Raw genomic sequence first — 144,179 nt, 5'->3', positions numbered from 1 at the left:
TTCACTTCAGGAAACAGTTGCATACCTCTTTGTCTTCTAATGAAATGAAATGAAGTGGCATGTGGCCTCCGGAGAGGCCGGTGCACGTCTTCTGTTTTGACGCCCGCAGGCGACCTGCGCGACGTGAAGATGACATGATAAAGACGACACATACACCCAGTCCTCGTGCCAGGGGAATTAAACAATTATGGTTAACATTTCCGACCCCGACGGTAATCGAACCCGGGACCCTATCACCACAGGCCAGCTCGCTAACCATTTAGCAATGGAGCCGGACTGTTTTCTAATGAGAAATACTTGTAAAATGGTATCAATATTACGGCTTCCAGCGCTAATTACTTCTGGTTGTGGTAAACTTACAGTACAATTAGATCTCGACTTAGTGTGAACTAGCATTTTAACTTCCTTAAAATCAATATCTGAAAATAAGCGTTTGTATTTCACTTATCTACTACCTTTTTAATTTTAATTTTTAGTATGGCAGTTGGTTTAGATTTGATTTAAGATAAACTGATTTAAAATTAAAATCAAAAGCATCTTTTGGCACTATTTCGCTAACTTTGAATTTCTTATTTGACCTACAGTTCAGAATAACCCTGGACCATAGCAATGGACCATTGTTCCATATTTCTAACGTGTCATTCTTGTCGTTCTGTAACTGCCTGCACTGAATCGACCTCTTGAAAAGCACTTTGACCAGGTTTTTGGTATTTATGTTCTTTAATGTTTATATTATGGTTGTCGCTTTCCAAAAAAAATTAAGGCAATGGATATGTTGTGTCTGGTGTTATGTTGGTACTGTAATAATAATAATAATAATAATAATAATAATAATAATAATAATAATAATAATAATAATAATCATCATAATAATAATAATCATAATAATAATAATAATAATAATAATAATAATAATAATAATAATAATAATAATAATAATAATAATCCTATGGTCTCAGCTACAGTGTGCAGACATTTCAATTTGACACCATTTGGCTGTCTGCTCGTCAAGTTCGACGTTTCCTTTTACGCTAAGCCAACTAGATGGCAGACCGAGTAAACCGAAACTCTCTTGGGCGTCCATGGTTGATATTTAATGAATTTTGTCGGGTAAACACCAAATGTGTCACCAGAGATCTTTTAGATGCCGACATCGTACGACATGGAGTGTCGAATGGACTTTTTTACGCCCTTCAAAAAACCGACTACCTCCGCCGGGTTTGAACCCGAATGCTGTGATTTTCGGACATAAAAATGAAAATCCACAGCCTGTTTCCAGTCATTCGAGCATACCACAGCTGTGTGTTTTAATATTTCTAACCTTCCGTTACCCTTTTTGGCTGGATTTTATTCTACGGACTTAGTTTTAGAGATTGTTGGCGTATTTTATATTGATATGTTTAGTTTTAAAAATATTTTTTCTCACAGGTTTAACAGTATGTTATTCATTGCTATTGGTTTACTATTCAATAATGGTTGGATTTAATTCTACATTATTTCATCCTTATGATGAAGAATGGATCAAGCGGCGGGGATGGGAACTGTGCCGAAGCTTGTCGCACTCCTCTGGGGCAATGATTAATGACTGACAGGTGAAACCAAATGATAGTGGAGAGTGTTGCTGGAAGGAAAGATGACAGGGAAAAGCGGAGTACCCGCGGAAAAAACTGTCCCGCCTCCGCTTTTTTTTTCAGCACAAATCTCACATTGAGTGACCGCGATTTGAACAATGGAATCCAACGGTGAGAGGTCGGCGCGCTGCCGCCTGAGCCACGGAGGCTCTTTCTTGGAACAGTGTTTTAAACGGATCTCATCCCTCCCTGCCATTTACAGCATAGTTCTGGACATGGAACATTCGCTGAGCTTCATAACTAATATTCTAATAAAAATGGACCCAGTAATCGGGACATAGTGGGTTCGAGCCCCACTGTCGGCAGCCCTGAAGATGGTTTTCCGTGATTTCCCGTTTTCACACCAGGCAAATGCCGGGGATGTACCTTAATTAAGGCCGTGACCGCTTCCTTCCACTTCCCAGGCCTTTCCTATCCCATCGTCGCCATAAGACATATCTGTGTCGATGCGAAGTAAAGCAAAAATTGTGGAAGCAACTTCGTACTCTTACATTTTTTCCACTACATCGACAAACAGAATCGTGGATATGTTTTGGTCTTAGGAGACGAGAGACCGAGTTCGTATCCACAGCTGAAAGTTGAGAATACAGTGGGTTTATGCACCTGACCGTTCATCGCAAACACGTCCTTCTTCCTCTGCATCGAGTATTATATCGAGTTGGGAATCGATTTGAGGAACGAGAAATTCTACTCCATAAAGCCCTCCGTAAACTCCTTTTCTTATACGTCGACGTAAGTAAGTTTTGCAGTATCATCGGTGGTGTTGAAGGTGCGTACAAAAACCTTCGCTCAAACGGATACGCATAATCTTCATCGCCATGTAGAGAACATGCTCGGTGTTGTATACAAGGAACTTGGTATACAGAGACACAACATACAGTTTATTGTTTCAATGATTTGATACAATATATATAAGAAATAAAACTGCTAGAAACTTCGGCGCTGCGACGGGTTGTGGAGGTTGTAGGCGCAGAGCTTGCGATGCGGAGGACACACACAACACTCGGGCTACGAGCCTTATGAGAGAGTGATTAGCTCGATGATTAATACATGCGCTTCACTGAGGTAGATACTTGCGAACGGAATCTCTTCGGCGTATTTATCGTAAAATCACCGGATAAAAAGTTAGTCACCCCTGGAGAAATCATTACAAGCATCATTTAATACCACGAAACTCCGCCTCTGGACTTCATAACTGCCTGGATTCTGTTAGGAAGTGAGTCCACAAGGTTGTGCAGGTACGTCTCATCCTGGTTAATAAGACACTCGCTGAGGATTTGATAGCGCGATTCCACGAAATAGCGGGGTGTTCATGTCGGAGTTGTACGCGCTGTTCCAACATGGCCCACAGATTTTCAATAGGGTTCAAGTCAGGTGATTCTGAAGGCCAATGGAGATGTAATAGTGTGGGGGAGAGTTCATAAAACCAGTCACACATACGTCCAGCCCCGTGTACTTTGCTGATGTCTAAAAAATTCGGAGCATCAAGAGCATTCTCATCATGCAGATGTTGACAGAAAGGCAACACCTCATCATCCAGAATGTGTAATAAACATGCTGGTTGATATTAGTGGTCACCTCAATGGGCGGGCCAGATCCATGATTCGAGAAACACCCCAAAACATCACAGACCCACCTCCAGCTTGACCCTGACATTGCACACATCCAGGATGAAATGCTTCGTTTGCCCTTCGGTGCACACGACGACGTGCGTCATTGGAATATAGGCAGAAACGTGATTCGTCAGACCACATTGCGCTTCGCCAGTCAGCTACTGTCCAGGATCGATTATTTTCTAGCCCATTGAAGACACACAACTTTATGCGCCTCTGTGAGTAATGGCCTCTTGCGAGGTGACAGACTCCGAACGTTCATTTGATGCAGTTCCCGTCGCAATGTTCTCTCGCTGCAGCAATTCCTGTCGGGTACGGAAGCGATTTTGATTCATAAAGCCGTGAAACGCGTCTCCGGTCCCTCTCAATCACGATCTCTTACTAACCACAATTCTCACGTCGTGTTTTGTGGGCATGGCTTATGTGAACACGAATGTGATCCACGAAATGTCACTGTAATATTTGTCACAAATGGAAGATAATAATTGCTTTTACTCAATTAAAGTCTCAAATCGGAGGTAAATTAACAAATACCGTCGTTTTTAGAGAAATCTCTATACATACTTACGGGCTGTAAACAGGACTCCATTACGTTGCATTCCGCTGCTCGGGCCATCTTTTGTTTCTTGCTTGAGGTCCAGGGCTGGCACCGATGAACGGGAGTGCTATGTCTGTGAATTCTCATTATCTTTGCCCATATGTCTAGCGCGGAAAGTTCAAACAGCAAAATGGAGTTCAGCACCATTCAGGAAGTTATCGCGTTCCTTAAAGAGGCAATGACCGTGTTATAAGGAAGCTACAAGACCTAAATCTATTACCGAAAGAAAAATAGCTTGATTCCTAGACCATTAGATATATTACTTTTTTAAAGGAAAATAGCATGATCCCTGGACCAATAAATCATTTAATGAATCAGTTAGGGCGCAAGTCCACAACTCACCCTAACGAGATGTCGTAATATGTTCGTTTTTTCAAAATATCCATCCTTTTTTCTTCCACACATTTCTTCAACCATTTCCATATTCCTATGAATTTTGCTATTTACTTTTTTGGAGTTATCACGTTAGACTTTCGTCTGCAACCTTTCAAAAATTAAATGAAAAAGTCCATAGGACAACCATTTCAAAAATAACCACTATAAGCGGTAATCTATCTCTGTATTTCAGTTCGGTAGTCCTCAGAATTCTTCTAATGTACATAGGTCATAACTTTTTATCGCCAATTAATTCCTGCATATAGCAATATATCACTGCCGTGAAGTGACAAATGAAGTGACAGCCCTTCAAGATCAATAAAACGACACCAAAGAACTTCAGTAAGCAAAGACATGGCACACGACAGTGTCAGACAAACAAAACACTTACGGAAGCGCTACGACGTAGAAGAAATAGTAGCTGTAAGGCAGTAGAGTATGTATTCTCTACAAATAAATAATTTCGTATAATTTCTTAATTTACCTCCGATTTGAGACTTTACTTGAGTAAAAGCAATTATTATCTTCCATTTGTGACAAATATTACAGTGACATTTCCTGGATCACATTCGTTCACATAACCGTGGGCATGTGTAGTACACCACTGCTTGTAGACATGTTGAACAGTCCGCTGCGAAACAACGTCAAATCCAGCAACTTCACGCACCATATGGCCATGAGCACGGCTGCCCTTTTATGCCACTCTGTCACATCCTTACATGTATCTGCCCATGTTGACGTAAACTGTCCGCTTGAAACATCAATGCCTCCCTGATCGCTACTGCCTTGTGTTGTGCGCGTGCGGTTGAGCACGGGACTTCAGGTTTAACGATCCATATGTGTGTGCCAGCGCACTAAGGTGACTTATTTTCTTGTCCGGTGAGCTTACAACAAGCTGGTCGGTTTTTGTGCCAGGCTTAACGAGAATTAACTGGTGCAGAATCAAACTAAGAGCGCCCGTTCTGATTATCAACGCACGGAGGACGCTACTGACCTAGTATACGAAGACGAACACTGCTTGTCATGGTTACAAAGGTGTCAGGAACCTGGTGATGCTAATTCCAGATAGACCAAAAACATATCCATATCCCTACTGAGTTTTGTAAGTCTTCAAAATTTCATCCGACATTCACAATATATTGCGACTTCTTTTAAGTTCCAGAATTAAGATTGTTATAAAATTTGGAACTTTGTTAAAAAGTATGTTTTCTTTCACTCTTTAGCATTCTACTTAGAAATTGTCAATTTCTTTATATTTCACTCAGCGACTCTATCAGAAATCGTTATTTTTCAAAATTTTTACCCACTTGTATGCATCTTACATGGCACTACAGCGATACGAGGTTTGAAAATAATCAGGCAAACACTGTTGCTCGTACAACATATTTAATACAAAAAAATAAAAATTGAGAAAAAGCTAATTGTGTATAAAATTACAGTAGCTGCATTAGAACTTCCGAACACCATATTTTATTCTTTCCTCAGCCATTTTCTTCTCCTCAGCAACAGGTTTTAATATTCTACTCTACTTACTAAGCCCTCATAAACACAAATACGTACACCTAGCAGTAACTGTAGATCTTTCAATGTTGAAAAATTAGAATAGATTTCACTAAAATTTGTTTGTTTCTATATCACATGATGGTTAGCCACATCATATAAGAGTGAATTCTAGTTAATAATTATGGGTAAATCTAACACACTAAACTCAAGCTGAACTTTGAAGATTGAAATATTCCTCAGTAAACTTTTTTCTTTTTCTTTTTTTTTTTCTAGTTGCTTCACGTCGCACCGACACAGATAGGTCTTATGGCGACGATGGGACAGGAAAGGGCTAGGAGTGGGAAGGAAGCGGCCGTGGTTTTAATTAAGGTAAAGCCCCAGCATTCGGCTGGTGCGAAAATGGGAAACCACGGAAAAGCATCTTCAGGGCTGCCGATAGTGGGGTTCGAACCTACTATCTCCCGAATACTGGATATTGGCCGCAATTAAGCGACTGCAGCTATCAAGCTCGGTCTCAGCAAAGGTGAACAAAAATATAAGGTACGAGGTGGTGGGATTTTCTGCTCGAAATGATTTGTCATTCATAACGGAGAACGGGTTAATTTGAGCGTTACTAATGTTCGTCTGTGTACATACCTACGGAAACTGTCCACACATACGAGTGCGCCACAAAATGACGGAAAATCAAAAGCGGAAAAATTAAATACAGTGAAATTTCCAAGGTATTCATTGAGAAAGTGGGCATGGCTTTTCGAACAGATTCAAAAGCGGAAAAATTAAATACAGTGATATTTTCCAAGGTATTCATTGAGAAAGTGGGCATGGCTTTTCGAACGGATTACTAAATACACTACTCAGCAGAACACTGAAAAATGGCCGTACACAAAGAACATGTATATCAGCACGTGCCCCGTCCGATTCGTTGGCTGAATGGTCAGCTTACTGACCTTCGATTCACAGGGTCCCGTGTTCCATTCCCAGCCGGGGTGGGGATTTTTACCTTACAGTAATTGGTTAATTCCAATGGCCCGGAGGTTGGGTGTTTGTGCTGTCCCCAAAATCCCTGCAACTCACACACCACACATAACACTATCCTACATCACAATAACACGCAGTTACCTACACATGGCAGATGCCGCCCACCCTCATCGGAGGGTCTGCCTTACAAGAGCTGCACTCGGCTAGAAACAGCCACACGAAATCATTTATAGCACGTGTCCCAAAGAATGGGGTAAGTGTTTGTACCATTTTGGTTTGAAGACTCAGTAGTGTTCTCCCTTAAATTGTCTTAACTTGGTTTTGTCGATTACCAGATTCATATTTCGATTAAAAAGAGCTGCCATTAAAATTCGCTTTGTTTCGGTGCTACGTTGCGAGGTACCCACGTTTATGAATTTAAGATCAACGTGCCTTGGCGTATCTTACGTCGACAGTCACAAAATTTCTGACCAACGCACTGTTGATAATGTTTATGTTTGCGTCCAAACGAAATGTGACAGGGTTTCATGATTCTCTTGCCGCCGGGGGCGCAAGAAGTTGTTGAACATGGACCGCTCACCGTGCCTCCTTGCGGGCACATTATTGAACCACTAGCTCACGTGATGAATTTACGAGAGGGTGATGTAAGTAACTTATATAAATATTACTGCATACGTTACTGAGAAGTGGCAACGTATACCAGGCCCAGCGGCAGGTTCTTTCCTGACAGACAAACGTGACAGCACACCCTCAGGTAGTTAGCACAGTATAATCTCAGTTGTCCATCTTTTATCACTATGTAAATGAGTTATTCTTACTATATTATAAACAACATGTTCAGAGGTTACGACCGCACACAAATAATAGCAGTCAAGGGGAAAACGATGTTGCAATGTCCTTTTTTCGCACGTGTGATCAACATAGTCACAGCCGAAACCTTGATATTTTCTTTCTCTTTGTTTCATATCGCACAGTCATGGATAGGTCGTACGCTGACGAGACAAGAAAGGGTCAGAACTGGGAAATCACTGACCGTGACCCCCATTAAGGTACACCTGCGTGGTGTGAAAATGGCAAAGCACGGAAAACAAACTTCAAGGCTGACAGTGAACTTCGAACCCACTACCTGCTGAATACAAGCCGACAGCTACGTCATTCAAATCGCTGAACCCTTAAGAAACATCTCCGTTCGGCATCCAATCATCATTAAGGAGAAATTAATTCCTCTTTTCCTAATATCCTTTAGCGTTTATCCCAGCAGATTGTGGGACCCCTTCATGGATGGATCTTCTGTCTCTTTTTTTTTTTTTTGCCATTTCGGGCAGCGTCTGGATGGATACTCACTCTCCGTAGGTTATTATGCATAGGTCGTGCCTATGGTCTTCTGGCGATGTTGTAATCTGCTAACAATCGCAGCCACAGAGTGCGACAGGACTATATAGTAATTTCTAAATTTTAGTAGATTTTTAGTCCATAAGACTCCGGTTCTTGCTCACCACTTCATCCAGGCTGCATTAATTTTCGTCTTGATGGTCTTCGACGAGGCAAGAAATGTACATGTTGACATTAGATCTTAGAGCTGGGGTTCATCCGAAAATTTGTCTAACGAAATAATGTCATGCAACAAAATGTGTGACGGAAGTGTTACCTAGCAACCGTGCAGGCTGTGATGTAAAGTATGGATGGATGGAAAGATAAGGTTACCTAGCAACCGTGCAGGATGTGATGTAAAGTATGGATGGATGGAAAGATAAGGTTACCTAGCAATACAAGGTATGGATGGATGGCCACACAATATTACCTAGCAACCGTGCAGGCTGTGATGTAAAGTATGGATGGATGGAAAGATAAGGTTACCTAGCAACCGTACAGGATGTGATGTAAAGTATGGATGGATGGAAAGATAAGGTTACCTAGCAATACAAGGTATGGATGGATGGCCACACAATATTACCTAGCAACCGTGCAGGCTATGTCTTATGGCTTGCAGTCATCTGAAATTAGCAGTCGTTGATTGATGGCCATGATTCAGAGACATATTTATGATCATTTGATTTTTCCATACGAAATTTGACACTTTTTTTCCATTCGCAGCAGATCGTTGCCGTCTACTGTGATTAAATTTCTTGTGGGTCTGACTTCATGTATTCTGTTTTCATGGCAGAACACTGGCAAAAATGAGTACAATTGGTCTAGACAAAAGTGTGATTGAAAGGGTGGCTATATTTATATACAACAGAACGCAGAGAATTAGAGTAGGTGAAGCTTTATCTTATCTTGTAATCATTAAGAGGGTAATTCCTAAAGTCAATATGATTGTACTTTTATGTTTTCTTATAAATATAAGTGATATGAGTAAAGACCTAGAATTATGGATAAGGCAATTCGCGGATGATATTTATTGCTGTATACAGTATAAAAGATACAAGATTGTAGAGGTCTTTTTGCAGTTGCTCACAATATTATGAGAGGGATAGCAGGGAATGGTATGATAATATACGGGGATAAAAGTCAGGACGTGAGTTCCGCTAATACGAAAAATCCTCTGTTTTAATTACTGCGTTGATGGGGTGAAAGTCTCTTTTGGGAATCACTGCAAGTACGTAGGTGTTGACATAAGGTAAATCTTCATTGGGATAATCACATATATGGTATTGTAAATTTGGTGTACATGGAAATGAGGGTTTTTAGGGGCTGTAGTAAGGATGTAAAGGAGAGGGATATAAGTCTCTGGTAAGACCCCAAGTAGAGTATGGTTCCACTGTATTGGGCTTACACCAGGCTTACTTGATTCGAGAACTGGAAAAAATCCAAAGAAAAGCAGCCCAATTTGTTCTCGGTGATTTCTGTGTCGGTGCGACGTAAAGCAACTAGCAAAAAATGTATATATATACAAAAGACCAACCTGAATGAAAATCTACGAACCTTCTATTTCTAAAATGTTTTTGTTTTGTGCACTTCTTCGATAGGAGCACTAATCAGAGAGATATCATACAGGAATATACACTGAGTGGAGAAAAGTCACGGGAAAGGGTGTCCCGTTAGAGAATGTGCCGTGTATGACCCCTGAGCGTTGCGGCTAGCTGCATCCTAGCTGAGCAGTCTATCAAAGACACTAGTGTCCTGAAGATGGCAGCACGTCGCGAGCTAATCGACTTTCAACGTGGAATGATCATCGGTGCACTGCGCATGGGTCATAGCATTGCGGAAATTACACGCGAATTCGGGTGTCCGAGGTCAACAGTGTCGAGGGTGGATCTTCAATATAGCAGAGAGAATGTTACCACCTGCGTAAAGCGCTGCACGGGAAGACCACACGTGTTTAACGAATGGACATCACGTCACCTCCGCAGAACCATACTGGGCGCTCGACGGGATACTCTGAGTCAGATCACCGCCCAGTTGAATGTTGGAGCCCATTTCTACCAGGACTGTAAGGAGACAACAGCACCGCAGAGGCTTCAGCAGCTGACGACCAACTCGTGTCCCTTTGCTGACACCTCGACACAGAGCTCAACGACGTGCATGGGCCCGCGAACAGCGGTAATGGACTATGGAGCAGTGGCAGCGTGTGGTGTAGTCCAATGAATCCCGGTTCCAGTTGTAACTTATCGAGCTGATGGGCGCGTGAGAGTATGGCGTATGCCACATGAAGCTATGGATCAAGGTTGTGTCTAGACGGGAGGTGGCTCAGTTCTGGTCTGCGCGGCATTGTCATAGTCGCAATTAGGCCCTATTGTCAGACTGCAAGGAGCGCTGAAAGGTTTGATTTATGTGGACATTCTTTCACACCATCTCGATCCCTTTCTGGCCCGAGATTACCCTGATGGAGATCCCATGCTTCAACAACACAATGAGCCATATCACTGCTTTGTGGTGGCATGCAGGTGGTTGCCCCTCCAGATCCCCCGATCTTCATCCAATTGAGCATTTATGGGACGCTGTCGATGCTATTGTACGCTCCATGAACCCCGCACCGACTATTATCGGCACACTTTATCTTGGTGCATTTATACCCTAGTACTGAATCGGTCGACCTCGGCAATATTCGAGATACGTACTGGCAACCTTTGAAACACAAACTATAAATCGCTTAAGCATCGTTGTGTGACATCTGGCGTACACTTTTACGTACTAGTACTGTTGTTGTTTACACAGCAAAGCCAAACTATACAATTCATGCTGGGAACAGGATTCGCATCGAGAAATGTTATAAAATGTTATATAATTTTATATAATGTGTATGTGACACAGTTGATGGCTTAAGATAATAAAGGTTTAGAAACTTCATATCGATCGATCATATTCTCGATTCAATTCAGATTTCATTTTCATTCAGTTGGCAGCACTACCGGAACCCTCCTTACTCCTCAACCCCGTACACAAATGCACCAAGATAAAGTGTGCCGATAATACACAAGACGAACTGAGGGTTGCATTGCAAGATGCGTGGGTCCAGATCCCTCCAGAACGATCTCAACTCCTTGTAGAGTCGATGCTTCGCCGTATTGTTGCCGTTTTGAGGCCTTGCCGAGGAGCAACTCGTTATTAATTTCACATTCAGCGCCTTCCCATGATGTTTGGCCACGCACCTGGTAACAACTTCTCCGTACTCGATAGGCTGTATAGGATGTTACGTCTACAGGCAACAACATGCAGAAACTGGTCTGGCGGGGCTACGCATAAACAAGCTTATTAGAGATTGTGGATTTAAAGTAGTAGACTTTCCTACTAGAGGATAAAACACAGTACGTGTTTATTTTGTAATACATAATTATGAAGCATCGGCACATAAATCATCCATGTCTGACTCATGCAGAGATGTTTTCTTCTTGCTTTGTTTTATGTGTTTCTATGAAAGATATGAGACACGTTCACGGAGCTATGTAGTTATTTTAAGCACCTGACAGTCCACTTACCTACCATAGTCATAAACATGGTCCTCAGATCCTGGATTAATGAAAGTGGTATTTATCTGTTGGAAAAGGATTACTCTAAGACAATAGCTGGTAATACAGAGTTCACACTTTTAGTGTAGATGGGTAGGGAAGCAATTCAACAAATTTAAATTTAGTGTACCCTAATCCATAATCATTCTGACTATCTGTGTTGACATTACTGTGAAGCGCGGAGAACAGCCAATTAATATACGATTTCTAATAAAGCAAGTAGTACGGTAAAGTGACATTTTCCGTACTCTTCAGTAGCGCATGGTAAGAAGGCAATTACATCACAGTATGAAATCAAAATTATTTCATTTCTTTAATTAGATAAGTTTGTACGTAAATTATGAAAAAATATAATTTAAATTAACATATACATGTTTTATAATTCAAGTCTAACAGTTATCTTAAGTTGATATTATAATTTACAACTGAGATGTTTACGGAATATCGAAACGGGTTACGAAAACTTACCATTCTAGTGGCTGTTGCATACAATATTTTATTTCATCCTACAGTGAACTTACTGAAATTAACTATTTAATTATAAATATTTTTGACATGTCGCGACGCAAATCATCCATGTTTGACTCATGCAGTGATTTTTTATGTATTGTTCTGAGTATGTTGCTAAGAAAGATATAGGAGGTGTGTATATGGAGTTCTGTGCTAATAGAACAGCAGCATTTATTGTTATTTGAAGGACTTAACAGTCCGCTAAGCTACCAGACCGTATTTACGCGAATAATCCCCGCACCCTAAATTTAGGAAGGCTCATTTTGAAAAATAAATTAAATGCCAACATTGACGCAAATAAAACCCGCACCCCAATTTCGTGCCTCATTTTTAACATGCGGGAATTATTCGCGTAAATACAGTACTGCACTGCATGCGATTAACTTATGCATAGTCAACAGGGTCATGGTGGCAGATTATTTGAGCTGGGAATGCAGAGACGCCATTTCTGCTGTGGATGGATAGGGGAGCCATAGTACTTCAATCAGGCGGAGAAACATATCAACAAGGCTAATTTAGGTGTTCTGTGATTCATGATCTCTCTGACTATCCGAGCTTAAATTATTGTGAAGCGGAGGTCAACCAATCGGAGACGATTTCTACTAAAAACAGTGCGGAATGTAATTCCGGTACGGTAACGTGCCATTTTCCATACTGTTTTGAGTACGAAACGAAGGGAATTAAGTCATAGTATGAAATAAAAATAATTACTTTATTTTGGTTTCATCATGCATAAACACTTTTCCAAATCCTATATCAACATTTCATGCACTTGCATTTGCTTCCGTTGAAGTGGATGCCATAAATGTTAAAAAATCAAAGATTACTGTCTAGTATTGTACTGATATCTGGCTCTCACTAAATGTCTCTTTAGAATTTTCATATCCTCACGCCCTTCTCTTCCCCTGTCTCTTTTCAACCAAATTTATCGCCTTGTAAATTATCCGATTATTTTAGCACTATGTCCGCTATCAAGGTACAGAACAATTTCACTTTAATTCGCCTGTGTCCTCTCACTTTTCCTACCCTTTCCGCGTCATCTATGTCAACTTCACTGAAATTAATTTTCATTTTATTCTGGATAACGTCCACTACTTTGCATACTATATCCACTTTGTTTTCGCTCCCTTCTTCTTGCACACATTCTTCATACGTTCCTGGTTGCTTGTTTTTTCTTCTTCCTTCAGTTTCAACACCTCCTCTTTCAGATTTTAAATTTTCTCTCTTTGCATCACAGTTTCTTTCTCATTATTTCCTATCTTGTTCATTGCTTATTCGGTTTTTCCTTTTACAATCCACTGGTGGTCAACAGTTAGAGGAGAGAAATTCTCACTGGGACTACAGTATGTGTAAATAGTTGTAGCGTGTTTCTTCAAAGAAATTAACTATGGTACACAATTTTGGATTGCCTGAATCTGTCTGAATAACTCAATGTCTACGTATTTACATTTTCTTTATACCTGCCTCTACAGATAGCTTCATTTCGACTTCCATCCATGGATTCGAGCCCGGAATTTCCCCCGTTAGAGAACGAGAAAATACGGAAAAGAATCCTGGAACCAGCCTAAGATATGGCTCGAACCATACAGCCTTGCTAACTCGCCCATTCTGAAGGATATCCTTCACAAGATTGCCATGAAGAAAGGGACTGCGTCATCGCGGCAAAAACTCAGTCATCTTAAACACCTGTCACATTGTTCGCAACTTTTTACAGTTATTGCACCTGTGAATTCAAATGCTCATAATTATGTAATCAGACAGGATGCACTTGCACAGAAGTGAGAATGACTAGCATATCTTGCGCACGCTAAATTCTGAAAACCCATTTGGTTTAGCAATTTGAAATGTTTAAGTCTTAGTATTTACACATTTAACTATAAAAATAAGATGGATTATTTGACAAAACCAAATATCCCTTTTTAGTATGCCTCTTTTAGGGGGCGCAATTTTTTACCTGAAAATTTACCAACAATATTTCGAATTTCTTTTAGGTATTACTTACTAAAAAATCTCATAAATCCCATCTTCTCCTTCTTCCTCCTCTTCTTGTTACGATGATGACGATTATTATTATTATTATTATTATTATTATTATTATTATTATTTTGCGAATAAGCCCAGTAGGACGACGCAAAGTAATTAAGAGGCCTTCCTTTACGTCCATGTGTCTTTCTTTCTTTGTTTCTTTTTCTTTCTTTCTTTCTTTCTTTCTTTCTTTCTTTCTTTCTTTCTTTCTTTCCTTTACTGTGGGCTTCCTTTATTCAAATCTGGTTGTTCTAATCTTGTTCTTCGGCCTTTCCTCTTGGTCAACTTGTCACTTGTGAATTTTGGATCTGAAGATCAACCGGTTGTGGAAATCTCCTAGTTTTCGCGTAATTCCTGCCTGTTTCAGATCTGTTTTGATTTCGCCAATTAATTTCAATGTGTCTGTTTTGGCTTTATCCTGCTTTTATAGAATTCGACTATTTGTTTAAGCGTGTCTGGCGACACTCCTTTAATGTATCCATATAATCGTAATATGCGTCTACAGAGTGTCCCCAAAAGGGCTTAGTATGTTGTGCGGGATGGCGGACTGATCGGTTTTCGAGGAGCCCCTGCACGGTTTGGGTGCTGAAGAGCGTCGAAGTCTGAGAACAGTTGTGACAATTTGTTCCGATTTGGTGTCTTAATACGGAAGGTATGCAACCATTTAGCCATCTGTGTACTGCGGAAGGACGACTTCAGCCTTTAACATTCCTACGCATGCGCTACATTCGTCCACACAGTCCTTCACGCTCGTCCTACTGCATTGCTTGTGTACTGTAGTCTGCCAGTGCAGTAACGTTGTTAACAGCAGTGCGATATGTACCAGTTCACAGCTGTGGAAATGACCGACAAGGTACCTGCATACGGCACAGCGGATTGCAATGGTAGAGCTGCTGCAAGATTGTATGCGGACTGTTTTCCAAACAGACGTACCCCACATCATTCCACGTTCGCGGCCATCGAGAGACGACTAAGAGAAGCCGGACAATTCCACGGAGGCAGTATGAAGAGTATGGTCTATGAAACTCCTGTAACGTCAGCGGAGGACCTTATTGCTCGAGTCCACGGAGCTATTGAAATTCATCAAAGACAACCGCACGTATTGGGTCATGTGCATAAGGCTGAGCACCGCCGATGTGGGTACACAGTTCGAACCCCATTTGTAATGAGCCCGATGTACTAATGTTGGGTTTATTGACGACATGCGGAACGCACACCCATCTCACACTTCAATGCGCTACACCGTCCAAGACGTGCGCTTCTGGCTATGGGTTCTTTCTTGAAAACGGATGTGTTTGCCTTCCCGCACAACATACTAAGCGTTGTCGGTGTTTTTTGGGACACCCTGTATACTGACCGTTGGCAAGTTTTGGGCCTAGAATTTTTCTCATGATTTTGCGTTCTTGTTCTCAGTGTTTTCAATGTCTTTCCTGCTCTAATTTGCATTTTCGAGAGAGAATATCCACTAGATAGCCATCCCTACTAGGGGTTTAATCCGCTCGGACTCCTGATCAGTTCGCGAAGAACAATTATTATGATAATGAGCTTCAGAGTTTTCCATTTTTTTCTTCAAGCAAGCAGGTTCATATCTTGTATCGAGCGTAAGAGTTTTTTATAGCATTTCCTGTCCCCTATTGCAATTTTAAGCACTTTGCAGTAAGAGTCATGTCATGGAATGCAGGTGATACTAAGTTTTAAAACTTAGTAACATTCATAGTAGATCGTACATTTTGGGGGATATTTTTGAATTCTCTCGCCCACGTTACTGGAATCTTACAGGTCAGTGAAAATAATTCAGATGCCCGAGACATGTGGGTGATCTATTTCTTTGAACTCCCCCCCCCACTCCAGAGTATTAAAACTAAGGTTTGGATCGTAAGTAAGTCATATTTCTTTCCTGAGGTCATTCTAGTCGAAAAAAGAAAAATAAATAAGGGTCCCTGACCCAATTTAAAGCAATTTTATATTAAACTAGGAGACCCGTGAGAGAAATCTCGCATGTTCGTAAAGTATGTGGTGGAGTAGCCCCCTGGTGAACTAAGGAAAACACAAATCAGTACAATATTAGATAGTCTTACATACCATTTAATGTTGTCTTTGATTTTTTTAAATTTATGGTATCCACTTGAACGGAACCCCGTGGTATAGGGGTAGCGTGCCTGCCTCTTACCCGAAGGCCCCGGGTTCGATTCCCGGCCAGATCAGGGACTTTTACCCGGACCTGAGGGCTGGTTCGAGGTCCACTCAGCCTACGTGATTAGAATTGAGGAGCTATCTGACGGTGAGATAGCGGCCCCGGTCTCGAAAGCCAAGAATAACGGCCGAGAGGATTCGTCGTGCTGACCACATGACACCTCGTAATCTGCAGGCCTTCGGGTTGAGCAGCGGTCGCTTGGTAGACCAAGGCCCTTCATGGGTTGTAGTGCCATGGGGTTTGGTTTTTTTTACTTGAACGGAAGCAAATGCAAGTGCATTATTATACTGACGAATGTTTCGGAAGTAATTTTTGATTTTACTATCATTCTTTTCCTAACTGATAATTACAGCATATTATAATGACATAAAACAGGCGTCCCAGCGGCCAAAATGTCACGTGGACAGCAATGATGCGGCGTATTTTCCTACAACAACAGTATTTGCAAATCGCACACTTCGTACAATTTTTTAAACTAAATTTTTAAAGAAATTATCTATATTTATTTAATGAGATTGCAATTCGTCACTGCTAATGTCTATTCTCTCTCTTTTGAATGCTCATTTATTACGATCGGTTCCTTGTGAGGGCCGCAAAAGGGATTTAGACTGCTGAAATAATATATATGATGTTTTTGAATTCTCTATATAATAAATAAATAAATAAATAAATAAATAAATAAAAATAAAAAATTAAATAAATATAAATATATATATATATTTCGGCCATTTTTATTGGTTTGGTCATATTTTGCTCATTGTAGTGATATGAAGTCATATTTGGTTATATTTTGAGCACTTTTGTTTAAATGGATTCATCGGGGTTTTTTCACAAAGAGCATGTTATCTGCGTCAAGTTTCAAACACAGGATTTCAAAATACTGTAGTACTTGTATTCTTTTTCCCGAAACAGATAAGTGGCAGGTTTAGAAGACGTGGCTCCCTACCCCTAATGTTTATGTAAACCCCATAGCATAATCATTGCGAAGGTAGACTATATTTGCTACTCGCTTCAGTATTTTAGACGCTGTATGAATGTACGCCGATAGTTACCAAAAAGCATACTAATATTTCGCTTTTATTGTTTATTTTTAAGAACAGTGTGAGAACTGCGCCTCAGATAATGAATGAATGAATGAATGAATGAATGAATGAATGAATGAATGAATGAATGAAGTTCTAACGTACCTGCTGTTGCTCTGTCTGTTGCATATGCTGCATTATCGCTAATCAGTTTTTGGTACGTTTAATCAGTGTTGCCAGGTCTACAAATAAAAAATCGGTAGACTGTACGTAAACATTTCGGGAGTTTTAATGAAAATTCCGGTAGTTTCTCGAGCACTGAAATGTTATAACTAAATTAAAGAATGCAATAGCCATCTGAAGTTATGAGAAAATATACAGTCTCACTGACGCGTGCTCTCTGCGCTCTCTATGATTTTCTTCTGCTTCTTCTTCTACTACTACTTCTTCTCTCTTTGCCTGGAGATGTAGTTATTTATCAGGCGTAGGAATTGTGTACCAATTCTGAAGTTGCAGCAGGATGCAGATTTTGATAATGATGATGATGATGCTTGTTGTTCAAAGGGGGTTAACATCTAGGTCACCGGCCCCTAATGGTACGAAACGAGTTGAAATGCAATGACAATTTCAAAGTAAAAAATTCATCCACTAACCAGAATTCAAAGCGTGATGATGAAGCATTCACGGATGAATATGAATTTAAAACAATAAGTGGATCGACCCGCAATGCTTCACCTTCCCAGAAACAATAATACTAACCACGCTCTGCTTCCAAAGCACAATCCTGAATCGATGATGCTTGTTGTCTGCAGGGGTTCAATATCCAGGTCAACGTTCCCTCATAATGGTTAATGAAGTAGAACCATGGTATTTCTCAAGTTGCGATGCTAATCAAAGGTAGCGTAAACTGACGGTGTTCCAAACAGTATGGTACAAGTCACAAGGATTGTACAGGTAACGCAGACGTATGGTGTTTCTCACATAATGGCGCCACTCGTAGACAACGCAAACCCATAGTGCACATCTTATAGATGTACTAATCACAGGGACTCGTTCTATCACGCTGGGTTCCTCACACAGTGGGTACAAATTACAGGCAACACAGATCAACAGTGTCGCTCATATCGTAATACTAATCACAGGTACTGGAAACCCACAGTGAACCACTCTCTGCTGCTACTAATCACAAACCTATTGTGTACCTAACATAGTGGTGCTACTCGCAAGTAAAGGCGACCCATGGCTTTCACCGCGTGGTGGTACTAATCACAAGTAGTTTCATGGTTCTAATTCAATCATCCCTTCGTCGCCCCTTTTAGTCGTCTCTTACGACAGGCAGGAGATACTGTGGGTGGAGAGAGAAAAAGAAGGAAAAGAAAGGATCCGTTACTTCGAAAAAATAAGTAACGGTTGAAGAAAGACCAGGGCCACGAAGAGAGTGAAAATGAAATACTCCCTAGGCTTTGAATGCTCTAATACCGTCGGGGTCGGAAAACAACAAGAGTTGACCAAGGGAGGTCCGACAGGACAGATGAAAGTGAGGAGCCTGGCACAAGTGGAAGCAATGCCAGGACTCAGCTAAGTGCCCCGTGGTCGCCAACCCATGCTCCCAAGTTGAGATCCCCTGGGGCCCCTTTTAGTCGCCTCTTACGACAGGCAGGGGATACCGTGGGTGTGATACAGATTTCGTATTTTATAAGCAGATCGGGGATTTCCCTTCGAGTGATACAGTCAAGTCTGAGTTTTTCGGAATAAATATATTATGTACCATTAATCATTATTAATCATTTTGCTTAACTTTGGATTAAAAGAAATTTCGGGAGATCTGCCAACACTGCTTCTAATACTTGCTACTTGTCGCTAAAATGCTTAACTCACATTTTACCTTTTTCGGGTCATATTTGCTTGCTTATTTTGTACTTCTTTTGCCATGAACTTCCGAATACTAATTAGTTATAGCTAACGATGGCCTCGAGTATGGGCATTTCGATGAGAGATGGAGATAGGCGCTCGAGCAACACAGGTTTTACAGTCCTGTAACCTTGTCTTCTCTGGACGACAGTAGGAAGTTCTCAATTCCAACTGAATTAATGAAAGTAAACGAGAGCGAAATTCTTAACCAAGGACGTCCACATAAGGCAGCAACATCTAAACTGGTCAGGTTCTTCAGTACCATTCACAACAATTCTGTTTGAGCAGGCAAAAGTAGTACCCAGTGCCACGGTAAGAGAAGGAAGACCGCTGACCATCTGAGCTCCACTTGGCAGCTTCGGTCACGTCTCAGTCCACTGCTATATGAAGGTGCTCAAATACGCCAGCTCCGTGTAGATAGATTTACTGGTCCGTAAAAGAACACCTACCGGACAAAATTTTGGCACCTCCTCGTCTCTCCGAAAACCGTAGAATTACTTAGTGGGACATAAAACCTTTAAGCAAAAATGGTGTCAAGTTTCCCCTTGGGGAAAAAAAGTGATCAGCAATATACCATTCCATAAACGAAACTCAAATTGATAACGATAAATTTGCTTGCATCTAACAAATCGTTTTCGAGACACATCTGTATGGAATTTGGAGTGAGCACGTCTAGGAATCAGTGCATAGAGAGAGGAAACTGACTCAGGGCCTATGAAGCTACCACGAATGAAATCATTTCTCTGGAGTATGACAAGATGAGGTCTCTTTGAAAAAAGAGCCTTCTATGTGTGACTCAGTCACGACCACCCATGAATATCATAGCCTGCAAGATCACATCGACCATTTGTACTCTAACGCTCCTTTTGATAGCATGTCTCTCAGTCATGGCCACCCATGAATATCACAGCCTCCTAGATCACATCGACCATCTGTACTCTAACGCTCCCTTTGATAGCATGTCCCTCAGTCATGGCCACCCATGAATATCACAGCCTGCAAGATCACATCGACCATCTGTACTCTAACGCTCCTTTTGATAGCATGTCTCTCAGGCATGGCCACCCATGAATATCACAGCCTGCAAGATCACATCGACCATCTGTACTCTAACGCTCCTTTTGAAAGCATGTCTCTCAGTCATGGCCACCCATGAATACTTCATATCACAGCCTGCAAGATCACATCGACCATCTGTACTCTAACGCTCCTTTTGATAGCATGTCTCTCAGTCATGGCCACCCATGAATATCACAGCCTGCAAGATCACATCGACCATCTGTACTCTAACGCCCCTCTTTGATAATATGTCTCTGTCATGGCCATCCATCAATACTTCACATCACAGCCTGCAAGATCACATCCACCATCTGTACTCTAACGCTCCTCTTTGATAATGTCTCATTCACGGTCATCCGTCAGTATTTCACACCACATCCCACGTGGGTGCTAGGCAACATCGCATCACACACTTGTCATCGCTAATTTCGTTACCCATGATCGCCAGCCATAAGATATATTTATATCAAAAGAGTAGGAAGCTGTACAGTAGATGAGTATGATAATGATGGTTGTTATTTAAAGGGGCGTAACATCTAGGCCACCGGCCCCTAATGCTACGAAATGAGATGAAATGTAATGACAACTTAAAAGTTCAAAATCCTGACCAGAATTCAAAACGTGAGGACGAAAAATGAATGGATGGATACGAATTTAAAACAATCAGTGGATCCAGCCCGCAATGCCATACATTCCCAGAAACAATAGTATATACTAACCAAGCTCTGCTTCCAAAGCACAATTCTGAATCGATGATGCTTGTTGTCTAAAGGGATCCAAAATCCAAGTCATCGGCCCCTCAAAATGGCACTTACCGCTAGGAAAGTAGAACCATGGTATTTATCATGTTGCGGTACTAATCAAACGTAGCGGTATTCCACACATTATGGTGCTACTCACAGGAAATGAAATTCGCATATGTAACACAGACCTATGGTGTTTCGCACATTGCGGCGCCATTTACAGGTAACGCCAATCTATGGTGTTCCTCAAATGTGTGTACTAACCACAGGGACTCGCACTATTCCGTAGTGTTCTTCATATACTGGATACTAATCATAGGCAAGGCAGAACCATGATGTTGCTCATATAGTGGTACTAATCACAGGTACTGTAAAGCCGACAGCGCACTCTGTTGCTACTAGTAACAAACCTATTTTGTACCTAACATAGTGGTACTACGCGAAAAGTGACCCTTGGTGTTCTCCGCGTGGTGGTACTAATTACAAGTAGTCTCGTGGTTCTAATTCGATCACCCCTTGGTTGCCCCTTTTAGTCGCCTCTCCCGACAGGCAGGGGATACCGTGGGTGTACTCTTCGTCTGCGTCCCCACCCACAGGGGGTAGATGATGATTATGATGATGATGATGATCAAAACGATCACGATGTTATTTTTAACATTCCACTAATAATTACATCTACGGTTTTCGGAAACGCCGAGTTGCCGAAAATTTCTCCCAAGGGAGTTTCTTTACGTGCCAGTACATCTATCGACACGAGACTGGCGTATTTGAAAAGCTTGAAATGCCACCGGACTAAACCGGTATCAAACCCGTCAACCTGAGATCAAAAGGCCAGTGTTCTACTGTCTGGGCTAACCAGCGCAGCATACGTGCAGAAGAAGCCGCTAGTCCAAACTCCGCAAATACGAAATGTCCCATAATTCGAACCGAATTCACAATAGAGGAAAAATAATAAAATCCCATGTGGAATAAAAAGAAAAAAAATCGCACATTACTTGTGTAAGTGTTAGCGCCAATAACTTACATCTTCGGAAGTCCCGGTTCGATTCACAGTACTGCCAGAAATTTCAGATTGACAGGACGGTTGGTATGTGGTTGAAAGGATACATGCAGCTCGCCTACATTCGGGGTGTGCCTATAAAGGCTGCACCATTATTATTATTATTATTATTATTATTATTATTATTATTATTATTATTAATTAATAATGAACCCTTTTTTACAAAGTATTTTAGGGTTATAGTTAAAGCCCGGATTTTTATGCAGTAACAGGTTAGACTGCAAACTAATTTGGTTACTAGGAACTGTCTGCCATCCGCTCTTCAGTAATGTAGCAGAAGTAACATAAATTACAGGGGTTCTGATGGGCCCTACCCCTAATGTTTATGCAAACCCCATAGCATAATCATTGCGAAGGTAGACTATATTTGCTACTCGCTTCAGTAAGTTTGCATTCTAAGCTATTAATGCAAAAAAATCCGGGCTCTAGTTATAGTAGAAACATACAATTATAAATTAAACATAATGATGGTGATTTACAGGACTCATTTTACGAAAGATGCGATGAATGAAAATCGGGAAATGTTTGTAACAGCATTTTTGTTTGAAAATATGGTATAGTGGTTGTGAAAGCTGAATATTACACCAGTTCAAATGAGAGTCCAAATCAAATCTTGCTCTTGTAAACACGGGACAATCGAATATTAAATGATCAACTGTTTGAGTAGACCCACAAAAGCAAGACTAGTCGCCCGGCAAAATAATTTTAAAACGTTCAAAATATGATTTGAAATTTCCATGGCCTGACATAAATTGTGTTAACTCAAAATTTGGCACCAAACGTTTGCTCTGTTGTGAACCGTGGGAAAATGTATTCTTTTATTAACAGATTGATTTGAAGCAGCAGTTCAAAGGAGGTTCCATTGATTCAAGATACGTTGTTTGATTTGTCCTCTTGAAATAAACTTAAGAGAGGTCTGTACGTTAACGTGTTTGTTTCCATTTGCTACCTCAACAGAGTGTTACATTGCCGAAGGAAGACAACTGTGTAGGAACAAACAGGATTTAAGAGCCACATTTTCAGCAATAAACGTTCGCCAAAACGGAACACCATAAAGAGTAGATTTATGTAATGACGGTGGTTTATTTCAGCATAGCACACTACGTGCTGTGTGTGACTTCCTCGTTTTATAGCTCCAATGATGGACGTAGGACCTCTTCATATCTCACTGTTCACCATTACGATTTTTAAGTGCGAAGTTAAGTACATACAAATCCCTGCAGGCAAGCAACTCAATGTTGAAAATATTCTAGGTTAATAAAATACAGTATAATGGAGTATGTGAATATATTCTTTATTTATTCCTAAAAATTACAACCATTTTCTTAATCATCGTTATCCGGTCGATTAGATTAGTAGTTTGCCTATTTTTTTACCACTAATATGAGTCGATGCACTGTTTCATTTAAGCCTCTGTGGCTCAGCCGGCAGCGCGCCGGCCTCTCACCGCTGGGTTCCGTGGTTCAAATCCCGGTCACTCCATGTGAGATTTGTGCTAGACAAAGCGGAGGAGGGAGAGGTTTTTCTCCGGGTACTCCGGTTTTCCCTGTCATCTTTCATTCCAGCAACACTCTCCAATATCATTTAATTTCATCTGTCATTCACTGCCAGAGGAGTGCGACAGACTTCGGCATCTGGCACAATTCCCATCCTCGCCGCTAGATGTTCATTCCATTCCTGACCCGGTCAAATGACTGGAAACAGGCTCTAGATTTTCATATCCGAAGTGATTATTTAAATACCAGGAATGAATTATGGTGTCTTCAATAATATTCGGCAGCACTTACTTGACAGAGCCGTGTTTCGTTGCAAAGAGGAGGAGGATTCACACTGCTGGAGAGGGCAATCGGTGGCACAATCTTTAGCTCCAAGATGTTCGAGGGTACTCCAGATGATTCCAAGTTGTTCAAAAGCTCTGTCGTGTAGCTGACAGCCTGATCTGTATTACATGTCGTGTCGACAGACTTGTACATTTGCAGAACGCCAAGTAATTCTTGTAACATTTGCTTGTTGACGTTCACAGCTTCAGTTTTCTGAGCTTTTTGACACAGCAATGCGTGAACATTTTAAGTGAAAGAAATGAATATTGGATAAAGTAATAAACATAATCATGAAAGTATATCTTGACCTGTAAAAAAAAGATTAATCTAAGAATACGCCTCTGTTAAGAATTTCAAATCTCTGCTTGCCATAGATTTGACTGCGCATCGCACACGTACACACAAACGGTTCTGGATATTACGTACAGAACATTGCTCCTCCTGTCGGGAACCGAAACTGGCTTCCTACGCCATTACATTCATCCTACACTTCAGTTGTACTATTTTTTAAACCAGCAAATTGGAATATGTATCATTAGACACTATATATATATCAAAGAACTTGTACTGACTGACTGACTGACTGACTGACTGACTGACTGACTGACTGACTGACTGACTGACTGACTGACTGACTGACTGACTGACTGACTGACTGACTGACTGACTGACTGACTGACTGACTGACTGACTGACTGACTGACTGACTGACTGACTGACTGACTGACTGACTGACTGACTGACTGACTGACTGACTGACTGACTGACTGACTGACTGACTGACTGACTGACTGACTGACTGACTGACTGACTGACTGACTGACTGACTGACTGACTGACTGACTGACTGACTGACTGACTGACTGACTGACTGACTGACTGACTGACTGACTGACTGACTGACTGACTGACTGACTGACTGACTGACTGACTGACTGACTGACTGACTGACTGACTGACTGACTGACTGACTGACTGACTGACTGACTGACTGACTGACTGACTGACTGACTGACTGACTGACTGACTGACTGACTGACTGACTGACTGACTGACTGACTGACTGACTGACTGACTGACTGACTGACTGACTGACTGACTGACTGACTGACTGACTGACTGACTGACTGACTGACTGACTGACTGACTGACTGACTGACTGACTGACTGACTGACTGACTGACTGACTGACTGACTGACTGACTGACTGACTGACTGACTGACTGACTGACTGACTGACTGACTGACTGACTGACTGACTGACTGACTGACTGACTGACTGACTGACTGACTGACTGACTGACTGACTGACTGACTGACTGACTGACTGACTGACTGACTGACTGACTGACTGACTGACTGACTGACTGACTGACTGACTGACTGACTGACTGACTGACTGACTGACTGACTGACTGACTGACTGACTGACTGACTGACTGACTGACTGACTGACTGACTGACTGACTGACTGACTGACTGACTGACTGACTGACTGACTGACTGACTGACTGACTGACTGACTGACTGACTGACTGACTGACTGACTGACTGACTGACTGACTGACTGACTGACTGACTGACTGACTGACCGATATCTAATATTTAATTCTGCAGTCGAGTGGCCGCTAATTCCTGGTACTACCATACAGCTAATATGTAAGTCAATCGGGTCTTACAAGATGAACATTTAAGTGTTGTTTCCTCTAGCAGCAACGTCTACAACTCGGGTAAATCCACCGTCCCTAATTCGCTTTTTTTTTTACCGCGTCCTGACTGTAGCCCCCTTCCCGTAGCCTCGCCAGACCAGTTTATGTCCGGAAAATTTAGCTCACCTGCAATTATAAAGCTTTTCTGAATATTGTTGCCTGTGCACGTAACATCATACAGCCTATCGAGCACCGAGAATTTGTTACCAGGATTACGTTAGAAAGTTATTTTGATATCCTCTGCACGTACTCCCGAAGTCTTCTACGAGCTAGCATACTTGAATTTCAAATCACTGGCGAGGTTCGCTTTATCGCACTTTGATACGCAATTAAACAACACTTAAAACAACGTACATAAATCCACTTTGAATACGTACGAAAAAGCTAAATGCACAATACCGCACAATGTACATACCTATACGAGCCATTAAAAAAATAATATCATAACTTGAATTGACAGTAATGTACAGTGATCATACGCACGTGGTAATCGCGACCTGTCAAATTGCACCCTCCTACTCCTCCCTCGACCTTTCATTATAAGTACCAACCTAAAAAGTGATACCATTTAGGATAGAGCACATGGCTGTGAAATACCGGTCTCCTTCAATAGCAATGATCAGAGTACAAGAAAATCGTTCAATGCAATGAGCAGCTTAGTCACATTGAGGGTACCACTCAGCTATGTGGCGCAGTACCTTTCGCGCTTCATATTATTCATCTATGGATAGGGAAGGAGGGTACTGTCCATAACCTAAAAAACAAACCAATTTTTCCTTTGTGAAAATCAGAATGAACATAAATATTTCTCCAGGACATGGCCGTCCATCAACGGTTGCCAATTTCAAATGGCAACCAGCCATAGCCTGTACGGTTGCTAGGTAACATTGTCTGGCCCACAGAGCGATAATACACAGAGTGCGCATATCGCCACGTCATCCATGTTGCAGCGTGAAGCCAACATCACGATCAGCTGATCGGGGGTTAGTCTGAAGTAGGTTCTGAGAGGATATAAAGAGAATTCTCGAACAGTGACATTCGAAAAGGCCAAGAAATCGGAACATGAGAGATACCCTGCTTGGCTGTTGCGGTTAAGCGTAAATTACAATAAAAACCGTGGACATAAATGAGTATCTATGGTGTAAATCCTTAAAACCGAAAGGGACCTATGATAGGTTACCACCTCATTATGATCGTATTTTTGTAAGTATTATATCCCCGCGAGTAACACTATAATTGTTTAATGTTAATTATTTATTATAATGTAAAGTACATATCATTTTTCCAGTTACAGCAATATATTCGGATTAATAGCTGAATGTAACCTTCGAAAGTTGTCCACAAGGAAGTGTATTCTATTTTTACATATTATGCGACTGGCATCTACAATAAACACTTAAGTTTCACGAATAGCTGTAAAATATTGTATTTACCGTGCTTGGTGTACTTTTGACTGAAATAGGCCTACATCAAAGCAATACCCAAGCACAAGACACAATAAGTGCCGCACAGCCTACAGGACAATTATAGAAAGGAAAGGACACAAGTATCGTACTTCAGTGAACCACACACCACCAACAGATGGCAAAAAATGAACTCTCAAGGGCAAAAGATAAACAGGTGATAAGAAATTTTCACCTAACATAAGTCGGAAAAATTCACAATACAGTACGGTCAACTGCAGATCAATTGGCACTGGTTGTAGTACCTCTATTTGTACATTAAGCAGGGGTCTTATATAATATGCTGCTTCAACAACAAACAATAATAAAGGGATGCATAAAAAGCAACATAGCTAAAATTTCACCCCACTGCTATCTACTACATTCGGTATAGTTTAAAGCCCATTACAAACTAATACACAAGCCACATTTTAAGTAGCCTACAAATAGGAAGTAACATCTGAAGAAAAGAAAACATCCTGCTGGTAAAAGGTGGGATGGAAAGGTACTTAATTTGGCTTCAGTTTAAATCCCCCAACAAATGGTTCATTATCAAAATATTCCGGTGAAAAATTCTTAGAGCATAATATTGAGTGTTTTCCAGGCGAGAAATTGTCCCTTATTAATGCGACTACCCATAGCTTGTCTCATCAGCAGGAAAACTAAAATCAATTAAAGTACAATATTCTAAATTGTAGTATCCGAAAACCTGGAACTGTAACCAATACATAAATTACACGTTCTACAGACTCCTAACAACGACTTAATAAAACATATAAACCCCTTACATCATCACAGTTTGTGATTGTCCAAGAAAACCCAGATTAATTTAGGTAAATATTAACTTACCCGTGAAAAGAAATGGCAGATCCTTATTTGAAAGTCTCCTTACCCCGATAGGTTACGCAATAATTCACAATGACTTCATTAACAGGAGCTGAAAACACAATGTTCAAAACTCTCGCGCAACCCCCCCCCCCCCAGCAAACGGATTGAGATCTTTGCTTCAAGAATGTGACGTCATCAGCCATCTATTGCATACATGATCGAAGGTCTGGGCATCCATACCTTACATCACTGCCTGTACGGTTGTACAAATTTTGCCGTGTCACGTTACCTACACTCATGTTCATAAAAACAGAACACCTTGAAATACTAAGAGATAAAAAGTTCATATTCACAGGACGTGTTCATTAGTATATTCTGCAGAAACTATTAGCATTTCAGTCACCTAAGTTCAGCATGTGTCCTGTTGCCTAGTAGGCACTGGGTCCCTCCAAGCGCACTGATAATTTGTTCCATGCGTGATGGTATCGACGAGTATAAGGCGCAGGTGGCGTCCTAGGGTATAATCATTCATGATGAATTCACCTCGTTCCACAGTTCATCTTTGCTGGTTAGCAATGGGTAACAGCGCCGCACCCGTCGTTCCACCATATCCCACACATTTTCTATTGACGACAAGTTTGGTGATCGGGCGGGCCAGGACAACAGTCTGACATCCTGTGACAACAAGAAGGCGCGTGTTTGTGCAGCAACATGTGGTCGCGCATTGTCGTGCAGAAAGGGTATGGCTATGGTTCCCAGTATGTCATTCACGAAGGTCAAACTGGTCACAGTGTTCTGGACACGCACTAACTGTGATTTGTGATTGTACCCAATTAGCATCCCACACCATTAGGCCTTGAGTTGGCGCTGTATGTCTCGTGCGAATTCAGTCAATGTGATGTATCTCACCCTGTCTGCAGCGAACCAAAAGGCGGCCGTCATTTTGAAACAAACAGAACCTGGATTCGTCCAAAAACACTACCTGCTGCCATTCCTCTCCCTAGTGACGTCGTTCCATACACCATTGCAGTCTAGCATGTTTATGCACATCATTCAAAGATAGGCGGAGAAGTGGGCGACGCGCCGGTAACCCAGACCATAATAAACGGGGACGGACTGTCATTCCTGATAGTGTACGATGTGTTGCACTCTTCCACTGTTGCGGTAGACCCGAGGAGGACGCAGATCAGTCCTGCAATGCCATTCGGATGAGGTGTCCACCTTCTCGGTGGGTGGTCTGGGTGATGCGACCAGACCTATCTCGTCGTGTTCTACGGCCTTATGTGAACCATTCTGTACACACCCGTTGCGCTGCCGACACACAATGTCTGACACAAGCAGCAGTTTCCCGGATGGATGCATCACGTTCTCTCATGCCCTCTTTCAAAGTCATTCATTTGACGGTACGGTTCTCGAATACTTCTGCGAGGCATCCTGCACGTCTACTCAAGTCACACTGATCCATTACCTTCGGTTTATAGCCGACAATGAGAGCCGCAGGCATATTTTAACAGTCGGTGGTGGTGCGTTGAGACATCAATGTGGACCATGAGTCTGAGGGCCGACATGGTTCAAACACTAATCATTTCTGCAGAACATACTGTGCATATGAATTTCCTATCTCTAGCCTTTCAGATGTGTTCTGTTTTTTATCAACATGGGTGTACACTTTCTGATGATCCCAAGTCATAAGACAAAGTTCTGTCAAAATGCACCATGATCAGTTAATGTCCACACACTGTTAAATGAAATGGTTGCGAGTATTATTGCACAATATTGTTACTTACACTTCGTCGTAGGCTGAACCTCTTAAATCGGCTCCAATACCCTTCGTGCATGTCCTATCTTCGTGATTACAGAGTCCATCCTTCTGTGGTAGTATCTCATAGAACCTAGAAACGAAAAACTGGCCACTCGTCGGTGAAAATTGTTGAGCCAGGAAGTGCGTTCTGCCGTATTAACAGAATCACGGTACTTCGGATCCTAACAGCAACTTAGAGAATTGTACCTTGCTTCAATACGGTGTCATAGATGCTGAGTACCCATTTCGCAGGACGATGCACGCTTCAATCTATATCAAATCAATCAACACTGATCTGCATTTAGGGCAGCTGCCTAGGTGGCTGATACCCTATCTGTTGCTTTCCTATTAAAGAAATTGGATATTTATTGAACATCTCCCTTGGTAAGTTATTCCAATCCCTAACTTCACTTCATATAAACTAATATTTGCCCCAATGTGTCCTCTTCAATTCCAACTTTATCTTTACATTGTGACCTTTCCTTCTTTTAAAGACACCACTCAAACTTTTTGGTCTATAAATGTCAGTGATGGTGATTATTATTTTAAGAGGAAGTACGACTAGGCAATCATCCTCTATATAACACTAATCAGAGAGAAAAAACGGAAGGGATCCGACACTTCGAAAAATGAAGGTACCGGCCAAAGGAAGACAAGGGCCACGAAGGCATGAAAATGAAAGACTCCCCAGTCCTCCATATGTAATACCGTCGGGGTCTTAAAAGAACAAGAGTTGACCAAGGGAGGTCGGATAGGATAGATGAAAGTGAGGAGCCTGGCACAAGTAAGTGGAAGCAATACCAGGTCGCCAAACCACGCTCCAAAGTTCAGAGCCCATGAGGCCCCATTTAGTCGTCTCTTACGACAGGCAGGAGACATCGTGGGTGTTATTCTGCCGCCCCACCCACAGGGGGATCTATTCATGTCATTCCACGCCATGTATCCACTGACAGTTCGGAACATACCACTTAAACGAGCAGCTCGTCTCCTTTCTACCAAATCTTCCCAGCCCAAACTTTGCAACATTTTTGTAACGCTACTCTTTTGTCGGAAATCACCCCGAAAAAACCGAGCTGCTTTTCTTTGGATTTTTTTCCAGTTCTTGAATGAAGTAATCCTGGTGAGGGTACCATACACTGGAACAATACTCTAGTTGGGGGTCTTACCAGAGACATACGCCCTCTCCTTTACATCCTTACTACAACACCAAAACACCCTCATAACCATGTGCAGAGATCTCTTCCCTTTATTTACAATCACATTTATGTCATTATCACAATGAAGATCTTTCTTTATATTAACACCTAGATACTTACAATGGTCGCCATAAGTAATTAAAACTGTGAGGACTTTTCCTATTTGTGTAACTCACAACCTGACTTTTAACCCCGTTTATCATTATACCATTGGCTTCTGTCCATCTCACAACATTATCGAAGCCATTTTGCAGTTGCTTCTTGCCACAGACGAGAAGAAAAACGCTTTTGAAATGTGGTGCTGGCGAACAATGTTACGCATACCTTGGACAGCATTTCGCACCAATGATTCCATTATAAACCAGCTCAACCCCACAATCAGATTATCAGCACTTTGTAGACAAATATTTTTTCAATTTTTTGGACATCCTATGCGACGTGGGAATGACAGCACAGAAAATCTAACCATTCTCGGAAATGTTTCCGGCAAGGAAGATCGTGGACGAGTTCTCACTCGACAGTTGAACATAATCATCAGTATAGCTGGTCTGAAAAAATTGTGGTGCGGCATGTTTGGTCAAGCACCGCAAGAGATGGAGGCAACTAACGAATATCACGATCCTCAGAATTAAGGGAACGATAAGGGAGTGAGAGAGAGGTATATACCCCTATCTGAGTTTCATTTCCATTCTTCTTCTTCTTCTTCCTTGGTTATGCCCATTCAACGAACGCGTTTGCACTTATTCGTTGGCCTGATGGTTTTCCCCTTCTTCTCCTCCCACAATCTCTTATTGAATGCACTGTGTTGCACCTTGCGTTCAGTGGACCACTTCCTACCAGTTTTCCTTTTAGGTTCCTCCACGATTTTTGCTTGGCTATTGTACTAAAGGCTCTACGATCTTCTATGATGTCGCCCGTGATATTAATTTCTTGAAGAACCGCCTTAGTTTCTTCAAGCCACTTTATTTTCACCTTCCTTGAGTTGATTACTTTAAATAATCCTTTGATGAATCTGTCGATGTCCTTTCTATAAATATCGCGTGTCTTGCGTACGACATCAGTGAACCTGTCAGTTAATGAGTAGGCCTAGAGGTTAGCTGCTTTCCTCTTAATCTACATAACATTTTCTCTCGTGGGACCATACTTTTTTCGAAAACTTTTCTTTTCTTGCTTTTCAATTTCTATAATTTTTGGAATGACCTGCAAGGGATTTTTCTGAGGCGTATGAAGCTTCCAGCAAAACAACTGTCTTGTAATGCCGTAATTTTGCATTACGCGATATGACTCTCTTTTTTTGTAATTCCACGTTAGTCTGTATGCCTTGTGGAGTTTAGTGACTCTTTCAATGTTGTTATTATTATTGCAATTATTTTCCTCACATATTCTGAAGATTAGTGTAGAGCAAGGTGGTAGGGGAACCGGCGGTATATTCCAATCATAGATGTTAGGGAGCACAAATGCAATCTCACGTTAACCTCGCCCTTATATCATTCAGCATCCTCTCACACATACAGGCCGAGGAATTACCCACAAAAATGAGACGTAGATAAAGGAAAATAACCACTGACAAGGAAAATTTCTTGCAACTGTGACGTCAACAAAATAAAACATACTTTTAAGAGCTGTATTACTGGTGATATCACGAACGAAGCAAGAAGAACCTCAAGCGTTTAAGTAACTTCTTACATAACAGGGATGTACTAAATACTGTAATTTAACGGAAGTGAACTTCTACGTGGCGGACTGGAAAGGAAACAACCGGGGATATCACGGAACAAATCTGCGGTAAAACCAAGTTTAATTACTAAGCAACAAAAAAGGGTACTGTTAACACACAGAGCAATTAATTATGTAATTGGTGAGAATGAAGTAACATCGTACGACGTAAGTTTAATTATACTAATAATAATACGTCATGCCGGCCCCGTGGTGTAGGGGTAGCGTGTCTGTCTCCTATCCGGAGGCCCCGGGTTCGATTCCCGGCCAGGTCAGGGATTTTACCTTACCTGAGGGCTGGTTCGAGGTCCACTCAGCCTACGTGATTAGAATTGAGGAGCTATCTGACGGTGAGATGGCGGCCCCGGTCTAGAAAGCCAAGAATAACGGCCGAGAGGATTCGTCGTGCTGACCACACGACCCCTCGTAATCTGCAGGCCTTCGGAGTGAGCAGCGGTCGCTTGGTAGGCCAAGGCCCTTCAACGGCTGTAGTGCCATGGGGTTTGGTTTGGTTTTAATAATAATATGTCAATACAATCAGAGATGTTCTCACGGACACAAAGTCTAAAGTGAAAATCATGGAAAAGATCTAAGCGGAATTTCAAATTAAAACTGGTGTCAGATGGGGGGAGGTGGATTTTACCCGATTTTAATGTTGAAAACATTTCTTACCAGACAAAGTATAGGTCCCCATACTTCGAAAAACGTAAAATCAAACAGTGTCCTCATTTGGGGCGCACGTTGAAGGGCTAAAGGACCCGGAAAGATGTCAAATTGTGAGTCTTGGATAGCTCGTTCAAACTAAAAAAAAATTGAAAATCACTTCCAACCTAAATGCAATCCAGGAAAAAGAGCATAAAATCGCTTGTTTCTTTACTCGTTTTCCTTTTTATTCAAATTCTATCCAAATTAACTTCAATGTGTTCCTCGATTCAATACCCTCAGGTCTTTATCTTATTTTCTTTATAATGTCCTCACCGAATGTTGCTATAACGGCTTGAGTGAAACTCTGCATTGTCTCGCACTGGCGCTCATAATGGTAGAAAGATGCAAACTGCTAATCTAATCGGCCGGATAGCAATGATTAAGAAAATAATTGTAATTTTTAGAAATAAATAAAGAATATATTCTCATACTTCATTATATTTTATTTACCTAAAATTCGTAGTTCATATCTCCACGATACTTTCAACATTGAGTTGTTTGGCTGCAGGACTACAACTGTAAAATTTTAACTGTGTCTTGGAAAATGTAATGAGAGTACAGGAAGAAAAGCTGAAAGAAAGACCATTCCACCATGATATGGCTAGGGTCGGCATTTAAAGTGGAGGTATAAATTGTTTAGCCTTCGCTGACGATATTGCAATGTTGTTTTTTTTAATGTGCAAACAGCACTTATCCAGGTAAACCTTTTAAAAGACTGAGCAAATGTCATGGGATAGCGGAGCACTGATGCGCAGGTGTGTTGTCTGCGCACCACACGCCCCCTGTGCCATCGGCAGTTCTATAGGAGACCTTGTGAGCAGTGGCTGTGCATGTGACAGGTGTAACATGGAGCGTCGTCGTGAGCTGACACCGTTCGAACGGGGTATGGTGGTCGGTGCCCGACGGATGGGAAGTGGTCAGGGAATTCGGCTTCACACGATCAACCGTGTCCAGGTTGTATCGTGAATGGTTGAATGCGAGTGTCACCATCCACAACAGACGAACGACCGGCCGTCCCGCCACCCTCGATGACAGTGATCGGCGACATCTGAGAAGGATTGTCAATAGTGACAGACGGGCAACCGTGCAACAAATCACGGCTTAATTCAACACAGGCCGTGCTAGACACGTCTCCCAGTGGACAATCCGTACGAACATGGGTTCTATGGGGTATGGGAGCCGGCGCGGCACACGGGTGCCACTGTTAACCCAACGTCATCGGGCACAACGACGCGCATTTGTCGCCAGTCACAAGGGATGGACACTGGAACAATGGCGTAACGTGATATGGTCGGATGAATCACGATTTCAACTCCACTATGCCGATGGGAGACACCGTGTATGGCGCAGACCACACGAAGCGATGGATCCCGCCTGCCTCGAAGGTGTGGTCCATGGCGCTGGTGTCTCTGTTATGGTCTGGGGTGCATTTTCCTGGTATGGAATGGGCCTCCTAGTTGTTCTGGAAGAGACTTTGGATGGTACGCGGTATGATGAGCTGCTCGGATTCCATCTCCACCAATTTTTGGCCTTCCAGCGCCCAGACGGTTCTGCGGTGTTTCAAGATGATAACGCGCCGCCTCATCGCACCCACGCCGCCCGGGAATGGTTCCAGGAACATGCAGCGGAGTTCCAACGACTGCCATGGCCACCCAGGAGCCCCGATATGAACCCTATCGAGCATAACTGGAATGTCCTGAAACGCAGGCTCCGTGCCATGGATCCTGCTCCCACGAACAGACCAGCATTGGCGGCTGCTCTGCAAACGATTTGGTGCCTGCTGCGTCCAGAGGACGACCAGAGACTTGTGGACTCACTTCCACGGCGTCTCACTGCAGTTCGCAGGGCCAGAGGAGGCCCCACACGCTATTAGGTGACTATCCCATGACATTTGCTAACTCGGTGTATTTTGAGAAGATTCATTGGAAATTCATTCAGCTACAGTGTTATTATTATTATTATTACAACTTCCCCCATGCGGAGGCAACATGGCAAAATCGACAGGATAGGGAAGTTTAAGTACTTGGGGAGTAAATTTTTAGAATGATCGCCAACCATTGTAATCTAATTTTGTTGTTTTTCGCCACACAAAAAACACAGGGGAAATAAAAATAAAGAAACGGTAAATATGGTGGAGTTTTTCTTGTTCGAGGTCATTTTATTCGCCCAGTCCTACAACCCGGCTGCCATTTTCCCCCACCAAACGTGGACCACCATAACAACTACTCCCATAATAATAATAATAATAATAATAATAATGATAATAATAATAATAATAATTTCGCGGGTAATCCGAGTCCTAACACTGTAATTACTGCAGAGGGAGCTACGGTGTTCCACCACAGACTAAATTATCGAACGACTATTTCCAGTTAGTCGTAGGAAGAGAACGGTATTTTTAGGCAGTAATAAGTTAGAACGCAAACGTACTGAAACGAGTAACAAACAAGTTTGCTTGTGCAACGATTATGCTATGAGTTTGGCATAAATATTAGGGGTACGGCCCTTCAGAATCCCTAGAATTTATGTTACTCTCGCTACACCAAGGAAGAGTCGGCTATACGACACGGCCTAATACGAGTAAGCAGTGGGTGACGACACCGTACAGCAACACTGCACTGCATGCCAAGGTTGTTCGAATCAGAGGTCACGCTTGCAATGAGATCGCAGATTTCCGTTGAAAAGTGAAAAATGTCTAGCAATTTCACAACCTTAATAGTGTATAGTTTTTCCATTGGAGCTTGTTATTATAACAGTTCAGTCTTGCTTTTGTGTAACAACTAGATATGGGTGTGTCAAGGAACTATTTACTGAAGTCGATATTCGTATGGATTGGATTGGATTGGATTGGATTAGATTAGATTAGATGGATTGTATGGATGGAGGGACGGATGGATGGATGGATGGATGCAGTTCGAGAAAAATGGCCTAAAATCGCTCATTTCCTTTTTAATTCAGATCATAACCAAATAAACATATTACATAAACCTTTCTGTAATATGCTCCTTGGTTCAATATCCTCAGGCGATTTTTGATTTTTTGAAAAATGTCAAGGGCTTAAGTGAAACACTGCATTGAGTCACATTAGGGCTCGTAGTGGAAGAGAAAAGGGCGAACTGCAAATCTAATCGACCGGATAACTTTGATTAAGAAAAGTATTGCAATATTTAGGAATAAATAAGGACTGTATCCTCATACTTTATTATATTTTGTTTACCTAAAATTCGCAGCTCATATACTAGGATGTTTTCAACATTGAGTTGCTTGGCTCAAGGCTAAGACTGTGGATTTTTAAATACTTGAAGTATTTTGATTATCCCTTTAATTTCATTATTTAATACTGTTAAATTAGGAAAAATACAATATAAATTATTTAAAGCCACAAGGCAGCGCGACAAGGGAAGCTGCATTGTGGCTGGCAATAAATATTTCTGAACGGAATATCATACTATACTAACTTGAGGGTGCACAGTCGATTGGGCACATAGAACAATTACACCTTACACAACATTTAGTTTGTAGTCACAATCTGAACCAAGCTTTCCGTTGACACTTCACTTCGCATGACGTACATGATGAGCAGTTTTGCCACAAATATGGGCCATCCGAAAATTTGTGTAACGTAATACGACAAAGTGTAACCATAGCAACCGTACAAGCCGTGATGTAAGGTATGAATGGATGGTCAGACAATGTTACCTAGCAACCGTGCAAGCTGTGATGTAAGGTATGAATGGATGGTCAGACAATGTTACTTAGCAACCCGGCAGGCTGTGATGTAAGGAGTGGATGGATGGCCAGACAACGTTACCTAGCAACCGTGCAGGTTGTGATGTAAGGTGTGGATGGATGGCCAGACAAGGTTACCTAGCAACCGTGCAGGTTGTGATGTAAGGTATGGAAGGATGGTCAGACAATGTTACCTAGCAACCGTGCAGGTTGTGATGTAAGGTGTGGATGGATGGCCAGACAACGTTACCTAGCAACCGTGCAGGTTGTGATGTAAGGTGTAGATGGATGGTCAGACAATGTTACCTAGCAACCGTACAAGCTGTGATGTAAGGTATGGAAGGATGGTCAGAAAGTGTTGCCTAGCAACCGTACAGGCTGTGATGTAAGTTATGGAAGGATGGTCAGCAACAGTACAGGCTGTGATGTAAGGTATAGATGGACGGCCAGACAGTATTACCTAGCAACCGTGCAGGCTGTGATGTAAGGTGTGGATGGATGACCAGACAACGTTACCTAGCAAGTGTACAGATTATGACTTATGGCTCGTTGCCATCTAAAACTAGCAGCCGTTGATGGATGGCCATGACTGGGAGACACATTTATGATCATTTGTTTTTCGCAGAGGGGAAAAAATGACTTTGATTTGGATTTGGGCTGTCTCTACCTACACATCACAAAAACGAAATTGAAAATTTCCAAAGAAAAGATACCTGACTACTTAGATAAGACACCCGATAATAAATTCCTTACCGGGTAAAGTTCAACGTTTCACATTTAAATTAAATATCCAAATATATCTAATTCCGTTGAGATACAGCTGTGCAAATACAAGGATAAAATAGTAGTAGGCCTAACAATTCTTCTCTTCGACATGACAAAGAGCCGTTTGTACAAGACGGAACAAAACATCTAGAGGAAAGGTTGCCCAAGAGTGAACTTCAATCTAGCCAGAAAGGGAATGAAGCAGAGAATTTTGGAGAAAAGCAGATCGAAACACTGGCCACCTTGACGGCTTTTCCTCCTACTATTTGTTTTACGTCGCACTGATTATAGATAGGACATTCGGCGCCGATGGGACAGGAACGTACTAGGAGTGGGAAGGGAGCGACCGTGACATTAGTTAATGTACAACCTGGTGTGAAAATGGGAAACCACGGAAATCCATATTTATTTAATTGCTTGATTACAAGTGGGTAGTAATCCCCAATTACAGCAAACCTAAAAATATTTTAAGTACTTATAAAGTGACATTGACTGAAGTCTTAGATCTTAATAACTAAAAATAGATTTTTTTAAAAAAATAACTAACTTATTCCCTACCTACAGTAACTTATGACAGCTTCCAGTGTCTTGCTACTTCTTAGTGTTGTGGCAGTGTAGTTGCAAGACGTTCTATGAATTTGGATATTGACATGTCGAGGTCCAAGTTATTATTATTATTATTATTATTATTATTATTATTATTATTATTATTATTATTATGCCCGGCTCCATGGCTAAATGGTTAGCGTGCTGGCCCTAGGTCACTGGGGTCCCGAGTTCGATTCCCGGTAGGGTCGGGAATTTTAACTATCATTGATTAATTTCCCTGGCACGGGGTTGGGTGTATGTTTTGTCTTCATCATCATTTCATCCTCATAACGACACGCAGGTCGTCTACGGGTGTCAAATGAAAAGACCTGCACCTGGCGAGCTGACACCGTCCTGGGATATCCCGGCACTAAAAGCCATACGTTTCATTTTCCATTATTATTATTATTTATTATTATTATTATTAATAATAATAATAATAATAATAATAATAATGTTATTTGCTTTACGTCCCACTAACTACTCTTACGGTCTTCGGAGACGCCGAGGTGCTGGAATTTTGTCCCTCAGGAGTTCTTTTATTTAAATCCAAATTAACCGACACGAGGCTGACGTATTTGAGCACCTTCAAATACCACCGGACTGAAGCAGGATCGAACCTGCCAAGTTGGGGTCAGAAGGCCAGCGCCTCAACCGTTTGAGTCATTCAGCCCGGCCGTCCAAGTTATTGTGTATGCTAATAGCTTCGTTATAGTTGTTAGATTATTGGTGCATATTTGTCGGCGGTGTCAGAGGTTTCTCAGTCCGAAACGTGGGGCCGGAACCCACTATCTGCCGGATGCAAGCTGACAGCAACGTGACCCAAACCATGCAGCCAGTCGCTGTGGGTTCAACCATGGACTTTGGAAGAATAAGGCAAAACATTCTACGCAAATGATATGAATTCAAAGTGCTTAGGAAGGGAAAGAAGCGAGCTTTGAGCGAAGTTTTGTGAAAAAAGAAGAAGATAGAACTGCGATTTTAGCCAAGTTGCTTCGTAGTGTGTTACCTGCGTTTAGTGTTTCCTGTAAGAGGGTGTTTGGTTCAAATAACAATTGGAGGTCATCAATGGGATTGGAGAGCCTTAATTAAAGTCTATTACCATGTTGACCTATCATTATCGAATTGCGCTTGCTTGTTGTTTTAAGGGGCCTAACATTGAAGGTCATCGGCCCTATCGAATTTCGATCCATCCAGAAAAGTGAAACATTGGTATTATGTCCTCAAACTACGAGACAGGTGCATGGGCATAAATCACACAAAACACACACTGCTTCTTTGTATAAAACTTATATTGCCTTCATTTGCCTGAGCACGAAGTCAACTCCCTATCTGGTGTAGAGAAGAGGCCGATCGTATAGTCATTTAGAACGCCTGGAAGGTATGCACAGCCCCGGCGCGGTCGGACAAATTGCCGGCGTAACTCCTGCAAGGTCTCCTGTGTTATCGCTGCTGTAGCGCGGGTTGTGGCCTTACCAGGCTGAATATTCATGCTGTACAAGACGACCCGAAAGTTTGTTAACACTTGACGAGGCAATACTTCATGGAATATTGGAGGTAGAGACGTAACAATTGACACACATGATTCCGACCTCTCTTGGTCAACTCCTGTTCTTTTACGAACCCGACGGTGTTAAGTTCCAAGGTCTAGGCAAGTTTTCATTTTCACCAATTTGATTTTCTTTGATACCATTTTTTTAAATGTTATCTATTACTATATTAAGTTATACTCATTATAGTGCTTATTGCCGCTAATAGGCTATTCTTTTTTTTCCTTTTGTCCTCCATGTTAAGTAATGTTACATATTCTAATGGACAACTGTCTGGTGGGGACGTACAGGGTGATCCAAAAGTTCATTAACATTTAATGAGGCAATACGTCACGGAATATTGGAGAGAGAGAGGTAATAATTAACACACATGACTGGCATGAAATAGGGTTTTATTGACACCAAAATAAAGTACTCAAGCTGAGCAATCGATGGCGCTGGACAGCAACACGTCAGGTATAAATGGGCACACATGCTTGACATGACATGGAGTATTTTGACAGCAACAGGCCAACAGATGGCGCTGGACAGCAACACGTCAGGTACAAATGGGCACACATGCTTGACATGACATGGGGTTTTCTTGACACCAACAGGTTAACAGATGGTGCTGGACTGCCACACTTAAGGGATACCGCATGAGACCCGTGTGCGGTACCAAAGGTGCTTTCGTGAGAGAGGGCGTCAGATGCGCCTGCAATGGCGGAATGTCAATCCGTGTGATTATTGGTTGTGGGGTTACCTTAAGTTGCAAGTGTACCGCGATCGTCCTACCTGATTAGGGATGCTAAAAGACAACGTCCGACGGCAATTTCTCGCCATACCTACCAACATGCTGTACAATGGTGTTCACAACATTGTCCCCTGACTAACGGTATCGTTGATGAATGACGGCCGACATGGTGAGCATGTATTATAAAGAACATCGTCTTTGCTAAATCTCAATTGTTATGTTAATTATTACTTGTGAATCTTACGAAGCGCCATCTGTTAGTCATTTTATGAACTTTATTTTGGTGCCAATAAAACCCGGTTCGCGTTGTTTGCGACCACCTAGTATGTCTCTCAGTTTTCGTCATCCATCAATATATCACAGCGCAGGCTATACGATTGCTAGATTCTTGATGAGACAACAGGCTTATATTTTAAACATTCTGCACTCACACATAATAACGGTTTGCGGTAACTACGACCACGACAGAATACACACATGCGATACAGGCCTGTTGAGAACACAGTGTATCGCTTTTGGTCAAGTAAGTAAATACTGCAAAATAGCATATAAAATGAACTATTTAATATTAAACGCTATGCTTGTAAACAAGTACTGAGGATTTTTAATCGCTACATGGAAAGCTTTGTTGCGAGACACCAGGAGAATAAAAGTACAAACAGAAGGGGAAGAATGAACGTCATTCGAACACAATTGACGCAAATCAGTTAACCGCTGGCCCTCAGTATCCTGCAGAGCGAGTTTGATCGCGCCTAAGGTCAACAGCACGCGGCAATTCCTCGCCCATGACCTTTTCTGCACGTTCAAGAACTCCTGCGGGGCAAAATTTATTAATCTAGAGTTAATTCCTTTAGTTAGTTGAGTAGAAGACACCGGATGTTTAGGCAGTAATAGGTGGTTAGTGTGATTAGCTGCCATCCCCGGAGGACCGGGATTGATTCCCGGCTCTGCCACGAAATTTGAAATGTGGTCCGAGGACTGGAATTGGGACCACTTAGCCACCCTCGAAGTGGTTTTACACTTCTCCAAGCAAATACCGGGATGAGGATGGTGCCTAACTTAAGGCCACGTCGCTTCCTTCCCTCTTCCTTGCCTATCCCGTCCTATCTCCCCATTCCACCCGCCAAACCCCTGCACAAGTTCCCTGTTCAGCATAACACGTGAGAACACCTTGGCGAGGTACTCGTCCTCTTTCCCAGTTGTATCCCCCGATCCAAAGTCTCACACTCCAGGACACTGCCCTTGAGGGAGTAGAGGTGTGATCCCTCGCTGAGTCTGAGGGAAAACTGATTAAGAAAGAAAGAAAGAAAGAACGAAAGAGGTTAAAATGCAAACTAATTTGGTTATTACAAATTGTCGTCTAGATCATTGTAACGTAATGTAGCAAAAGTAACACATTCTTGGGATTCTGATGTGCCGTACCTCTAATATTTATGCCAAACTCACAGCATGACCATTGTGTACAACGTGCGCAAAACGCCTGCGTTCGCTATACAGAGTGAAGCGAAATTCGCGCACTCGGACGTCGCAGCGCGACTCCTCACATGCCAGCAATAAAAAAATGTCTCTCACAAAAGTTGGTCCCGCGAGTATATCAGGCAGAAAAAGGACATTGAAGTGTGGCAATTTGGCAACACTGTAACCACATGTAGGGTAAGTACCTCTGTCAGCAAATAATTATCCGTGCTGTACAGTTGGTGCAGTGGATAGAGTTTTGGGTTCGCATGCAGGAGGTCGAGGATTCGATCCTGGGTTGAGGCGCATTTTTTTATTTGCTAATTTCCATAGGACATTACATACTGTAATACAGCAAGACACCCGTACCTTACGTCACATGTATCCTACATTCACAACATTTTGTAACGCTGAACACAACAAATACTTTGCTAGGCCTACTGGTAACGTAAGGCCCTAACAAAATGTAATGGACCTGAACGAGGCAAGAACAATAGTTGGTACTAATCCATGAGACCACTGGAGGAGGGCACAATGAAAACAGGTTTCGCATCTAGTATATGAAGTGGTGCGAATGAATTCACGCCCACGACGTGGAAAGGGCGTCTTTCAAAGCTGACCAATGAAAACGATTGTTCGTCCATTTCTAGGATGGTAGTATGTAAGTTCAAATGGTGTCTATACGACCCGCTGCAATCACTGTTGACGATTAAGATGCCAGATACCATACCACCTGGACCATATTTACGAAATAAAAAAATACACGCTTCATCCCAGGATCGACCCCTCGACCTCCTGCATGTTAACCCAAAACTCTATCCACTGCACCAACTGTACAGCACGAATAATATGTGCTGACAGAGGTAAGTTACCCTACATGTGGTTACAGTGTTGCCAAATTGCCACTCTTCAACGTCCTTTTTCTGCCTGATATACTCGCAGGACCAACTTTTGTGAGATACATTTTGTTATTGCTGGCATGTGAGGAGTCGCACTGCGACGCCCGAGTGCGCGAATTTCGCTTCACCCTGTATATCCGATCTGCGTTACAATGACCATGTTACACCTGCCCACGATCAACTCGGTTGACAAACTCAAACAGCGCTGTAATCTTCTTGCTTTATGCCTTCATAGAACACTCTCCACATGCTCACTTCTCTGCTTGTAGAGCCTTTCATCCAATCACAGTTTCGGAACACGGTCAAAATCTAATACACTCTTATCTACTCCACCTTACCACTCCACACGATGCACAAACTCATTTGTTATTTCTTCGGCACGACAATGGAATACACTACCCGTCTATCTGTCAGAGGAGCCTCACCTGCTAGTTTTAGGCAACTTTGTCACCCATACCTACTAAGTAATACATGAAGTGTTATGGGAATATTGTAGATTTAGCCTTCCTCAAACTATAGACTTAAAAGTAAATCGTGTCCTCATCCCAAGGTGGTGCAGCTCTTTTTAGGCATACCCCCATTGGAGTGAGCTGCATGTACCATTTCGAGCACATACCAGCCCGTCTGACATTCTTAAATTTCTGACAGTACCGGGTATCGAACCCGGGCCTCCGAGGATGGCAGCTAATAACACTAACCGTTACGCTACAGAGGCGGGCACTGTAGACTGTATATAATCACACTGTTAATATTAAGGATAATAGAAATTAGTTGATCATGGCATAATTGTGTAAATATTATTATTATTATTATTATTATTATTATTATTATTATTATTATTATTATTATTATTATTATTATTATTATTATTATTATTATTATTATTATTATATTGCGCCAATTTAAACTCCTCTACAGGAGAAGTTTGAAACCTTGAAAACTGAACTAATTCTACTATTTCTTAACAGATATCACTACGGTAAATGGTGTAATTTTGAAATTTTCTGAACTGTGTCTATTCCGACGTGTTTTTGTTTACTATCTAGCAAGAAGTGTGGACGTCCTCTTCTAGATGTCACTGCCTAAGAACTATAATTATGCTCCCTAGTGCGAAGTGAAGGAACTCTTTTTTGAAGAAATTTGGTATTCATAAGTTTGTTCTTTGTTAAATTTCTTTCATTCATTTTTTGGATTCGCAGTATAACCCTTCTCTTTCCGCCAGTTTTGAATTTAACCAATCAGTAATATCTGTAATTAATTTTCCTCCAATCATAGCTTTCTTCCTCAAGTTTCCATGTGTAATTCCTAGTCTACCAATAAAGTTGAAGGGGTGTGTCTATTCATCCTTGAAAGGTCTCGAATTTTCCACGAGGGTATAAAAACTGCTGATTTTCTTGTCTCCGGACCACTTCATCGACAACTTGCTTAGTGTGTGATTATGTAGCAGGGGGCGGGAAGCGCCTCTTTCTTCGGGCAGCAGTTCATCAACTAGGTAATGGCCTGTTAACATCTTTATTTCTTGCTAGCTCAGCAGTTTTAACCCGCGGGGGAAGGTTCGAATCCTTTTCAATGTAACCCTTACTATATTCATGTAAATTAACCGCATTTTGGGATAGAGAGTGCTTAACCCTCTCGAGCTCCCACTCATGTTGTTTTGAAGTGACTACGTTTTCATGCCCGATTTTCTTCTCTTCTTAGTGTAAAAAATTATTCTTATACGAGTCACCTCCCTAGTATGGGATTAGCCCCTGTATAACTGGCCGAGTGCCACCTAGGTTTTAAGAAGTTTCATGTAGGAGTGCAAGCTACGCCTCCAGTCAATTTGGTTTTTTGGGCCATTTAATTAACCCAAAGTTTGTTTTCTTCATGTGAAGGCCCTGTAGGTTGGGCACAAGATACCCCTGTTTCACTGTATGTGTGCCTTAAGGGCAGTTAGGAATGAAGTTTGTTGTAGCCTTTGATAGGCTTGTAAAATTGAGAGCGGGTCTGCTCTTTTTCTCTTAACATTGTAATTAGGAGCAAGTGCTCCTCGCACTTAGGGGTTTTCTGCCCTTCAGCTATGGTGGTTGTGAGCTGAGAACTCAGGAATTAAACTTGGGGCTCGAAGCCCAAATCTTGTAACGACTGTAATCTGTAAATTGTTTATCTGCTACTTGGTACCTGTTACACCTTTGTTATTTGTTGTCATTTGTTGATTTTGGAAAAGAAAATATAACCTTTGTTAAAGTTTTAAATTAACTTTAATTCTGTAGTTGAGACCTATTCCCGCCCGCACCTTCTTTCACCTCTAACTACCACGGATAACTCCGTAATAATAATAATAATAATAATAATAATAATAATAATAATAATAATAATAATAATAATACTCATCATCATCATCATCATCAATTTTCAATCTTTTATTACTGCTCTTTATCATAATATTGTATTGTTTAGTAGTTACAAGATGTTTCAATTGTAAGTCTATTTATTTTAATTTTGGACATGTAAATTTGTATTTTCTGTATAGATGGAAGAGAGGCCTTAATCTTGCCAGACAAAATAAATCAACTCTATTTTATACCTGTTACTCCCTTGAGTAAGTTTGCATTTTATCCCGCGTGCGGTACCTGCCTATATTTCGATGAAAGTTCTAACGTCAACAATACACACACTTCGGTAAACATCACCCGGATTTTTCTCATGTTGTTACCAGAACCCGACTGTTCAGGCATTTGTAAGCTAGAATACTAACTTACTGAAACGGACAACAAGTATATTCTAGCCCGGACAACAGTTTTACTACGAGAATGTATAAGCATTTGGGATCCGAGCTACTAGAACACCTAGAAGTTACGTTGTCATATTGTACAGGGAACCACTGACACCACTGTTTCCAAAGTGGTTAGCCATGTGGATGACAATGCCCCTCCTTATAAAATAACAGTTGTGAAAACTAAATTCCAAACATTTCAGAGCATTGTCAATCAATCAATACTGATCTGCATTTAGGGCAGTCGCCCAGGTGGCAGATTCCCTATCTGTTGCTTTCCTAGCCTTTTCCGAAATGATTTCAAAGAAATTGGAAATTTATTGAACATCTCCCTTGGTAAGTTATTCCAATCCCTAACTCCCCTTCCTATAAATGAATATTTGCCCCAGTTTGTCCTCTTGAATTCCAACTTTATCTTCATATTGTGATCTTTCCTACTCTTATAAACGCCATTCAAACTTATTCGTCTACTAATGTCATTCCACGCCATCTCTCCGCTGACAGCTCGGAACATACCACTTAGTCGAGCAGCTCTCCTTCTTTCTCCCAATTCTTCCCAACCCAAACATTGCAACATTTTTGTAACGCTACTCTTTTGTCGGAAATCACTCAGAACAAATCGAGCTGCTTTTCTTTGGATTTTTTCCAGTTCTTGAATCAGGTAATCCTGGTGAGGGTCCCATACACTGGAACCATACTCTAGTTGGGGTCTTACCAGAGACTTATATGCCCTCTCCTTTACATCCTTACTACAACCCCTAAACACCCTCATAACCATGTGCAGAGATCGGTACCCTTTATTTACAATCCCATTTATGTGATTACCCCAATGAAGATCTTTCCTTATATTAACACCTAGATACTTACAATGATCCCCAAAAGGAACTTTCACCCCATCAACGCAGTAACTAAAACTGAGAGGACTTTTCCTAGTTATGAAACTCACAACCTGACTTTTAACCCCGTTTCTCAACATACCATTGCCTGCTGTCCATCTCACAACATTTTCGAGGTCACGTTGCAGTTGCTCACAATCTTGTAACTTATTTATCACTCTATAGAGAATAACATCATTCGCAAAAAGCCTTACCTCCGATTCCACTCCTTTACTCATATCATTTATATACATAAGAAAACATAAAGGTCCGATGACACTGCTCTGAGGAACTCCCCTCTCAACTATTACAGGGTCAGACAAAACTTCACCTACTCTAACTCTCTGAGATCTATTTTCTAGAAATATAGCAACCCAATCAGTCACTCTTTTGTCTAGTCCAATTGCACTCATTTTTGCCAGTAGTCTCCCATGATCCACCCTATCAAATGCTTTAGACAGGTCAATCGCGATACAGTCCATTTGACCTCCAGAATCCAAGATATCTGCTATATCTTGCTGGAATCCTACAAATTGAGCTTCAGTGGAATAATCTTTCCTAAAACCGAATTGCCTTCTATCGAACCAGTTATTAATTTCATAAACATGTCTAATATAATCAGAAAGAATGCCTTTCCAAAGCTTACATACAATGCATGTCAAACTTACTGGCCTGTAATTTTCAGCTTTATGTCTATCACCCTTTCCTTTATACATAGGGGCTACTATAGCAACTCTCCATTCATCTGGTATAGCTCCTCCGACCAAACAATAATCAAATAAGTACTTCAGATATGGTACTATATCCCAACCCATTGTCTTTAGTATATCCCCAGAAATCTGGTCAATTCCAGCCGCTTTTCTAGTTTTCAACTTTTGTATCTTATTGTAAATGTCATTGTTATCATATGTAAACTTTATTACTTCTTTGGCCTTAGTCTCCTCCTCTATCTCGACATTATCTTTGAAACCAACAATCTCTACATACTGCTGACTGAATACTTCTGCCTTTTGAAGATCTTCACATACACACTCCCCTTGTTCATTAATTATTCCTGGAATGTCCTTCTTGGAACCTGTTTCTGCCTTAAAATACCTATACATACCCTTCCATTTTTCACTAAAATTTGTATGACTGCCAATTATGCTTGCCATCATGTTATCCTTAGCTGCCTTCTTTGCTAGATTCAATTTTCTAGTAAGTTCCTTCAATTTCTCCTTACTTCCACAGCCATTTCTAACTCTATTTCTTTCCAGTCTGCACCTCCTTCTTAGTCTCTTTATTTCTCTATTATAATAAGGTGGGTCTTTATCATTCCTTACCACCCTTAAAGGTACAAACTTGTTTTCGCATTCCTCAACAATTTCTTTAAACCCATCCCAGAGTCTGTTTACATTTTTATTTACCGTTTTCCACCGATCATAGTTACTTTTTAGAAACTGCCTCATGCCTGCTTTATCAGCCATATGGTACTGCCTAACAGTCCTACTTTTAAGACCTTCCTTTCTATCAGATTTATTTTTAACTACCACAAAAACAGCTTCACGATCACTAATACCATCTATTACTTCAGTTTCCCTATAGAGCTCATCTGGTTTTATCAGCACCACATCCAGGATATTTTTCCCTCTGGTTGGTTCCATCACTTTCTGAATCAGCTGTCCTTCCCATATTAACTTATTTGCCATTTGTTGGTCATGCTTCCTGTCGTTCGCATTTCCTTCCCAATTTACATCTGGCAAATTCAGATCTCCCGCTACAATCGCATTTCTTTCCATGTCGTTTCCCACATAGCTGACCATCCTATCAAATAATTCCGAATCCGCGTCAGTGCTACCCTTTCCCGATCTGTATACTCCAAATATATCGAGTTGCCTATTATCTTTAGAAATGAGCCTTACACCTAGAATTGCATGTGTCTCATCTTTAACTTTTTCGTAGCTTACACATTCTTCTTTCACCAGAATGAACACTCCCCCTCCCACCATTCCTATCCTATCTCTACGATACACACTCCAGTGCCGTGAGAAAATTTCTGCATCCATTATATCATTTCTCAGCCATGATTCAACTCCTATTACAATATCTGGTAAATATATATCTATTAAATTACTTAATTCTATTCCTTTCTTTACAATACTTCTACAGTTCAACACTAACAATTTTATGTCATCCCTACTTGATTTCCAGTTCCCTGTTCCCTTATCACCGCTCCCTAGGCCATCCCGTTTCCCTGAATGTACCTCCCTATTACCCTTCCAAACAAATTTCCTAACTTATATGTACCACTGCGGTTTAAATGAAGGCCATCTGAGCGCAGGTCCCTATCTCCTACCCACCCATTGGGATCTAGAAATTTCACTCCCAGTTTCCCACATACCCACTCCATAGTCTCATTTAAATCCCCAATCACCCTCCAGTCAGTATCCCTCCTACACAGTATTCCACTAATAACAATCTCCGCTTTCTTAAACTTCACCCGTGCTGCATTTACCAGATCCCACACATCTCCAACTATGTTGGTACTTATATCAGCTTGCCTTACGTTGTTGGTACCAACGTGAAACACTACCACCTTCTCCTTCCCCTCCTCCCTCTCTTCTACTTTCCTCAACATCTGCCTCACCCTAATTCCTGGATAACATTCTACCCTGGTTCCTTTTCCTCCACACACTTTCCCCACGTGTCTAACGATGGAATCCCCCATGACCAGAGCCTCAACCCTCCCCACCTCATCTGATCCCCTCCCCTCCTGGTCAGCCCTATCTTCTCTCACTGCTGCAGAAGCTACTTCCTCCTCCCTTTTCTCCTTCCCATGACCCTGTTCCACCTGTCTTTTCCTATCCTCTACTCTACATTTCCCTTTCCTACCTTTTCCCTTCCTCCTACTTCCACGCATCTCAGCAACAGTTCCCTGTCCCTCATCTTCCCTCTGTTGTTCTACCTGGAGTGACTCGTACCGATTTCGCACAGACACCTGTCCTGAATTCTGATCCTGAATAGAGCCCTTAGCCTGCAATCTCCTTCCCCTTAGAACATTAGACCACCTGTCTTCTACAACTCCTCCCTTTCCTTCCCCTCCCTCTTGTACACCTACTGTAACCTGCACATTGTTTGAGGGAGTCCTATCTTCCTTCCTGTCTTCTGTGAGAATCCTAATTATCTCCCTCAAACTTTCCAACTCCTCCCTCATACCCCTCAATACCCCTCTACCCCGGACAACAGTTTTGCTATGAGATTTGCATAAACAATAGGGGCCCGGCTTACTACAGCATACTGTACGTGGGTACTGTAAACACATAGTGATCCACCCACAGACCCATGGTATTATATAAAGGTACTAATCGCAAGAAAAGTCGACGCATAGTGTTCCTCGCGGGATGGTACTTATCACAGCTAAGGTCATGATCACGAATTCAGCATCCCTACGTCACCCCTTTTAGTCACCTCTTACGACAGCCAGCGTCCCCCACTCACAGGGTGGAGAGAGAGAGAGAGAGAGAGAGAGAGAGAAAAGAAGGGACCCGACACTGCTGAAAATGAAGCACAGAACAAGGAAAGACAAGGGCCACGAAGGGCGTGAAAATAAAAGACTCCCTAATACCATCAGACCGTCAGGGTCCGAAAAGAAGAAGAGTTGATCAAGGGTGGTCGGACAGGATAGATGAAAGTAAGGAGCCTGGGACAAGTGGAAGCATTGCCAGGACGCAGCTAAGGGCCCCGTGGTCGCCAACACAGTATCCCAAGTGGAGAGTCGCTGGGGCCCCTTTTGGTCGGCTCTTGCGACAGGCGGGGGAAACCGTGGGTGCATTCTTCATCTGCGTTCCTAAACCACAGGGGGTGTGTGAAAATGGAAAACCACGGAAAACCATCTTCAGGGCTGCGACAGTGGAGTTCGAACCCACTATCTCCCGACCCTAACCGCACGGCCACTTGCTCGGTACAGGAAACTAACGCCAACGGTATCTCATCGCTCCAAAATGAGTTACGTAAAAAAAAAGTCCTTCAGGCAAGCAACACAATGTCGAAAACCTCCTAGGAATAGCATCAATGTATTCTTTTTTTTTTTTTTTTTTTTTGCTAGTTGCTTTACGCCGCACCGACACAGATAGGTCTTATGGCGACGATGCGATAGGAAAGGGATGCCAGTGGGAAGGAAACGGACGTGGCCTTAATAAAGGTACAGCCCCAGCATTTGCCTGGTGTGTAAATGGGAAACCACGGAAAACCATCTTCAGGGCTGCCGATAGTGGGGTTCGAACCTACTAACTCCCGAATACTGGATACTGGTCGCACTTAAGCGACTGCAGCTATCGAGCTCGGTCAATGTAATCTTGATTTATTCCTAAAAATTACAATCCTTTTCTTAATCATCGTTATTAGATTAGCAGTTTGCCTTTTTCTACCACTACGAGCGCTAATGTGAGTCAATGCAGAGTTTCATTAAGCCCTTATAACTATATTTGGTGTGGATATTTCTTTTTTTAACCAAAAAATACCTGAGGGTATTGGACCAAGGAACACATTAGAGATTTGGTTTAGATTTTAATCAAAAAGAGAACGAGTAAAGAAACAAACGCTTTTAGGCTGTTGTTCCGGTACTGCATTTAGGGTGGAAATTATTTTCGACATTTTTTTGTTTAGTTCGATAGCGATATCCAATACTCACAATTTGAAACCTTCCAGGGCCCTTTAGCCCTTCAGCTTTCGGCACAATGGAGGAAATGCTAAATTTTACATTTCTTCGTAGTATGGAGCCCTCTACTTTGTCTACTTTCAACATTAAAATTCAACACCAGACAACTATTCTTAGAAACATTATACGTTAATCAGGTATTAAACCTCTTCAGTCCGAGGAGAGCCTACTGATTACATGATGACAACACCAAGAAGTGGAACGGCCACTAACTATCTAGTCTCCGCCAATGAAAGCAGGCGCGAGGTGGGAGATTGGGCTAAGTCCGCTTGAAGCTATAAGAGTAGCGCGAGCAAAGCCTGCTGTACAGTCTCAATACACGTGTGTGTGTGTGACATACCGTGTTCCACTACAGGATTAGGAACGCACGTACACAGGACAGCAGTAAGTACAATGGCATTCCTCACACATTAACTCGCGTTAAAAATAAACAATCGACGTGCTGAGATTAAAAAAAGGGACATATCGCTGAAGAGTACTTTAGAGATATATCAATTTTTGCATATAATTCTGTATAATAATATTCCAACACATGCTCATTAGGAAGATTAAAGTCGTGTTTCAAAATATGTATTCGTGTAATAAACACTAATTTTACAAACAACAAAGTTTAACTCAAAAATGCCAACAATTTTATAGCAAAATGTGTTTTTAGTCATTCAAGCACATTAATGCGAATTCCAAATAAGTGTATAAACATGCGTCATGTAGCAAAACATAATATAAAAATAGAGGCTGTCATGGAAAGACAAGTCATTATGTTGGCTTGTAACATGGAATTGAAAATACAAAAGTATTTTCTTACTAAACAACCCAAATTTCTTTGTCAAACAACTATGTTCATATCTGACCTGGACGCCAGATTTCACTCTTCATCACTCTTCCAAACTTCACTTTCAAACGACACAAAATTTCAACACTGGTTTAGACAGGGAAAGAGTTAACGAACAAGTCGCATTATAACATTAACAGAAACGGAATCATATAAAGAACTAGAGTAATAACTCATATACCACCAAAATGATGACTAGTCCCGTTTTCTTTATCTCAGCAACAGAATTATTCAAAACAATTTCGCTTTGTCTTAGATATTTAATACAAACTGGGGCAAATATTAATTTATAGGAAGGGGAGTTAGGGATTGGAATAACTTACCAAGGGAGATGTTCAATAAATTTCCAATTTCTTTGAAATCATTTCGGAAAAGGCTAGGAAAGCAACAGATAGGGAATCTGCCACCTGGGCGACTGCCCTAAATGCAGATCAGTATTGATTGAATTTAATTTCGTCAAAAATTACATAGGCAGCGCACTCGCCAAGTTTAAGTGCAGATGTCTGTGAAGACCTCAGTGAAGCAGTGAAAAAACACTGTATTTGCAATCACGATTTGGACAAATTGCACTCCGCATCACACCCAAGATCGCCTTCAAGAAGGCATGTGCTATGTTCATCTTGTTTCAAATTATGCCTTTAATAGAACCAGGTAGAGAACTCGTTTGCAAAACAGCGGACCCTGCTCTATTGCGGAACAAACGCTAAGATGATGATGAATTTTGGATAGAAATGTTCTAGCTGGACAGAAATTATCAGTGCAAAGAGTGAACATTGTAGATCGTTATTAGATTATTAGAAGGGACAGGATTTTGTTGACAAGTCATATTTTAATTTGTTCACAACAGACATTGTTAACTTTTACAGGATAGCTGCAGTCGCTTAAGTGCGGGAAGGGCTGGGAGTGGGAAGGAAGCGGCCGTGGCCTTAATTAAGGTACAGCCCCAGCATTTGCCTGGTGTGAAAATGGGAAACCACGGAAAACCATCTTCAGGGCTGCCGACAGTGGGGTTCGAACCTACTATCTCCCGAATGCTGGATACTGGCCGCACTTAAACGACTGCAGCTATCGAGCTCGGTCGAAATAATTGAAGCTGTGTTGAATGAACTTAAGGAACTGTTTGTAGCAGCAGGATTGTTTAAGTGACACTGACGATCGAATCTCGTCCTTTCAAACATGGCGCAGTCGAACAGTAAATGGTCCTCCGTTTGTGAAGATCCAAAAAAGCACAAGTAATCGCCTGTAATGTTAATTTTGAAGCGTTCAAATAAGCACTTAAACTTCCCATGGCGGGAGAGAAGCTGAGTGGGAATGAATTTGGGCACTAACATTTTGCACTGCAGTCGGCTATATATGTCGGGGGAAAAAAAAATTTCTTGTGAAACACCCTTTTGTACTTGATGTCCAGAGGTTGTTCTACTGTCTTATTACATGTGTTTTGATTTGGGCTTTTGCATAGCAAAAGAGTGATTTCTATATTGGATGAGGAGGCTGCTTTTGCGAAGATGTCTGTCTTTTCATTTCCAGCAGAACCCCTTTGTTCTCGAATCCAGGAAAGACAAATGTGGGGGCACTGCGCTCGCCGTTGATTGTGTTCAACACAACTTGCGAGTCACTTAGTATCCGAGCGCTGCTGCAGAGCTACATTCATGATTATACTGCACACAAAAACAGTGTGTCAAATTACATAGGTCTATCATTAATAGTTACTGAGATAATGGACTTTTATTTTTTACCTTGTACCGCTCTCCCGTTAAAGTGTATTTTTTAGAATATTAATTTTACAATCTCTTTAACCATGGTTCACAGACAAATGAAATTCGGTACACTGTTTTAGTATGCAATTTTCTTAAAAACAGACTACAATCATCAATGTAGCTCTTTATTTAGGAAAATCAGGGCAATACAAATTTGGACAAAAATTATGAAAATTTGAATAACACTATTTGAACTTTTCTGACAAAAAAAATATTTTTACCAAATATAATGATTGCCGTATACTTTGTACATACAGGCTGAGGGTAGTAGCTGTAAAAATATCATTCATTTCACATGATTAGTTTCCGAGTTTACCCTCTCGACACCTTGGAGTGAATCTGCAGCCTGGGATACCCAGCTTAACAAAGAAAAAAAATGGTTAATATTCATTCGATTGTTAAATATGCTACAATTATTGTTGACAATTGCTGCACATATTCCGGTATTGGCATGCTTCCTGGCAACAGGAAACAACTTCAATAATATCAGAATTTTAATAATTTTAATATTTTAAAATAAAATGTTCAAAATTTCCCTCCTTTTTAACAATATGTCACTGTTTCCCTTATAAATTCCAAGTTTACAAGAATTTTCGTACTTTTCCTTTTTTAAAGGGTGTATCAAAACTCCAGCTACAAAATGAAACTCAATCATTAACATAGACTGTGTTTTGGATTTTTTGTCGCGTTTTTATTCCGAGCACCAGAAAATATTTATAGTTTTTTAAATAAAAATGGTATATAAAATCTAATTTAAATCGTATTGATATGAACGAGGTATAGATTGTAGTACAACACTATGGGAGGAAACTCTGAAAAATTCATAATTATCCGTGAATCAGTAAGAGGGTTATGAAGGACACCGTGATATATTGTTAAAAAGGCGGGAAATTTTTGAACATTTTGTTTCAAAATGTTATAATTAGAATTTTTACATTATTGAAGTTGCTTCTGATTGCTCTCAAACATGCCAATACTGGGATATCTGCAGCATTTGTCAACAACGTTTGTAGCAATCGAATGAATATTGGCCTATTTTCCCCGGGTTAAGCTAGGTCTCCCCCCCTTAAAGAACAGGAAGTAACAACCTAATAACTATCTACTTTACATGACAGCCTGCATGGTTGCTAGGTAATACTCTGAGCATCCATCCAGCCATCCATACCTTTCATCACTGCCTGTGCGGTCGCTATGGTTACACTTTCATCACATATTCTGTCACGTGATATTACACAAATTTTGGGACGATCCCCAGTCGTAAGACATATTTATACGAAAAAAAAATTTATAATTCCTACAACAATGTTAGAAGAGTGCAAATTGAAATATACAAACCTTTAAAAAATATTTTGTAGTCTCTCTCTAATTTATTGATGTAAGATTTATATAATGACATCCAGACTACAGAAACATATTTAAAACCTACTTCATATTAAGCAATTAAATAGTGCTGATATGGAGTAAACATAATTCGTATCTTTCTTATTTCTTACAATAAATCACAGTAGTTTACAGTATGTGTCTCATTACAAATGTTCTCAATATGCAAATCACTTCCGTAACTTAACAGAATTACACAAAGTGTGCGCCTGACAAATGTGTATTGAAGAGTAAGACAAGAAATTTCTTGGGATTTTGCCATGTCAAATAAATAAATTGTAGAAATTCTTTATGTTTCCTTAAATGTCAACCATTTGAATTCTTTCCTTGACACGGCAAAATTTCTAAAAATGATCATTTCTATGAATATGAGCCGAGAAAGCAATAATCTAAATATAAAAAATATTTAATACCACAGATCATAGCATGGGGCAAGGTACACAAAGTTTGACGGTGATTCCTCTGTAAGGGACTCCACCTAGTCAGCGGCAGAGTATGCATATATTCGGCCTTGTTCTTGGCGGGCAGCGAGACGCCCTCAAGAAGTATCTGAATGACCAGCTCGCCTTCATAATAGGACAGTATTCTACGCGACCGGAATCTTAACAGTTCCGAAGCATACAGACTAAGATCAAGAGAACTACGTTAAGCAGGGTCGGCTCATTTTGTAGTTGAACAAACCATTACTCTTATATAGGTTGTCATAATTAATAGCGCAAATTGAAGCAAGTAGTATGTTACAATGGTCGTAAAGTGTACTTGTAGTTAAAGGAAATGTTCAAAAGTGTCTCCTTGTACCCGGATGTATACCAGTACTCAGCGCCGAATTGAGTTTCGAATCCTTTCAAACACGCCGGGATCTTTTAGAAATTCTTGACAAGAATTTGTAAGTCTCTGCTCGAAATCTTCAACAGTGTTAACCGTAGTGTCTAACACTACACACTAAGTACGACTGCTTTCATGTCCATCAAACAGAACTGCACTTCTACCAAAGTATACAATAACTTTTCTTAATGTTGTATTAGTATCTTTTCCTAACTAGGAGGACATTTACACACAAAGACAGTGGTGGCTGGTAAACACAAATTCTAAATTATCTCGCAAACGGCTCGTTTGCTGACCCATGTTTACTAAAACATTTTTGCTTCTAGTATCATGTCTTCTTCTTATTCTTCTTATTCTTCTGTGAATCTGTCTTGAGACAGGTATAAATTGAACAGCCTCCATGATTCTCCGTCTTACTTCAGTTGTTCATAGCTTCTCCCTTGTTTGAAACCTGTCAACATTAAGCATTCTTGTGTAACGCCACATTTCAAAAGCTTCTATGCTCTTGCTTTCTAAGCTAGTTACCGTCCATGTTTCATATCCGTACAATGCCACACTCTAGACGAAAATATGCAAAACATCTTTCTAATTCCTTTATCAATGTTCGAAGTGACAAATTTATTTTCTTAATAAAGGCCTTCCTTGCTTGTGGTAGTCTCATTAGTTATCCTACTACCCAAGTAATAATATTCACCTACTTCCTTTAAGACGCCATTTTCCTAATCTAATATTCTCTGCATCATCTGACATCATTCGACTGCAGTCCATTACTTTCGTTTCCGATTTATTTATTTCCATCTTGTACCACCCCTCAAAGACCGTGCTCATACCATTCAGCCATTTCTCCACATCTTTCTGGAGACTCAGACACACTAATAATATCATCGTCAAATCTCAGAGTTTTGATTTCCTCTCCTTGGATTTTTTCACATTCCTCTTTGATTTCCTTTATCGCCTGTTCTATGTAAATACTGAAAAGGAGAGTGGACAAATCGCGTACTTGCCTCACACCTTTCCGGATTGCTGTTCTTTTCATTAGCCTTCGATTCTTATCACTATAGAATGATTTTTGTACTGATAAATAAGTATTCTTTCTCTGTATTTGATCCCGAACACCAATTATTATTATTATTATTATTATTATTATTATTATTATTATTATTATTATTATTATTATTATTGCTAGTTGCTTTACGTCGCACCGACACGGATAGGTCTTATGCCGACGATGGGACAGAAAAGGGCTAGGAATGGGAAGGAAGCGACCGTGGCCTTAATTAAGGTACAGCCCCAGCATTTGCCTGGTGTGAAAATGGGAAACCACGGAAAAAATCTTCAGGGCTGCCGATAGTGGGGTTCGAACCTACTATCTCCCGAATACTGGATACCGGCCGCACTTAAGCGACTGCAGCTATCGAGCTCGGTATTATTATTATTATTATTATTATTATTATTATTATTATTATTAATATTATTAACATGAAAGTAGCGAGAATGATTGCTGGTACAAACATGTGGGAACAATGACAGGAGGGTACTCAGAATGAGGAGATAATAAAGGCTAAGTAAGGAAATATTTTTTTTTTGCTAGGGGCTTTACGTCGCACCGACACAGATAGGTCTTATGGCGACGATGGGATACGAAAGGTCTAGGAGTTGGAAGGAAGCGGCCGTGGCCGGAATTAAGGTACAGCCCCAGCATTTTCCTGGTGTGAAAATGGGAAACCACGGAAAACCATCTTCAGGGCTGCCGATAGTGGGATTCGAACCTACTATCTCCCGGATGCAAGCTCACAGCCGCGCGCCTCTACGCGCACGGCCAACTCGCCCGGTAAGTTAGGAAATAACTCAACGGATGAAGCTATACGCATAAACCGGCTTCCGTGGTGGGGTGATGAGAGACGAATGGAGGAGGATAGGTTACCTAGGAGAATAATGTACTCTGTTACGGAGGGTAAGAGGAGTAGAGGGAGACCAAGATGACGATGGTTAGACTCAGTTTCTAATGATATAAGGATAAGAGGTATAGAACAGCCCTAGTTGCAAACGGAGGATTGTGGCGACGTTTAGTAAATTCACAGAGGCTTGCAGACTGAACGCTGAAAGACATAACTGTCTATTAACGACATTATCATTATTATTATTATTATTATTATTATTATTATTATTATTATTATTATTATTATTATTATTATTATTATTATTACACGAGAGTTAAACATAGTATGTGCAGGCAGAACAACACGGAACAGTTTTCTTCCCCGCATCCTTGAGAGACGTCCTCAAACCGATCGAAGGCTAGCTAGTCTACGGTTACAAGCCCTTTGTTGAGAAATGTTCTTATACTTGAGCGGTCCGCACTTTCATTGAACCTCTCGCTGCAGGGTATTCTTGTCCTCGTGTCAAGCGGAGGCCCGCCTTAACGAGCAGACGAGCTGCTTCTTCATCGAAGAGAATGATGTACGAAACACTGGGCTCACTTCAAGGCCAGCAGGGTCATGTCTCAGAAGCTGAAATGCTTAAAGCAGACCCTACACGGTCAGTAATATTGATCAGTAATACTGAGTCAATAATACTGACAGTACGCAACGATATTGTAGCGACCTTACACGATCATTATTACTGTCAATATTTTGGTCAGTACCAGTGCACTAGCTTACCATTGCGGTATTCTCACTTTACAAATAAAGTCAATAACCGTCACTACGGAATGAGATTTATAACAGGCAATTGTGGTATTCTATCAAAATGGATCGTAAAAGACGGGCATTTTGTAGCTATCATATTAGTACTGCACGAAACGCAGTTTAAACGTAAACGATGGATTAAAGATTGGCTTAGGAAAAGAGAAGAGTATTCTCATATGAAGTGTTGAGGGAAACACAATATACCGAAGCAGAAGATTATCAGAACTATCTCCGAATGCGTGAGGGTACTTTTGCGAAATTACTACGAATGGAAGAGAGTTTTGTAATAAGGTAAAATACAAACATGCGGTGCTGTTTATCGGTGGCAGAGAGATTAGCGGTGACAGTGAGGTATCTTGCAACTGGTATAAATGTTGAAGATTTAAAGTTTTCCTTATAATGTCACCAGTTTCCATCAGTACAGCAGTTGTGGAAACATGTAAAGTATTGTGTTACGTTTATTCTGACAGCGTTTCATATAGCTCGATAAAACTTTTGCAATAGGCCTACTTGACGGTTCCACAAGCACCTCTACTTGGCCTTGCTGAGAAACGCATTTGTCGTCCACCGCTGCTCCGTTGATACTGACAGAAATAATGACAAGCGCACTCACACGGTCAGTATAACTGTCAGTATCCCCACCACTCTACAGTACTGACGCTCGCAGATCAGGAAATCCGGATGTGCTTCAGTACTGGCCTTCATTCCATCATTCCAGTCCACAAGCGATCAGTATTACTGTCAGTATTTTTCGGTACTGACAGTTTTATTGACCGTGTAGGGTCTGCTTAAGAGGTCTGCAAGTATCTGGGATTCAGTTACTGTTGACCCATTCGGGAGTTCTTTGCTCGTACAGACTCGGAGAGGTCTTATGGCGACGATGGAATAGGCCAGGTTAGGAATGGGAAGGAACCGACCGTGACCTTAAATAAGGTATAGCCGTAGCATTCGCATGCTGTAACAATGGTAAATCACAATGTCACTCTCTCATAGCTTTAGAGTTTGATAGATTAATTAAACTGTAGTTTTCATGGGCGCATTAACATATATTATTTGTCAGAATTCATATAATCTATTGCTTGATTGATGTCAGAAATCGTCAGCATATAAGTGGTATTTACAGTGCCTTAGTCGTGCCGATATATCATTAATATAGATGACTTAAAGAAGTAGTCCAAGTACTGAGCCCTGTGGAACTCCTAAAGAATAGTTTATCACTTTATAGCCATGTGGACAAAGTAGAAACGAAATTATTTAAGTCACTTAGCTTTAATAAATGCAACTATAGAAATTTCCAATTAATCAGATGTATGATATCACGTTCCTGCTCGACGGTGCAGCCCAACTTCGAATAAATACCACCTACAATACTTCAGACCTTAACAGACCTATCGAAACTGCCCATATTGGCAGCAATTGGAAAACTAGCATGTGTGTGTTTTGATTAGTGGAAGTCGTGTTGTTACCAAATATTTCCGGAAATGTGAATGTTAAATGATAAATTATATTTAGGCTGTTGATAGTCTTAAATAGTCTTACAGAACCTCTTTCAGTGCCGTGATTAGCAGGGCCGGTGACAGGACGCTCGGGCCCTGGACAACTGAGTAGTCCGGGCCCCTATATCTCGGCACATCCCACCCCCTCACTTAAGTTAGACCAGAACTGGGAACTTGCAGGTTATTTTATAACTAGGACTTACTCGATTATCAGTTTGCATCAAAAAATGATTTAATAATTGTGTAAAATTGGTGTAAACATTTTATCGGTGGAAACGTGGTGCATTTGTGGTGATAATTTGGTTCAAAAGCGACAATGGATGTATCGATTAAACACCAATGAAAAATGCACCATAATTATACCACATACAGCACCGGTCAAAAGTTTAGGTCCACATAGAGAAATCACGAAATGTCACCTAGAACCTTAAATTGTGCCGTAGACCTCTGTTATTTTCTTTCTGAGTTCTCGTATTTTTATTATTTTTATTATTTTTTTTTGCAACTTGCTTTACATCGCACCGATACAGATAGGTCTTAAAGCGACAATCGGATAAGAAAGGCCTAGGAACGAGAAGGAATCAGCCGTGGCCTTAATTATGAACAACCCCAGCATTTGCCTGGTGTGTGAATATGGGAAACCAGGGAAAACCATCTTCAAGGCTGCCGACTGTGGGGCTCGAACCCAATATCTCCCGGATGCAAGCTCGCAGTTGCGGGCCCCTAACAGCACGACTAACTCGCCCGGTATTTCTCGTATCTAATTGGATATGTGGCGTCTGATTTCAATGAGTTAGTCCAAGTACTATAGAAGTTACAAATTTTTAACTCTTGGAAAGTCACACCAAAAAATAAAAAATGTTGCTAATATCATGTACTGTACACTGTAACTGGTTGCAAGTATCACCACCAAGATATTTTTTGTAGACTTAGCAATAGGTAGGGGCCATTTTAGTATAAATATAAAAAGCGCTGGGTTGAAAAAAAAACACAAAAATCGGAACCGATGTTTTTCGGAATGTTCATATTTATACTAAGATGACCCCTACCTATTACTAAGTCTACAAAATAATCTTGGTGGTGATACTTGCAACCAATTAAGAGTATATACCCCATAATATTTCCAAAAATTTTCACTTTCTGATGTGACCTTCCAACAGTTAAAACTTCTACAATAATTGGCGAAACTCAATGAAATCATCTGACATATATCATATTAGATGTGAGAGATCAGGAAAAAAATACACAGGTCTAGTAGCATAATTTTAGGTTCGAGATGACATTACATGATTTTTTTTTTCTATGTGGTCCATAACTTTTGAGCGGTCCTACATTTTCTTCCACGTTAATTTACACAATTTACAACAAAGAGAAGGGACATTTTACACCCTAATTTCACAAAAAATGAAGTACAATTAATCAGACAATTTTTGTACCAAGTTCGCGCCAAAAATATACCGAAGTTTTTCTTTCAAACTTCTTTATTGTCAAACAAATTTGCTTCCTAAGTTACACCGCCAACAAAGCTAACGTCATACTGCTCAATCAATCTGATTTTTATATTTGGATCATTTCTTGAATAATTTTCTTTCAGGGTCTAGATAATTGATATAAGACCATTTTTTTCAAGTATTGTGTTTCAGAAATATTGCAATTACTTTGGTAAAAAATGCCTAGTAGATTTCGAACATGTTGGCAGCTCTTAAGTTTCTTCTATCACAGAACCACACTAAGTACACATGAACACAATCTAGTGACAACGACACCATTGCATATCTTGGTATGACCTTTCTCATCTAACAATTTAATTACTCAGATGATAGTGTTTATGAAGTTTTCCCCCTCTTAGGAGCTTGTGATGGCATTCCAAACATCCGCCCTTCCTTATAACTGTCAACAAGTAATCAAATTGTTGATACGCACACATGCATACATGCTCATTGTTGTGTCTATTTCTTGCTGGAAATGCCCAGACATATTTAAAACATCGTAGATTCTTCTAATAATTAAACGCCCAAGAGGACAAAAAAGTGCCCGTTGGCCACAAACGGGTTGAACACAAACACACAATTTATTATTTACAGACCAAAGTCGTGCATTTATTAAAACTTGAATATTAACAAAAGACACGCGTACAACCACAAACATGCGTACACAGTACATTGTACTTTTGACTACATGCACTGCCTTCGTGATGTACAGGCCGTACTGTAGAAAGCGCGCCAAGCCCATTACCTGATCAATTGGGGCGGATAAACGAATGTTATGAGTATACCCCGGATCTTTATGCAGTAATAGGTTATAATCCAAACTAATTTGGTTATTAGGAAGTGTAGTGTAGCCCGTTCTTCCGTAACGTAATGAGATTAACATAAATTCTAGGGGCTCTGATGGGCGGAATCCCTAATGTTTATGCAAAACTCATGAACATATTCATTGTGCAGATTAGACTATATGTGTTACTCGCTTCAAGTAGTTTAGATTCTAACCTACTGCTGCATAAAAATCCGGGCTGTAGTTATGAGTTGTATTTGCGAATGTAATACGTAGTGAATTACAGCTGGCTGTACACGAAAAGATTTTTTGACAGGTCTCGCCTTTGGGACCAGATCCGACAGGCCGCCTGCCAGGCGTGATCTTCAGAGATCCGGCCTGCTGCTCCCTATCATCTGTGACACCAAGCCTGTCGTGTTGTGCAACATGATATGTAAACTGTCCATACCCTCCCGTTAATGGAATGATCCCTTTGTTCTCGGCAGGCCAAGCCCCATCCGCTGGCCTTTCAAACTAGTTTGAAATCCTAGCCGGTCGGGTCTGCCGTACTTAGAACTGTACGATGGACATCGAAGCAGACGATGTCCAGAGGAAAAGAAAACTTGCTGTTGCGGGTGTTGGAATGTGCATTTCGCTATATGTTAAATCATGCAAAAAGAAAAATCGATCGAAGTGGATGAAATCATGGATAAGAGAGCGAGACAGCTTTAGCCACATGAGTCTGATACAACACCTGAGTGAAAGTGAAGCGGGCGATCACAATAATTATTTGCGAATGGACCACAACGATTATGATATGCTGTTAGGTACGCATATATGGATTTTTCTCGTTATTATGTTAAATGTTTGATTTGTTACTTGTTTTGCGTAGCTATTACTGGTGAACAGTCTGGTTAATAGTGTATTTATTGTAGATACTAGCCGATGTATCCGAGCTTCGCTACGGGATTCTCAGAAAGTCTGAATTTGTAGTTTTCCTAACTGAAGTAGCGATTAATAGCAATGTTATCATATAAAATACTCGATCAAGTGTAAAACCACACATATTCTCACTTTTAACGAACAGTCAAAAGTTCTAGAGCTGGAATGACCAGGCCGCAGAAAGCCGTGAACACTCCTCTGTCAATATTCCCTTAAATATGCACTCTGCTCATTCAAATTAGTGCCTGAGAGTAGGGACTGAATAGCTCGAATGCTATGATGAACCAGTTTGTTACATACCAGTAGTATCAGAAAATTTATGAACCAGAGGAATGGCATGCTTAAGACGAAAGTTATCGAATTCCTCAGCTACTTCCGCCAATATTCAAGCAGGCTGTTACACTCAGTACGACCGGGCGAGTTGGCCGTGTGGTTAGAGGCGCGCAGCTGTGAGTTTACATCCGGAAGATACTGGATTCGAGGCCTTCTGTCGGCAGCCCTGAAGATGGTTTTCCGTAGTTTCCCATTTTCACGCCAGGCAAATGCTGGGGTTGTACCTTAATTAAAGCCAAGGCCGCTTCCATCACAATCCTAACCCTTTCCTATCCCATAGTCGTGCTATGTGTATCGGTGCGACGAAAGGCAAATTAAAAGAAATACTCAGTACGCAGCAGTAATTCTATCTATCTGAGATGAGTGGCAACAGAAGACACAAAGCACATCACAGCAAACAATGATCAATGTAACGTTATTGTTGATCAATGTTATAAGCTTTGTATATTGTAGGCCTTCACATTTAGCTTTTTTCTACTCTGTGATATTAGGGCGTCTTATAAAATGATTTATAGCGCAGACTGTAGTTCCTTATTCTCCGACTTTATATATCGATTTTCATTAGATTCTGTTAACCCATTTTCTTGTGACTCGGCGCTGCTACGGGCTAAGTAACAAACACACACATTCATGAATATCTCTGTGATCACAGACGGTACGGTAACAATGTATAAGACATAAATGATCGGAAATTTAATACTACAAAACTTTAGTTATGTAGTATTTATTGATACGACCACTAATAACATAAATATTTGAGAATTAACTTTTAGGCCTTCCCCTAAACTACCATTTCACTCATCGTGAATAAAATTATTTACGACCTAGATTATAGCAACTTATTCCCTGACCTTGCATACCGATTTTCAATAAAATAGGACAACTAATAACAAATATTTGAGAAATTATATTTAGGCCTTCCCCTACACTACCATTTTTCTCAGCAAGAATACAATTTATTTATAGCCTAGATTGTAGCGACTTATTCCCCGATTTCGCCTACCGTTTTTCGTTAACATACGACTATTAATAACAAACATTTGAGAATAAAATTTTAGGCCTTCCCCTAAACTACCATTTCACTCAGCGTGAATACAATAATTTATGGCGTAGATTATAGCGACTTGTTCCCCGTATTTTCATACTGATTTTGATTAAGATACGACCACTAATAGCATAAATATTTGAGAATAAAATTGTAAGCCTTCCCCTAAACTAACATTTTAGTCAGCGTGAATAAAATTATTGATGGCCTATATTCTCTCCATGCTTTACTTAGAAGAGGCTTCAGTAACATAATTGAAACAGGCCTTTATAATGACAAAAATTGGCACTAAAATAATAGGCATCACATTTTAGTACTTAATGTTACATCCCCCTGTGAGTAGGGATGATAACATCAATGGTATCCTCTATTTGTCGTAAGAGAAGGCGACCAAAAAGAGGGACCACGGTTCTCCTAGCTGAGTCTTACTTGCGACAGGTTCCTCGCTCTTACCTTTCCTGTCTGACCTCCCTTAGTCAACTCTTGTTCTTTTCCGACCCAGACGGTAGTAGATTTTCGAGGCCTAGATAGTCTTATTTTCACTCTCTTCGTGGGCCTCCCTCTTCGATTTTCCTTCTGATTACAGTTAGTAGAGGCTGGTTACCTAGTTGTTATTCCTCTTAAAACAGTAATCACCCCCAGCAAGTCATTTTACGCAGCAAGGACGGGACCCGTCAACCCTCTCGACCATCTGGCTTGCGGAGTTTTCAGTAGAGATTTGTGTCATATTAAAATATTGTTTATGTAAATGTTATTCTTTTTATCTATTAAGTCAAATGATTTTTTTATCCTCGACGATGCCGGAATATAAACATTTCATGTCAGAGGCTCATTATAGTTCAAGTTTCATTATGATACAACTGTTTGACCAATTAGGTGATGATAGCATCGCGCCTGCGCACAACGCATTACCTTCGCACTTGTTTGGAAAATCAAACATGTCGGACACACATATTAATATCAATGCACCTTCTACTTCCAATATTCCACAACCACACGGCATATTCCTGCAAATTCACTTCACCAACAGTACACTAAACCATTTGTATTTGAAATAAAGCTAGGTTATGATAACCTTCCGTCCAAGCTTTGAAAACAAATGACATTGTCAAGGTCTCTGATCCACTCATGGAAAATCAATAACCCAGCGCATGCGCTCTGTTCAGTAAACTCAACTGGCAAGCGACATCTCGACAGAAATTAAAAAATAGAGTTATAATTATCGTCGAGCAGAAACAGTAGGCGGCACCACATCGTTTCCATAAATAAATCAGCCCTCATGGATAACAGGTTTGTTTACACAGACACCACATACAGTTTTAGCACACTTTTGCATATAAAATACATTGATTATACCAACGAGACACAAAGAGGCGTGATGCTCATGCTCACACGCACTCGACGCCGCAACGAAGCCATATACACACACCATGATGCAATGTTGCATCGTGCACAAGTGTGCGTTCTGTAAGTGGGGCGAGATCATTACAAAACTTGCTTCGCTCCTTTTATAAACATACCCGTGTCTTAATTATTACCATTATAGGCTTGTTGCGTAATCTACTATTTCTTTATTATTAATACAGTACATTGGAATTTATAGTTTCTCTTCTTATTGATTTATTTGAATACATAAATAGCAGCAGAAAATATCTACAACAACTTAAGAAAAGGTACTACACACTCAATTAGGCTACGGAAGCTAAAAAGGGCAAAAACAGGCAAAATAATAACTAGTCCTACCGTTTCCAAACGTATGCAAACACGTTTTCCCTACGTGACACTTCGATATATCCAGCTTACCTTCCGGGCTCTAGTAATTAGGAACCTTAAGACTCTGTGCTATCTGCGTACTTTTTAGCGATAGATTTACACCCTAGTGCTGAAGCGGTCGACCTCGGCAATCTTCGAGATTCGTACTGGCAATCTTTGAAACGCAAACTATGAATCGCTTATGCATTGCTGTGCGACGTCTGGCGTACACTTTACGTACTAGTACTGTTGTTATTTACACAGCAAAGGCAAACTATAGAATTCACTCTAGGAATAAGATTCGCATCGAGAAATGTTATACAATGTTATATAATGTGTGTGTGTGACACAGTTGTTGGCTTAAAATAACAAAGATTAAGAAAATTCATATCGATCGATCATATTATCGATTCATTCCAGATTTCATTTCCATTCAGTTGGCAGTACTAACGGAACCGGAAGAGCTCCCTCCTTACTCCTCAAACCCGTACACAAATCTATCGCTAAAAAGTGCGCAGATAGTAGTTTGTACAGCGTAGCATATATAAGATGATTTGGCGTAGCAGCAGGCTTCATAGCCATATAAAATAAGTCAATAAATAACTGTCATTATGAAGTCTTCTAGCTCTTCCATGATGAATATATAAGATATTGTAAACCCTGGCAAGGACAATTGCTCCGTAACGACTACACTGGACAGCTTTATGCGAAACAAGCTGTAAGACAGTGTGTTGGCAATATACCAAGGTTTCACACGGAAATGAATTAACAGTATCGGCTGCCAACATGAAAGTTAGAAAGTAAGTGTCCAGTTGCATCATAAGAAGGGAAATCAATCACTATAAATCACAAACTATTGTTGTACTGAGAAGAGTAACGTAAGCGGAATGGTAGCAATTGGGGTTCATGTTTTCACATTTAAAAGAGGAAGGCTTATGTTCTACACTTCCAGATTATTTCAGAAAAATTCTGTACGTGATTTAAAAATAAAAATCGTGCTCGTGATGCTGGGGTACCGTGATTGCCCCTTACCTGGAGGCCTTAAGTTTGGATTCCATAATAGAAATATAATGAAGGAACATCTAGAAGGAGCAGCTTATACACTGACTGACAGAGCAAATGCAACACCAAGAAGGAGTGGTCAGAACTTTATGCCAATTGCAGGGTAGACTGACGTCACTGAGGTATGCTCATGATGTGAAATGCGCCGCTGTGCTGCGCACGTAGCGAACGATAAATGGGACACGGCGTTGGCGAATGGCCCACTTCGTACCGTGATTTCTCAGCCGACAGTCATTGTAGAACGTGTTGTCGTGTGCCACAGGACACGTGTATAGCTAAGAATGCCAGGCCGCCGTCAACGGAGGCATTTCCAGCAGACATACGACTTTACGAGGGGTATGGTGATCGGGCTGAGAAGGGCAGGTTGGTCGCTTCGTCAAATCGCAGCCGATACCCATAGGGATGTGTCCACGGTGCAGCGCCTGTGGCGAAGATGGTTGGCGCAGGGACATGTGACACGTGCGAGGGGTCCAGGCGCAGCCCGAGTGACGTCAGCACGCGAGGATCGGCGCATCCGTCGCCAAGCGGTGGCAGCCCCGCACGCCACGTCAACCGCCATTCTTCAGCATGTGCAAGACACCCTGGCTGTTCCAATATCGACCAGAACAATTTCCCGTCGATTGGTTGAAGGAGGCCTGCACTCCCGGCGCCCGCTCAGAAGACTACCATTGACTCCACAGCATACACGTGCACGCCTGGCATGGTGCCGGGCTAGAGCGACTTGGATGAGGGAATGGCGGAACGTCGTGTTCTCCGATGAGTCACGCTTCTGTTCTGTCAGTGATAGTCACCGCAGACGAGTGTGGCGTCGGCGTGGAGAAAGGTCAAATCCGGCAGTAACTGTGGAGCGCCCTACCGCTAGACAACGCGGCATCATGGTTTGGGGCGCTATTGCGTATGATTCCACGTCACCTCTAGTGCGTATTCAAGGCACGTTAAATGCCCACCGCTACGTGCAGCATGTGCTGCGGCCGGTGGCACTCCCGTGCCTTCAGGGGCTGCCCAATGCTCTGTTTCAGCAGGATAATGCCCGCCCACACACTGCTCGCATCGCCCAACAGGCTCTACGAGGTGTACAGATGCTTCCGTGGCCAGCGTACTCTCCGGATCTCTCACCAATCGAACACGTGTGGGATCTCATTGGACGCCATTTGCAAACTCTGCCCCAGCCTCGTACGGACGACCAACTGTGGCAAATGGTTGACAGAGAATGGTGAACCATCCCTCAGGACACCATCCGCACTCTTATTGACTCTGTACCTCGACGTGTTTCTGCGTGCATCGCCGCTCGCGGTGGTCCTACATCCTACTGAGTCGATGCCGTGCGCATTGTGTAACCTGCATATCGGTTTGAAATAAACATCAATTATTCGTCCGTGCCGTCTCTGTTTTTTTCCCAACTTTCATCCCTTTCGAACCACTCCTTCTGGTGTTGCATTTGCTCTGTCAGTCAGTGTATATTAACCTACTAGCAGTTAAAATGCAAGCCTGAATAATAATAATAAAAATCAGAACATATTCAAAGACTATGGCACTATGAAGAGGTGATGATTGTACCAATAATACTTTCGAGTACAGCTGCTATACCTAAAACTCTGAGGCAAGGACTGTAGAAGTTGGATGTCAACTCCAACATCTACAAGACCTTGCAGAAGACGGTAGCAATTGCCACGACTGGAATTGTTCGGGAATTTATGGGTTCAAATTATATGTAAAAATGTAGTGTAAATTATGGTTCATACTGCCTTGATTTCCTAAAATCTGTACAACTGCTTGAATATCATTACTACGAAAGTGTGCAAAATAAAATAAAATAAAATAAAAAGAAAAAATCTTCATAAATCTTCGGTAGGAGCAGAAAGATTTCACTGAAACGTGGACGAATTTTATCTCGCGGCTCATATTTTCAATCAGACTGTATGTTAACTATCCGGATCAGATCTCTAGCTCCGCAACTGACCGATGACCTAGATGTAAGGCCCCTTTCATCATCATCATCATCATCAACAACAACAAATTCCGTACCTATGAGCCTGAACGTTGTTGATTGATTGATGTTTGTTGTTTAAAGGGGCCTAACATCGAGGTCATCGGCCACTAATGGTACGAAATGAGACGAAATGAAATAAAAACTGAAAAGTACAAAATCCTCCACTGACCAGAATTCAAAACGTGAGGAAGGACGGACGGACGGACGGACGGACGGACGGATGAATGGATGGATGGATGGATGGATGGATGGATGGATGGATGGATGGATGGATGGATGGATGGATGGATGGATGGATGGATGGATGGATGGATGGATACGAATTTAAAACGATCAGTGGATCCGACCCACAGTGCCTCACATGCACAGAAGCTGGCACAAAACAATCATATTACCGACCAAGGGATGGCTTCTATAGCACGATGCTGAATCGATTATGCTTATAGTCAAAACAGGTCCAAAATCCAGGTCATCGGCCCCTCATAATGGTATTTATCACCATGTGTAATGTTGCGGTACTAATCAAAAGTAGCGGAGACTCGCGGTATGCCACACATTACGGTACTATACACAGGTAGTGTAATGCGCACATGTAACACAGACCTATGGTGTTTCGCACATTGCAGCGCTATTTACAGGCAACGGAAACCTATAAAGGCAACGCAAACCTATGGCGTTCCTCACATAAGTGGACTAACCACAGGGACTCTTACTATCCCGTGGAATTCCTCACATAGTGGGAACTGAGCATAGGTAAGGCAGAACAATAGTGTCGCTAATCCCATGGTGTCGCTCATATAGGGGTACGAATCACAGGTGCTGTAGGATCCACCTCCTGATTCACACACACTGTTGCTACTAATCACAAATCTATTGCTTACCTAACATAGTGGTACTACGCGCAAGTAAATGTGACTCATGGTGTTCCCTGCGTGATGGGACTAAGGGACTAATTACAAGTAGTCTCATGGTTCTAATTGGATAATCCCTCTTAGTCGCCTCTTACGACAGGCAGGGGATACCGTGGGTGTATTCTTCCTTTGCGTCCCCCACCCACAGGGGTGTTTTGTGTCTAGTCCGCGAGAGGTATTTCATTTCCCTCAAGTCCGCCGGCAAGCCGGTTAGACCCCCCCCCCCTATCCGCCACCTGGGACGCGCCACGTGGGAGTATCACCTCTCCCCCTGCTACGCCAGCGTAGTAGGTTCGTGGAGAGCCTGAACGTAAACAGACGACTTCGTTACCCTAACGACTGAATGCATTTAAGCCTGACATTATAGACATCGTTCTGTCAACATTCAAGAAAAGCAATATTACACCATTGTTTTTTTATTATTATTATTATTATTATTATTATTATTATTATTATTATTATTATTATTATTATTATTATTATTATTTATGTGCCATCACCTCTCAAAAGGTCGGCTACCATCAGAGATTCTTTAGATGATGCACCGCGAAAGAGCTTAATAGTGGAAGATGTGAATTAGTCTTCAGATTATCAATCCAAGAAATGCGTCTTCTTCCTGGTTTTCTTTTGCCTTGCACCTTCCCTTGAATGACCAGCTGAAGTGGATGATATTTCTCTTCTCGCATCACATGGTCGAGATACTGGAGCTTTCTCCTATGAACAGTATTTCATATTTCCTTTCTCTTTCCCATTCCCTCATTACCTCGTCCTGTCCAACACAACCGCAGTATCCTTCTGCGCGTGCATAGCTCAAATGCCCCTAATCTGTCCATTTCTCTTTTCTTTATGATCCATCGTTCAACTTCATAGAACAAGGCGGAAAAGACGTAACATCTCAGAAGTCTAATTTTTAGAAGTAAACTAAGGCCTCTGCTACAGAGCACTCTCCTTATTTCATTTCCTCAGTGCAGTGAATGTTGTAGTTGTACTTTGTCACCTACTGTACTGTCTTCCAGGCCAGAAGAATTAATCAAAAGCAATTAAAATCCCCAACCCAACCTGGAATCGAACCCGGAACTTCCTGAACCGAAGACCTCAACGCTGATCATCAGTCGCACAATATTACACAAGTGTAATGTACATTATTTCAAAGTCTCCATCTCCTAATCGAGTGTTCCTGCTACCATTGCGTGGATGTGTAACAGGTGATATGATATGGTACGTAACGACCTGAGTGATGCCCTAATGACTGCCGAGAATATATGAGAAAAGTACTTCACAAGTATTTACATCCATGGCGACTACGATTCGTAGTCTGTGAAGGCTGCAGTAAACGGCAAAATACATCGCGAACAACAAGAGGGAGAAAATGTTTTCCAAGTAATTGTTCTTATATAAGCACATGTGGAGCTTCAGTAAGTTTATTTTGGTGTGTTTACATGAATACTTGAGTAAGGTATTTCCTTAGTCAAAGAGGTATTTTGTGTGTACGTGCGCTGCGCTAAGTTTAACAGGACAGCAAACATTACGCAAACTGTACTAGGAGATTCTCTTATGGCTTGACAGCGCATTGTCGTGGAGGAGGATGATCTCGCCTTTTGCGGTGATATCCAACCCTCGCCTTTTTCAACAGCTCACAGTAGTAAGTAGCATTGATTTTGCGTCACTCATGCAAAAAATCAATCAGCAAAATGCCTCCCCTTTCCTCCGCCACACGTTACTGGCTTGTTTGGATTCGAAAGTCTAGTGGTGGACCCACGTTTCGACGATCCTACTAAAAAATGCATCACCTTCTTCCGCAAACTTTGCTGTAAGCCTCTGAAGGACCTCCAAACGTCTCAACAGATTTTCGGTGAAAAGGCGAGGGACCCATCTGGAACACACTTTACGGAACTGTAGGTCGACTGTGATTGCTTGACAGGTCCCATAAGTGAATCCGACTTGTTCTGCAATTTCTGATACTCTCGTCCGTCGATCGTCCTCAATAATGTCTTTCACCGCACGAATGTTTTCGTCTGTAATGTTGGTCCAAGGACGGCGATCGTGTTGCTGATTTTCTATACATTCTCGCCCTTCCTTGAACTTTTTATGCCAGGCAAACACACGCGTCCTTGACGATGTTTGATCACCGAACTGTGCAGTCGATCTCTGGCGAATTTCCGCCGCTGTGACTCCTGCACGAGGAAGAAATTTTCTAATTATCGTTGCGCAGTAGCGGGGTGCACCTATTGCTCCGACATCGTGAGCGCGCTCTCCCCACTCCTAACGGTCCCGCCTGAGCATAGCAGAAGCGCGGGGCCAGTCCTACCAACTGCTGATGTTCAGGAACAAAAATCCTGATATATTTTATCGACCTTAGTATATGTGCACATACCTGTCATCCTTTTTACTATATATGGTTTTCTTATCCATTACAGACAACAGCGAGAATCATTTCGTTTAATAACTCTGGAAGAGACATTTTATGTTTAATTCTCATTTCCTACTAAGCTATCAAGAACCATGTTCATTTATTGTTCATTGCAACTATCTTAAACAACAATGTATATATCTCAAAGACTCGTTAGCCTCAATCCAACCTCCCACTCCTATCATCTCTGTTTACCCTATCCCACATTTAGCACATCACCGCCACAAGTCTCTTGACCAGAGAGTAGGTGTTCCCTACCAGGTGTCTCGCCTCCCCCTTCAGTGATAGAATGAAGGCTTGAATAGTAGTATCAAGTGGTGGCTTCCACTTCTGCTTTCAGTTCCAGCGTCTCTTCTTCTAATCGTCCTACTTTCTCCCTTAATGCTGCAACTTCTTCGGCATTTTTCCTCAGTTGCGATGTTGTGTCGTCTGCCCTTTCTCGGAACCATCCCTTCATTTTTTCAAACTCTCTCGTTTGCTCTTGTATCATATTTTTGAGTTGTTCAAAGGGGCAGTCTTCTACAACCACCTCTTTTACAACACTTTTGATTGCTTCCATGTCTTCCCAGCTCATATTTCCACCGGAAGTCGGACCTGGGTTCAGCTTGACACCCCCCCCCCCCCAATCGATAGCAATATTATAATCACCGCCGCTGATAGCATTAATTCTCCTTTCGATTCCATTTCCATTTTACACCCCCCTGGTTTCACTTCTTCTTTCTTCTTCCCTGTCATCCTCCGATGATCGCCCTGCATTGCTCCACACCAATCATTGTCAGTAAACTCCTAGAATAGTAGTAGTAAGGATGTAACCAACAAAATTTTAAAAAGTGAGATTTCAGTGGAAATAGCGTGTATGATCACGCCTCTACGCTGTGATGTCACCTTATGTCTTACATTTGAACTTTAAGCTAGTTTACAGCCAGCAGAGCTTTGTCTTCCGTGGTAAAAATAAAATGAAGTGTCCAAGGACAGGTTCGGCTCGCCAGGTGCAGGTCTTTTGATTTGACACCCGTAGGCGACCTGTGCGTCATGATGAGGATGAAATGATGATGAAGACGACACATACACCCAGCCTCCCGTGCCAGCGAAAATTAACCAATCATGGTTAAAATTCCCGACCTTGCCGGGAATCGAACTCGGGACCCCTGAGGCCAAAGACCAGCACGCTAACCATTTAGCCATGGAGCCGGACGTCTTCCGTGGTGTAAGGATGGAACATCAGTCAAGTTGGGTTACCTAGCAATCGTGCAGATTGTCTTATGACAGGTGGCCATCTGAAATTAGCAGCCGTTGATAGATGGCCATGACGGGAAACATATTTATTATCATTTGATTTTCGCAAAGGGAAGGTGGTTTCTTTCCAAAAAAAAAAAAAATACTACAGAAAAATCTACAAAAGAATGAGGAAATGTGTATTTTAAGGAGGTCGAGTTGGTTCATCACCACAGACGAAATCACACCTATATTTTGAAATATTATATTGACTTTATTTTGTTACTGTTATTTTTATTATTACACTAATATTATTCGCTATAATTTGTGTTCAAGTGCATGTCCAGGATTTCTCTTCTGTTATACACAAACGTAAGACCTACTTGCGGATCATTTCCCACTGTATCACTTCCTATTCATACAATATTTTTAAAAACAATCGTTGTAACAATAAAATAATATTTTTAATAGATGAACTAGTTTGCATACTTGCGGTGCATAAAATAAACCTCTCTCTCCTGAAAAATTACTGATCGGTTGTTTATTCCTTATTCCGGGAGGTCTTCAATTACTGGCTATCTACGAAAGTTTCTTGTCGGCGGTTGAAGAACAGGCTTCGGATCACAAATGGCTCTACACTGGCATTACGCCACTGACAATGGTTCTCTCGCATTCAAAAGCTCTAAATTACCAACCTACTACCGTGGGATTTCGATCCCACAATCGTAAGATGTTTACAAGTTGCTTCACGTCGCACCGACACATGTAGATGTTAACGGCGACGATGGGATAGGAAACGGAAAGGAGTACGAAGGAAGCTAATTAAGGAACAACCCCAACATTTTCCTGGTGTGAAAATAGGAAACAGGGCTGCCGACAGTGGGGTTCTAACCCATTCTCTACGGAATGCAGGCTCAGAGCTGCGCGCCCCTAACCGCAAGGCCAACTCGCTCCGTACGCAACTCATCTGGATGGAGATCTGCTGTAGTTACTGTGAAGGACGTCACGATCTACAGCCTTGTTTCAATGTCGGCTTGAGCTTCGAACAAAAATCCACGCGAAATGAGCTTGTATATTTTGCTTACACGATTCTTGGAGAGATGCTTGCAACATTTCCATTGCCGACGGCAGATACTGGAGAAGAAGAAACATCTTGAATGGATAGTCTGCTGTATCTATTAAGAATTATACACAGTAGTTAATCGGATAACTGTGTTACCTATCAACAGTACCTTGAGAGCTGCAGACGCCATGGACCTGTATGTCATGGCCATTCAGTAATACTTCACATTACAACCTTATGATTGCTAGATAACATCGCGTCACAAATTATATTGAAAGATATATGTGTGACCAGTTGGGTTTTCCCAATGGGAAACTTAATATTGGCATAAATATGTCTTATGGCTAGGGGAAATCTGAAATTTTGAATTACGGAAGTTAGCGTGACGGAAGTGTAACCCTAGCAACCGCGCAGGCTGTGATATTAGGTATGGATGAATGTTCAGACAATGTTACCTAGCAACCGCGCAGGCTGTGATATTAGGTATGGATGAATGTTCAGACAATGTTACCTAGCAACCGTGCAGGCTGTGATGTAAGGAATGGATGAATGTTCAGACAATGTTACCTAGCAACCGTGCAGGCTGTGATGTAAGGTATGGTTGGATGTTCAGAGAATGTTACCTAGCAACCATGCAGGCAGTGATGTAAAGTATGGATGGATGGCCAGACAATGTTATCTAGAAACCATGCAGGCTATGGCAGGTGGTCATCTGAAATTAGCAGCCGTTAATGGATGGCCACGACCGACATATACTTATGATCAGTTTATTTTCGCGAAGGGAAAGTGGTTTCTTAAAAAAAAAATATGTAGTACAGAAAATCTCTGCAAAAATATGAGGTCTGCTCTCGGACCAACTATACTGCACGGGAGTGAGAGTTAGAAGTTAGAAAACGGTACTCGAAGCCAGGAGATAAAAGGTCAAGTTAGGAATGAACTCGAAGGACGAAGAAGTTCGTGTAAACTGGCTTCAGTGGTAGGTCAGGAGAGGTGAATGGAGGTAGGTAGGTTATCTAGGAGAATAACGGCCTCTACCATGCAGGGTAAGAGAAGCAGTGAGAGACCAAAGCGAAGGACTCTCTATTCAAAATATTAATGATAAGAAGTATGGAAATGAACAAGGCTACAGAGCTAGTCGCGAATAGAGGATTGTGGAGCCCATTAGTTAATTCACAGAGGCTTGCAGACTGAGCGCTGAGAGGCCATAACAATCCATAATTAAAACGTACTTACACCCTTAACAATGCGGCAGCATGCAGCAATACTACAGTCGAAATCGGTTTTAACGACACCAAGGGAACCGCCAACCAACACTCGTTATAGCCGATAGTCGCACAAACCGGTTTTTTATTTTTTGTTGCTAAAAAGTTTTACGCTGCACACTTACGTGGTTAAAATATTAAGTTAATAAGACAAAGAACGTAACTGGCATTAGTACTGTATTTGTGGGCTGGAACTGAGAGGAATTTAACTGGCTTTCACAGGAAGAACAGGTCCAATGATCGACACATTCTTTGTTGCTTACACGATCTGAATAAAGAATCTTCACTAAGCTCAGGTGATCCGGCCCGCTTGATTTCTTTTTAATATTGGAAAAGAGACTGTATTTTCTTTCTGTTCTTCCAAATTGTAGAAATCGTTCAGTGCGATTCATCCAATTCCCTCGCGATGCTGATGTTTGTTTTCCCAGTTCCCGAACGCCAAATTATGTGCGACTTTTCTCCAATATTGAACACTTTCCTTTTCTCTTGCGACAGCGATGCTTGCATCAGATATTTAACATACAGACTAACTTGAAACCTCTAATAATAAGCGTTACACTGTTTTCAGGAATCCCAAAAAAGTATTTAAAAACTTTGGACGTTATAGCCGATATATTTCTCCGAAGATGTGATAAAAAAGCGTTGTTTTATACAACATGTCGTTATAAGCGATGTCGTACAAAGCGATTTTTTTAAAAACACTGATTATGTAGGATTTATACGGGACCGTTAGATTTTGACGTTATATCAAATATGACGTTAAAAGCGATGTCGCAATAAACGGGTTCGACTGTTAATTGCACTGAAATTACAAACATGCCCTCAACCTTAAAATACGTCATTATAACATGCGAGGTGACAACAACACGTATCGGTACAGCTTGCGTTCGAAGTGTGCAACTTCTCTTACGAATAAGATAGTCTGAGCCCACACAGTGTTCACTCCCAGTGGGTTTGAAAACAGACCGACGTAAAGATAGTTTCGTCCAAGAGCTGACTTCCTTCTTAGAGAATACCGTTGATTGCAACTGCGAGCTCAGTGCAGCTTGATTTTTTTAAACGTCTCATTAACGCAGCGAAGATTCTCGGCGACGGAGTGACGTGAAAGGGCTAGAACTGGGAAGGTAGTGGCCCCAACATTTGCCTGGTGTGAAAATAGGAAACCTTGAAAAATCATCTTTAGTGCTCCCGATGGTGGAATTCGAACCCACTCTCTCCCGAATGCAAGCTCACAGCTGCGCGCTCCTAGGAGATTCAATTCTTCTTCTTCTTTTCCTACAGCTTTTCCCACACCTGTGGGGTCACGGGTGCGAACTGCGTCGCACATGTGGGTTTGCCCCTGTTTTATGGCCGGATGCCCTTCCTGACGCCAACCCTATCTGGAGGGATGTAATCACTATTGCGTGTTTCTGTGGTGGTTGCTAGTGTGGTATGTTGTCTGAATGGTACGAAATGAGACGAAATGTAATGACGATTTTAAAAGTCCAAAATCATCCATCGACCAGAATTCAAAACGTGATGATGAAGGAGGAATATGAATTTAAAATAATCAGTGGATCCGACCCGCAATGCCCCACCTTCCAAGAAACTATCTTAAAACGATAGTATTACTGACCAAGGGGCTGCTTCCAAAGCACAATCCTGAAACAATGATGCTTGTTGTCTGAAGAAGTACAAAATCCAACTCATCGGCCCCTCATAATGGTTCTTATCGCTTGTAACGTAGGACCATGGTATTTGTCATATTGCGGTACTAATCAAAAGTAGCGTAGACTCGCGGTTTTCCAAAAGTTATGGTACGTCGCACAGGTAACGCACACCTATGGTGTTACTCACATAGTGGTACTGAAAATGAAATGGCGCATGGCTTTAAGTGCCGGAGGTGTTCGAAGACAAGTTCGGATCGCCAGACGCAGGTCTTTTAATTTGACTCCCGTACGCGACCTGAGCGTCGTGATGAAGATGAAATGATGATGAAGACGACAAATACACCCAGCCCCCATGTCGGGGGATTTAACCAATTATGGTTAAAATTCCCGACCCTGCCGGGAATCGATACCGGGACTTCTGTGACCAAACGCCAGCAAGCTAACCATACCAATCACAGGCAATGTAAGCCCGTGGTGTTCCGCATATAGTGGTACTCTAAATCCACAGTGAACCACTGTCTGCTGTTACTAATCATAAACCTATTGTGTACCTAACATAGTGGTATTACTCGCAAGTAAAGGAGACCCGTGGTGTTCCATGCGTGATAGTACTAATTACAAGTAGTCTCATGGTACTCATTCGATCATCCGTTGGTCGCCCCTTTTGGTCCCCTCTTACGACAGATAAAAGATACCGTGGGTGTATTCTTCGTCCGCGCACCCCACCCACAGGGACTTCTGAGTTTGGTCTGCGAGAGCTAATTTATTTCGCTCAAGTCCGCCGGCAAGCCGATTAGGAACCCCTACCCGCCACCTGGGACGCGCCACGTTGGAGTATCACCTCTCCTCCTGCTACGCCAGCGTAGTAGCTTCCTGGTTGTGATGATGAATAGAATAGGAATAATAAATAAATACTGTATGTTTTGGTGATGAACATTTCGCCCCCGTAAATTTGGCGGCATGGGCCCGTTCGTAAATCTGGCATCAGCTGCACAGTGTAATGTTATTGTCAGTGATGTGGAATCAGGTCCCGTTGCACTCAGTAAACACTTGTTTCAGAGATTTATTGACCCTTTAAAAAGCTTCTTTTTCTTCTAGGTCAAAATTCCAGTCTATTACGACTAACACTAAAGGAACGTTAAATCAATTTTATCGGTAATAATGTGTACAGGTGTGTCGCAACTTGCTCGGAGCAACAAGAGGACGACGACTGAGTAGTCAATGACAGAGGAAAATGCAGTGACCCAGAAGAGAAAGCTACCTTCCGGTGGTGTCGATAAGAACGACCACTACAATTAATCCGTGATACAATCGCAACGATGTTGGAAAAGAGAGTTAATAACGGGGTATACGAGTGATAGTTTTGTCCACACTTGCATAATCTCGTCATCGGCTTTCTCTGTTCATTTTTAAAAACCGAAGCATTCTTTATAGAACAATACACAGACAGTTAAATGCCAAGCGCTCTCTCTCTCTCTCTCGGAGGGAGAACAGTAACATAGTGTACAACCTTTTAACGAACTGAATAGCATGCCACTGCCCAGTTTATGAAGAGGTTTTTTAATAACTACCTGTTGCCACATTCTCTCGATTGCATAGGAATTCAATAAAGTGAACAAAAAGATCCGAGAACTTTCCCTTAACAAACAGCATTCGAGTAGATTAAACCACGTTCCAGTGTACAAAGAGCACAGCTTTTAAAATCAACTTGCAAATGCGAAGGCAATACTCATCAAAAGTCAAGGCAGAAGTTCTACGTGACTATTGAAATCGTGATCATAGCGAACAGTTGTATGCGGGTTCGAACCACAGCTCTGTACTTACACTGATTGCAAGACGAAGCCGAAATGACTAAACTGTGAACACGAGAACACGTGACAAACCTGGCAGCCCAAAAGGAAACCCTTCCACCTGCTAATCTCCGACATGATTGAGATTTGGTGCGACTTCAGCAGGAATGTTTCATTCAGCCGTATCAAAATTAGAATGTTACGTCCGTTGACAACAATTATTTCAAGGCACTATGCGCTACCTATAATTTTTTTAAAAAATTAGAACATGGACGTGAAAGTGACCTAAAGCAGCAAGTTTCGATCGCACTATATGAAAGTTTCGTGAGGTAAATAATCACGGCCTCTAAAATCACAAACTGTATGTTTAAGAAGGGGAATGCTGCTGCTGAGTTAGCGTTCTAGTACCACACTGTTCGACATAATCTAAGCCACAATAGTGTGTCATAACCTACTCGTTATTGGCATTTCAAAAACATGGCAACCCTATGTGGGTCCATACATCTCGCGTCGGACTGTGTACGCACGGCTTCGAGAGGTTGTTCTGTATGCGCGGCGTCCCGTTCAAAGCATTCCCCTCACACAAAGACGCCGCGTGCTCATCGTCATTGGACACAGCAACAGTGACATAGTGTTCCGTTCACGGATGAGTCGCGGTTTAACGTGGAGTGCGACTCTCGCCATCTGCTGATCTGGCACGCTCCTGGGACACGTTGAAATCCTGCCAATATTGTGGAAAGGGACCGATAAGTCGGTGACAGTGTCCTTGTCTGGGACGGCATCATTTCAAGAGCACGTAACCCACCGCATGTGTTTCCTAGGGATGACATCCTGCGGCTTTTTCGTGGTTCATATGGGCCTAGCTTCAATCTGCCCTCCCACACATGAAAACATCACACGTCAAGAGTGGCCAACTCGCTCACCGGACATGTATCTGGTTGAACATACACGAGATGCTCTAGGCCAGGGATGGCGAACCTATGCCACGCGTGTCACTAGGTGACACGCGGACACGATTTCGGTGGCACGCCACATGAACATAATAATATTTTATATATACGTCTCGTACTACAGACAGTGCATATCTTACAGTGTTTCACGTGTAAGAAGTAAATATCGAAAATCTAAATACTAGTTCCATTCGGACGTGGAATATGGCAACACTGCTACACTGATAGGTCCGAAAGTCAAGTGAGATAGTGTCGTTTTCTGGTGGTTTGGTATACGGACATCGCAAATATGTTTTCGGTGCCGAAAAAAAAACAAAAAAAACAGAAATTTAACAAAGGTGGTGACCGTATTTTACAAGAACTCTGGCCAAGGGAATTCGGACTGTTAAAAAGATGTGTTGCCTGCGTTTGAAAACAATTGTATTCCCCACATTTAATGTAAAGCGCAATTTCGAGACTGGTCATTCAAATGTTTGTTCCATCTCAAATGAAGAAAGAAGAGTTCGTTTCACAAAATGTCGAACATTACACAAACAAACTAGTTCTTTAGTGTCATCTTTCCGGCCAAAAAATAATATCAGTAGTGCGGCTGTTTCTATCTGTCTCACTGCATAGTACAGCATGCATGGGAAAACGATTTCTGACGGTGAGTTGTCGAAAGAAAGTTTGTTATTGACGCCCGACACATTATTTGAAACCTTCCCTAACAAACAACTAATAATTAACAGAATTAAAGGAATCCCAGCCAGCTGAACTGCTGTCAAGGATAGAATAATAAAAATGAGTGAAGAAGTTTCGGAGCAGTTGAAAGCTAATTTGGATAACTCCCACATATATGCAGTATGATTTGATGAAAGCATGAATGTGACCTTACAAACAAGGATAGCTGGTTTTTTAAAGATTTCCTTATGGAAATGTTATGAGGAAGAAATTAGTTTAATTGTTGAGCGTACAAACTACAACATGGGAAAATAATGAAGCTAATGGAGGAAGTGAAATCCATTCGCAATATTAGTGAAAATGACAACCTACAACCTGTTTTCCAGTCATTGACCAGGTCAGGGATGTAATGAATGAAACATACATAGGCTGTTATTACAATGGGGTCGCCATTCCCAAGGTGATTTATTAATGAGTGATAAATGCTATGAAATGATAATGGAGAGTGTTGCTGGAATGAAAGATGACAGGAAAACCGGAGTACCCGGAGAAAAACCTGTCCCGCCTCCGCTTTGTCCAGCACAAATCTCACATGGAGTCACCGGGATTTGAACCACGGTATCCAGAGGTGAGAGGCCGACGCGCTGCCGTCTGAGCCACGGAGGCTCTTTTCGCAATATTAGTACTTTAGATTTTTATATCTAATAGTTTTTTTACAATTTGTTTTACGTCACACCGACACAGATAGGACTTGTGGCGACGATGGGATAGGCTTACGAGTGGGTAGGAAACCGCCGCAGCCCCACGGAACATGCAATCAAATGTATTTACAAGATATATTGCACCCGTTGTGCAAATATGTATAATTAATAAATAAATAAATAAATAAATAAATAAATAAATAAATAAATAAATAAATAAATAAATAAATAAATAAATAAATAAATAAATAAATGACTCAATAAATGAATAAATAAATAACGTATTATAAAACATAATCGGGAAATTGAAAGGAAGTTGCGAGGGGGGAGGGGTTGTAGGTTGTAGACATCCCGCAATGGAAATGGAAAGCAACAAGTGGCACAGTCAACATATGAGAGTTAAAATGGCACACTAGTTGGAAAAGGTTCGCCATCCCTGCTCTAGGCGGAAGGATCGCAGGCCTAAAACTGCCACCAAGGACCACTGTCAACCTCCCAACGGAGCTTGTCCAGCAATGGGATGCTTTACCGCCTGATACAGGGGTTACGTGCCGCATGCGACCCATCAATCACTTACAATTGATCTGCATTAAGGGCTGTCACCAAGTGGCAGATTGCTTATAAGTAGCTAACTTGGTCTTTTCTAAAATAAAGGTCTGACACCGTGGTTAGCAGGTTCGAGTGCCGTTGGTCGAAAGAAAAATATAATAATGTTGCCGGCTTTACGTCCCAGTAACTACTTTTATGGTTTAAGGAGACGCCGAGGTGCCGGAATTTAGTCCCGCAGGTCTTATTTTACGTGCCAATAAATCCACCGACACAAAGCTGACGTATTTGAGCACGTTCAAATACCACCGGACTGAGCCAGGATCGAACCTGTCAAGTTGGAGTCGGAAGACCAGCATCTCAACCGTCTGAGCCACTTAGCCTGGATGAAAAAAAAAAATCACCATCAGAATGTTGGCCGGCAAGGTAGGAAAGTTGGTGGTAGACAGTTTCTAATCACTAGATTGCATGCCAAAAGCCGGGATTCAAATCCAAACCTTTTCGCAGTGTTCAAATAGAGTGAGGGGATATGATACCGTTGATGGTGATTCGGCCGTCGGATGGCGACGAAAAGCATTGAGCAGACCCCTTGGTATTATTCGAGAGGAGTAGGCTACGTGCCGAAACCGGCTTTCATCTCTCCGTACTTCATTATCATAATCCCACATCCAGATGCGCAGGCCGCCCAAGGGAGTCAGGTAGAAAGGCCTGCACCAGGCAAGGAATGGGAAGGAGAAGGAAGCGGCCTTGGTCTTAATTAAAGTACAGCCCCAGCATTTGCCTGGTGTGAAAATGGGAAACCACGGAAAACCATCTTCAGGGCTGCCGACAGTGTGATTCGAACCCACTATCTCCCGGATGCAAGCTCAGGGCCGCGCGCCTCTAACCGCATGGCCAACTCGCCCGGTGGGAAAAGACGTAAAGGCATCACCATGTTTCGTGTTGTAAAACGAGTTTCCCCCAGAAGTGTTATGTAAAGTAGGGGCAGTAGCTGCTTATAGGACTTACTGAAACGGCATTGCACTTCGTTTAGCTTACCTTATCTTGGGTGATGACACAATTTATCAAATGACAATTTGCTTGTCAACGCCGGTCGCATCCGGCACGGTTACAAATTATGTGGTCGCTAGTTGCACGGGTCGCATGCGGCACGGTCGCATCTGGCACGCCACCGATACAGACTATGGCGAGCCATTGTGCATCCTGTATTGTCATGAGAGGTCATCACACACTGTACTGACGTTCTGCATGTCACCGACGGAGGGACAGGACACACGATCAGCGCCACCCACTGTCCATGTCTGGTTTTCCTGTATATCTATTATCAGAAACACTCTGTCACAAGTCAAACTGCTGCCAAGACACCTTTTAGTTCACACATTATCATCGTGTTCCATGTTTTCCCGTGGATCTCGACGATCCTGTAACTTCTTCTACGTGTGAGGAATGTCCTCATTGTTACTCTCAGTATGTCACCGGAACAGGAAGTGATGGTTTCATTACATAACCAGACTTAGAGAACTTAGTTACGTGGTATCAAGCGAAAGAGGCTCCAGACTAATGGGGGATACAGGAGATACAAGCCGTTAAGCTCGTCCTTTAAAAATGCATCCATAGCTTACCCAATATTACACAGACTGCTACTATCACAACTGCACTGCGCAACTCAGAACTCCTACCTGCAAAGAAAAACGAAATAAAACATGTTATAACATTACCGTTTCCAAAAATCAAATGATCATAAATATGCATTTCATATTTTCACACCAATTATAATTTTACGTATTATTCCCATTTTCTCCCATAATATTCTACCATATGTAACAAAATGTGTATAGTATATGTGTCACAGCTATGTTAGGAAACATATGGAATTTTTTATATTGCAGAATTTTTTTAAGTAGTACAGATCTTTAAATCCAAAATTTTGGAATGTAAAAATTACACACAATTTAGTAGAATATATCTTTGAAAATATAAATTATGTACAGAAAAATCAATACTCAGAGCTTTTAAAAAAAGTATTATCAGCCTAATTCCAACTTTTCATTAACATCTCAATTAAATTTCATGAAGAATGGAATTAAACATTTCAAAAATATTTTAAAATAACTATTAATTGTATATGAAATACATTTGCGTGATATCCCTACTTTTATTTAGGTGACATTCCCACGAAGCTTCGTGAAAATCAATGCATTATGTAATACTGACTGTTTACCTCCACCAGACTTTCCCTTTAAAGAGTGTGATACGATGCTACCTAGCAACCGTGCAGGCTGTGATAGACGGCCATGACATACAGATCCATGGCCTATGCAACTCTCAAGGTACTGTTGCTAGGTTACACTTGCGTTACACATTTTGTTACATGATACTGTTTCGTTAAACAAATTTGTGGATGACCCCCAAGTCCTAAGGCAAATTTGTGTCAACAGATAAGCAATTTTAAAAAATGGTGTCAATTTTCCCTATGGGAATATCAAATTATCATATACAGGACTTCTATGTCTCTCAGTCATGGTCGTCCATTAACGGTTGCTAGGTAACATCGCATTTCAGATGTCCGCCAGCCGTAAGACACAGCTTGCACGGTTGCTAGGCAACATCGCGTTAGATAGTCTGTACAGCTAATTTCAGTTAACTCCCAGCTATAAAACATATTTATGTCAACAAAAAGAAACTCACAAAAAAATAGAACTTGAGTAGAAGGAAGCCTACTATATCTGAAACGAATGTGAAATACTGTAAAAGTATGTGGAGGCAAGGACGAAATATTAAAATCTTATACCTTGACCTCTTCCATGGAGGATTTAAAACTGCCATTTTCCAAGTCTGACTGTCGTTTCTCAGACTTATATGCTACTTGTCTATTTTGTTATAACCATATGTGACTGAAACGTATTTTGCTGACAGCTTTAATCTGCGGAACCTCCTTTTTTTCGGATGAGAAAACGATGCAGAGGCAAGGCTAAAAATTAGCCTTTCCTAGACTAAAATGACGCCAGTAGCTAAGAAACGGAAGGGAATTGAATGTAGGGTTGGGAATACGAAGCTGGAACAAGTAGATAATTTCGAGTATTTAGGATGTGTGTTCTCCCAGGATGTTAGCATAGTAAGTGGGACTGAATCAAGGTGCAGCAAAACTAATGCAGTTGCGATCAACAATATTCTGTAAGAAGGAAGTCAGCTCCAGGACGAAGCTATCTTTACATCGGTCTGTTTTAAACCAACTTTGCTTTAAGGGAGTAAAAGCTAGGTGGGTACAGGATATCTTATTCGGAAGTTAGAAGTAACAGACATCAAAGGTGTCCCTCACATAGTGGTACTAATCACGGGCAACACAGACCCATGGTGTACCTCATATTGTGGTACTACTAATAGGTAACGCAAACCCATTCTGAACACAGCAGAACCAACACATTCGAGCGTAGTGCTCGGCACCTTCTCCCGCCAGACACTAGTCTGGGCAGCAGAGCGCCCGCTCTTCCGCCTCGGTGGGATTCACACAATCGTACTAATTATAGATCCGTGGTGTTCCGCACATAATTGTACTGCTCCTAGGTAACATACACCTATCGTGTTGCTCACGTAATGGTACTAATCACAAGTAGACTCATGATTTCTAAGTCCATCATCCCTTGGCCGCCACTTTTAGTCGCCTCTTACGACAGTCAGGGGATACCGTGGGTGTATACATCGTCTGCGTCTCCCACTCACAGGGGGCACGAAGAAATGTAATTCAGCCCAATCACTTTTATTTTGTGCTCAGCTGGGGCGGGCGTTGCGGACAGCATACGTCACAGTGAAGCGAGAGAGCGGACACATTTTGCAGGGCGGGGAGGGAGCATTGACGTTCAATTGCGATTACCAAACTCTCCTCCACTACTCATCGAAATGCTGATTGGGGTGCAGTATTTAAAATAAAGCGCTATAATCGGAAGGGAAAAAACACCTTTTCAAGATATTCTGGATTGATTTATACTGCGCTTGATTTAAAGTTAGCTTTATTTTCTTACATTTATTAATTCAAAGAAAACTGACATGTTATAATTTTTTACTCGTACAATCTACAAAGGTTTAATCGTACAAGCTACAATGGACATGACAGTATTTCCATTTTTTAAAAGTAAAATTCCTGTTATTCATTAAGCAAAAAGTAATATAATTACATAATTCAACAAGTTTACTGCTTGATTTTGCACAGTGTTGTAGTGATTTGTGACTTTCTCTGTTCACTGAATTTCTGAAAATAGTATTTAAAATTTAACAGGGGTCCGATGATAATAGCTAGTCTCTAAACGGCGAGAGAGAGAGTTACATCACGAGTGAGAACATAGATATTTACTATCCAAGATTAAAGTACAACAATGTAAATATATCTACCAGATAGATGTTCAGTATGCCTTCAAATAAATAACCTAACTGATGTTATTCGCGGTAAGCATGATTGGATTGTCGGGGAGTTTATCAGATAATTTAAACCCAAACAACCACAAGCCACAGCTTATCCATCTTAACTCCGTATTATATTAGAAATGCTTCTAAAGTACCTCCTAAAATTGAATAGTGAAAATTGTAATTCATTACTACGGCCCGAATGTTTATGCAGTAATAGGTTAGAATGCAAACTTACTGAAGCGAGTGACAAGTAGAGTCTTCCTGCACGACGGTAATGTTATGAGGTTTCCATAAACATTAGCGGTTTTAATAGGGGTTCTAGTGGGCCGAACCCCTACTGTTTATGCAAACCTCATAGCAATACCGTCGTGCAGGTAGACTCTACTTGTCACTCGCTTCAGTAAGTTTGCATTCTAACCCAAGGCCTCTCAAACGCCCAAAATCTCACGCGTGCAAATGGAGGCGCAAGAGCTCCGTGCACTGTGCATCGCTCCCGCTCGGCTCGACTCGGACCAACGCTTCGTCTCTGGACTACTCGGCTAAGCTCGGCTCAACTCATCTCAACTCGGCTCGGATTTGGAACGCTACGGAGCAAGTGAGGAAGAGGGAGACAGGGAGAGCGAGCGAGACATGCGTGGGGAAAGAGAGAGACAGCGCTATTGCTCCAAATCGAGGAGTGGGGGGGCTGCACTCTGGTCAACCAAGCGAAGTCGTCTTTTGCACCGTGCACAGTGCATGCACCAAGCGCATGCACCCTGAGAGACCCTGTTCTAACCTATTACTGCATAAACATTCGGGCCCTATTCAATACGTACATTCTAAAAATATTTGAGGTTGTATTGTATCCGGTCGAAACACATAAACCGCAATGAACATAAAAACTTATTTCTCACAATGTAAATTGAAAATGACGAGGATTTCTGCCCTCTTTCTTTCACTGTTTTCTATCTCCATTTCAAACTCGGGTATCGCAGCAGTGATCGAGAATGACTGGGAGAACTTCACCCAACCTTCAGAACCTGTGACGTAACCACAACGTCACGGTGGTTAAATGTCATACGCTCATCCAAGACCAACTACAGCCTATCAGACCTTAATGCAGAATCCAACATGGCGGAATAATTGGGCCACTGTCTGCTGTGGGACGCAGCTGAGCATTAATTCCTAATAATATAATTAACGCCGATGACGTTCATCATCTTCGTAAAGAAGAATTAGTATATGAAATATAAGTCATGTTTCCATAGTTAGAAAACATGAAACAAGTATTCGACTAACTTACATAACCCTACACCAGTACATTTGACACTGACAAAATGTAAGTAATTAATATACGTTGGTAAAACACCAACACACAACACATTACAAGAAAAACACAAATCGTCCATAACAGTGAAATGACACATCGTACTCAGTAAATAAGATATTCATCAAGCAAGACTAGTTTAAATATGCACATGACTCGCTAACATAACCCTACAACCCATTGACGCAAGTGCGATAACAGGTACAACTTGAAAACAATATTCTCTCACCCGTGGGGTAACTAATGCAGATATCGAGCTCGAATAATAATAATAATAATTATTATTATTATTATCATTATTGTTTACGATTATTATGATTGTATGTATAGCTGTGAAGTGTTACATCCATTTATTATTATTATTATTATTATTATTATTATTATTATTATTATTATTATTATTACATCATGTGTACATACGATATGATCGCGTTGTTTTGAGGTTATGTCATGAAACATGCACTGTATATAGACATCTATATCAGTTCAGTTATTGCAAATACCTGTAAGTTAATATTATAATGTATTCTTACCTGTATATATACATTCTAATCCATAATTGTGAAACACACTGTAACCTCCAGAATGGTAATAGGCAGGAGAACGATTGAGAATAGTGTATACATTATAACCTATGTATTGGACACTCTAGAATTGTCACGAAGGTATATTTTGTAATGTAACTTTCTAGAAGCCTGTCCAGGCACACATACATAAGGGGACGATCTTGATGGTAAAAGTTAGTTGTTGTTTAGTAGAGTCACGGAGTAGCAAATATATATCCCGGACTGACATGCAATATTTGCAGTCTCGATATTGATATACTCAGTCATCTGTTTTCAACTGTGTTTCAAAGTTGTAACCTCTACATTAAGTTGTTGGCAGTTGTTTTTAATAATGGCGGCTTTTGTTGATATTCTCGAAGTGAAGTGTTTTGATACTGTGATTAAAGTTATATGTGTGTTAATTTGTGAATATATGTAAATAAAATTAATTGTAACAACTGACAGCATCCCGTATGCGTCTGTGTGGATACGTTACCATTAACTTTTATTGACAAAATTTAACCAAAATTCGTTGGCAAAACAACAACGCGCACATAACACATTATAAGAAAAACACCATACCATACTCGGTGAATAAGAAATTCAGCAACCTACACTACTGTACTTGAAACAGACACATGACTCACTAACATAACCCTACAGCCAGTACACTCGAAAATGACATTATACCAACATCAACGCAAAACATTTTACAAGAAAAACACAAATTACATAGGACAACGAAATAACATTCTCAACAAATACACATTCACCAGCCTAGTCCTACTTGAAATATACAATTAAAGGTGTATTTATAAGAAAATCATAATTATTGATAAAAACATTTGCTAACACCTTAATGCACATTTTGATAATCGTTTTCAACTTCACACTGTACTGACACTCATCAAGGTTACATAACTAGAAATTCTCGTTTGTAACTGTCACTAATTAACACCAGGAAAAGTCTGAACACGTAACAAGACAAGGACATGACCAGCAATGATGGACACTTCAAACCACCTCTCATCACTAGATTAAAATACATCATCATTTCCCTGTCACTATCCACAAGCAGTTCATTTTCTGCCTGCAACATTTTAACGCAGACATCACACTTTTTACATTATATTCCAATCACTTGCAAACTGGTGTAGCTGGTAATGCAGACCAAAATCCACAGTGTTTCAATGCAGGCTCTAACACATCTAAATTATCAATAACTGCATCATGACTATTGATATAGACAGTAAGAGCAAAGTCTTTCAAAGAAAATTCACCAAGTTTTGCAGACCTCATCTTCAATACACCTAAAACTTTCATCTTTCTTTCAGACTCAGGAATTTGTTCTACAGAAGCATTATTAAGTGCAACCACTCAATCTCCTGTAGACACCAAATCTTCCCTCTAAACTGTCTGTCTGCAATTCGGCAGTAAGCACATAAGACCAGTGGTACTTACTGAAAACAGATTTACACAATTCTATCACTGTGGTAAGTGTGTGTGTGTTAAAGCAGTGTGTGTTTTACTTGTCAGTCTTCCCTCTGTTTATGTAATGTGCCATACGTCTATGTATGTTTTTAAACATGTATGGAATGAAAAATTCATGTTATCAGGACCAGTAATTGGACTAGCATCTTCATTTCTGGTATATGTACCTTTCATGGGATGCTGTACATTACAGACTAACCACCACTTTTGAATTAATTTTAGAAGCTGAATTGTGCCATTAGAAACATATCTCGACTTTTAAGCCATTACAAAACAGAAACATTCTTATGAACAAAGACTTTACTGCTATACATTATGTCTCTATTGTTATTGGATACAAAGCCTTCCTAGATAAATTTGGAGCCAGTTTTAGTAACAATCTCATCTCTAAATGAAACAACTATGTCAGGTCTGAAAATTTGACCCAGTAGTTGTAAATTTACTGACTGACTCTGTATAATATAATATATTATATTATATATTATATATAATTATCCTGTACCATTTTCACAGTTATTTTCAGAAGTCTGTACAGAGTTTTCTCCGATTAATAGACCCTATGATAACTAGAACATAAGCCTACGTATAACATTCGTTTGTGCAAATGCCTGCATGGGCGCATATGACAACTCTACCCCCCCAGTCACGGATAACCACCAACCAGGGAGCAAGCCTCCTAAAAGCTAAGAGCGCCCATGCACACACCATATCCTACTCCCCCAGTTAAGGATTACCGCCAGCTGAAGGTACGCCGCTATCTCTCTCCTCCTTCCCTCCATTATTGTAACTACTCCTTTCCTGTAACTTTCGTATACGCATATTTCTAACTACAGCTAAGTACTTGCTTATTCCATTCATTCTTCATCTATCTTACAATTTTAAGATCATTTTCTTTGACTTAATACTAACAGTTCACTCTTACTCAGAAATTTTCTTCTAATCACTATACAGAAATTTCTTTACTTACTTTTGGAAGATGAAATTATTCTCTCATTTCCCCACGCAACACACATCTTACATTATCATTTTCCCTTGACCATTCCTTGCTTTTGTGATTTCCCATCATCCACCATATGAGCCCTCTTCTTTATTTTCTTCTTACGTTACTTATCATTACATCAGTTTCGTGGTTTATCATATTAAATACCGAGAGAGTCGGCTTACTCCTGCACTCAGACTCCAACAAATGTCTTTGATTACAGGCCTATATAATAGGCCTGTACAATATATATATAAAAGTTATAGAGTTATAGAGAGCTCTAAATGTTCCAGGACAGATTTTATTTTACTCATTCTCTCTGCATTTAAACTCAAAGTCTAACTCAAGTGCATTTTTTCAAAAGGTTCATCAAAAGAGAAACTTTACTGCTGAGACCAATATTATCATCAGAATGATTTGTGAGATCACTTACCAAAGTGTCAACCTTCGCCCATCTGTCATATTTCAGGTCTTCGCAAGGATCAAATTCCAATATAAACCTAAAATGATCTGTAGGCAAACACACATTTTTGCGAAACACGAACCGCAAATGAACTTGAAACATTAAAACACACTGACAGAACTTAATAAATGACTCATCATTCACCTTCACAAAACAACATATAATCTTCCTTCACTATTACAGTGAATGGTTTAACGAATTTCTTCTGAACTTCACACATGAATGAGGTAAAATCTGCAATTTTGTCACTTTCACATCACTTACTGACATAACGTTTAAATACTCAAAACATCACTAACACATTAAAAATATCTAGATAACCAATGAAAGGGCACTACAACACTATTCAACACACAAAAATATTCGGTTGATAATAAATCGCGGATTCCAGTAGCAAGATAACCTCAACCAACCACACACATGTGCGGTATAAACCAAACAATGTAAACATGGCCCCATGTGGCAGCCATTTTCTCACGTATGCATTCAGGTCTGACAATATTGTAGGTGGTCTTGGCTCATCGCCTGCCTGCTCGCCCGCTTACAGCACTGGGCACCCGCGTGACGGAACGACCAGTGTGAGCATCTCTGATCTAACTGGTGCAACAGAGGCAATAATGAAGCCATTAGTGTGCAGGTTGAAATAATAAGGAAACGTCATAATAAGAAAACATTTCTGTTCTAAAACACAAACTTCTTTCACGATTTTTATTGCTACGTTTAAATTTATGGCCTGTTTCTGTTCCTACTTTTACAGCAGAATTCAATTGCTTGTTCTTCTTACAGAACTTGCAGAAAAACCTCTCAACCTTCTTACACATCAGAATTCAGCTACTGTAAAGAAACATTCTCTTGTATAATTTGTATAATTAAGACTACCTAACCCTGCGGCGGGCAAGCTGTTCTTTGTTACGTCAGCAGATGGGTGTTGCAATTTGTGGCAGTCTTGTTTCTCTGTTGTTTTCTTTTTTAAACAAGAAATGCAAAGTCACCGTTTTGCTTTGTTTTCAGCCACAAAATTACTGATCGCCTTAGGATACCGTAGGTGAATTCTTCGTCTGCGTCCCCCACCCACAAGGGGTTCAAGAAATTAGGTGCTGCCAGGTGTGAAAACTACTATACCATTAGTTTAGTAGGACAGAAAGAAATTGCTGTTAATGTAATATTAGAAGAAAAGAAATTGCAACAAGTAAAGTCATTTAAACATTTGGGGAGTTTGTTAGCATGGAATGGAGGCTGTACAGAAGATGTAAGAATCTGAGTATCTACGGAAAAATAAGCCTTCGGAAAGGTGAGAGGGCTTCTGACGTCTGTCATGTTGTTGCTATTTTGCTTTACGTCGCACCGACACAGATATGTCTTACGGCGACGATGGGAGAGGAAAGGCCTAGGAATTGGAAGGAAGCGGCCGTGGCCTTAATTAAGGTATAGCTCCGGCATTTACCTGGTGTGAAAATGGGAAACCACGGAAAACCATCTTCAGGACCGCCGACAGTGGGGCTCGAACCCACTATCTCCCGATTACTGGATACTGGCCGCACTTAAGCGACTGCAGCTATCGAGCTCGGTGCTTCTGACGTCTAAGGCAATCCCTATTCATTTAGGAAAGAGGTTCGCGATCTCCTTCGAGGGGAGTGTCGTGTTTTACGGAGCTGAAACATGGACATTAAGAAAGTAAGATATAAAGTATTTGGAAAGGTTTGAAATGTGGTTCTGGAGAAGACTGAAAAAAGTAATATGAGCAGATAAAGTGAGAAATGATGAAGTGTTAATAAGATTAGGAGAAAACAGACATCTGATGAAAACAATGAGGAGGAGTAAAATATCCTGGTTGGGTCACATACAACGTAAAAATTGTCTTCAACAGAAGATGATGGACGGAAAAATAGATGGAAGAAGAGGAAGTTTTGGAATGTTAACAGATGTCAAGCAAGGTACAAGCTATAAACAACTGAAACAAGATGCTTAGGACAGAAAATCATGGAGGATGGTCAGTTGATACCCGTCTCAAGACAGATTCACAGAGCAGCCGCTTGCAACATTTTAATTATAGAACAATTGTAGCTCCCTCTGTGGATCAGTGGTAGAGTGTCGGCCTCCGGATCCCAAGATAGCGGGTTCAAACCTGGCAGAGGTAGTCGGATTTTTGACGGGCGGAAAAAAAGTCCATTCGACACTCCACGTCGTACGATGACGGCATGTAAAAGATCTCTGGTGACACATTTGGTGTTTAGCCAAAAAACTTCATTAAATCTCAGCCATAGATGCCCAAGAGAGTTTCGGTTTACTCAGTCTGCCACCTAGTGGGCCTAAAGTAAAACGAAACGTCGAAATTGACGAGCAGACAGCAAATTGAAATGTCTGCACACGGTAGCTGAGGCCATACGATTATTATTATTATTATTATTATTATTATTATTATTATTATTGTTATTATTATTATTATTATTATTATTATTATTATTATTATTATTATTATTATTATTATTATTATTATTATTATTATTATTATTATTATTATTATTATAGAATATTGTAAAGACAAGTTGAAACTGAGTTGGGAGAAGATCAGTTTGGATTCAGATGAAACGTAGAAACACGTGCAACAAACCTGATTTTACGTCTGACCTTCAAGGATCGAACTGAGAAAGACAAACCTAGATTCATGGTGTTTGTATATCTAGAAAAGGCATTTGATAATGTTGACTGCATCACGCTATTTGAGATTTTGAAAGTGATCGGATGAGATAGCGAGAATGAAGGGGTATCTACAATCTGTACAATAAACAGTCTGCAGTGTCAAGAATCGAAGACTATAAAAGAGACGCAGCAATCCAGAAAGGAGTGAGGTAAGGTTGCAGTGCGTCCCCTCTCCTTTTCACTGTTTACATAAAACAGGCGATGAAGGACATCAAGGAGGAATTTGGAAAAGGAATTACAATCCAAGGAGAGGAAATCAAAACTCTGAGATTTGCATATGATATTGTTATTCTACCCGACCCTGCAGACGATCTGCAGAAATTGCTGAAAGATACAGGCACAGTCTTTGAGAGGAGTCTTCTTCTTCTTCTTCTTCTTCTTCTTCTTCTTCTTCTTCTTCTTCTTCTTCTTCTTCAGCTTTTCTCCACACCTGTGGGGTCGCGGGGGCGAACTGAGTCGAACATGTGATCTTGTCCTGTTTTACGGCCGGATGCCCTTCCTGACCCCATCCTTATGTTGAGGGGGCGTAATCACTTTTGCGTGTTTCTGTGGTGGTTGGTAGTGTTGTGTGTCGTCCGAACATTAAGAGGCAAGCGTTGGAACATACACAAATACCAAGTCCGCGAGCCAGAAGAATTAATCAAGCGTGATTAAAATCCCCGATCCGACCGGGAATCGAACCCAAGACCATCTGAACCGAAGGCCTCCTCAACGCTGACCATTCCGCCAAGGAGTCTGACTGAAGGAGTACAAGATGAAAATGAATAAACCAAAACAAAAGTAATGGGGTACAATCGAATGAGGTTAGCTGATCCAGAAAATATTAGTCTAGGAAATGACCGATGACCTAGATGTTAGGCCCCTTTAAAAAACAAACTACAACAACAATATTAGAAAATAAAGTCTTAAAGAAAGTAGATGTTGTTACTTGGGTAGTAGAACAACAAATGATGGCGGAAGTAAGCAGGACATAATATGCAGACTAGCACAAACATTAAAGGCCTTTCTTAAGAAAAGAAATTCGCTCCCTTAGAACATTGATATACGAATTAGAAAAAGTTTGTTTTTTTAATTCGTCTCGAGCGTGGCATTGTATGGAAGTGAAATATGGACGATAACTAGCTCAGGATGGTTGCCGAATTGTAATTCCTCTTAAAACAGTAATCACCACCACTATCACTTTCTAACAATGGTGTGATTTATTCACACTATGCTGCTGTGTTATTCCTCTGAGGCTATTGCACTTCTTGACCCTTCACAACGATTTCACACTTGACTTCCATACACTCTTTTTCCCAAACGAACTTACGACTTTCTTGTCATGCACCGACCAGTTTTGAGGCTAGATCCATTGCTGCAGAAATGAGGCTTTTTTTCGGCTGAGTAGGTTGGACGGTAGAGCGCTGGCCTTCTGAGCCCAACTTGGCAAGTTCGATCCTAGCTCAGCCCGAAGATATCTGAAAGTGTTCAAATACGTGACCCCCGCGGCGGTAGATTTACTGGCACGTAAAATAACTGCAGCGGGACAAAATTCTGACATTTCGGCGTCCCCGAAAACCATGAAAATGTTGTTCTTGGGACGTAAAACAAATAATGTTTGGGCTATCTTCGAAGTAAAATTAGAACCACCCTTTGGAAAGAAAACGTCAGTGACTTCCTCGTTGTTGAGTACGAAAGACGAGGCTAAGTAGCCCAATTCAGGTGAGCTCTGAAATACATAGAAGAGAACGGATAAACCGGGATAGCATTTTGTTTTTTATCACTGAGATAACTCATTATAACTCCATATTTGATAAAGAATCTTGGTGACTACTTGCAACGACAGTACTGTTCGGAGCTCACGTGTTTGCTAGCGCGGGGTGAAGCGGAGCGCGGGGGGGAATGCTCTTCCCTCCACACAGACCAGCTGCCGTTACCATAGCAACCAACTTGCTACTTGGTAGCGGAAAATACCGGCCCGCTCTTCAGACATTGTCTGAGTGGTTTTTATTTTGTTGGTGCCAGTCAGTTCTTAGCTGTGCTCTTATTACATTGTTATTATTACACAATCTAGCATGGAGAGCTGTTTTTTTTTTTTTTTTTTTTTTTTTTTGAGGGTGCATAGATTTTTATGACTCGACGGATACATTTTCTGCCTTCATTATGTTCACCGTTCGCAAGAAGTGGAAAATAATTTGTAGCGAATGTACGCAAATAATAGGGAACATTATTAAGCAGTATAGCTTAACCAAGAAACTAAGGTAAACACTAGCATCATTAGCTAAGTCATCCTGATTCATTTTTAAATCCGCATAATTAAATTAATAATACTGTATTTATTTATTTATTTTATGAAAAACTTCCTCTCATGCAGAGGCTGCCTTGCGACAAAGTATACTTTTGCATTCATTTCTAGAAAAGAAATAGATACATTTCCAAAATTTAATTGGTATCCTAAATGTAAATATGATTTCTTAGATTTATTAATGAACCCCTTATAGAAATTTATCCTAACGTTGTATGAGAGATTTCTGTTTCCAAAAATTGGCGACAAAAAACAGGAATTGTTGCCCTTGCTCCAATCATCAGACCCACTGTGTCGATTTCCTCCAGCTGCAGTAAGGATTGTTGGTAGGTAAATATTCCTCTTCTCGAGGTTGTCATCTTAGGGCTGCGACTTGTGGCTTTCAAAGCAAATAGTTGGGTCGATGATGTAACCTCTCTTCTTAGTTTTGAAGGCAATCATGTCGAAACTTCTGTGGCTTCCCTTGTCCGCTAAGTCATGAACCTCTTCAAATACCTGGACACCATCGTGCTGAAGATGTGCTTCGCCGAGTGGCACAAGAAGAGTCCCTACGGCTTGTATTTTTTTTCTCAGTATATTAATAATAATAATAATAATAATAATAATAATAATCATCATCATCATAATGATTTATTTATTCTGGTAACGTTCGGGATGTACTCCCGTCCTTACACTTAATCAGTCTTAACCTAGAACACCGTTAATAATAAGTACTGATGACAATAAGATGAAAAGTTATTAACAATAATAACAGTAACACTATTCATAAAATAATCAAACGAAGTGATATTACGGAAGAATCGTATCATATACTAAAAAAAAGTAAATCATATCATCTACATAATACATATCGTACGTAGAGTACATAAAAATATATGAATAATGAGTACTACGAAGCAGATATACTAGGCTACTTAAAGAAAGTTTCAAATATATATATTTCGACAAGATACCCAGATATCGTCTTCAACTGAGAGGTGAAGAGAAGGATTAGTAAGAAGAAAATGCTATGTAAGGGGAAAATAATGATGAAAAGGAAGTAGAAGGAGGTGTTTTCAGGAAAAATACTTGATGATTTACGCATGTTTACCTAGCACTTCGACACAGGTAGTTTTAAAAGCTGAGCTGCTGGACATGCTTCTGACTTCCAATGGCAAAAGATTCTATTGTCGGGCTGCGGTAACGGTGAATGATTTCGTGAAGATTGTAGTTCTGTGCACAGGAAGGGATAAACACATGGTGCTGCAGAGTCGGGTATTTTTGTTATGGTCTGTGGAGAGGAGTTTGATGCAACCACGGAGACAGAAGACTGGTTGAGAATTTTTAAGAATACTATACAAAAAGCAAAGAGTATGATATGTGCGGCATTCTGAAAACACCGTACTGTAATTCCCTTTCCAATTCTACTCTGAGGTTGTTGTAAACTACATCGCACTAATCAAACTGAATCAACAGGAAGAATTTCCTTAACACCACTTAGTAATCATATTACACCTGGTGTTGAATCAACACAAGCACTTGACTGGTGTTCCATCCTCACAAACGGAGGACAAAGCTCTGTAAACCAGCTTGAAGTTCAAATGTAAGACATAAGATGACAATACAGCTGGGAAGACTTGGGAGAAAGGAGACGAGCTGCTCGACTAAGTGGTGTGGTATGTTCCGAGCTGTCAGTGTAGAGATGGCGTGGAATGACATCAGTAGACGAATAAGTTTGAGTGGTGTCTTTAAAAGTAGGAAAGATCACAATATGAAGATAAAGTTGGAATTCAAGATGACAAATTGGGGCACATATTCGTTTATAGGAAGGGGAGTTACAGATTGGAATAACTTACCAAGGGAGATGTTCAATAAATTTGCACAATTTCCTTGCGATCATTTAAGAAAAGGCTAGGAAAACAACAGATGGGGAATCTGCCATCTGGGCGACTGCCCTAAATGCAGATCAGTATTGATTGATTGATTGATTGATTGATTGATTGATTGATTGAAGAGGCGTCTTGATACACCGTATTTCCACTGAAATATCACTTTTCAAAAATTTATTCTTTACATCCTAATTTCGGACAGGCCTTCAATTATTAATAAAGTAATAAAGTATTGAAATAGATTTATCTACACGACCCCTAGAACCAATTAGTCCAGTTAATCCCGTCCGTACTGTGATGTACTTCTCTAAAAGTGGCAAGCAAAATTTGGAAGTGATTTTCTAATATTTAAAACTCTTAAAACACATGACCTAACTCAGTAAGATTTGGTGAAATATATGCAATACGGTGCAAGTATTTAGATATTAAATTAACTGAGTTTTAGGGTAAACGGTTAGGTACTACCTGGATTTCCATGGTAATTTAACCAGTACTGTACGATGTGAAATTGACTAAATACTATTGATTAATACGTTGTATGTTGAAAGAGTAGGAACAGGCTTGACTGAAGATCGCATACAACTAGCAAGAAAATATAATCATGTTTCGTATTTTGTAGGGCTATGATGGGAGGACTGTTTACTCACACGAACACACACAAACTATTCAAGTAGGTAATCTGTTCTTGGACGAGAACAACCTTTCACGCTAGAGAAAGTGGTAATGTACTGACGTAATCTGTTCTGAAACAGGAGCATGTAATCTCGTCGCAATAAAGACACGTTAAGTATTTCAAAAGAAACACAGTGAGTTGAGTGTGTTGTGACACGCATCCTTTTCTTCTAAACTAGCGACTGTCATTGTTGGTATAACATTCAAAGCTCGTCATCTTGTAGGATCTAGCTGAAGAACTTCAAATCACAGAAGAAGTCTTCTTCTTCGTTGTGAGGAGGAACAAAGCGAATGTCTCAAATTCATACACCCACGGAGTAATAATATTCTTCCAGTCTTACTAATGAACGGTGTATAATTTTATACCAGATTTATACACCGCTTATGTGTAACTTGTTACTAATAAACTGTGTATAAGCCTCCTGTGTATACATCTGTTATAGCTATTCACTGTATTGCTTATAAAAACCAGGGCCGTTGTATAAGCGTTGTGATTATTATTATTATTATTATTATTATTATTATTATTATTATTATTATTATTATTTAAAGGGACCTAACCTTTAGGTCTACAGCTCCTAATGGTACGAGATGAGACGAAATGTAATGACAATTAAAAATCCAAAATCCATCCACTGACTAGAATTTAAAAAGACGACAATGAACAATGATAGTGAACTTAAAACTATCAGTGGATTCAACCCGCAATGCCCCATCTTCCCATAAAATAAGTAAAAAATGGTATAAACTGAACAAGGGACTGTCTCCAAACAATAATCCTAAAGTGTTGATGCTTGTTGTCTAAAGCGGTCCAAAATCCAGGTCACCGACCCCTCATAATGGTACTAATCGCTGGTAAAGTGTTCCCCATGTAGCGGTACTACTCACAAGTAACATAGACTGTGAGCTTGCATCCGGGAGATAGTAGGTTCGAATCCCACTATCGGCAGCCCTGAAAATGGTTTTCCGTGGTTTCCCATTTTCATACCAGGCAAATGCTGGGGCTGTACCTTAATTAAGGCCACGGCCGCTTCCTTCCAACTCCTAGTCCTTTCCTATCCCATCGTCGCCATAAGACCTATCTGTGTCGGTGCGACGTATAGCCACTAGCAAAAAAAAAAAAAGTAACATAGACTCACGGTGTTCCTCACACAGTAGTACTAATCACAGGAGCAGCCCACAACCGTGGTGTTCCTCACATAGTGGTACTAATCATAGGTAACGTAGAACCATGGTGTCCCTCACACAGTAGTGCTAATCACAGGAGCAGCCCACAACCGTGGTGTTCCTCACATAGTGGTACTAATCATAGGTAACGCAGACCCATGGTGTTCCTCAGATAGTGGTACTAATCACGGATGCTGTAAACCCATAGTGATCCACCCACGACGATTTTTAATTTTAATTTCGTGTGGCTATTTATAGCCAAGTGCAGCCCTTGTAAGGCAGACCCTCCGATACGGGTGGGCGGCATCGGCTATCTATAGGTAACCGCGTGTTATTGTGGTAGAGGATAGTGTTGTTTGTGGTGCATGAGTTACAGGAATGTTGGAGACAGCACAAACACCCTGCCCCCGGGCCACTGGAATTAACCAATAAAGGTTATAATTCCCCGACCCGGCCGGGAATCGAACCGGGAACACTCTGAACCGAAGGTCAGCACGCTGACCAATCATCCAACGAGTCGGACGCCCACGACGATAATAATCACAGACTCACGGTGTTCCTCACATAGTGGTACTAATCACAGGTAAACTCACGGTTCAAGATCCATCATCCCTGTCATTAACAACACATCAAAGCGATCACCCTTAAGGCCCGCTCCCACCAAGTGGAATGGAATCGAATCGAACCGAACAGAATTTGTTTTTAACATGTGTTTAAATGGGAGATAGAGCTGGCGATCGCCACGAGTCGAATCGAATCGAACCGAACGGAACAGGATTCTCTGCCAAGAATATTTTTCGACTAGCGGAGTGGAATCGAACAGAATTATCAAGATTCGTGCAACTTCGTACACGGTCGGGTCGAGATATTTCGGACGAACATTTGGCGGCAAAGTATCACCTTCAGCTGGAAAGTCAGCTGTTTCTTGGATACGGTCGGGAACGTTCTGTTTTGTGTTAGTTAATTTAATTTATTAATACAAGACACGGAAAATTTACCAGTTTAATTCAAAAATATAATTTCCTCTACTACAAGACCCACGAGCATTACTACAACAACGTAAAAATAATGCCTGGGAGGAAATAAGCAAGGCTATAAAAAAACAAACTTACTAGAATATTAAATTTTGTGGTAGGTTACTGTAGTCTATATACAATTTACTTCATAAATTTTGTTGACTTCCTCACAAAATCATGTTATGTTGGAGTCCACATACGGTATATCAGTACGATAATTGACACCACATCTCATATGGGATCTATATTTAAGTGTTTATTATATTTACAGTGAACGATTTCTAAGCCGCATTCCCTAGGTTTCAAACTGTCGTATATGTGTTCCTAACAAATAGTAGGCTACTGTATACTAAATTGCTCTGTTGTAGACAATAACTACACTTCACTGTCTTTGATTAATGTTACAGAGAGTTGGCCGTGCGGTTAGGGTGGCGCAGATGTGAGTTTTCATTCGGGAGATAGTGAGTTCGAAAACCACTGTCGGCAGACCTGAAAATAGTTTTCCGTGTTTTCCCCATTTTACACACCAGGCAAATGCTCGTCCCGTACCTTAATTAAGGCCATGGTCCTAGCCCTTTCCTATCCCATCGTCGCCATAAGACCTATCTGTGTCGGTACGACGTCAAGCAGATTGTAAAAAAATAATGGTGAGGCTACCTCGATTAATGATTTCATCCTGCCACAGGACACAATCTGGTATATTATAGTTGTTTTAAAAATGATCACGGAGTCCCATTGCATCTGAGGTAGCATTTCCTCCTGTAAATTTGAACTTTTCTGTTAAATTCTGCTATCTGAAATAGTTATTGAAATTGCAATACAATAACTCTGAGCTGCCGTCGAGAGTTAGCTTCACCGCGCAATAAACATTCAAATAAGTTTTAATAGTCTTCTTTCGGCTCTCTTGTTAATTTCATGCACCCAGAAACTTCTCCGATCTCTGCCTCCTCACTCCTATCAGACCGTCCATTGCAAGCCTGAAGATTCCCGTAGAATCCCGTTCGATTCTGTTCCGCTAGATGTGAGCGGTCGAGTGGAAATTTCGGCTGTTCGGTTCGATTCGATTCCACTAGGTGGGAGCGAGCCTTTCCACTGACCAAACGCAACCCACCAAATACGGGCAATACTTTCTCCGTCATATCGAGCGGAGATAAACAATGGCGAAACCGACTGCCAGTGGCCTGACCGCTGCCTACTGACCTATCTGAGTTACGTCACAGCTTTGGAGATTCAAAGATGTGGATACGTGCTTGAGATTCCAAGAGTGTACGACTACTTAAGAGCTAATACTTAAGACTGTGTGGCATTAAGAATGACTACTCTGCCATATAAGTATCAACAAGGTTGAATGTCGAGACGTCAGAGTAGTGACATCAAGGTTTAGCAGCATGAATAACATCTACAGTACATAAAAGTCTTCCATTGCTAGTAACCTCGGCATGGTTTAGCAGTAATATACTAGCATCTCTCTCCCCTCAGTCCGTATACCTATGACAGGATGTAGTGGCAAGTCATATTTAGAGATGGGAATTATAGGCACAAATAGGTTAGAATGCAAACGTATATAACCAAGGCGCAAGTATATGTTACCCGCATGACGGTTCTACGGTGAGATTTGCATACATATTATCGATCTGAACTATCAGAACCCCTAAAATTTAAGCAACTCACCGACATAACTGTAGAGTTGCTAGATTTCACTTGCGCCTTGTTCAAATACGTTTGCATTCTAACCTGTTCGTGCCTATAATTCCCATCTCTAGTCATAGTTTACTGCACGTAAACAACATTCTCATTATTTCTGTGCCAGCTGTGTCGCCTCACGGAGTTATTTTCCAACTAAGGTTTTCAACTAGTCGATCCATCTACCAGGAGGCCGCCACTCTTCTACTCTGCGGGTCACCACCATGTTTCGCATGGCATCGTGTGTCTGTGAGATGCGTCCGAAGAATCTCAGATAGGCACTGTCTGTTCTGATGAAGCTTTCCCATATCACACGAGTTAGTTCGGCGTTCTGTCCGTGATATTCGATAAACCCACACTTCAAAACCTTCGAAAATCTTCCCAACTGCTTTCTTAATGATCAATGTTTCCGCAGTATATGTGATGATAGGAAATATCAGGACATTGATTAGACGGAGTTCTGGTTTGTCTTGTTATCGTCCAGTCGTTCGAGCTTTTACTCATCTTGGCAGTTGCGGTTCTAGTCATTGTTAGTAGTCTTCTGATTTCTTCCGAGCAGCTACCAGCTTTTGAAATTCGTGTTCCCAAGTAGATGAACTTGTTCACTGCCTCAACGCAAGCAATTTCTGTTGCGTGTTGCTGATGACTGCTGGCTCCGCGGTCTAGGGGTAGAGTGACTGATTCTTACCAGAAGACCCCGGGATTTTACCTGAGCCTGAACACTGGTTCGAGGTCCGCCCAGCCTACGTGATTACAATTTAGGAGCTATCCGAGGGTGAGACAGCGGCCCCGGTCTAGAAAGACAAGAACAACCCCTCAGAGGATTCGTCGCGCCAACCGCACGACACCTCGTTATCAGCAGTTGCTTGGTAGACAAGGCTCTTGGGGATTTTTTCTGTACCAAAAGACGCATGCAAACATATTGCATCCATCAACACATAGCAACAGACGGACCTAGGCCTTGTAGACTCGCCACTCACTCCCCCACCCCCTAATGAATTCTTGATTCCACCTTACCCTGATAGGTTTTCTTGACATGCAAATAAATCAATGCAATGCATGAACACGTAATGACAATGGAACAGACTCTTCTTGCAATATCCAATTTCTTTCTTTCTCTCTCTTTTTTTTTTTTTTTTTTTTTTTGAAACCTCCTCCTTTCTCTCTCCCCTACCTTTAAATCGTGCGAATTTTCAGGCAATAACTTAGTATATTCTGTCCACTAATGAGCTCGTGATTCCGAACTGCGTAGGTAGGTTATCTGAAAACTGAGTTAAGCAACTGTCTTAAGTTTCAACTCACTGTTTGCATTTCAGACTTTTCGGGGGAGAAAAGAATATTCTTTTGGACCCCGAAGGAATTTTAAGCATCAAGTATTCCCGCGCCCTTGAAAACTAAGGGCTACTACACGCAAATTTGTAATTCATAAGTCATGTGTTTATTTATTTTATATTAGAGTATATTTATATATTTTTTACAGAGGGATAGTGGGCGAGTCTCCCCTCCTTGGAAAATAGCCGGTAGATGAAATGATCCTCTTGACTTCAGTAAAAGAAATAGTTTTAACTCTACTATCATTACCCATACCCCGGCCTACAAATCCAAGAATAGCGGTCGAGAGGATTTGTTGTGCTGGTCACGTGCCAATCCATAATATGCAGACTTTGGAGCTGAGTAGTAGGCGGGTGGTAAACCCAAGACTCCTTCAAGACTACTGAGCATGTTTATTCCCTCTTCTTTTGCTTTACCTACATGTACTTTTACCTAGCGCTTATTACCTAGCAACACTTCTTAATATTTACTATATAAGAGGCACAGCGACCTCTTCAAATTAATTAATTTTTATTTCGTGAGAACGCAAGCTGTGCGATAATGAAGGGTTCCACAGGGTTCATACCTTAGCCCAGGGCTCTTCCTTCTTTACACTCCAGCATCTCCTCATGTTGAAAGCGAGAGGTCGCAACTAGGTAGAGCAGCGTGCACTTCATTGTAAGGGTTATCTTTGTGTTTCAGGTGGAGCATGCTACAGGGGAAGTGAGATAGCACTGCGAAGTCAACACCGACCTACCCAGTTACAGCACCTTCTGCCAAGAAGGTAATGCTCTTATGACGCTATCAGGGGTGAAAGGAAATGTTTCCTTACTGGAAGCTACCAGAACAAACAATTAGAATACATACATGAAACTCGACGCTCATAGCTTTAAGACTATCATTTAAAATGACAGAAATTATATGTACACAATACATATTTAAATAATTTCCCCACAACTTATGCAAATAAATAAATAAATAAATTAATTAATTAATTAATTAAATAAATAATAAATAAATATTATCCCGTTAAAAAATAACAACAACGGTTCAATCTTCCCGCGAAGTTGTAAGTCACGGAAGACCTGTGCTGGACTTGTTCACAATCCATCCTTTTGTCATCCCTCTATTAGTAGACTACAGTATTTCACTTCTTGAATCTGGCAATTATTTGATACCTGACCTTGGCATGTTTTCACCCGAGCTAACTTACGGCTTTCTTGTTGCCGTGTACTGCAGACGGCCGGGGCTAAATATGTCTTATGGCTGGGATACATCCGAAAATATGTGTAAAGTGATACTAGAAAATATGTGACGGAAGTGTAACCATAGTAACCGTGCGGGTAGTGATGTAACGTATGGATGGATGCTCAGACAATGTTACCTAGCAACCGTGCTGGCTATGTCTTATGGGTGGAAACTAGCAGTCGTTGATGGATTGCCATGACCGGGGGATATATTTATGATCATTTGATTTTCGCAAAGGGAATAGAGGTTTCGTTTTTCCCTTTGTCGGATTTTGTGTACATCAATAAACCCCTGAATAAAGGTTTTACTCATCCTTTGACTCCACATTATAGAAACGTACTATCAATATGATGACTCGTTTATCTTCCGTTATTACCTAAAACATTTTTCCTGCATCTGCGGCAATAATAATAATAATCATAATAATAATAATAATAATTTTAAAACAAATGCGAATGTGAGGTTTCAATTAGTTGAACTAATGTGTTAAAACGTATTTTACATGAACACGTCTTATGGCTGGTGGTGGAGGAGGAGGGGGTCATCTGAAAATTTGCGTCAAGAAATTAGCGATACAAAATGTGTGATGCAAAGTTACCTAGCAACCGTGCAGGCTGTGATGTGAAGTACTGTAGGATGGCCATGACAGAGATATCGAAGAGGGGCGTTAGAGTAGGCTACAGATAGTCGCGGCGATCTTGCAGTTTGCGATGTGAAGGATTGATGGATAGCCATGACACAGACATACTGTATAGGAAGCTCTTTTATCAAAGAGGCCTCGTCTCATCATATTCGTGGTAGTTGCATAGGCCGTGAGTGAGTTTCCACCTTTCAATATATTGAATCGAACACTTGTCTCCAAATTCCATCTCGGGTAGATTTTGAAAATATTTTATCGTTATTTCTGTTAGGAACACCATTTAACATATCTACCTCTGAATCCAACGCATGATCTTTATACAGTGGCTATTTTGTTATTAGCCCAGTTAACAGTTTATCCCTGGTGGAAGATGCGGGGAGGAGGGGTGTAACTTAACCGCGACTTTAACCTTCTTGATGAAAGAAAATGAGTAGTAACGTGTAACACGGCGTTAAGGTTTAATACACGCAGATGAAACTCAGCGTAAGGAAGATATATAACTGATATCACGCATGATTTTGCCGCAGTTTATATTAAAATGTGCGCGAAATTAGGTAGACTTGGAACAGATAATTTCTTAGATAAATGATCTTACAAAGTAGGCCTTAGGACGCGCATCTTTCATATTCAGGTTCCCGTGAACCAACTACGAAACCTCAACGAGCATTGAATTCTAGTCTTCGATTTGCATTTTTTTTGTGCTATTTGCTTTACGTCGCACGGACATAGATAGGTCTTATGGCGACGACGGGATAGGAAAGGCCTGGGAATGGGAAGGAAGCGGCCGTGGTCTTAACTGGTGTGAAAATGGGAAACCACGGAAAACCATCTTCAGGGCTGCCGACAGTGGGATTCGAACCCACTATCTCCCGGATGCAAGCTCACAGCCTTGCGCCCCTAACCGCACGGCCAACTCGCCCGGTCGATTTGCATTTAACTTGAGTTATGACGCTCACATAATCCCTAGCTACACAGCTCTTTCCTGGCTGAAAATCGACAGAAGGCGGAAGTTTCATATAGTTACGTTGAAATATTGAACTCGGAAGGAAAATCTATCTAAATACATTTCTTCAAAATTCCATTTATTATCCTCATTTCATAATTGGAACACTAGATCTGGCACTTCCCTCGCTATTCCCATCAACCACTCTTCAATATATAATAGATCCTTCGTTGAGGCTGGGTCACGACTTCGGAATTCACTTCCAGCTGCTGTCAGGAACAATAAGTCAATATCAGAATTTAAGAGTGCATGCTGGCACTACCTGCTCAATACCGCTGATTGTTTCATGTGATTGGTGACGTGTGATAGGATGGCACTACAGCCCTTGAAGGACCTTGGACTACCAAGCGACCGCTGCTCAGCCCGAAGGCCTGCAGATTACGAGGTGTCGTGTGGTCAGCATGACGAATCCTCTCGGCCGTTATTCTTGGCTCTCTAGACCGGGGCCGCTATCTGACCGTCAGACAGCACCCCAATTCTATCACGTAGGCTGAGTGGACCTGGAACCAGTCCTCAGGTTCAGGTAAAAACCCTGACCTGGCCGGAATCGAACCCGGGGCCTCCGGGTGAGAGGCAGGCACGCTACCCCAACACCACGGGGCCCAGACTCTGGGTCTGGGGATACAACTGGGGAGGATGACCAGTACCTCGCCCAGGCGGCCTCGCCTGCTATGCTGAACATGGGGCTTTGCGGGGGATGGGAAGATTGGAAGGGATAGACAATGAAGAGGGAAAGAAGCGGCCGTGGCCTTACGTTAGGTACCATCCCGGCATTTGCCTGGAGGAGAAGTGGGAAACCACGGAAAACCACTTCCAGGATGGCTGAGGTGAGAATCGAACCCACCTCTACTCAGCTGACCTCCCAAGGCTCAGTGGACCCCGTTCCAGCCCTCGTATCACTTTTCAAATTTCGTGGCAGAGCCGGGAATCGAACCCGAACATCCGGGGGTGGCAGCTAATTACACGCTTACCACTACACCACAGAGGTAGCGCTAGTAATTAATATTAGGTTATAATTATTTTTATTCTTATAGTGTAAACGTAGGGAAAGCAGGGGCATGTTGCAACAATAATTTGAATGTACTGCTTTATTAAGAGAATATTTATTCAGATTGAAATTAAAAGCAATCAGATGATACTTTATATTTATATCTATAAAAAACGTCATTTTAAAAAATAATTTTAAAATAATAATGTGTCTCACAATGACAATTGAAAAATGAGTGTCACGTGTTGCAATGTACCCCACTTGAGAGGTAAGTTGCAACAGTGCATGTAAGATGACGAAAGATTCAATCTGAGTCTTCACCATTGTTAGAACAGTCCAACTCGTTGGCTGAAGGTCAGCGTACTGGCCTCCGGTTCAGAGGGTCCCGTGTTCGATTCCCGGCCGGGTCGGGGATTTTAACCTTAATTGGTTAATTCCTACGGCACGGGCCTTGGTGTACGTGTTGTCTTCATCATCATTTCATCCTCATCACGACGCACAGATCGCCTACGGGTGTCAATTAGAAAGACCTGCACCTGCGAGCCGAACCTGTCCTGGGATATCCCGGCACTAAAAACCATACGACATTTCATTTCATTGTTAGAACAGTCTACACAGGTACAGTATAGACTGTTTTTAGTGCACACCGCTGGGTCCATTCCTTCCCTTTTTATTCAGAAAATAACAGTTGTCTTCTTCTGAACAGGAGACCACAAATCTTTCTTTTATTGTTAAACGCAATTTTTCTCTTCGTTGAGCCGGAGTCTGCCACATTGTTATTCTATTTTAATTGAAATATCACCTATTGTCAAGAACGAGTTTTGCAGCTCTCTCCACCACGTCCAATGGTGTCAAACCAGTTTCTGTTTTTCGCATACAGACAACTATATAAAGACATTTTAAATTAAAAACGACCTAGCTGTCAAGAAATACGATTAAGCTAAGCTTTCAGTTTTACGTGATCCTTGTCACGGTACCTCCAGATTTATGTGGAATCCGAACCACTTTCCATTTCAATAATCCCACATTCATTGGCCGGGATTGGAACCGTCCCCGCCTTGGTGAGAAGCCAGCAGCTGTCAAGACCACAAATGCGATTATACCTGAGCTATTCTTATATCTCAAGCGGCATCTACAGTGTTAAGTCAGGGTTAGTTGCAACACCTGTTGCAAAATGCCCCGTTACGTATTCCTTGACAGAATTGGCGGTCATTCGCAAATAACAAAACGGAGGCTAAAGCACTTATTGCATGTTTGAACTAAACTAATTTTCCCTTCATCTTCATATAAAACTAGGACAATAACTATAAACAGTATTATCTACTAAATAAACTAACAAGGTCAGAAAAAGGTACTCGCCAGGCAGAAAAATGGACAAAATCTCAGAACACAATAAAAAACGATCGGATATTTTGACATTCGTACTCAAACTGAAGGTCTAGAGCAGTTGCATAGTGTGTCACAGTGTCACAGTACTTGATTGGAAATTTCCGAATAAAACGTAAGTGTTCCAACCTATCCTGTTGCAACAAACCCCGACCTCCCCTGCGTGATATTTAGCTTTTAACTCATGCACATATAACACTGTCTATGGCCATACTTGCATTTCCGTTACTTTATTATGTACTGTGTTCTGTTTATGCAACGCTTATAAGTTTGCATGTTGCTTCAGTAATGATGACTTATCCCCTATCTTTTTATTTTTATGCTCCGATTTATTTTTATTTTATTGGTTCAGCCTTTCTTTCTTTCTTCATTTTGTTCCCCAAATCTGTAATTTGGCTTCGTCATCTTTGATTGTATAACAGTACATTTCTTATATGTATGTATTATCTTGTAATTTACGTGGTTCAATGTAATAAATAAATAAACAAATAAATAAATAAATAAATAAATAAATAAACACACAAACAAACACACAAACAAACAAATAAACAAATAAATAAATAAATAAATAACCAATGTGACTCTCTCTGTCTTGATGGTTCCCGTTTGGCGACCTAATATCGCGAGTATCCGCAATTCCTCCCACGTACCGATTTTCGTAACACGGGCTAACATGATGCGGCTCACGAACTGGAGATGCCAGGCGTGCCATTGGAGCAGCCCGCGAGACATGGCCTACTAGAGTATGCACGTATTGCAGCGCCTACAATGTGACAAATTAGCCATTCCAGGCGTCATCTGTTACCTCATTAAGTGTATTAATGCTGTACGCACACATCTGCTGCTGTGATGTGGAAAAAAGAAAAGAAAGTTTGCAGTTATGACATCGTCGGTGTTCTCTTTCTTGTGGATTGTTGCCAAGATATTGAGGCAATTAAGAGTAAACACGCACATACGAAGGCATTATGGGCCTCAGTTGTGCCACAACTCAAACGATACGAAGTCTGCGTTTATGCATATTCTGGTATTGTCCGCAAATTTGTTTCATTATTACAAGCCGCAAACTCCCAAGGTAGTCCAATGTAATATATTTCATCATCATCATCATCATCATCATCTGTTTACCCTCCAGGTTCGGCTTTTCCCTCGGACTCAGCGAGGGATCCCACCTCTACCGCCTCAAGGGCAGTGTCCTGGAGCTTCAGACTCTTGACCGTGGGATACAACTGGGGAGAATGACCAGTACCTCGCCCAGTACCTGCTATGCTGAACAGGGGCCTTGTGGAGGGATGGGAAGATTGGAAGGGATAGACAAGGAAGAGGGAAGGAAGCGGCCGTGGCCTTAAGTTAGGTACCATCCCGGCATTCGCTCGGAGGAGAAGTGGGAAACCACGGAAAACCACTTCCAGGATGGCTGAGGTGGGAATCGAACCCACCTCTACTCAGTTGACCTCCCGAGGCTCAGTGGACCCCGTTCCAGCCCTCGAACCACTTTTCAAATTTTCGTGGCAGAGCCGGGAATCGAAGCCGGACCTCCGGGGGTGGCAGCTAATCACGCTAACCACTACACCACAGAGGCGGACTGTAATATATTTACGCTTCGTAAATCCCCCATTTCTTAGTAAATACTCCTTTCTCGCTAACCCGTTTTCAGCTCTAACAGAACAAAATGACTTAGGATTGTTGTTTAACAGTAAATTGTTATTTATTCCCCGTATACAAAACATAACCTCACGATCAATGTCATTTCTCAGTTTGTTGTACAGATTTTCTAACTTCACCGATAGTCACAACCTCAGAGCCTACTATGTATCTTGCATCCTACCGATTATTGAATTCGCCTCTTCCATGCTGTTTTCCTCTTCATCCACTAATCTGAATCACATGGTTGCCGGGCTGAGTGGCTCAGACGGTTGAGGCGCTGGCCTTCTGACCCCAACTTGGCAGGTTCGATCCTGACTCAGTCCGGTGGTATTTGACGGTGCTCAAATACGTCAGCCTCGTGTCGGTAGATTTACTGGCACGTAAAAGAACTCTTGCGTGACTAAATTCCGGCGCCTCGGCGTCTCCGAAAACCGTAAAAGAGTAGTTAGTGGGACGTAAAACAAATAACATTATTATTCAAGAATCACGTGTTGTTGTTGTTGTTGTTGTTGTTGTTGTTGTTGTTGTTGTTGTTGTTGTTGTTGTTGTTGGGGACAAGTCCACGATAGTCCCGGGGCGAAAACTATGCCCCTCTACTCATGTTTCCGAGGGGGCCGATGAGTCGGAAAGTCTCCGATTTGCTACACTAGCGGAGGAGAAACAATCTCGCTGAAAGGCGGCATTTGCCCCCCGTCAGGGATGAAACTCCCTCTTTGCTTAGGGAGAAGAATTCAAATTAATGAGTCGGAGAGCTATGAGTTTCAAGGAGAAGCCTTCTTAAAAACGGCCCCTTTCAGAGATTTCATTTTGAAGTACTTAGTGACGGATGCGATTTTTAATTTGGAAAAGGCCGAAACATGTGATTTATTTCAAATTAAAACAGGTCATAAGTGATCCAAGGGCTGCGGTGCTTCAGACGATTCCGCGGCTTCTTGGCCCTCACGATCTGTTTTAAGAGTAGGATGCCACGGTCAGTTGAATTACTAGAGAAGACTCTAGTTCTGGTCATCTTTACTATTTAATTTATCCGAGTTCTAAGAGTCGGAATGCGAAGTTCAATTCCTATCCTCCCGTTAGACCCCAGAAATGGAGCTCTTGTCATAATTCTGAGTGTCTTATTCTGAATTACTTGTAATTTAGAAAGTGGAGTTTTAGCTAAGTAAATATTTCTCTAAATGCTGGTTGAGATAGATTTATTGCCTAGCAGAGGTCTCAAAGCTTGCTGTGGCACGCTGACGGGCCTGTTCTATATTGTATCTCCAGGACATAATTGTTTACTGACCGTGTGCAATCATTCTTATGTGCCATTGATAGAACCAGAGTATCGGATTGTTGAAACTTGAATAGCAATCGGATACTGGATAACTTAAACCTTCGCCCGTTAACTACTCACAGGAAAGTAGCCGACCTCACATTCCTATATAACGTCGTTAAAGGTTTATTTCGTTCTCCTGAACCTGCATCTTTCTTTTCTCTACAAGACCCTACTCGCAGAACCAGGATAAATCTACCCCTTCATATTCCGTATTCCCGCCCCTCTCTTATTCAAAGAACTTTATTTATCCGCATTAACGCCCTCCTTAACTCTATCTTCTGACGCGAACTTGGAAGTTTTTTCTTCGAATGCCTCCTTCAATCGATTCTTCCTTAACCTAACCCAGCTCATTTATTTCATATTCCCTTTTTCGCTACTCATTGCTGTCCCCTGTATTGTACATAATGTAATATCTATCTATCTTTCACTGTACTATACCATTACTCATGTGTCATATCTGTATTTATCATACTGTGCCTAGCTATAGGTCCTTCTTTTAAAAGGGAACATCGGCAATGGTTAAGTCGCCGATCACGTTGAAACTTGGAAAACACATTGAGGTACACGTAAAAACGATGTCGGCATCAATTTTGGGTGCCAACATTCATTAGGGCGTTAACTACGGGGCCTAAAATTTGCGACATTTCAAATTCCGCGCGACAGCAATGAATACCTGCTCGCCAATACTAAGGCGGCACACTGCGTGCTTGGAGACACGCCTCTGCACCTCCTCCCCCCTTCTGGTTCACCGCTGCACGTTTCCCTTCTCCCCGCGCCTGGCCGTCTTCTTAGTTGTCGAAGAGAACCGGTGCTGCACTTTGCGTACTCTATCAGCCTTCCTCTATCTCTCCTTTGTAATTTCCACATTGTATTAGTTTACGTTTTCTGAAATGTTTATGAAAACGTTTGCACCGGGCGAGTTGGCCGTGCGGTTAGAGGCGCGCGACTGTGAGCTTGCATCCGGGAGATAGTGGGTTCGAATCCCACTGTCGACAGCCCTGAAAATGGTTTTCCGCGGTTTTCCATTTTCATACCAGGCAAATGCTGGGGTTGTACCTTAATTAAGGCAACGGTCGCTTCCTTCCAACTCCTAGGCCTTTCCTATCCCATCGTCGCCATAAGACCTATCTGTGTCGTGCGACGTAAAACAATTAGCAAAAAAAAAGTATGGTGCCTGTTGTTAATTGTGTTTTGTTTCGGTTTGCTTTTCACTATTTTTTAATGTATCGAATAGACCAGGGCCTCTCAAACGCCCAAAATCTCACGCGTGCAGAGCGAGGCGCAAGAGCTCCGTGCACTGTGCATCGGTGCCGCTCGGTGCCGCTCGGTATGGCTCGGATCAACGCTTCGTCTCTGGGCTATTCGGCTATGCTCGGCTCTACTCGGCTATAATCGGCTCAACTCAGCCCGGATTTGGAGCGCTATGGCGCAAGTGGGGGAGAGGGAGACAGGCGGAGCGAGCGAGAGAGGCGTGAGGAAAGAGAGAGTTAGCGCTATTGCTCCAAATCGAGGAGTGGGGGGTCTGCACTCTGGTCAACCAAGCCAAGTCGTCTTTTGCACCGTGCACAGTGCATGCACCACGCGCATGCACCCTGAGAGGCCCTGGAATAGACCAAGGATTGTTTTTGTTTACTATCAGTTATTGACGGGGAGTTTGCCCGATTCAATGTATACGGAGTCATTTACTGTGTTGGCTTGTAATTGTTTGTTGTTGTACCAGTTCGTACAATAGCCATTTAACTTTTTGCGTATGTAACTACCAATATACCCAGAAGACTGTAGTGTGATACTTTAATATCGGTACTTGTTGAATACATAGACCTTCGTCAGCTTTAACGCAAAAGTACCGGTACAGTAAGACTACAGGTCTGCATGTGATTACTGTATATCTACTACATATATAAATGCACATTTTTTTTCAAGGCTTTCCTTATTACGTCAAACTTTACTACATTCCATGTCATACTCATATCAAAGTTGCCTATGCATTTAATGTATTTATATTCGACAACCATTGCTGCAATTGACATGTGTTGTGCCTGTCACTGCAAAACATAAATAAATCGTTCAGTACAAGCACAAATAAAAACATTCTACCTGTAGGCCTATTCCTTTATACCAGAATACGCAATGGGGTATGGGGACATAAAAAGAAGATCTGGACTTATAATCAGGTTTTGATATCCCGAGGTACCGAATCTCATTACATTCATTGAGATCCAATATCCACACACGTAATTTCTTTACATAAAAAGGTATTTAACGTTGTTTAAAGGTGGGAGATTCATTTAGTGGTGGGTGATTTAATTTAGTTAATTCCATATGTATGTCCACTCTAAAGGACACTACCGACAGTTCTAAGGCGTTTTAGAAGTAAATAATAATAAAGCGTAGGTAGGACGCGGTACCCCATCCCACGTTTGACCATGCCCCGTGGTACTTAACTCGGAGTTGTACCCACGAATGTGACAACTAACCGGAATTAACAGGAATGAAAATATAACATTTGAATAAAATATGGGTATATTAGTGTAGGTTATTTATTATCATTATGTGTGAAGCGGAATGTTATTTAAGGGATTTCAATAATTATAGTATGAAAAGAAGCAAAGTATAGAGCCGGTTCCGCTGAACAACTAGCAGCCGGCAAGCGCGGGGAGAAGGGAAACGTGTTGTGGCGAACCAGTTGGTGTGGAGAGGGGAGGAGGTGCAGAGGCGTGTCTCCAGGTACGCAGTGTGCCAGCATAGCATTGGCCAGCAGGTATTCATCGCTGATTGCGCGGAATCTGAAACGTCGAACTTTTAGGGCCCGTAGTTAACGCCCTAATGAATGTTGGCACCCAAAATTGATGCCGACATAGTTTTTACGTGTACCTCAATGTGTTTTCCAAGTTTCATCGTGATCGGCGACTTAACCATTGCCGATGTTCCCTTGTTAGTTTTACCTTCAATCTTCAATTTTCCCCGTCTTTTCTTCTGCCATTATGTTTTATTGTGAATTGTTGTGCCTGTGCTGTCATTTTGTCAGTGTTTCTTTTCTTCCGCTATTTTGGTCATTAGACTTTCCTCATTGTTCTTTCACTTATTTTTTACGTTTACTTTGTGCTACTCCATTGTCAATATATTCTTCTGCAATTCGACTTCTCGCTGTTTTGGTTTCATAAATAAATAAATAAATAAATAAATAAATAAATAAATAAATAAATAAATAAATAAGGTGTTCGTAAAGTTTGTAAGATAACGTGGCTAATTCTCATGATATTCTATGTTTGTTCCAGGTATTCTGACAATGGGCCCGCAGAGCCTCCTGTACTTGTGTCTAGTGGTGGTGGTTGCCACGCAACGAGTAGCAGATACCGCCTACCCAACAATCATAGAGTCTGCCCTCTCCATTTACCTGGAAGGTATGGCGCAGTCCGAGCAGGAACCCAGGGACGACCCTGTCACTCTTCCAGAGTACGACTTCATCATCGTGGGTGCCGGCACGGCAGGCTGCGTTCTGGCGAGCCGCCTTACCGAGATAGCCGGCTGGGAGGTGTTGCTGTTGGAGGCAGGCGGGGAAGAAAACTTCGTCATGGACATACCGATCGTTGCCAACTTCCTCCAATTCTCGGAAGCTAACTGGAAGTACAAGACAGTACCTTCGGACAAAGCCTGTCTGGGGCTCGTAAACAAGCAGTGTAACTTCCCCAGGGGTAAAGTAATGGGAGGCAGCAGTGTTCTCAATTACATGATCTACACGAGGGGAAACAGGCGTGATTACGACCGGTGGGAAAAGCTCGGAAACACTGGATGGGGGTGGGACACAGTGCTTAAATATTTCATGAAGTCGGAAGACATAACAATGCCCGAATTAGCACAGGATGACAAGTACCACAGAACAGGTGGATACCTTACTATCAGCTACGCACCGTACCGCACTCCGCTGGCGGAGGCTTGGATGGAAGCTGGTAAGGAGATGGGACAAAAGGTGGTAGATTATAACGGGCCTACACAGGTAGGCTTCTCTTATCTACAAAGCACTACGAAGAATGGCACCAGATGGAGCAGCTCTCGAGCTTTTCTACATCCTGTAAAAAACCGCAAGAATTTACACGTCAAAAAGCGCGCCAGAGTCACTAAAATTCTGATAGATCCAACGATGAAGGCGGCGTACGGTGTGCAGTTCAGAAAGAACGGTAGGCTATACACAGTGCGAGCAAAACGCGAGGTGATATTATCAGCTGGTGCGATCAATTCTCCGCAGCTTCTGATGATCTCAGGGGTAGGCCCCAAGAAGCATCTGGACGACCTGAAGATACCAGTGATACAAAACCTCAAAGTGGGCTACAACTTGATGGACCACATCGCAAAGGGTGGCCTGACCTTCGTGATCAATGACACAGTGTCCCTGAGGACGGATAGTATCCTCGCCCGAACAGAGAACTACGTCGACTACCTGGCGTTCCACCAGGGACCCATGTCCATACCCGGAGGCTGCGAGGCACTGGCCTTCTTCGACTTCAAGGACCCAGACAACCCAGACGGCTACCCGGACATGGAATTGCTCTTCGAGTCCGGCTCCATCGTGTCGGAGATGACACTAAGAAGAAATTTCGGCATCACAGACGAACTTTACGACGCTGTATACAAACCAATAGAGAACGAACACACGTGGATGGTGTTCCCCATGTTGATGAGACCTAAAAGCAAAGGGCGTATAATGCTAAGAAGCGCAGATCCAGCAGACAAGCCCCTAATCTACCATAACTACTTATCTCATCCTGAAGATGTAGAAACAATAATCAAAGGTATCAACAAGACGATAGAACTGAGTAGAACGAACGCGTTTCAAAAATTTGCATCGAGGTTGCACGACATTCCAATCCCCGGTTGCAAACAACACGTGTTTGGATCTGACCAATACTGGGAGTGCGCGACGAGGCACTTGACCTTCACCATCTACCATCAGAGTGGTACCTGCAAGATGGGGCCGAGGTCGGACAAGTCTGCCGTGGTTGATCCTCGCTTAAGGGTGCACGGAGTTAAAAACCTGCGAGTCATCGACGCTTCCATCATGCCCGAAATACCAACGGCTCACACGAACGGGCCGACATTCATGATTGCGGAGAAGGGAGCCGATATGATCAAAGAAGATTGGGGAATTAAGACAACTATATGAAGATGAAGACACGAACGCGAATTATTTATTAAAATGCCAACCAAAGATGAATGCAAAGTGAATATCAGACATCTCAGGAAGAAAGTTTCCTACATTCCTCAATTCTACTGCTTGTGTCCTGTGGCAGTTGAAAGTGCTTATCTGTCTTCATCGGCGTGTCACGTCTATTTTAGACGCACAATGTTACTAATTTCACAAGCGAACACGTGCGATATTGAAGGTAAACCAGTGAACACTTCATAATCAACAGACACTACTTCCTCTATTTGTCTGATGGACATCATATCTGACCGAATGTATGTATGTTTAGTCCTCAGCCCGAAGGCTGGTTGGATCCTCAACAGCTCCGCCATCAGCTGTCATAAATGGCCTAGGCATCACTGAAGAGGCGTACTAGGGAAATGAGGAGTGAGGTAGTTTCCCGTTGCTTTCCTCACCGAGCCAGCCGTTGCTATTACATATCAGTCTGCCAAGCCCACTGAAATGCATGCACCAACTGACCCTATGAGCAACATTTTCACACCATTCGTAGCAGGGACTGGCTGCAGAAGGAATGGCATTACTAGCATCACTCTTACCTCAGTCACTTTCATCTTGTCAAAGCCAAGGATAAAGCTGAGACAGATCAATGAAAGTAACAATATTGCTCTAGCCCATACCAGAAGACATAGTGCACCGTAAACACAACGTCCTGCCAGCAAAGGCATTCTGACCGAATATGTAGGTTAAAGTCTACAGCTTCGCACTCTGAGCTCACGGAAATCGAATACAAACATTTTCCCAGTGAAGCAAAATTAGGTTGTACCACCCAAGGTAACTGTAAATCATGTACATGGCAGATCGACCACTTACTACCTATTACGTAATACTGTCCATATTTCGCAATGAAAAATAAAATGTCATATTTCGTTATGGGAAAGTTAAATAATCATAAATATATCTCTCGATCATGGCCATCCATCAAAGGTTGCTATTTTCAGATTCCCGCCAGCCATAAGACAGAGCCTGTAGGGTTGCTAGGTAACACTGTCTGGCCATCCTTTCATACATACTTGAAATGCTTTCCGATCGTGACTTCCGGCCCAGCCTGCACATATAATTGAAATGCAGAGCACAAAATCTCATCAATCATCATATCATTTGTAACTAAACAACAGGATAAAAACTATGCTTTTGTTATCTTGTTGTAATATACACGAGAATTTTTTTTTTTAGAAATTGATTTCCATTAAGTTTGGTTGTGTATATTTTGTGGGATTGCTGAATCACGGTTTCGGTTTCGTATAAACCCCCCATTCAATCCAGGGATTTAGAAACAATATCGGCCATAAACCTGTAAAATATGAAGTTTGGTGGAAATATATCAAGTAGTTTTCAAGTTACAAAAACTCAAACAGACAAACAGACACCAAAGCTAAAAAATATGCAGATAGTCATTATTACACCTGAAACGGATAACTAAATGAAAATTTCGCCAAAATAGTCAATGTACAGCAAACCCCATTAATCGTGAAACCAATTCTGAACTAAACTTTTATTGGCAGTCCTGAGTTTGGCACCCAGCTTCCCCAGTATATGACACGCCTATACTACAGTATACTGAACTATGCGATTGTTAAATTCATTCTTTTTAAAGAAACAAATGTTAAAACCCGCGTAGCTATTCCGTAGCTTCCCGTCGCTACTTCTTGAAAACACTGCTTTTTCGTAAGGAGAGCAATCCTGACATAAACAAATGTTTGAGACAAAATGATGTACAGAATGGGCCAGAAGTCACAGTCGAAAATGTTTAATGTTACAGTGTTGAAGAAAGAAACAACATGAACGGCAAACAGAAAAAAATACATCCAAGAATGGAATAAGACAGAAATGAATAGAGCCCGGATTTTTATGCATTAATAGGTTAGAATGCAAACTTATTGAAGCGAGTAGCAAGTATTGTCTACCTTCACAACGATTATGCTATGCGGTTTGCATAAACAACAGGGGTACGGCCCATCAGAACCCCTATAATTTATGTTACTCTTGCTACACTACTGAAGAGCGGGTGGTAGACACTTCCTTCTAACCAAATTAGTTTGCAGTCTAACCTGTTACTGCATAAAAATCCGGGCCTTAGAAATGAATGTTCTTACGTTTTTCACTCATCTGTCATAATAAACTTTCGGCGAGCCGGTAATGTTTGAAAAGCTGCAAGAATCACGTCGCGTATTCATATCGTGATCACTTTGATGTTGCTGGGTCAAAATTCACAGTAACCGTCATTCTTCGTCCAATTTTGCATGGAGGTTCGGGGAATGTCCAAGTCCGCCGACCGCTTACTTGTCGATTTTGCTGGTGAACGAAGCAATGGTACATTTAAGAGTTCAGTGACTTCATTATCGTTATCAGGTGGAGGTGGTGGTGGTGATTATTGTTTTAAGAGGAAGTACAACTAGGCAACCATCCTCTATAAAGCACTAATCAGAGAGAAAAAAATGAAAGGGGTTCGACAGTTCGAAAAATGAAGATATCGGCCAAAGGAAGGTAAGGGCCACGAAGGGCGTGAAATGAAAGACTCCCTATCCCTCGCAAACCTAATAGCGTCGGGGTCAGAAAAGAACAAGAGTTGACCAACGGAGGTCGGATAGGATAGATGACAGTGAGGAGCCTGGCACAAGTAAGTGGAAGCAATGCCAGAACTCAGCTGAGGGCCCCGTGGTCGCCAACCCACGCTCCAAAGTTCAGAGCCCCTGGGGCCCCTTTTAGTCGCCTCTTACGACAAGCAGGGGATACCGTGGGTGCTATTCTACCGCCCCCACCCACAGAGGGATTATCGTTATCATTTCTTGGGTCTTCCACTGCGTGGTGCACCTAACACATACCCAGTTGCAAAAATCTTTCTTTCCAGTTTCCCAAGATTAACCTCCGTTGGGCCTTCTTCACCGAAGCGTTCAAAAAACGTTTTCCCCTAAAAAAATCAACAGCCTGTTTCCAGTCATTCGACTGGGTCAGGAATGGAATGAATGAATCCCCTATCTAGCGGCGAGGATAGGATTTGTGCCGGCTGCCGAAGTCTATCGCACTCCTTTGGGGCAATGATTAATGACTGAGAGATGAAATGAAATGATATTAGAGAGTGTTTCTGGAATGAAAGATGACAGGAAAAACACCGGAGCAGCCGTAGAAAAACCTGTCCCGCCACCGCTTTCTCCAGCACAAATCTCACATGGAGTGGCCGGGATTTGAACCACGGAACCCAGCGGTGAGAGACCGGCGTTGTGTCACCTGAGCCACGGAAGCTACGAAAAACAGTTTTCCCTAAATTGTATCAAATATCTCACCCGTTCATTCCTTTCCATGCACACATATTCAATTGTGAATCTCCTTGTATACGCCATTATAACACAAATGTTTACGACAATAACACCTTCGTATAGCAGTCGCTAAAACCACAAGCGAAACAGAACACGATCACGTACCGTATTTTCATGAAGTGACGCAGATCATTTATTGCCTACACTGTTGTAATTTGAGTAACCTTTATCAAAAGACAGAGGTACTGCGGGCAGGCATGAACATAATTCTCAACCCAGAACACATTTCCAGATTTATGAAACCGCGAAACTACTTGTTACATTTCTTGAAATGCTTTCCGATCGTGACTTCCGCCCAGCCTGCACATATACTTGAAATGCAGAACACAAAATCCCATCAATCATCATATCATTTGTAACTAAACATTAGGATAAAAACTGCGTTTTTGTTATCTTGTTCTAATGTTATTATGCCTCAATGTTACGGTTATTATTAATTTTTACAGAACGAACCACGAGAGTTGGAATCTGACATTAAAATGATACAGCCCTTAACTCGAGGATAGTGATGCAAATAATTTTCTCTTACTTCCGCAATATTCCTTCTATGCAAATTGACATATCCTATGCTCCCATATTATTACTTCATTAAGAACAACAGTTAACTAAAAAGACCAAATTCAGACCTCAAACTCCTATCAGGAATGTCTTCAACAGAACGACAGAATACAATGAACACGCAAACAAACTTGCCTGTCTTTCGAGGAAGATTATCCCAGTTACTATGGCAACACGCCGATTACGCGTGGCGCTATTCGGTTGTCACAGCGAACGCAGCGCTATCCCAGATTCCAACTCTCGTTATAGAACCCATGTTGTTATGCACTGTATGTCAAAGATTATTGCTGTATTTTATACAAAAGCAAAAAAAATGTAACTTTTATTAATAAAAAATAATGCGCCAAGCAAAGGATTTCATGTTTCTCCCGAGTTCTTTGAAATCATTTAAGGAAAGGCCATCGTCGTCTTGGTCTTTCTTTGATTCTCTTACTTTCGGTGGTGGAGGCGATGGTTGTGGTGATTACTGTTTTAATAATAATAATGTTATTTGCTTTACGTCCCACTAACTAGTCCTTTACGGTTTTCGGGGACGCCGAGGTGCCAGAATTTAGTCCCGCAACAGTTCCTTTACGTACCAGTAAATCTACCGACACGAGGCTGACGTATTAGAGCACCTTCAAATACCACCGGACTGAGCCAGGATCGAACCTGCCAAGTTGGGGTAAGAAGGCCAGCGCTTCAGGCGTCTGAGCCACTCAGCGCAGCTAAATTATTGTTTTAAGAGGAAGTACAACTGTGCGACCATCCTGTATATGACATTAATCCTATAGAAACATTGAAGTGGTCCGACACTTCGAAAAGTGAAGGAATCGTCCAAAGAAAGACTAGGACCACGAAGGACGTAAAGACAAAAGATTCCGCAGGATTCGCGAACCTAAGATGGCCAGGGTCGGAAAAGAACAAGAGTTGACGAAAGGAGGTCGGATATGATGGATGAAAGTAAGGAGCCTGGCACAAGTAAGTGGAATAAATGCCGGGGCTCAGCTAAGGGCCCCGTGGTTGCCAACCCCTGCTCGCAAGTTAAGAGCCCCTGCGGCCCCTTTCACTCATATCTTACGACAGTTAGGGGATCCCATGGGTGTTATTGTACTGCCCCCATCCACAGGGGTTCTATGCCTTTCCATGATCGACTTCATTTCTCTCCTAGGTAACCTATCCTCCTCCATTCGCCTCACATGAAGGCCACTACCGTAAGGCACAGCTGCATCCATCGAGTTCATTCTTAATTTGAGCTTTATCTTTTAATTTCGAGTGCCCTGCTGCCACTGTTCCCACCGTCCGGCTCCACGGATGAATTGTTAGCGTGTTGACCTTGGATTCGATCCCCGGTCGGGGATCTTAATCTCTCGAATGACTTGCACCAGGCCTCTTCCCACCTACTCGTACCAGAAATAGCTATCGATATCTCCAAATCTGAAGCTTCCTACTTCAGAATAATGTAACCTGAGTCCACCCTGCTTTCCATCGTCAAGATCATCAAATGTAATTAATTTGTAGTCCACCAAGAGTCCGGATGTTTTGGCAGTAATAGTGTTACGTGCCAGCCCAGTGGTAGCTCCTTTCGGTACTTCCAGGAAGGGGCTATTGACTCAGACGACCTGGGATCTCCCAGTAGGCTTGTGGGCTGGGGCCGGCCTTACCGTATATTGTTCTCGTCGGCCGGCTTACCTGTGAGTTTCTTGGAGATTCAACGGGAATATTCTGCCTCTAGCCACCTTGCGAAAATGCTGGCTCAAATCAATTGAGCTATAAAAAGGGAGGTCAGCCGCGGACAGGCAGTCACAGTTGGGCTCTGTGATGGAGCCAATGCTGATGCTGGACGCGGGGTCAGTGTTGCACTCCGTGGTGAAGTCAGTGTCAGACTCAAGTGTGTTGGGGTTCGGTGACTGGGCTGAGAGTGACAGAGGTGTTGACTGTCGCTAGTGTCCCACCGAGGTCTGAACGAGGAGCTGTTGTTGTGGTGTTCGGAGAGACCAGCGAGTGGGTGGGCCGGAGACGGCGGAACGGAAGACTGTCTGTGGGTATTTCTGTGAACTGAGGCCCGACGTGAGTCAGCGGGGGAAGCCGCTATAATGAGTGTAACGGTAAATGCACCTGTGTTAATGTTTACTGTTGTGAGTATCGTCATACTGTTGAATACTGCTCAGATGTTTAGTTGTTCACTGCATGTTACTGTGTGAATTACTGGACTGTCTGTAGAGTCGAACCACAACAGTTATCGTGTATCGAGTGACCCGTAGCCTTGTGTTCAGATCCAGCGGTCTACACACAGATGCTGCATGAGGCAACTGGACTTGGGGAAGTGAAGGTAAGGATTAACCGTCCGCAGGTACATCAACGGGCTGGGCCGCCTGCTGTGCCGTAAGGAAGAGGGACTTGTATATAGACAGCATTTAGTATGTGTGGCCATTCATAGCTGATTAGAATTACGTGTGTATGTATGTGTTTGCGTGAGTGTGGGTGTGTGTACATTTATTGGGCCATCCTGAAATAAATTACTGTTATGAAACAGATGGAGTTTTATTTGTAACAACAGGTTACCCGATACGAACTGTCATCTACCCGCACTTTCGTAGTGTAGCGACAGTAACGTAAGTTTTAGGGGTTCCAATAGGCCGTGACCCTACTGTTTATGCAAATCTCATAGCACAACTCTTCTCCAGGTAGAGTATACTTGCTATTTGCTTTAGCATGTTTGCATTCTAATCAATTACATCCTAAACATCCGTCCACTCTTATAACGAAAGAAGGTATCATTACATTACTCGCCGGATGACAACCTGCTTTTCAACTTGTCCAAGGTCGGTATTCCTGGTGCAGAAAATGAACAATGCAACGCAGTTGCTTCTACTCATTACTACGTATACCACATGTGTTTTAGCTTTATTACAGTAGAACAAAGCAAGGTAAACGAGTTTCTGAGATTTGTTTAAAAACAAGTTTATAATTAATTGGGTTGCCTGGACAGACAGTCGTTTTAAATGTTGGCACTGTTGTCTTGATACTAATATATATAAATACTCTTCAAGGCCTTCTACACGATACGAGACTAACTGTTAAAAACTAACATACGAGACTAACTCGAAATGATGAGAGCACATGACGACGACGATGATGATGATGATGATATTTCAAGGGGCCTGACAGCTAGGTCATCGGCCTCTCATAATAGTACTAACCACTGGTAAAGCAGAATCATAGAGTTCCTCCTATAGTGGTACTAATCACAGGTAACGAAGACTCATGGTGTTCCTCGCACGGTGGTACTAATCACAGGTAACGAAGACTCATGGTGTTTCTCGCACGGTGGTACTAATCACAGGAAATACAGACTTATGGTGTTCCTCACAATGGTACTAATCACAAGCTCATGGTGTTGCTCATATAGTGGTACTAATCATAGGCACTGTAGACCCGCGGCATACCACACGTTATGCTACCATCCACAGGCAACATATTCCCATAGTTTTCCTCACATAATGGTACTACTCATAAGTAACGCAGACCTATTCTGTACACAGTGGAACCAACCCCTCGCTCGGTAACTATTCTCGCTAGACGCTAGTCTGTGTAGCCGAGTGCCAGTTCCCCCGCCTCGATGTGATGCACATAATGGTATTAATCACAGGCAACGTCGACCCACGGTGTTACGTTACGATACTAATCACACGTAATCTCATGGTTCTAATTCCATCATCCTTTAGTCGCCCCGTTTAGGCACCTCTTACGACAGGCAGGTGACATAATGGGGTATTCTTCAACTGAGTCCCACACCCACAGGGAGTCATGAATGCATATTGTCGTATGTTTGTCGCATTTAACATTTTATAAGACTTAACCCTGGGAATGCCAACTTATTTTTTATTTCCTTGAATACCACTGGTACTTCGTGACCATCACGTAAAGACAAATTTCTGGGAATCTATGAAGTTCATTATTGATTTTTTTTTTTTTTTTTTTTTTGCTATTGGCTTTACGTCGCACCGGCACAGATAGGTTTTATGGCGACGATGGGAGAGAAAAGGCCTAGGAGTTGAAAGGAAGCGGCCGTGGCCTTAATTAAGGTACAGCCCCAGCATTTGCCTGGTGTGAAAATGGATTACCACGGAAAACCATTTTCAGGGTTGCCGACAGTGGGACTCGAACCTACTATCTCCCGGATGCAAGCTCACAGACGAGCGCTCCTGACCGCACGGGCAACTCGCCCGGTGTATTGGAGATATCTATAAAAACTTTATTCTATATTCCTTACAATCAACAATGACAGAGCTAATTTCAACTTGGTTACGTTTATCAGGAGTCAACCTTTCGACAACTAGTCTACAAAGAAACAGCGGACTGATCTAGTGTTAAAAAACAAATATTTTCCATGTTCTACTTTCAGTCTGATGAATCATAAGTTCACCGTGATTTCCAGACATTTGGGAGATAACGTTTTGGAACTGCATTTTCCGCAGGTGAACCTCTTGTCTGATAAACGTAAGTTCACTTATCAAAAAGTTAGTCACCCCTGGAGAAATCAATATAATAATAATGCTACTTGCTTTACGTCCCACTAACTACTTTTTCGGTCTTGGGGGACGCCGAGGTGCCGGAATTTAGTCCCGCAGGAGTTCTTTTACGTGCCAGTAAATCTACCGACACGAGGCTGACGTATTTAAGCACCTTCAAATACCACCGTACTGGGCCAGGATCGAACCTGCCAAATTGGGGTCAGAAGGCCAGCGCCTCAACCGTCTGAGCCACTCAGCCCGGCGGAGAAATCATTACAAGCATCATTTAATACCACGAAACTCCTCGTTTTGACTTAATACCTGCCTGGATTCGGTTAGGAAGCCAGTCCACAAGGTTGTTCAGATACGACGCATCCAAGTTAAGCCGCTCGCCGAGGATTTAATCGCGCAATTCCACCAAATTGCGGGGATGTTGATGTCGGAATTTTACGCGCTGTTCCAACATATCCCGCAGATTCAAGTCAGGTGATTTCGCAGGCCAATGGAGATGTAATAAAATACGTTCCGCCAGGCAGCTACTGTTCACGCGCAGCTTTATCAGCCTGTGTGAGCAATGGCCTCTTGCGAGGTAACCAACTCCAAATGTTCATTGCATGCAGTTGCCGTTCTCTCGTTAACAGGTTGGGATGCACCTTCACTTACTGATTGCATCAATTCCTGTCGGGTTTGGAAGCGATTTTGATTCACAATCCGTGAAACGCCTCTTCCCTCCCTTTCAGTGAGGATCACTTTCCGACCACAATTCTGACGTGTTTCGCGGCCACGTGTCGTACATCACTGCTTGTAGACGCGTTGAACAGTCCGCTGCGGAACACCAAGAAATCCAGCAAAATTCACGCGAAATATAATTTCCCCTTTTTGCCACTCTGTCACATTCTTACATCTACAAATATTGGCGTCTAATGTCCACTTGAAACATCAATGTCTCACTGATTGCTACTGCTTTATGCTCAGGTAGAAAAAGGAAGTTCCATTCAAGCTGTACATCAGAACAGACCATAATGATGCCTATGTCACTGTGGACCTTCAGAAGAAACAGCGGGGAAGGTCTTCTAACGCCATCTTTTATACACTCTTTGAACAACTGTGGCCACAAGAGGAAGCCATACCTAAACCGAAACTTCAAGATCTGATACATTTGCATTTGATTCCCCGGGATGCCATAGTCTCTTACTGCAGGTGAAGTGATCGATGTCATTGAAGGGTTAAACGGTGTGGTCATTAGTACTAACAGTGTACAAAAGAGGACACTGTATTAAATAAATGCTTCATCTTACCAATCTCCATACTATATTTGTTAAACGAAAATAATACTACTGAAAACTGCATGTTACATTGTGTATGTATGTCAGCCCGAAGGCTGGTTTGATCCTCAACAGCACTGCCAACAGCTGTCATATATGGCCTAGGCATCACTGAAGAGGTATACTAGGGAAATGAGGAGTGAGGTAGTTTCCCGTTGCTTTCCTCACTGAGCCAGAAGTTTCTATTACATACCAGTCTGCCAACCCCACTGAAATGTATGTGCCAACCGACCCTATGAGCGCTATTTTCACACCTTTCATAACAGGGACTGGCTGCATAAGGAATGGTTATTACTAGCACTTGGTCACTTTCATACTGTCAAAGCCAAAGATGAGACTGAGACAGGTCAATGAAGATAACAAATTTATTCTATCCCATACCAGCAGACATAGTTCACTATAAACAATGCATCTTGCCTGTAAAGGCACTAGACTATGTTACACTATGTAACCAATATTAAAATATTCAAACTGCAGTGGCTGATTCGTCTTTGCTCAACTCAGAATACTAGGTTATTTAGTTACGCGTAAATGATCCAAGAGAGATTCTTAACATACCACGGCATAAGGCTAAAATACAGTGCCTTTGTTTGAAATGGTGGCCGGCCAGCAAGGTTCTCACCTGGCGGCGAGAAATACTGCTTCTAACCGGTTCTGTCCGCACCGCATCCCGTACTCCAGGTGGTGATTACTGATTAGACATTGAAGGGACGTCATCGATTGCCAGACAACGTGTTTGTGTTCGTCTTCGTGTTATAGGGCCGTTATAACACCGTACAGTCAGTTTACTTTAGAACACAGAATCTACATGTATGATTCCTACGTGAGGACAGAGTCCTGTAGCCAAGTCAAAACGGCTATTGATAGACGAGTTCCCTGGTGTCCGTGCGCCTCACAGAAAAACAGTTCGTAAATTTGTAAACAGGTTTAGAAAAACGCGTAGTGTTCTTAACAGGAAACGGAAAGTAAAGCGCCGTATTCTTACAGAGGAAAACTCGATGAAATAGGACAAAAGTTGCAACGAAGTCCTAGAAAATGTCTGAAGTGAGCTAGCGCAGGAAGAGGGAGTTTCAGAATTCTCGGCTTGGAAAGGTACAAAACTTTTAAAATTAAAACCCTGTAAGATAACTGTCGCTCAGGAAATGCAACCTCGCGATAATGCAAGTAGAATAAAGTTCTGCAATTGAGTGCTGGACAAAGTTAATGATGGCTCTATTGACCCACATTTATTTTAATTTTTTTTACTGATGAAGCATGGTTTTATTCAAATGGCCATATATCGACAAGCCAACGGTCGTAGCCGTGTTGAAACACCGGATCCCGTGAGATCTCCGAAGTTAAGCAACATTGGGCGTGGTCAGGAGTTGGATGGGTTGCCACGCGCTGTTGGTGGGGGTAAGGGAATGGAGGTGCGGAAAGGAACTGGCCACCCTACCGCACGTAAACTCCGGCTCAGGAACACCTCTGCGGAGGTTTGGACCTGCCTTCGGGCAGAATAACCCTTACCTACCTATATATCGACACAAAACAACAGATACTGGAGTGACGGAAAACCCGATCTTGTACATCAAATGCCACTGCAAGACCAAAAAGTTGGTGTCTGGTGTGCTGTGAATGCGTACAGAATTACAGGGCACATATTCTTTGAAGATACAGTTAAGGGGCAGCGGTATAGGGAAAATATAATCAAGCCATTCCTGGAAGAATTTTGTGACAATGAATGCAAACAGGCATATTTTGAAAAGATTCTGCTACAACCCATACAACTGATCTCTCGTTAAAATTAATTGAGGAAATGTTTGAAGATAGAGTCATCAGTAAGGGAATACGACCAGCGCGATACACAGACCTTACAGTATGTGACTTCTATTTATCGGGAATTTAGAAAGTAAAGTTTATCGGAACAACCCGCATACGTTGAAAGAACTGAAAGACAATATAAGACAGGAAATTACAGTAATTTCTAAAGAAGAATGAATGCGTGTTTATGCAAATTTTCTTACAAGGCGTGAAATATCTCTGGCGGCCCAAGGACAACATTTCCAACACCTTCTGTGACAATGGTATGTGGTTATTGTAATCATATTATAATTTGCATGATAAACCTATGCGCTTGAATGTGTGGTCTGTGAATATTCCACTCAGCCGGCAAGCAGCGAAGCGGTCTCGCTGTAAGTCGGTCGGCCACCACTTGAAACAATGGCACTGTATAAGACGTGATCAAAAAGGTTCCGTCTGAGGACGGTGCTGCAACGGATATGCGACGTAGCTGACTTCCATGCGGGTATATAAGCAAAAGGATTAGTGTGGAAGTCGTGCCGCGCCGAGGTGCGTTCGTTAAATGCGTCCAAACAGGACCAAAGTGCTGTTATTCTGCTCTTGGCTGCCGAAGGATAAACACCGGTGGACAATCATCGGAGAATGAAGACTGTGTATGGGGCAGCAGGTGTGTCTAAAACCACTGTTGTCGAATGGGGCACCAAGTTCCGTGCGGGTCGCGTTTGGACAGAAGGCGCCGGTCCATCTGGGAGGCCAGCCTAATCCATTACGGGCAACATCAAGCGGGCGGTGGATGAGGCCTATAGTCCTGTCCTGACCTCCCCCCATGCCATTATCACACCCTCGGTCCCCTTAGAAAGGCCTTGAAGGGTCGACACTTCCTGTCAGACGACGATATGCAGCAGGCGGTTACGGATTTCGCCACGCTGTGTTTTACGACACGGGGATCTTCAACCTGGTGTCTCAATGCTCAGGGCGATTTTTCCCGATTAACATCCTGATTCAGGACTGTACGACCGTAGAACGGAGACTTTTTCATTCTTCTTTTATTAGTTTAATGAATCAGTATTTTTATAACTAAGTTAACATTCGACAATTAATTAAACTGATTTCTATAACATACCTTACGTCTATGAGTCATGCTCACGATCACTCGAAATTTTCGCATCATTGCACAAAACTTCAACAATCGAATCACGAGATCACCGGAGTTCGTGGACAGTGAGTAAGTGAGCAGACTGACGAAACAGCTTAAATAAAAGGATGTTGAATGAGAAAACAAAAGGGCTACTGTACATCTCGGACAGCTTATACAAAATATGACGATTTAAAAAAAACATCTACTAATAAAAAAGTACATATTTTCAAAGATGACCGAGCGGATAGGATCGCATAGCTATGCACTTGCATTCGGGGGATGGTGGGTTCGAATCCTACCGTCAGCAGCCGTTAAGATGGTTTTCCATGGTTACCGATTTTTAAACCAGGAAAATGCTGGGGCTGTAACATAACCCAGACCACGGCCGCTTCCTTCCCACTCCTAGACCTTTCCTATCACATGTCGTCACAATGCCTATCTGTTCCGGTGGGACGTAAAGCAACTTACTTGATTTCTAGTTAATATGTAGGCTACTTATTGTGAACACAGGTATGTTTGCATCCAATTCTGTATATATGATACAGATGTGACATTCATAGAACTGTGGATGATGGTGATGATGATGATGATGATACTTGTTGTTTAAAGGGGCCAAACATCGAGGTCATCGCCCCTAATTGTACCAAATGAGACGAAATGTTATGACAAATTAAAATCCAAAATCCTCCACTGACAAGAATTCAAAGCGTGAGGACGAAGAATGAATGGATGGATGGATGGATATGAATTTAAAACGATCAGTGGAACCGCCCCATAGTGCCTCACATGCACAGTAGCTGGCACAAAACAACAGTATTACTGACCAAGGGACTGCTTCGATAGCACGATGCTGAATCGAGTATGCTTGTAGTCGAAACGGGTCCAAAATCCAGATCATCGGTCCCTCATAATAGTACTTATCGCTAGAAAAGTAGAACCATGCTATTTGTCATTTTCCGGTACTAATCAAAAATACCGGAGACTCGCGGTATGCCCCACATTATGGTACTATTCACAGGTGGTGTAATGCGTACATGTAACACAGACCTATGGTGTTTTCCACATTGCGGCGCTATTTACACGCAACGCAAACCTATGGCGTTCCTAACGCAAGTGAACTAACCACAGGGACCCGAACTATCCCGTGGTATTTCTCTCTTAGTGGGAACGAAGCATAGGCAAGCAGAACCGTGGTGTCGCTTATCCCATGGTGTTGCTCATATAGGGGTACGAATCACAGGTACTGTAAGACCCTCATCCTGATTCACACACTGTCGCTACTAATCACAAACCTAGTGTGTACCTAACATAGTGATACAACGCGCAAGTAAATGCGACCCATGGTGTTCCCTGCGTGATGGTATTAATTGCAAGTAGTCTCATGGTTCTAATTTGATCATCCCTTTACTCGCCTCTTACGACAGGCAACCGCGGGTGTATTCTACATGGGAGTCCCCCACCCGCAGGGGGTTGTGTGTTTGGTCCGCGAGAGGTATTATATTTCCCTCAAGTCCACCGGCAAGCCGGTTAGGACCCCACTATCCGCCACCTGGGACGCGCCACGTGGGATTATCACCTCTGCCCCTGCTACGCCAGCGTAGTAGGTTCGTGGAGAACTGCGGAAAACCATAAGTTAGTGTATAAAATTTAAGATATATGAGTTATTATTATTATTATTAGTATTATTATTATTATTATTTTTATTATTATTATTAACTACGTAAGTTTTGTGCTGTAATATACACTAGTATCCAAAAGTTCAGCATAATCACTAAACGAGGCCATACCGGCTGATAGGAATGTCAGACGGATTGCAGAAAAAACGAAAGCTGACTCACACACCATATGTCACACAACTTGTGGTACACTTTTGACAACAACTAACAAAATTTGACAATGTCTTCCACAACAAAATATGCTGTTAATATAGTGTATTTTTACTCCTAACGGCCACACATGCTTCGCAGCGACGTGCCATGCTCTCTATCAGATGGTCCAAGAGCTCTTGTGGCAGTCGATCCCATTTCTCCGAAAGGGCAATGCGAAGGTCTTGGAGGGTTTTGGTGGAGGCTGACAGGATGCAATTCGCCTCCCCAGTGCATCCCAGGCATGTTCTATAGGAATCAGATCCGAAGACCTCACTGGCCAGGATATGCGATGAATGTCTTCCCCAACCAGAAATAAATCCACCAGAGCAGCGCAATGCGGTCGGGAATTATCTTCCATTAAGAGGAAGTCTGGACCAGCCGCACCTCCAAAGAGTCGAACATGTGGTCTCAGTACCTCATCCCTTTATCACCCATGAAGATGTGCAGGTCCGTACGGCCAATCAACATGATGCCGCTCCACACCATGACGCCACCACTACCATACTGATCCCGTTCCACGATGTTCCTGTGGTTGTACCGGCTACCCGGTTCTCTCCAGATTAATGTGCGACGGTAATCGTTCTGCAAACTGAAGTGGGATTCATCTGTGAAGAGCACATGCCTCCATTCATTCATGGCCCAGTCTCAATGTTGACGGCTCCACAGTAAACGGGCCCGTCTCTGTCCTGGAGTGTGTGGGACGCACACCGCTGGACGTCGGGTAAACAGCCCTGCTGTTCAGAGCCTCCGGTACACAGTTTGCCGGGAAACGGCAACCCCTGAGACGGCTGCAGCTCCGCCGACAATTGTCTTGCAGGTGCACTCCGATTTCGTCGGGCGGTTAAGGCCAGATATCGGTCCTGCTGTGGGGAGGTTACCCTTTGTCGACCTGGTACTTGCCTACGACTAACATCTCCTGTGTCTCGAAATCGTCTCCAAAGCCTGGAAATAACACTACGTGGCATATTCAATGATAGGGTGACTTCGGTCTGTGTCTGGCCTGCTTCCAGGCGGCCGAGTATTCTGACCTGCAAAACGGGGTCCAAATGGCGTCGTTGTACCATTATGTTGTCACGTTCACTACGAGGCTACACACTCCGCACACTATAACACGAATGAGGGAATATGGGGCGCAGGAACTGGCTGTGTTTACCTTGCGGTTATGCCGCTAGTCAAAGCAGGGAACACTCCTTTCCTATACAGAGCGAATGCGTAAGGTTGGTAGGTGCTTATGTCGTGCGATTTGAGGTCTATTTCCTGTTGCCCTGCTTACTCGTAACTTATGGTTAACTTTTGGACACTAGTGTAATAAGCATGTATAGTACTGCACAAGTACCTATTTCTTCTACATTCCATTTTTTTACTTATTTCTCTTGTATTCTGTACTTACAGTGAATACAATGAAATGTCCAAGTTCTTTGAAATAATTTAAGAAAATATAAGCCAAGCAATTGACAGGGAATCTCCTACCAGGGCAACAGCCCTAAATGCAGATCACTGATGACTGTGTGTACAGTTAGTTTTTCATATAATTCTATACACTTACATAATGGAGTCGTCACTGTGGAGCAGGGAACACTCCTTTCCTTTACAGGAAAGCAGTTCATAGAATGAAGAACAGATGGCAGCAGCAAGCACTGAATGTTGTTGCTGCTGTCTTATCAGTATACACTACACAGATGCAATACGATCGCTGACTCTAATGTGCCGTGAATCGGTTCACTGTACCGATTCAGTAATGTGAACGGAATCAAATGAATCGATTCAGTAAAATGAATCGAATATCCCATCACTATATCTGAGGCGGTGGAGTTGAGATCCCTCGCTGAGTCCCAGGGAAAAACCAACCCTGGACGGTAAACGGATTAAGAAAGAAAAAAAGAAAGAAAGAGGTTACAATGAAAACTAATTTGGTTATTAGGAACTGTAGCCTAGCCCATCTTTCGTAATGTAGCAAGAGCAACATTCACTCTAGGGGTTTTCATGGGCCCAATTCCTACTATTTGAGCAAACCTCACAGCATGACCATTGTGCAAGTTCTATAAACTTGTTACACTCTTCAGATATTTTGCATTCTAACCTATTATCCCTCAAAAACCGGATTCTATTGATTAGTTATGCGGGCCAGCCAGAACATCAGTTTTCTTTGAGTTGTCAAAAAAAATTCAAGCCCAGGTTCCCTCCTTGTTGAGAAGAGCCGCGGTTCAGCAGGTTGTTTCGAAAGATTAACCCCCACATCCATTTTTTTTCTTTCTAAAAATCGTTCCGGCGATGGTGATATGACAGAAAAATGTCATAGTGACTGGATTCTCACCGAGGTAGTCGCGCTTCGAATCCCGGCCAATGCATGCGGGATTTTAAGAATTAAAATTAACGTCCTTGTCACCCGCATTCTAGGTGAAACTGTAGGTCCTGTCGCAATTACAACAAAATCAACTGTCACGTAAAAGTACAAGTTTGATTTTGAACTCCTTCACTTAGAATGAGATAGGATGACCAGGGAGGATTCCGAGCTTTAAACTATGACACAAAGCGATCGTCACGCTCCGCGCGGGGGACCTGTCTGTATTTCGTTGTAACTTCTAACGTCAACAATACATCAACTTCGGTAACATCACCCAGATTCTTTTCACATGTTGCTACTGGAACCCAAATGTTTAGGCACTTACTGAAACAAGCAACAAGTATACTCTAAGCCGGACAACAGTTTTGTTATGAGATTTGCATGAACATTAGGGGCCCGGACTATTAGAACGCCTAGAGGTTATGTTACTCTACCCGTACAACAGTCCTAATGTGAGATTTGCATAAGCATTAGGGGTCCGAATACTAGAACGCCTAGCAGTCATGTTACTCTACCCGTACAACAGTTCTGATGTGAGAATTGCATAAAATTTAGGGGCCCGGACTACTAGAACCCTAAGAAGTTATGTTATTGTAGCCGAATTACGGAGAAGCGGGCTGGAAGACACTACCTACGACGACCCAAATTAGTGTAGTATCTAACCTGAAAAACCTACTACATGCTTTCCAGTCAATGACCGGGTCAGAAGCCGCCATCCAGCGGCGAGTATAGGAATTGTGCCGGCTGCTGAAGCCTCTCGCACTCTTCTGGGGCAATGATTAATGACTGACAGATGAAATGAAATTATAGTGGAGTGTGTTGTTGGAATGAAAGATGGCAGGGAAAACCGGAGTATCCGGAGAAAAACCTGTACCGCTTGTCCAATGGAAATCTCACATGGAGTGACCGGGATTTGAACCACGGAACTCAGCAGTGAGAGGCCGACGCGCTGCCGTCTAAGCCACGGAGGCTAAGCTAGTTTAAATCTAACCTATTACTCGCTAAATATCCAGCCTCTTATTAAGGTACGACAAGAGCACAGACTGACTGTGCCATGACTAATACGCTCCAACGCGGAGGCAGTGTGTGTTGTTAAAATTAAAACACAGAGCGAAATACGTGAAGGTACTTCGCACGCAATTTGACGGATGTTTCGTATCAAACACTAGTGTCGATAAGTTAAGCATAAGCAGGGCAACAGGAAACAGACCGCACATCGCACGACATATTCAGCTACCAAACGTGTTCGCTCTGTACAGGAAAAGAGTGTTCCCTGCGTTGACTAGCGGCGTAACCGCAAGGTAAACACAGCCAGTGCCAGCGCCCCATATTCTCTCAGTCGTGTTTGCCCTGTTATAGTGTGCGGAGTGTACCCTCGTGGTCAACGTAACAACATAATTGCACAACGACGCCATTTGCTGATGATGATGATGATGCTTCTTGTTTAAAGCGGCCTAACATCGAAGGTCATCGGCCCAGACGCCAATTGGACCCTGTTTAGCAGGGTAGAATACTCGGCCGCCTGAAAGCAGGCCAGACACAGACCGAAGTCGCCGTATCATTGAATGGGCCATAAAGTGTCATTTCCACGCTTTGGAGACGATTTAGAGACACAGGAGATGTTAGTCGAAGGCCAGTACCAGGTCGACCAAAGGTAACCACCCCATACCAGAACCGATATCTGGCCTTAACCGCCCGACGAAATCGGAGTGCAACTGCAAGACAATTGTCGACGGAGCTTGCAGCCGTCTCAGGTGTTACCGTTTCGCGGCAAACTGTGTGCCGGAGGCTCAGAACAGCTGAGCTGTTTCCCGACGTCCAGCGGTGTGCGTCCCGCTCACTCTAGCACAGAGACGGGCCCGTTTACTGTGGAGCCGGAGACTGGACCATGAATGAATGGAGTTACGTGCTCTTCACAGATGAATGCAGAACGATTCCCGTCGCACATTCATCTGGAGAAAACCGGGTAGCCGATACAACCACAGGAACATCGTGGAATGGTACCAGTATGGTGGTGGTGGCGTCATGTTGAATGGCCGTACGGACCTGCACATCTTCATGGGTGGTCCGAGGAAAACCGTCAACACTCGGAGATACGAGGATGGAGTACTGAGGCCACATGTTCGACTCTTCAGAGGTACGATTGTTCCAGTCTTCCTCCTAATGGACGATAATGCCGACCGCACTGCGCTGCTCTGGTGGATGAATTTCTGGTTGGGGAAGACTGGCCAGTGAGATCTTCGGATCTGAATCCTATAGAACATGCCTGGGATACAATGGGCAGGCGAATTGCATCCTGTCAGCCTCCACCAAGGACCCTCCAAGACCCTCGCATTGCCCTTTCGGAGGAATGGGATCGACTGCCACAAGAACTCTTGGTCCATCTGATAGAGAGCATGCCACGTCGCTGCGAAGCATGTATGGCCGTTAGGAGTAAAAATACACTATATTAACAGCATATTTTGTTGTGGAAGACATTGTCAAGTTTTGTTAGTTGTTGTCAAAGGTGTACATTAGCTATCAGAACCTTTCTGACACTGTTTTTTGTACAAGTTGTATGATATATGGTGTGTAAGTCAGCTTTCGTTTGTTCAGCAATCCGTCTGACATTCCTATCAGGCGGTATGGCCTCGTTTAGTGATTATGCATAACTTTTGGACACTAGTGTAGTTTCAAGATTATAAATCCAACCTGGTCATCTCTGACTCAAAACTTCCGGCCATCTGCGATTCGTATTTTATGCACCAACTTTTTAAAACGTATGTTTTAGGCTGGGGTTCTAACTGGAATTAGCCTCATTCATATCCCGGCACCCTCGTAACCATGGCAATCACTGTACACTTGGTCAGTAACGCCATCTTTTCACTGTGCGCTTTTTTCCTGTAACTAGTAACTGATGAAGTGAACCCCGTTCTACTCCTCAGTACTGATCTCCTAGAACTGGGCGGAAAACGGTCCACTACACCTGTTCAACTTCTGTTACATTAAAAAAAGTGCCTACCGTATGAGGTAATGTAACAAGTCAAATTTTTAAGAGAGAATCTTAAATGCTCATAAATAATATTACTACTATATTAGCAAGTATTCTGTTAAAATGAAACCTGACTTCAATACACTTTCATGGGATAGAAAAATGTATGGAAAATTGCATGAGAGTGGGGGTAAGAACTATAAAAGCAGGGTGCGCCATCTTTAAATGACCCCATTGTGTCAACTGAAATCAAGGAGGGACCACGCACTTCCGTATAACTCCATAAATCAGCGATTGTAAGACTAAGTCCAACAGAGGAAGGTAGGTATCCTTTACGGACCTCAAAGTGTTCAGTATCCAGGTTCTGAACTTACTTCCTTCTTGACGCCAGTTTTCCTTAGAGTGGTACTTCCTCAGCTGATGACAAGATCAAGAATTCCGCCCGATATTTTGGTGAAGGTGCCACATAAAGGTGCTTCCTCACAGAAATTGCGTGATTTTCCATTTCCCTTGAGCTCAGGCAATATTTGCCCTCAGAATGTTGAAGAGGGCTGAGGATCTTCCACACACAGGATACTTTTTATTTATTTTTCGGTTCGTTTTGGTCTACTAGAGATCACCGGCCTCGTCTTAACTCTTAGACATAATCTACTGCGTCCTGTTTCCTTCCATCCGTCCACCTAGACCTGGTGGTCACTGTACTCTTTTTTCCTACTGTGAGGGACAATGGGAAGACGTCCTCTAGGATGGTTGTTTTATATATTTTTCTTCTTCTTCTTCTTCTTCTTGCGTTCCGGCCTTCTAAAGACCACGTTACAATTTCAATTGTTCCTCCTTAGTTGTTCTTTTACAATTTGATTTATGTCGCACCGACACACATAGGTCTTACGGCGACGATGGGATAGGAAAGGATTAGAAGTGGGAAGGAAGCGGCAGTTGCCTTAATTAAGTTACAGCCCTAGCATTTAAACGTTGTCAAAATGAGAAAAGCACGGAAAACCACATTCAGTGCAGTCGACAGTGAGTTTCGAACCCATTATCTCCCGAATGCAAGCTCACAGTTGCGCGCCCCTAACCACACGGCCAACTCACTCTGTGATAATAAATTGATGATACATTAGTGTAACGAAGTTAGAATAAGTAATAAGGAATTTAATTGGATTAGTGCAATAAGATGTTATAATGAATCGTACTTTTAATATAAAATAATTTATCATATTTAGCTATTTGTAAGAGCATACTTGGTTATTTCTCTAGGTCCTAAACACACGAACCCTAGTCATAATCCTAAATTGCCTCCCTCGCGGCCATAGAGAAAAACTCTATGACTGATGAGTTGATTTTCATCTTGAGGTTACCAGCTTTTGAATACTCTGATTTTACGTAATAAATATTTCTTGCACACCATATTGTGTGTATTTATTTCAAATATTTGACTAAGTTTTTTGCAGGAATATGAAATTCAGCACTGACATCTGTACCTGTAAACACAGCCCCAGCATTTCCTGGTGTGAAAACGGGAAACAACGGAAAACCGTCTTCAGGGCTGCCGAATGTGGGGCTCGAACTCACAACACCAAGAAGTGGAACGGCTGCTATCCGCCAAGGTAAGCAGGCTTCAAGCTATAAGGGTAGTGCGAGCCGCAACCTCTGTGACCAAAGGCCAGCACGTTACCCATTTAGCCATGGAGCCGGACTTAAGACCTAACTGTGTCGGTGCCACGTAAATAATAAAAATAAAAAAAATTAAAAATGCCTCAGGGAACTGAACCAAGGAACACATTTCAGAAATAATAATGTAAACATGTTCATTTGGCTAGGATTTGAATAAAAAAGAATACGTGTAAAAAAAAAGCGATTATAAGCTGTTTCTCCGGAAATGCGTCTAGAAAGGAAGCTATTTTCGATTTTTTTTTTTTTTAAAGATAGAGCTGTCCAAGACTCACACTTTGAAGCCATTTCGGGCCCTTTAGCCCTTCAACTTTCTGCACAATTGGGAAAATTGCTGAAGTTTACGTTGTTTGTAGTATGAGGACCCCTACTTTGTCTACTTTCAACATTAAAATTCAACACCAAAAAATTATTCTTATAAACATTATACGTTAATCAGGTATTAAACTCTTCAGTCCGAGGAGAGCCTACTGATTACATGACGACAACACCAGAAAGTGGAATGGCTACTATCTAGCCTCCGCCAAGGAAAACGGGCGTGAGTGGTAGATTGAGGTAAACAAGCTTAAAGATATAAGAGAAGCGCGAGCAAAGCCTGCTGTACAGTCTCAATACATGTGTGTGGTAACGGACACCTGTGTGCGCGTGTGTGTGTGTGACATACCGTGTTCCACTACAGGATTAGGAACGCACGTACACAGGACTGCAGTAAGTACAATAGCATTTCCCATACCTACTGAAACAGCATTAATCACTAATTATCTCGCGAAAAGGAATTACTCAACGCATTTTCACTTTGTCTTAGATACCGTATTTAATATAATAATATATTCGAGTATAAATTTCATTTCGTCAAAAATGACATACGAAGACTCTAAACAATGCTTAAGGGCAGATGTCTATAAAGACCTCAGTAAAGTAGTGGAAAATCACTATATTTGCCATCATAATTTGGACAGAAATTGCACTTCGCATCACACCCAAGATCACCTTCAAGAAGACATGCACTACATATGTTCTTCTAGTTTCAAATGACGATGTCTTTAATAGTACCAAGTATAGAGATTAGCTTGCAAAACAGTGGATCCTGCTGCACTTCAGGAGGGCAAGGCGCTTTCTGCTCCCCACCCCCATTGATCTTACGGGGCAGAGTGACATTCTCCCCACCCCCACCCCACCCCAAAAAAAACATTCTCCTGGTAGATGTCAAGTCCCTTTAAAAAGTAGAGCTTCGTAGTCCTCGGAGGCTGCTAAGGGGTTAAATCTGGAGAAGGTGATTGATCATTATTTTTATATCGAGAAATGAGATAAGAAATCTGGCCTTCTTGACAGAACTAAATTTCCCAATGTAGACTGTTCAGGCAGAGCGTAACATACAGCACGGTAATGGGATATTGATTAAGTAAATGTATTTATGAAACAAATTCTTAATCTCTTTTACTTGTGATTATTTTTGACAGCTTCGTACATAAAACTGAATTTATGAATGAAGTTCTATTTTTTTCTGTTTTCTTGTGAATATTATTAAAAACTCCGTACATAAAAAAATCGTTCAAAGATGTATTTGGGAAACAAGCTCTATTATTGTTCTGTTTTTTTTGTTTGTTTGTGAATATTGTTATTATATAGGGATGTTTGCATTAGGAGTTGTTCCTTATTTCACATGCCTGTGCTCATCTTAAGAAGAAGAAGATGATGATGATGATGATGATGATGATGATGATGATGATGATGATGATGAGATTTTGACAGAAATACTTATTCTAGCTGGACAAAAATTATCATGTGCAATGAATGAACACAGTAGATTGTTATTAGCTTATTAGGATGGCTAGGATTTTGATGACACGTCATCTTCTAATTCGTTCACAACAGACATCCCGATCATGTTTCTCACATTGCAAAAATGCTAATTTATTAGGTAAAATTATAGGGCATTGTTTGAACATTTTATGGAATTTATTAGTCTATTTTTTAGAGGATTCTGAAGCATTTACGCGTGTGGTGTTGGATATTATCGCAACTTTAAGTGAGAATACATATGGAGACTTGAGAATCTTCACAACGCTTTCTCAGTCTACGTACTAAGGAAACTTTGCTCACCACTCAAGCCTACTTCTTGGGAATGTCCACATTCCAGGAGAGATACCTCCTAATGGAGATGTAAAATCGAGATTCTTGGCTATACGACGTGCATTTCACCTTGTTTTCTTGATACGGCGAAAGCCCAAAAGCTTATTATAATGTCTATAACATAAATATAGGCTGTAGTAACTCGATCAGTAAATTGATTGTAAAATTCCATTTAAAATATTAATATTTTTTAAAGTTTTCAGGTTTTACTGGATTCCTGCCGTCATTATAAATCGCTTTTTTAAACATTTTTTGTTCATCAAAATCCTCGCCCTGCTTATAGGTTACTGATTATACGTCTTCATCGTTAATTTTGTATTACATTTTAATCTTAGCGATTTTTTTTTGAGGCTGCAAATTCACTCGAAGCCGTCGGAAGGGTAAAGTCGGAAACTACCCCAACATGTAGGTACAAAGTTAACTACAGTCGTCATATTTGGTAAAATATATTTTTTTTGCAGAAATATTTCAAATATTGTTAATTTAGTTTTCTCAAATTTAGCCACATATTGTATTCATGATTGGACATCCAGATTAAGACAACTGCACACTTAAACAGCGTGTCAAAATTACATTGGTCTATCATTACTGGACTTATATATTTTACTTTGTACTGATCTCCTGTCATCATCATAATCATTTTACAGCTCCAGTTTCCCGGATACTGTTCGCGAGTCTCTTCAATTCTGTCTCATTGAGATACGTTCTGTTGTTAATGACGTCCTCCAGTGGGTTCTTGGTCTTCCCACCATCCGTCTCCCTGCCATATGTCGCTGGAAGTTAACATATGCTGTCCCTGTTGGCTCCATCCTCATTACATGCCAAACCACCTCAGTCTGAACATGCTGATCCGATCTAACTATGATGTAACAATCCCAGCTTCCTTCCTAACCACATCATTCCTCAACTTGTCCACTTTGGTTTTTTGAATTGTGGACCTAAGGAACTTTATCTCGGATGCCTGCAACCGTGAGGAGTCCTTCTTAGTGAGGTGCAGGTTTCAATATCTTAGATTGATATGAAGTACTGATTGAACATCAGCAGCTTTGATTTTGTTGGTACTTTGGGATCCCAGAAGAGTGTTCGTACTTGCTGGTAAAAGTGAGAGCTCTTCTGCACTCTATTTGCCACCTCCTTTGTGGCTAGTGTATCTCGAGATATACACTGCAGAGGTATGTAAAGCTTTCCACACTTTCTAGTGGATGGTTTCCTAGCATGATGTTCGCTGGTCGTCCCGCTCTGTTTATTGCCATCACTACTGTTTTGAGTTCGCTTATCTTGAGATTGAACTCCTGGAACTTAACCTTCCATTCCTTGAGTCTCCACTGTACTTGTTCCTCAGTTTCTCCCCAGACCATAACATCTTCAGCGAAGGCCACTGCATTTAGTTCACCAGAGGTTTTCTTGATGTTCTTCATTATGTCATCCATGATGGTGATAAACAAAAATGGGGATAGTGCACTGCATTACTGGGATTCCACTTTCGGTCTTGAACCAGGATGAATGTCCGTCGCCCAATCGCACACAGATGGTACAGTTCTCCTACAGCATCTGAACTTTCCTGACCAATCCCTCTGGCACATTCCTTTTTCTCAGACATTCCCATATCTTCTCTCCTACAATGCTGTCACATGCCTTCTCAATAACACATCTTTGCCCTTTTCCCAATATTTTTCCATTAACATACAGACACTGAAGATTAGGTCTATTGTGGACCTGTTAGGCCTGAAGCCATACTGTTCCTCTTCAAACTGTGGTTCTAAGATGACTCGCAAACTGCTCTCTAAGATTTTCTCAAGAATCTTAAGCCCATGAGAAAGGAGTGTTATTCCTCGGTAACTGGAACATTTTCGGCGATTTCCTTTCTTAAACAGGGTGATAATGACACCCTTGCTCCAATCAGTAGGTAACTTGCCATCTTCCCAAACTGCATTGAGCACTCTGTCTAGCCACTGTAAACTCTGGACTCCTGCTACTTTAATCATGTCCGTGCTGACTTCATCGATTCCTGGGGATTTCCCTTGCGCCACCTTCTTAAGGGCTGCTTCTCTTTCTGCCCATGTAATGGGAGGTTCCTCTGTGCAGGTTTCAACAGCTGGTCCTTTTGTTCTCTCATCTGCTTCTGTCCTGTTCAATAAGTGATCAAATTGATTCCTCAGAACCTCTCTGATGTCCTCTTCTTTCCTGGCCAGGTTTCCATTAGGATCCTCAATTGCTTTGATGGTTTCAAATGAATTCCTTTTGTTTTTGATAACTCTGAACAAAAGTTTCAAATTGCCTCTGCAGTCTTCCTTCAGTTTTCGAGTAAATTTCTCCGAGCACATT

The 144,179-nt window shown here is 41.8% G+C and overlaps 1 protein-coding gene across 2 annotated transcripts; it reads left to right on the top strand.

The window, feature by feature from the left end:
* The first annotated feature begins 51,710 nt into the window (after window positions 1-51,710).
* Window positions 51,711-118,505, top strand: LOC136886817 (glucose dehydrogenase [FAD, quinone]). 2 transcript variants are annotated; one of them, XM_068230997.1, is made up of 3 exons: window positions 51,711-51,817; window positions 105,533-105,614; window positions 116,333-118,505. In XM_068230997.1, exon 3 carries the CDS (start codon window positions 116,344-116,346, stop codon window positions 118,213-118,215), a length of 1,872 nt encoding a protein of 623 aa, XP_068087098.1. In that variant the 5' UTR covers window positions 51,711-51,817; window positions 105,533-105,614; window positions 116,333-116,343; the 3' UTR covers window positions 118,216-118,505. The 2 variants fall into 2 exon arrangements, with proteins under 2 accessions (XP_068087098.1, XP_067015748.2); XM_067159647.2 differs by lacking the exon at window positions 105,533-105,614 and having other exon boundaries at window positions 51,751-51,817.
* The last annotated feature ends 25,674 nt before the right edge of the window (window positions 118,506-144,179 follow it).

The sequence above is a fragment of the Anabrus simplex genome, chromosome X, assembly GCF_040414725.1.
Source record: "Anabrus simplex isolate iqAnaSimp1 chromosome X, ASM4041472v1, whole genome shotgun sequence".
In the NCBI taxonomy this organism is placed as follows: Eukaryota; Metazoa; Arthropoda; class Insecta; order Orthoptera; family Tettigoniidae; genus Anabrus; species Anabrus simplex.
This window is presented reverse-complemented; position numbering and strand designations above follow the sequence as displayed.

Coding starts and splice junctions, on each gene's coding strand:
- LOC136886817 (XM_068230997.1), top strand. CDS start 116,344: ATGGGCCCGCAGAGCCTCCTGTACTTGTGTCTAGTGGTGGTGGTTGCC.